The sequence below is a fragment of the Mirounga angustirostris genome, unplaced genomic scaffold, assembly GCF_029215605.1.
Source record: "Mirounga angustirostris isolate CCGP_5_RB_7025 unplaced genomic scaffold, mMirAng1.0.hap1 SCAF_5, whole genome shotgun sequence".
NCBI classification, from domain to species: Eukaryota; Metazoa; Chordata; class Mammalia; order Carnivora; family Phocidae; genus Mirounga; species Mirounga angustirostris.
Window position 1 is genome coordinate 94,177,726 of NW_026991713.1, and position 144,179 is coordinate 94,321,904.

Sequence of the window (144,179 nt, forward strand, 5' to 3'; positions counted from 1 at the left end):
AGCTCATCAGATACCTCCAAAAAAGATGCTTTGCTACAACAGAACACGAATTGGTGGTGGCTAGAATAAGAGAATGCTGACTATTCAGCACTCCCGCTAAATTTAGAATATGCAAACTTAGGAATAGGGGCAGTAACATGCAACATCATACCTCTCAAATCCATTCGTGCAAGGCAGATCCTCAAACACCTATCTACTTTTCCTCTGCTAGAAGGCAAAGGGTTATTTCCACACACTCTCTTAGTTGTTTTATTTCTGAGATAGCATTCTATAGGGCATAAAGACAACTGGGGGAGGCCCATGATCAAAAGCAATCCATGGATGCATTTCATTTAGCTCACACTGAGTCATGGACTCTGTTTTAAAAAAGAAGTCAAAGCTAACTTATGAGAGTCATATGTTTTCCTCGGGTTTGGCCTCTACTACTAAGGAGTTTCACTGATTTGTGGAACATAGTAGACCTTGTTTTCTTTGGTGCTTTGGTGTGTAGGAACCCAGTCTCTTCTGTGTCAGTGGTGCTGCTATTTCTGCTTCTGTCACGGCTGTCTGATTTTTTCTTTTTCTTGTTGCAAAATCTGTACCTCACTCCAAACTCACATGTGATAGCTTGACAATTTTCAACCTTGACTACATATGGAATCATATATAAAGATTTTAAAAATTCTGATGTACAGGACACAACCCAAATGAAAATCAAAATTCCTCATGTAAAGTCCACACATCATTTTTTTTCTTTTAAAAATATTCTTATTAAGGTATAATCGACATATAATGTTATATTAGTTTCAGGTGGGCAACAGAATGATCGAGTATTGTATATATCGGAAAATAATCACAATAAGTCTAGTTAACATCATTACCATACATAGTAACAGAAATTGTTTTTCTTGTGAGGAGAACTTTTAAGATCAACTATCCTAGCAACTTTCAAATATGCAATACAGTATTATCACTGTAATCACCATGCTGTGCATTACATCCCTATGTCTTCTTTATTCTTCTTTCTTTCTTGTCTTATTTTTATTTCTCATTTTACTAATAGGAGTAGAGTAGATTGAAGGCTTTTTGACGATAACTTTTATTAATTTTTATTTATCTTTAAATTTATTTTTATTTCAATTTATTTTTTATTGGAGTATAGTTAACACACAATGTTACATTTCCAGTGTACAACGGTAATTTGACAAGTCTATGCATTATGCTGTGCTCACCACCATAAGTGTAGCCACCATCTGTTGCCATAGAACACTATTACAATACCACTGACTATATTCCCTATAATGTGCCTTTCATGCCCGTGACTTACTCATTCCATAACTCATTTCCATATAGGAAAGCCTATATCTTCCACTCCCCTGCACCCATTTTGCCCATTCTCCAACTCCCTCCCCTCTGGAAACATAAGTTTGCTCTCTGTACTTATGGATATGTTTCTGCTTTTCATTTTTGTTTTGTTTTGTTTTGTTCTTTAGATTCCACATATAAGTGAAATCATATGGTAGTCGTCTTTCTTTTTCTTGGTTATTTCGCTTAGCAAATACCCATTAGGTTTATCCGTGTTGTTGCAAATGTCACATCTTCTTTTTTTTCCTATTTTTTTTTTGATGTAGTGTTCCATGATTCATTGTTTGCGTATAACACCCACTGCTCCATTCAATACGTGCCCTCTTTAATACCCATCACCAGGCTAACCCATCCTCCCACCCCTCTCCCCTCTAGAACCCTCAGTTTGTTTTTCAGAGTCCATCGTCTCTCATGGTTCGTCTCCCCCTCCGATTTCTCCCCTTTCATTTTTCCCGTCCTGCTATCTTCTTCTTTTTTTTTTTTTTTAACATATAATGTATTATTTGTTTCAGAGGTACAGGTCTGTGATTCATCAGTCTTACACAATTCACAGTGCTCACCATAGCACGTACCCTCCCCAACGTCCATCACCCAGCCCCCCCATCCCTCCCACCCACCTCCACTCCATCAACCCTCAGTTTGTTAAATTTGTTAAATTGAAAAGGACTCCATCTCAAATGAATAAATTATTATATGTTACGGTCCATCACTCACCCACACATACTTTTTGAAATGTGACAAGAGGTGTATACAAAGGAGAGATATTAAGCCTGAGTTTCTGCAAAGGTAATGGGGCAACCAAAAGAAAGGGATGACCCAGTGGAAGGAGAGGTGAAGTTGGATTATTTTTGATTATTTTGATTTTGAGGTGTTGGAAGGCAGTTGGAATTGAGAACTTGTACTCCAGAAAATAGGCCAAGATTGAGGATTCCATTTGGAATCCATGCACAGAACCATGATTAATAAAATAATTAAAGTTAGGACAATAATAAGGCACATTTCAAATGTATAATATTTAATTACTTAGATCTGGTATCCATCAATAATGATAACTGAACACCACATATTTTAATCATTAATGCTTAATTGAACTCAACATTCAAAAAAGTTATAGACTAGGAAAGTTGCCACCAAGTTTGAGATCATTTTAAGCTGTTATTCTTTCATGCCTTTCCTGATGAATATTAGATGAATCTAGAGTACTTAGCTGAACAGCTCTATTTTGTTTCTGGACATATTTTATTTCTATTATTTAGTGACACACATTGCAAAGGCACAACTACTTTTAATATCCCATTATTTAACTAATCCACAAGTTGACCGTCTATAAAATGGTTTTTCTGGCTAAGTGAGCCCAACCTACAAGAATAATGACAATCAAAGTTAAATCTCAACAAAGTTAGAGATTACTTCATAACTCATAACTTGGTTACTTATTTTGGACATAGAGAGGAGACAGATTATTAATATTAAATGTGTAGATCCCAAGGATTTATTACCTAACTTAAATAGATTCTCTACATGCTACTATTTCTTTTGGTTTTTATGGTTAAACCTTCAATAATATTTTTCATATGAATAGAAGTCTACTTTTTAGTCAAAAATGATTGCTTTCATTCTGGAAAAATATTAAGAGTACAGTCATAAAATTCAACGTAGCATTAACTGTTTTGGTAATCCAACACATAATTACTAAGTGTCTGTTATGTTTCAGGCATAGATTGAGGGATGGATATAACAAAGAAGAAGAAGAAAATGTGATGATCGCTCTCAAAATCTAGAAAGCATTATCGCATCATAGTGTGGGCTTTGGACTGTTTGATATGAGTTCAAATCCTCACTCTGAAAATGTACTGGTTATGCAACTATTTGCATATAACCTCTCAAAGTCAGTTTTTCATGTATAAAATGCAGATCAACATATAAAGTGTTAGAACAACCCAGGGAAGAAAAAGTGCCATAGCAGTCTTGAGAGACAGAGGTCAACCCATACATAGCCCATCCATGTCAGAAGCCTAGTGGGTTTAGCCATTATACTGAGGGAACACTTGATGCCAGTAAACCAAGGTCTGTTCTCTAGCTATTTGATTAACATAGATAAAATTCCTTGGATCTGCGGGGGTAAGGATGACTGCAGTTTAAATAATTCTATGCAATGTATTTGGATGAATGTTGAGGAAATCAACTCTTTCATGTGCAGAATTTCAATTAATCTACTAGTTATAAACTAATGCATCCTGTCATTTTTCATATCTGACATTTCTGAGCTCTGAGTCTTATGAGGGTTTCATGGGTGGCTGGTCCCTCCTCAGGTATTTCCCTCTGCTTATTTTTGACTTCACTTTCTCCTGCTTTGTTTCATCAGTTATCATATCTCTATCTTTTGGGAAGTGGCTGATTTTTTTTCCTTATCTGTCTAGAATTCACTTCTTTTTCATTATTGTTTTAGACTTCTAAATTTTTATTCCTTTAATATAATATTAATGGAGCTTTAGAGAGCCCGGAGATTAAAATTTATTGTTTTCTATATTGCACTCAAGAGGAAAATTCTATGAACCTTATTTAAACATAAGATTTCTTTTTTATGACACAACCTTGAGTTATTTTGACAGAGAGTTTATTTCTGTCTCAAATATAATTTTTCAGCTTGGAAATCCTCTGCAGGATCCATGCTTTGACTCAGTTTGATGTTAATATTACAAACCACATGAGAGAAGAAAGAGGTTTAAGGGAATTTTTACCTAGGTTAAAAAAAAAAAAAAAGGTAATACCTAGGTAAATGCAATGCATTTCAAGATGAGAAGATGCATTTCTATCACCTCCATAATAAAATCCCTTTTCTTTGTCCTCCCTTCCAAATTGCTATTCCACTTTGGAGAAAATGCTGAATGATCAGAGTTTCTACCAGAGAATATATGTCTGAACTAAAAGAGGAAGTAGTTTATAGAAGAAAAAAGCGGTATGATATCTTCTGTGGTATTAAACATTAAAATTATTCCAAACCTAGAAAACAAACTGTAGAGCAAGAAACTGCTGGATGAATCATAGTTTTCTTCCATATCATGAAGTGTTCAAAAATCTATTACCTTGATTGGTAAGACTGAACACATTGCTTTTGTCCTATATTCATAGAGGAAATCCACCAAATTTGGGAGAGCAGATTATTTGACTTCACCAGAAGTTTATTTGCAGAACTGAGACTCCCTTCAGTAGAACATCATTTTTGGTCTTCTCTCTCTTTTTAATATGTGCAATGGCTGGAGATATAGTCTATGCTGATATTAAAATTGATGGGAATTTTTCTTTAGAAAATTCATCCTCACTTCAGAAATCTGGTAAGTTGGCTTTAGAGGTCCTTTAAAATTTAATATTTTACCTTTAATCTCCTTTATTTCTATCCTGCATTCGTTTATGTCTTACTAAAAATAGTTAGAAGACTAGATTCTAAGAAAAATTGATTGAATGCAAAAATAAGAGTGAATTTTTTAATGAAACAAAGTTAATTATAATTTTATTTTCTTCTTTTCTTTTTCAAGTTTTTATTTAAATTTCAGCTACTTAAATACAGTGTAATATTAGTTTCAGGTGTAGAATTTAGTAATTTATCACTTACATACAACACTGTGGATGCAACTAGAGAGTATTATGCTAAGCAGAATAAGTCAGTCAGAGAAAGACAAATACCATGTGATTTCACTCATATGTGGAATTTAAAAAACAAAACAAATGAACATAGTGGGGGAAGAAGAGAGAGGCAAACCAGAAAACAGACTCTTAACTATAGAGAACAAACTGAGGGTTACTGGAGGGGAGGTGAGCAGGGGGATAAGTTGAACTATGCTTTTGATTTTCATAGCCTTTCTATTCTTTTTATTTCTTACAGTGACTACTTATACTCATACAGTGACATCTATATTTATGACCCCTTTCTTTACAGCTTTATGTACCCCTGATTATATATTTCCTTTTAATATAATATGATAAATTCACTTACACAAAGGAAAAAAGCACTTGGCTATAATTCACCTTGTTAATTATCTTTTTGAAATTTGCATATTGATAGGATAACAATGTTAAACCAAACTAAGGAGACATGAAATGCTAGTATTTTATTTCATGAAGTTTAGAATTAATGAACGTCTGGGTAATGGAATATTTGTGAAATACAAAGAAAAAGGCATATAGCTAAAGATAACATTGTACCTTAAACACAAGCAACCTCAAGGATGATAGGTTTTCATATTCAGTGTGTTTTTTATCCTTTAAAGTATTAGGGAAATTTTCATGTTGCATTTCTCTTCTTTTCTCTAGGATAAGAGTTTTTTATATTATAAAGTTTATATAAAATGTTTACATAATTTAAATCTCCTCATTGCATTTGCCCTTGTGGAATGAATATAATGTTTTGCTTTTCTGTATTTCCAAAGAATGTATTTCTTCTTTTATATTTTTTAGTTTGCAGTTACCAAATGAATCTGCGGTGTGGTTTTCTCTGGCTGCAAAAGCATATTATTCCTTATTTTTAAACATTACCTCTCTGACTTTGCCCAATAAAAGCTCATCCACTTTCTTTTCTCCCTAGACTGGGTGCTTTCATTTTCTTTTCTTTTTTTTTAAAGATTTTATTTATTTGACAGCGAAAGAGAGACAGCGAGAGAGGGAACACAAACAGGGGGAGTGAGAGAGGGAGAAGCAGGCCTCCCGCCAAGCAGGGAGCCCAATGCGGGGCTTGATCCCAGGATCCTAGGATCATGACCTGGGCTGTAGGCAGATGCTTAACGACTGAGCCACTCAGGCGCCCCTCATTTTCTATGAGAAGAAAGAACTTAATTTGAAAATGTGGACTAGAGTTGCTTTCTTATTCTCCCACCCATAAAAACTCTCATACTATTAGTCTAATTTCCTAGAAGTTATTTTAGCTCACTTCAAGCAACAAAACTAGTATTTTCAATTCTGCATTCCAGGTTTTGATTTCCTTTTTTTTTTATTATGTTATGTTAATCACCATACATTACATCATTTAGGTTTTGATGTAGTGTTCCATGATTCATTGTTTGCGTATAACACCCACTGCTCCATTCAGTACGTGCCCTCCTAAATACCCATCACCAGGCTAACCCATCCCCCCACCCCACTCCCCTCTAGAACCCTCAGTTTGTTTCTCAGGGTCCATAGTCTCTCATGGTTAGTCTCCCCCTCCGATTCCCCCCGCTTCATTTTTCCCGTCCTGCTATCTTCTTCTTCTTTTTTTTTTTAACATATAATGTATTATTTGTTTCAGAGGTACAGGTCTGTGATTCATCAGTCTTACACAATTCACAGTGCTCACCATAGCACATACCCTCCCAGTGTCTATCACCCAGCCACCCCATCCCTCCCATCCCCCACCAATCCAGCAACCCTCAGTTTGTTTCCTGAGATTAAGAATTCCTCATATCAGTGAAATCATATGATACATGTCTTTCTCTGATTGACTTATTTCATTCAGCATAATACCCTCCAGTTCCATCCATGTTGTTGCAAATGGCATGATTTCATTCCCCTTGATGGCTGTATAATATTCCATTGTATGTACCACATCTTCTTTATCCATTCATCTGTCGATGGACATCTTGGTTCTTTCCACAGTTTGGCTATTGTGGACATTGCTGCTATAAACATCGGGGTGCACGTACCCCTTCAGATCCCTACATTTGTATCTTTGGGATAAATACCCAGTAGTGCAGTTGCTGGATCGTATGGTAGCTCTATTTTCAACTTTCTGAGGAACCTCCATACTGTTTTGGAGAGTGGCTGCACCAGCTTGCATTCCCACCCACAGTGTAGGAGGGTTTCCCTTTCTCCGCATCCCTGCCAGTATCGGTCATTTCCTGACTCGCTAATTTTAGCCATTCTGACTGGTGTGCGGTGGTATCTCATTGAAGTTTTGATTTGGATTTCCCTGATGCCGAGCGATGTTGAGCACTTTTTCATGTGTCTGTTGGCCATTTGGATGTCTTCTTTGGAAAAATGTCTGTTCATGTCTTCTGCTCATTTCTTGATTGGATCATTTGTTCTTTTGGTGTTGAGTTTGATAAGTTCTTTATCGATTTTGGATACTAGCCCTTTATCTGCAAATATCTTTTGCAAATATCTTCCCCCATTCCGTTGGTTGTCTTTTGGTTTTGTTGACTGTTTCTTTTGCTGTGCAAAAGCTTCTTATCTTGAAGTCCCAATAGTTCATTTTTGCCCTTGCTTCCCTTGCCTTTGGCGATGTTTCTAGGAAGAAGTTGCTGCGGCTGAGGGCAAAGAGGTTGCTGCCTGTGTTCTCCTCTAGGATTTTGATGGACTTCTGTCTCACATTTAGGTCTTTCATCCATTTGGAGTCTATTTTTGTGTGTGGTGTAAGGAAATGGTCCAGTTTCATTCTTCTGCATGTGGCTGTCCAATTTTCCCAACACCATTTGTTGAAGAGACTGTCTTTTTTCCATTCGACATTCTTTCCTGCTTTGTCGAAGATTAGTTGACCATAGAGTTGAGGGTTCATTTCTGGGCTGTCTATTCTGTTCCATTGATCTCTGTGTCTGTTTTTGTGCCAGTACCATACTGTCTTGATGATTACAGCTTTGTAATAGAGCTTGAAGTCCGGAATTGTGATGCCGCCAGCTTTCCTTTTCTTTTTCAACATTCCTCTGGTTATTCAGGGTCTTTTTTGGTTCCATACAAATTTTAGGAATATTTGTTCCATTTCTTTGAAAAAAGTTGATTGATTTACTTTTTGTTTACAGATAGAACTTTACTTCCTTCCTGGTTTAGAGATTTGGGGATTACCCACAATGGTGCTGGTGACAAGAAGTCAAATATTTTTTTACTCTTTCATTGCATATCCCTAAGGCTGGATAAATAAAACTTCCATTTTCATGTGTCATATCACTGTAGAGGGAAAGAATTATTTGATACACCAAATTGTCATGTCCTACAGAGCCCTACATACACTATGACATGACCCTCATCTTCCTCTTCTAACTCCCTATGTCTTACTTACTTTGCTCTGGCTATTGTCCTCTTTGCTCCTTGAAGTTACCATATTCCTTACCACTTCAGAGCCTCATATGTGCTGAGACGGTTTCCCTAATCTCTTAATCTTCATATTTCCAAATCTCACACAGTACCAAGTATATAGAAGGCAATCAGAAGATGCTTAGTAAATGGATGAATGTATAAATGGATAAATAAATAAATGGATCTCATGAAATACTCAATAGATATTATAGGTTCATTGGTTCTCTAAGATAAAACAGAGAAGGCTGTCATGATGAAATTGAGCAGATTATCAGTGGGAATGTGTGATTCCACTGAGAATACCCAGGTTAACACTGAGAAATTCATGCTTTTCATAAATCTTACATTGGGGCCTAAAAGAATGACCTAATATCCCTTAAGTCAGTCTTTTAATGAAATCTGAAATTTTATTCTGTAAGTTTTTAGGTCTGTAAACTTAGTTGTTTATATTAAAAACATATGTAGGGATACCATCATCTTCTTCTTACAATTACCTTAACTGGCACAATTTGCATTGTTTTACATGATAATGAAAATACATGGATATTTTATGTTCTGAGAATTAATAAGCTTCCATGAAAGATGTTTTATTTACTAACAGTAATAATTTGAACATAGAACAAGTACTCTATAATAATAGATTAGCATTAGGTTAATTGGTCTTGATGCTTGACTTTATAATTGGTTGTATTTCAACATCAATTATTTTATTACTTGCTCAGTGTATTGTATGTATGTTTGTATATATCATATATATAGTGGAATTGATACACTGCAATTATTTTGGATTAGAGATTGTTGGTTTAACTATCAGCCAAAGCTAATAATTCTTGCTTCTTTTTCTGATTTATTATTATCTTTTGAGTAATAAAAGGCAATGAGATAGTATGGATAGCAAACCAGCCACTCATTTGGTAGTCAAGAGGGCTGAGGCCTAATCTCAGCTCTGTCATCAAATAACTGTGTGATTGTGGACTTGAATATTCCCATAAATTTGTAGATGTTGGACAAGGTAATCCCTAAGAGTACTTTTATTTTAAAATAAAAATGAATGAAATGTATGAAATTATAGTTATGTATCACTATTTAAGTAGGTGCATTACATAAAAGAGAAAAGAATGGATCAATCCAAATAGGTGGGTGTTGTCAATAAACTTATTAGAGAATCTGGAGGGTTTCAGTCTTATATAAAAACTTAGGACTGTAGAGAGTAGATCATTGTAAGATTAATGCTGTGGAACACATATGATGAACCAACAAACAAAAATTCATATCCACTCAGTTTTATAAGTCCCCTCTTCACAAACCAGAAAGCCAAATATGTTCTTTGTGTGTGTGTGCATGTGAGCAAAAAGAAGCTGGGTCTATGTATTTCAAAGGAAATTAACTTAGAAGCATGATAACCAAGAAAGCTTATTCAGCTCCTTCTTATCTCTAACCATATAAGGAATTACCTGCTGGGCTTACTATCCAATTTTATCTGTCCAATTTATCCAATTTTGTAGATCCTCACCATCATGGAATTTTCCTGAAAGTTGGATGTGCAATGATCATCATCCTCTTTGTAACAGTAATTGTGCTGAGCATTTTGGGTAAGTAATTATCAAAATTATTCATTTATCCTGAAGCATTTTTCTCTAATGACCTGTTGTAATTGTGTTTGCTGTTCAAGTGGTTCTTGAACAATACAGGACAACTTCACAAAATGTATGAAATTTGAAAAAATTAAAATTAGAGATATTTCCATAGAACTTCAGCATGTGATGTCATTATGGATTCAAATGAACTGATAAAGGAAAGAGAAGTCAGGACTATGTTTATATTTTATGGTCAAAATCACACAATGCAGTTTGATAGTGAGCTAAATATAAGCTTCTCTAAAACTACATTCAGATGAAAGGAAATGAAATTATGTAGTATATTTCTGTGTAAGTTTATTCATATTAGCTACTACTGGATACTATCAATCTTGTATCAATAGGTGAGAAACTTGCCTATAATTAATCAGCTAAATGCAGCATTTAAAAATTGTACTCATGTACTTTGGACATAACAGCATAATCCAATATTCAGATAGCAAATATTTTAATTATTGAATAAATGTTTGGAGAAAAGTTCTTCACATATATCTATAGAACAAAGGTCATATACAGATTGTATATATTCCAAGGAATTCAGGTTTCCAGATGAAACCCTAGAACAGGCCAATGCATACCTGCTTATGTCAAAGAACCCTTGTGAATGATATTAGCAGTTATGAATGGCATTGTGAGAATGCAAGCTGGTGCAGCCACTCTGGAAAACAGTATGGAGGCTCCTCAAAAAGTTGAAAATAGAGCTACCCTATGACCCAGCAATTGCACTACTAGGTATTTATCCAAAGGATACAAACATAGTGATCTAAAGGGGCACCTGCACCCCAATGTTTATAGCAGCAATGTCCACAATAGCCAAACTATGGAAAGAGCCTAGATGTCCATCAACAGATGAATGGATAAAGAAGATGTGGTATATATATACAACGGAATTTTAGGCAGCCATCAAAAAAATGAAATCTTGCCATTTGCAATGACATGGATAGAACTAGAGGGTATTATGCTAAGCGAAATAAGTCAATCGGAGAAAGACAATTATCATATGATTTCACTGATATGTGGAATTTGAGAAACAAGGTGAAGGGAGGGAAAAGTGAAACAAGATGAAATCCGAGGAGACAAACCATAAGAGACTTTTTTTTTTTTTTTTTTTTTTTACCATAAGAGACTCTTAATCTCAGGAAACAAACTGAGGGTTGCTGGGGTAGAGGAGGGTGGGAGGGATGGGGTGGCTGGGTGATGGACATTGGGGAAGGTATGTGCTATGGTGAGCACTGTGAATTGTGTAAGACTGATGAGTCACAGACCTGTACCCCTGAAAAAAATAATGCATTATATGTTAATTTAAAAATTAATTAATTAATTTTAAAAATATGAATGGCATTGGAAGTTACAAATAAATAGGCACTGTGGTAGAATTCTAGAACTAGAAAGAGCTAGAAGTCCAGGTCAAACCTCTAGTTGAGATGAACACCCTAAGCCCCAGAAAGATAAGTTATTTGACTAGTTTAATATAACCTATTGTCTAATTGCAGCTATACAATTAAGGGAGAGGGAAGCAAAAATAATTAGAATGAAAAATCTCTTCTATATATTTTTTGTTAAGATAATAGATTTGTTTGTTACTAAAATGACAGTTTTTTAATAAAATATATTTGTTTGTCACTAATACATCCATTACCAAAATACATTTTAAAGATTCAATTACCTAATACACCCTATTTTGAAATTAAAAGTTACCAAAGGTAATTTCAGTTAAAATTATAAAAAAAGATACTCATAAAAAAAGATACTTTCCTCTTTGGAGAAAAAGTACTCTGGGCTCACACAACCCTTCTATATGCAGCATTTACATGCAGAATCTTGAAAGAAACAGAATTATGAAACAAACCAAAGCATATAAAATCTTCCCCCTGAATCAGGTGACACTGGATATAATTTAACAATATCTCACTAAGCACAAACTATCCAAATGAAGCTTATGTCCACAGCTGGCTATTTTGTGTTTATTAAAATGAATATGAAAACTCCAGGAGAAAAATTAGGCGAATATCCCACTGGTCCCAGATCATATTTTTTTTTCATTTTTGCTGAAGCTGACATTAATAAAATTAACAAGAATGCAAAGGAAAGTTCAAATCTTGGAAAAATAGTGTTGTTTTTCCCCCTTAAATTTTTAATTATTTAACTTACTATAGAATTTCTACATTATTGAACTTTAGAGAGTCACTAGAACCCAATGGTTTTATGCTTTTTTATTTAATTAGGAAAATATGTTTCTTCTTTCATCAGTTACCCAGTTCAAATCTGCAAGACATAATACAGTGGAAAATGAATCAAAAGAGAAATTCTGTACTGGGGAAAATAAATCTAGAACAATCACCTCAACAGGTAACATTATTTTATATTGTCTGATTCCTGAGTAACCAGACATGTACAGTAGCATTGGTTTTACTGTAATATATCTGAAAAGAGAGATTCCTCTACCACTACAGAGGGATGGTTTAGATCGTTGTTTTTTATGGACCCATTATAGTCCATGACAAAAATATTCAACGATCCAAGGCAAATGAAAAAAATGAGCTTATAAAGAGTCCTAGATTTTTGAAAAGGTATTTCATTGAAATAATTGCATTTTATTATTTTTATTTCTATTGGGGCATGTGCAAGTGCAGAATATAGTCAGAATATTTTCATTCTTAAAGTTCATGATTATACTATCTTTTTTTTCTTACCAGGTAATGTTATTACATGCAAAACAATTGTAAATGGTAATCTTATGTTAATCTTTCTCTTGCTCTCTCATATTTGCACACTTTTAAAAGTCAAGAAAACAATTATTTGGCCTTCCTCCTCTCTTTTTTTTCCAGTGGTTTTTATTACATTTTTAAATCTGTTAATTTAGTTCTTAATTCCATATGAAAAACTATATACCATTCTTCTTTTGAACATCCAGGTGTAATTCTATTAGAAAGACTTACCAGCCCATAATGTAGAGTACATACAAATTCTGGGAATTCATTAAAACATTAAATTGGATTTGATATTTCCAAGCCCCCTTGAGCACATTCTAAAACCTACCTGATACAACGTCTGTTCATTTTTTTCAACTTGTGTGACTATGAGGGCAAATTTTGTGAGACATTATCCCCAAAGCAAAAGGTTGCAGTGTACTGTACCTACTACAGAGATGGTAGTAGTGGTATTAAATAAAACTCTAGCTTTAAGTTCTGTCAAGCTGGGTTTTTTTTAAAGATTTTATTTATTTATTTGTCAGAGAGAGAGAGCTCAAACAAGCAGGGGGAGCGGCAGGCAGAGGGAGAGAATCCTCAAGCGGACTCCAAGCAGAGCTGGACCTAGGGCTCGATCTCACGATCCTGAGATCATGACCTGAGCTGAAACCAGGAGTCCGAGGCTTAACCGACTGAGCCACCTAGGCACCCCCAATGATCAGAGTTTTCAATCCTAAGAGCCTGTTAGCTCTTGATAGTGTCCTATTATCTGATCTTTTTTTACTTATTCTTTTATTTTTTAAATAATTTAAAACATTATTATTTATGATACATATGATTTTTTAAATACCTAAAGTCTTTCATGACCACATCTGCTGTTTGTATTTCCTGCTATGTTGCATGTTTTTAAAAGTATTTGGTATATTTTTACTTTAATTTGAATGATTTCAGTTGATGTAATTGCTAAAAAAATAAAGATATTTTCTTGCAAAAATTATTTACATTTTCATCTGCAGGGAGGCAATGAGGAGCTAATGATTAGATGACTTGAGGCACTTTTGAAGACCCTGAACTAATCAGTCTCACTGACTCACTCCATCACCTTTTGGTGAATCCAAGGCTTAGTCTTATGACCCTAGCACTGATATAAATCATTAGCCTTGAGGGGAACCTTGCCTTATGAACTCACTTATGGAAACACTTCCCCATTCCACCTCTAGCTAAGTACCTCCCTTTAGCTATTTCCCTTATTTATTACAAGCTAAGCAATATTTTTTAATCTAATTCTTTTAGGATCTAATTATCTTATAGCAAAACTATCTTCAGAAGAGAGTTTTTTCAACAGTGTGCCCTAACATTGGTATGTATTAAGGTTCTTGAGCTATAAAGATCCAGGTGGTTAATTGGTAGACTGTAGACTTTATTTATTTATCTTGCTATACTTTAGAAAGTTTTTTTAATATTCCATGATACAAAAATGGTTGGTACTATCTAGTCAAAGTAGCTACTATCAGAAATATAGAAGTGAAAATATAGTAGTTTCTTATTAAATATGTTCTTGAAAGTCTCGGTTGCATTGTTCCTGGGTCTTTAGTTATAATTACAGCATATCTTTGGCATTATTGTCTGGAAAGGTTTGGATTTGGTTGTATTATATCAATCTAAAGAAGAACTGTACAAACGAGACAAGTGTGTGGACTTAATATTGAAAGCAAGAACAAAGATCTTTTGAATGTACATTGCTCACCTTATGCTTTTATTTTTACCCGTATGTTTGCCATTTCTGATGTTGTTCTTTCTTCAATATCAAAGTTTCCATTTATAAACATTTCCCATCAGCCTGAAGAACTTCCTTTAACATTCATTGTACTGACTATTTGATAATGAATCCTTTTAGTTTTCTTTTATCTGAAAGTGTCTTAAATTTGCCATGATTTTAAAAAGATATTTTCATTGGATATAGAATATTTTGTTGACAGTTATTTTTTTCCCTTAAACAATTTTTTTAAGTTTTTATTTAAATTCCGGTTAGTCAAAGTACAGTGTAGTATTAGTTTTGGGTATACAATACAGTGATTTAACAATTCCATACAGTACCCGGTGCTTTATTCTCTATCACCTACTTCGCTCATCCCCCTACCCACCTCCCTTCTGGTAACCATCAGTTTGTCCTCTATAGTTAAGAGTCTGTTTCTTAGTTCCCTTCAACAATTTAAAGATATTTTTCACTATATTCTGTCCCCCCATAATTCATGATGAGAATGAGGGTTTTTTTAAATAATCATATCCCTGTAAATGGCATGCAATTTTTCTCTGCTTTCAAGATTTTTCTCTATCTTTGGTTTTCAGCAGTTTATTTCATTTTTACATATAATTGTCTTCATATTTATCCTGCTTAGGGTTTGATAAGCTTCTTGAAAGTATAAATTTATAAATTTAAATAATTTGGAGAAATTTTAGTTGTTATCCTTTTTTTCCCTTATTTTCTCTTCCCTCTGGTTCTAGGACTTCAATTTCTTTCCTTTTTCCCTGTATTTTTTTAGAGATTTTATTTATTTATTTGTCAGAGAGAGAGAGCACAAGCAGGGGGAGCGGCAGGCAGAGGGAGAAGCAGGTCCCCCGTTGAGCAAGGAGCCCGATGTAGGACTCAATCCCAGGACCCTAGGATCATGACCTGAGCCAAAAGCAGATGCTTAACTGGCTGAGCCACCTAGACATCCCTAGGACTTCGATTTCATATATGTTAGATATTTTTATATTGCCCTGCAAATCTTTGAGACTCTACATTTTTTCCAACTTTTTTTCCTTGTTTTTTATATTGGACAATTTCAAGTTCACTAACCACTTTTTCTTCTAATTCTCTGCTTTTAAGCCAATCTAATGAAATTTTCATATCATGTATCTCTCAATTATAAATTTCATTTCTTAATGAAATTCAAAATTCTCTATTTCTTGGAAGTATCTTTTAATTGCAAGCATATTTCCTTTTATGTACTTGAGCGTCGTTAGAACAGCTGCTTTAGAATATTTGGGGATAATTCTAATATCTGCATCATTTCCTGTTGGGCTGCATTGAATCCCTTCTCTTTTGAATTAGTCATATTTTCCTGGTTTTTCTTACATTAAGTGATTTGAGATTGTGCCCTGGACATTGTGAAAGTGATGCTAAGAAATCTAAGGATTCTGATGTACTTCTCCAAAAAAATGTTGATTTTTCCTATTTTAGCAGGAAGTTGGTATAGTTGAACTCAAATTTTAATTTCTTTTGGGCAGCAGCTCTAATCTCAGATCAGTTCTTTAATCCTTAGCTGGAATGTAACTTTCACATGCATCAGCCAGGAACTTGGAAAAATTTTAGCCATAGAACTTGGTGCACATCCTTTATGTTTTCTCATTTAAGGGATTCACCCTTCATTTTTAGCATCTGTGGTTGCCCCAAACTCTGTTCTCTGGTATTTTAGGCTAGAAAGACTGCAGATTGGCTATTGAAGTTCTATTCACTCTACATGGCCTCCAACATTGGTCTATCTTAAGCTAAAATGTGTAAAAATGAGAAACTTTTGCTTTGCTACACCTATTTCAAGTGTCACTTTCCCTCCAAAATCTGCCTGCTTTTGTTCACGATTCAGTGGCTTCGGGTCATTGTGTGTGAATAGGTATCTGTGTGTTTTTAAAGGATATTTATTTGAGGGACAGTAAAGTTTTGGTATATACAGGATGCCTATGTGTCATCATTTAAATTTATTGGCAAATACTATAAATTAAAAACAACCTATTACAAGCACATTTTTGGATGTCAAGATCCTTTTGAGTATGGAAGGATCAATCTTTCTTGAGTTTTGGGGGCCACCTATTGCACAATTTTTGCCAAAGAAGAATTATTCCAGTGTGATATATAATTCCCAAAATGTCTGGTTCATTGGTGGATCACTAATTAAAATCTCTAATTTCTACTTTTCCTTTAAAATTTTTATCTCCCTGAAACTTGGATGTTCACTTATTGATCTTAGTGCATGGTACATTGTTTTGCTGATAGGGAACATGATATATTTTTTTATTATATTATGTTAATCACCATACATTACATCATTAGTTTTTGATGTAGTGTTCCAGAACATGATATATTTTTAAGTGAATAATTTAAACAGAGAAAGAAAGGAAGAAAGAATGAATATACGCATGGTCGCAAGTCTGTTAATTTTTATTTTTTCCAAATCCACCTTGAGAAAATCACATACTTTTGTCAAAAAAAGCTTTAGACAAGGGTGCCTGAGTGGTTCAGTTGGTTAAGCATCTGCCTTCAGCTCAGGTTGTGATCCCGGGGTCCTGGGATCCAGCCCTGTGTCAGGCTCCCTGCTCAGCAGGGGAGTCTGCTTCTCCCTATCCTTTTGCCCTGCTTGTGCTCTCTCTCTCTCTCTTTCTCTCAAATAAATAAATAAAATCTAAAAAAAAAAAGCTTTAGACCATAACTTAACAAATTTTGAGAGGCTTTCATCAGTATATGGTATTAGGGATACAGTTCTGAGTTTCTTTTAATTACTTACCTCTTTCCTTCCAGTTTCTTTCAACTTTTCCACTGTTCATAAATCATGCCCCTCTAAAAACTGGACGCTACATGGGGGAAAATGTTACTGGATTGCTGAGGATAAGAAATCTTGGGATGAAAGCAAAAATGACTGTGCCATGAAAAATTCACACCTCATGGTGATTCAAGACCTCATTGATATGGTGAGATATCAAACTTAGAGATTATAGCATCCTTCACATTTTCAATGCAGTTGTTGTGCTACATATTTGAAAATTTCTTTTTTTTTTTAAGATTATTTATTTATTTATTTGTCAGGGAGAGAGCACAAGCAGGGGGAACGGCAGGCAGACGGGCAGAGCAGGCAAAGGGAGAAGCAAGCTCCGCACTCAGCAAGGAACCCCATGCAGGACTCGATCCCAGGACCCTGGGATCATGACCTGAGCCAAAGGCAGATGCTTAACTGACTGAGCCATCGAGATGTCCCACATATTTGAAAATTTCTATGAAATAAATTTTAAACTTCATTGCTATTAACTACACAAATGTTGGTTGAATGAACCATTGAATTACAGGATTATTTTAGGCTTTTTGAGGGGGGCACTATGGATTGGATGAGTTCATTTGGTATTGTACGTCGAAGTTTTTCTCCATAAGGGATCCCTACTGTTTACTAGATTCCATTTTAAAATGTACGACTGTTAATATCTTACCTCATCACTCATGTTTATTGCAATGTTCCTGAAGGCTACGGTCAGATACCATGGTAGCTAAAATTAAGATGATACTGAAAAAAAAGGAAGTACAGAATAGTCCTCATTAACATTTCATTCTCCCTTGAGCAGAATACTTCACTAACTCTGGTTTAATTTAAATTGAAATTTTACTACATGAATGTTGGACACTAAACATTTAATTAATAAAGCCAATATAAATGTTAATTTGCAAGTATCAAATAAGGGTATTCAGCATGAGGATTAGTATATTGGAATGACAAGTTATGTCAAAGGTTCCATTTCTGAAAACCCAATGACCAGCAGTGTTTTACAATTCTGTTTGAGTCAAACCATCTGAGGGAACAGCACAGCTGTTGAAACTTCTGAAGAGAAAAAAAGTCTTCTGAGTTTCACAAGAATCCACCACAACAAGAAAAACAAAAACAGAAGTGAACTGTCTTCTTGCTGTAACCAGTGTAACCCCAAATCTCAAACTGTAAGACTATCAGATGCAGTTCAAATTGATTCAAATATGATCCAAATCCAGGATAGGTTAAGAGCTGAAGAGATCTGTTTTCTTCTCCAAGAGGTCAATTTTAAGACAAGAAAGGGGAAGCAGGTATCAACTGGAAAGCATCTCATGAGAATGCTCTGAAAGGGATAATCATTGCATGGAGAAATCGTGCAATAAAAGATTTCACTCAGAAACTCATCTATTTCCTGCTCACCATCAAAGGGAAGGATGCTGAAAGGCAGAAAAGACACGTCTTCTAGGCGATTGATAAACCAGACTAGGGAGACCAGTAGACTAAGACAACATTTTTAAAATTTTTTTTATTTAAATTCAATTAAGTCAACATACAGTATATTATTAGTTTCAGGGATAGAATTTAGTGATTTATCAGTTGCATATAACACCCAGCACTCATTACATCAAGTGCCCTCCTTAATGCCCATCACCCAGTTACCCATCCCCCCACCCACCTCCCCTCCAGCAACCCTGTTTGTTTAGAAACTTTCCTCTTCCTGTTTAGATTACCTCTCTCACATTTTTCCTAAACAAATGAATGAGCTAATGTAATCATTCTCTTTCATGGATAAATAAGAATCTGAAAGAAATCAGCATAGGATTTATGCATACGTATTTCGGTTTCCAAACTTTTCCAAAAAAGACAAGTAAAACTCAGATAAAATATATATTATAGAAGAATAATTAGTCCAAGAAACAGAGAATAATTTTCTAGCAAATACTTTTCCAGCTCTCAAATAAGTTAAGATAAAATGAAAAAAAGAGAATTATTAGTCCTAGAATTCCCATGTGTCACCATATGGCAAAAAAGAAAAGAAAGTAGAAAGAGGAAGGAGAAAGAGGAGGAGGAAGGGGAAGAAGAAGAAGAGAGTGAGAAAAAGAGGTATTTAAACAACAAAAACAGAAAGAAAAAAAAAACAAAAACAAGGTTTATAGCTTTCATTCCATGATGCAAAGATCTTGAAGAAAAGTTACTACAACTTTCAAATGAGAAGGAGCGGCATTAGCTTTAAATTGCCAACTTGTTTCAAATCTATTGGAGAGTTAAGTTTGCAGAACCAAAATCTATGTTGAAACAGGTACCTGTGGGAGAGAGAAGACACATCCCCACTTACTTGGGACACACAAATCAGACACCAGACATCAGAAAGAAGAGTTCTGTCAGAGTAAGTGAAAAATGAGTTAAGTCTGAGTGTAAGTGGGCAAAACAGTTCTCCTGAGCCCTGCAGGAATTGGGGAATTCTACAGTCCTTTGAAGGCTTTTTTTTTTTTTTTTTCTGGAAATGCCCCTGGTTCTCAAGAGAGGAAAGAACCCTGAGAAAGTGTCCATTGTGGTGCAGACCTGGGAGAAGAAAACAGCAATGATGCAGAAGTGGCAAGGAATCCCACCTAGATCCTTGTCCCCTGTCTGCTCTCTGCACTATGCAGCAACAGCTTTCATGTGTGTGTTGGTGAGAAGGACAGGTGCCCTTAGGGAACTGGTGAAACATCACTGCAGGTGCGAAAGAGCATTAGGGACAAAAGATACTCCTGTGGGAGGGGCACCAACACACAATGGGACCACAGCTACAGGCAGGGTAGGGGAAGCAGAAGGGAGAAAGCATGGAGAAGACACAGGGATGAGAGGCTGCCTAACACTGAGGCACAATCAGAACAAGCAAGACCACCACCTCCGCTGCCTTTCACTGTCACGCTAACAAGTTTCAGATAAGAAGTCAAGAACACTGCTGGGAGAGGGACAGGGGAGGAAGAAGAATGTGCGCAGAGATCTTCTCCGAGGCATGGTGCAGAGGGGAACCAAAACACTCAGGTCAAGGAGACATGTCTCTGGTAAACATACAAACAAAAACCACAAAACACAAAACACGAGATATCATTACAGAATTTGAAACCTGTGGGGCATTGAGGGTAACCAGAGCAACGATAAATCGCAAACTCACCCCCATAATGATTAACTTAAACCTCACATTAAAGACCCAGGAGAAGGAACTCTGTGTTCATTTCTATCCACAAAACTATTTAACCCAGTCGCTACATGCTAGACAGCTTTCAACAATCAAGTACGAGGTAAAAAAAAAAAAAGAAGAAGAAGAAACAAGACACTCCCAAGAACAAGGAGGACTATTGCACAATGATGAAGGCATTGTTGAGTTTGCCAGGGCTGCCATAACAAAGTACCACAAGTTTAATGATTTAAGCAACAGAGATTAATTTCTTGTGGTTCTGAAGGCTGCAAGTCCAAGATCAAGGTATTGGCAGGTTTTGTTTCTCATGATGACTCTCTCCTTGGCTTTCAGCTGACCACCTTTTTACTGTGTCCTCACATGGTCTTTCTTCTGTGTACGTGCATCTGTGTCTCTCTGTGTGTCCAAATTTTCTTATAAGGACACCAATCAGATTGAATTAAGACCCATTCTAATAGCCCTCCTTTAGCGTAATGACCTCTTTAAAGCCTCCGACTTCAAATGCAGTTATATTTTGAAGTACTGGCAGTTAAGACTGCGACATATGAATTTTGGAGAGACACAATTCGGTTCATAATATTCCACTCTCTAGCCCCTGAATCTCGTAACGGGGGTCAATTATATATGTATATGCAACAAGGTTAACACTGATAGAACTAAAAAGGGAAATGGAGAAATTCACAATTACAGTTGGAGTTGTCAACACTCCTCTTTGAGTAAAACAAGTCCAATAAATAAATAATTAACCTGAACAATACTATCAACCAATTCGACCGAATTAATCTTATAGAAAACTGTATCCAACAAAAGTAGAATACACATTTTTTTTTTCAATACACCTGGAACTTTCATGAAGACAGACCATATTTGGAGACCTAATAAACTTTTAAAAATTACAAATACAGATAAGATATTATACAAAACATGTCTCAGACCATAACAAAATTAAACTGGAAGTTAGGAACAGAGTAGTATTTGGAAAATTCCCAAATATTTGAAAATTAAACAACATACTTCTAAATAATGTATGGGTCAAAGAAGAAGTGGTCAGAAGAAAATTTTAAAACTATATTATGAATTGAATGAAAACAACATTTAATGTCAAAATTCACAGGTTTCAGCTTAAGCAGAGCTTAGAGGGAAACTTATAACCCTGAGTGATTACATTTGAAAAGAAGGTAATGTAGAATCAATCATCTAAGCTTCTCTTTAAAAAAAAAAAAAAAAGACTAGAACAAGAGCAAACTAGACCCAAAGCAAGCAGAAAAATGGAAGATGTACGTTACTAAATGTCAAATCTTACAATAAAGCAAAATTAGTTCATATGGTGTAAAATTGACAGAAGAGAGATATGTAGATCAGTGAAACTGAATCAAGATGCCAGAAATAGGCCTGCAAAATTTAGTCAACTGATTTTTCTGGCCACAGTGCCAAGATAACTCAATGGAAAAACATTATTCTCTCTCTTGTATGCCTAATGACTATTTATGTTCCTACAAACAGTTATGATATTCAGCATATGAGTTTGGCTGCAGGTGAGGGAGAACCAAACCCACTGTAGCTTATACAAGGTAGATGTGTACTTTGTTTATTGAATCTAAAACACTTTTAATTATAAGATGTAACAGTACACTTAAAAGCATCAGTACAATTAAAAAGCGAAAACAAAGCTCCCAATTAAACTGCTACAAGCTATAGATTGATGTTTCCAATTCCAAAGCATTAAAATAGGAGAAAAATCTGTCTATTCATATATGCAATAGGTCGTGTCACTCACACTGTGATCCATACAGCTATGGATTTCTGGTCTCATCAGTAGGGTACTGTCTGTGTCTACCTATTTCCGGTTGATTCACCACTATGTCCACATTCTAGCCATCAGAAAAGAGGGAAATGACGAATAGAAGATATAACCCTATCTTTCTTTTATTAATTTTATTTTATTATGTTATGTTAGTCATCACACCTTATATCATTAGTTTTTGATGTAGTGTTCCATGATTCATTGTTTGCATATAACACCCAGTGCTCCATTCAATACGTGCCCTCCTTAAAACCCATCACCGGGCTAACCCATTCCCCCGCTCTCCTCCCCTCTAAAATCGTCAGTTTGTTTCTCAGAGTCCATAGTCTCTCATGGTTCTTCTCCCCCTCTGATTTCCCCCCGCTTCATTTTCCCTTCCTACTATCTTTTTTTTTTTAACATATATTATTTGTTTCAGGGGTACAGGTCTGTGATTCATCAGTCTTACACAATTCACAGTGCTCACCATAACACATACCCTCCCCAATGTCTATCACCCAGCCACGCCATCCCTCCCACCCCCCACCACTCCAGCAACCCTCAGTTTGTTTCCTGAGATTAAGAATTTCTCATATCAGTGAGATCATATGATACTTGTCTTTCTCTGATTGACTTATTTCGCTTAGCATAATACCCTCTAGTTCCACGTCATTGCAAATTGCAAGATTTTGGGGTTTTTTGATGGCTGCATAATATTCTATTGTGTATATATATATATGTATATACATATGTATATATATATATACACCACATCTTCTTTATCCACTCATCTGTTGATGGACATCTTGGCTCTTTCCATAGTTTGGTTATTGTGGACATTGCTGCTGTAAACATTGGGGTGCATGTACCCCTTCGGATCACTATGTTTGTATCTTTGGGTATTGCTGGGCCATAGGCTAGCTCTATTTTCAACTTTTTGAGGAGGCTCCATACTGTTTTCTAGAGTTATAGCCCTACCTTTTAAATGCTTGATTAGAATTTCAGTATCATTTCCATTCTAATCCATTAGCCAGAAATTAGGTCAGTCACATTGTCACACTTAGCCAAAAGGGAGCCTGGGAAATGTAGCCTTCATTACGTCTGGCCATATATATCACTTGGGTTATATTACTATAGAAAAAAGAGATATTAAGAAAATTAAGATATTAAGAGATATTAAAAAGAGATATTAAGAAACTATGAACAGTATGTCTCACATCAGCTCGATATTGTTTTCTTTCTTTAATTTTCCCTGTATATTCCCCTCCTTCTATATATTATTTCATACTCATTTTTACAATAACCACTAACATTTATGTAATGAGAATTTATTATGTGCCAAGCACTATATAATAATATTATTTAATAGCAAAACAATAGTAGCTCTTTAAAATAGGTACTGTAATAAATGAGTTGCAGAGATTGGGGAAAACAGCAGTAAAAAGATTTAATAACTGTGCAGAGATGCACAGTGGTAAATCTAGAACAGGGGCTCAAATTTGGAAGTTTGACTTCACAGTCTTAGTATCTCCTGCAATCATACAAAATTCCACCTGACTGTCACCACGTTGCACTGCAGTAATTTGTCTCTCTGCTGTGATCTGTTAGAAAAACATGAAGTAGGGGCACCTGGGTGGCTCAGTAGTTTAGGCATCTGCCTTCGGCTCAGGTCATGATCCCAGGGTCCCTGCTCAGCGGGAAGTCTGCTGCTTCTCCCTCTCCTTCCGCCTCTCCCCTCCAACTTGTGCTCGTGCTCTCTCTCTCTCTCCCAAATAAATAAATAGATAGATAAAATCTTTTAATAAGAAGAAAAAAAAAGAAAAGAAGAATGTGATGTATGTCTTACCTGTCCATTCCCTGCTTCTAGTTCAGGACCAAGCACGTACAAGTTTCGCTAGAGATACATAATATATATATATTTTTGTATCTGTTAGAATCAGTTTGTTGTAACATTTCCTGTTCTATTTAGAGTTTCCTGTGGCGGTACCTAAATACTTCAGTGTTTTACTGGATTGGCTTAACTATTCCACCTGGAGGGCAATCATGGACCTGGGTAGACAACAACCCTTTTGACTCCCATCTGTGAGTTTATTGTATTTCAGCTTTCTTGCAGTTTTAATCCCATATTGTGTGACAAGAAAGAGTCATCTGATGTTGTTGGAAACAGGTATAAATTTCCTGACCGACTCATCTGATCTGATAAATATATGTATAGAACGGTCTACTCGGAAAGTTGAGAAACAAAAGAAATCTCACTCCACCCACTCAGAAGATTTAGGTGTGAAATAGGGCTTGCCAATAGTGTCTTTTCATTTGATCATCTTATTTAAGAGGTAAATTGACAAATGTAAAATCTCTTATAAGAACCCAATTCAGTTTACAAAATATAAATTTCTGTTCATTTCAATACTTTTTAAATGCGCAAACCAGAGGTGCCCTTTTAGCATCATCCATATACATCTCTGACTAATTATCATTAGCTATTAAGTTCTCTTGAGAAATAAAACTGAGGGTGGGAAGAATCACTTTACCCATCATAGTGTGTATTGTTTCAGTTGTTTCCATGATCATATTTTTATTTTAAAAATTGGAAAGTATTTTCTGAGGCCCTCTTTAGTCTCTAGACATAACCTGATTTAAAGATAAGCATTTTCTTTCCTTATAGGTTTTCAATTGAAGAAAAACGGATAACCCGGAGCATGAAATGTGCCCAGGTGTCTCGTAGTAAGGTAGCCAGACAAAACTGTGAGCAAAATGATCAGTGGATTTGTCAACTCTAATTCACGCTGCAGAAAATCGGTCTCCATTTTTCTGACTGAGAGATGCCACATGAAGTTTGATGTCAGACTGTATCAAAGTCCAGAGGGCTGTGTGTGTGTGGCGGGGGGGGCACACGCACATTTCCTAGTGCTTATTTGACATATCAAATCTAAAATCTCAAAGGCATTTCAAACTCAGCGTGTGAAAATAATTCATTAACTTTCCTCACAAAAGGAACAACCCTCTAGTACTTGGCCTCTCAGTCAATAGCACGCCACACAAGAAATTACACAACCTATAAACCAGCTGTCTCATCACCACCCTCTCTCTGGCCCACACTTCCGGGCTGTTCTCCACTCTGCCTCTCACAAAACCAAGTCTTGTCACCTTTTTTACTAAATATCTCTCAAATCTGACCTCTTCTCTTCATCACTTTCACAATCTTAATAGCAAGGAATTAAAATGTTAAATAACTGCCATAACAGGGTCTTCCTGTTCTATTCCTAACCCATTTCAATTATTCTCTGACATGTAACCTTGTCATAGGTATTTAAAACTATGTATACTAAAAATACAGCCCTTCTTCTGAAAAACACTTTAACATCTTTCTTAAAATAACACCAAACTCTGTAACACAGCTTAGAAATCCCTTGTCAGGTCTAATCCTTGCTTACTTAGTCAGTGTCTGTCTACACAAAACTTACCCCAACTCCCAGCACCACAACCACATTAGACTAAACTTCAAGAACTCATACAAAATTTTACCACACTGCATTACAGACATTTTCCCTATACCTGGAATTCTCTTTTCTCTCTTCTCCATCAAGTGAACCCTCAAACATTCTCTCTATATAAGCTGAGTTTTTAAGGACCCTTCCTTGAGCTCCATGACAAGGTCATATATCCCAACATTAGAGTCCCCTCCCAAGCACTTATCACAGTTTTGGTCTTACATATGTCAGTCTTTGAGTGAATGTTTGATTAATGTTCTCCACCCTCACCTGACTGTAAATTACATAAAGTTTCAATATCTATCTTTGTATTTCTAGTGCCTTTTAAAGTGTCTAGCACATAATAAATACTCGAAAGATTATTTACTATATTAAGTTTCCTCTAAGTGATCACAGAAGTAAAATACTGATGAGTGGCTGGGGAGATAGGCTACAAAAGAAACAGACTCAGACAATGGAGGCTCAATTGGTAGGTCATTGAGTGCCAGGGGAAAACTGAAGAATTGTTCTGTGTGGGTGACTGATATTGGAAAGAGAATCCTATAAATGCCAAGGGAGTTTATAGGAAGTGTTAAATGCTTCAGAGACAAACTTTTTTTGTGATGTTTATGCTCACCTCTTTATGGTGATCATATCCTTACAAGTTTTCTTGCACATCATATCATAATATGACAAACCAACTTGTGTATGTTGAGTTGGACAGTTATATAAACTGATGGGTAAAGCATTTGTCTTATGGCATGTTGGCACCACAGTCCAGCAAAAAAAAAAAAAAAAAAGTTTCATTTTATGAGCCCGGTAGTGTTTATAAAACTATAAGAATATCTATTAGCCTGATTTTCAGAATAACTACTTGAAAACACAGACTATCTCGAGGGACAATAATCAATAAGGAGTTGCTGTATACAGGGGATAGACACAAAAATACCTAACACTGGGTGGCTCAGTCTGTTAAGCATCTGCCTTTGACTCAGGTCATGATCCTGGGGTCCTGGGAACGAGCCTCACATTAGGCTTTCTGCTCAGCGGGAGTCTGCTTCTCCCTCTGTGCGTCCCCTCTCCTTCTCTCTCTCTCAAATAAGTAAAATCTTAAAAAAAAAAAATACCTTGGGGCGCCTGGGTGGCTCAGTCGTTAAGCATCTGCCTTCGGCTCAGGTCATGATCCCAGGGTCCTGGCAGAGAGCCCCACATCGGGCTCTCTGCTAAGCGGGGAGCCTGCTTCTCCCTCTCCCACTCCCCCTGCTTGTGTTCCCTCTCTTGCTGTGTTTCTCTCTGTCAAATAAATAAATAAAATCTTTAAAAAAAAATACCTTACACTTTGTGCTGCAAGTGGTCTACAAAGGTGTTGGAATTCAGACACAGCTGATGACGGTGCAGGTACTCTGGTTTGCATTCCTTCACTAAAGGGCACGGGCTGGTGGTGTTTCCTGCTCATGTGATTCTAGGGTAGAGTCTAGCAAGTGATTCCTTGGTGGTCCCAGAATAATTTGTTTGGTAATCTTGCCTCAGATGGTTTGGAAATGATCCCTTCTTATTTTCTTTCTCCTCTCAAATTTGGAAATCCATTCTTTTTTTTACATATATATCCAGGAGTTCTTGGATTATAGTCTTCAGGAGATAGAAGCTATTGACATCCACATGCCTAGCTGTAGGTTCTTCCCAGGGAGAAGTCTCTGATGGATGAAGTAAACAGGCAGACCTGTGAGGCAGAACAAAGCCACAACTTCATTCACCATTTGACCTCCTTATGCCCCTACTCTGATCAGTATAATACAATGACGGTTTGGGTCTCCTGAAATTAGTATCCATTCAGAGCTACTGCCCAGCAACTCCTCCAAAGTCTTATTATTTCTCTTTCCTCAATGCATAGTCATCCATGTTAATGGTCATAGATCTTTTTAGGGAAGAGTGGGGAAAAGATGAGCTATATAATTTTTTTTCTGTTTAAAAGAGTTCTTTCTCAAAGACTTGCCCCCCACTTGGAATTAAAGATATTCTGGGTCTGTAAAATGGCTCAAGTCAGAAAATTAACTGAAGGAACATGATCTCTTATGTATAGAATTCAGGTTAGACTTCTATTCACTTAACCTAGAACCCATCTATTTAAGGGAGGGAATTACAGTTGCTTCAAGCAAAGCAAGGTTAACCTCCTCAGATGGGGGTGGAAGGGCTACATTTACTGGCAAAAAAGACTCAATAAAATTTAGGGTTCCATGTCCCTAGCTTGATTAGAATCTTCCTATATATCCCCATTCCAGTGCTCAAGATCTCAATCCTTCCCAATTGGTGCCCTCACTTTAACAGAAGACATTTTGCAATGTTGAAAATCCAGAACTTCCCTGTCTTCAGTCCCTCACAATGCTGCTAACAGTAGTTTCATCTTTAGGGCAAATTCCCTGAAAAATGTCCAGCTATGTCTAGGAACTTTCTAGCTTGTCTCTGACAATTTTATCTGATAACAAAAACAAGCAGTTCAGACTCTCTCCAGCAGACGGAGCCATTAAACAAACGTGTTCTTAGGAAGACCTCATTAGAAAACTGCCGCATTTCTTGTGGTGTTCTGAGATATTGACAGCAGCTGTTAACATCAGTAACTGACTTACTGCAGTTTACTGATAAGAAAGGAAAAAGAAAAAAGGTGCAATTAGTAGACACCATACAAAAAACATAGGGAATGAAAGAAAACCCTGACCACAGCAGAGGCAAATTGATATGGAGGCGAGAGCATACAAGTAGGAGCTGACCTGTCTTCAGAGCTTAGTGACACCTTGTGGTCTCTGGTGATTCTCAGGAATCACAGGAGGGAAGTATGCGTGCAATTCCTAGGGAATGAGGGTGGGACGCATTGAAAGGAAATTTTAAGGTCCCTGCAGCCAAGCAAGCTGTCTACCGATGTCTCTGGAACAAAACCTGTACCTAGAAACTAAAAGCTGAGCTATATGAAGATTCACAATGAATCATCAGATCACTGTTCATCTCCACAATGCATTTGATTCCTTGTACAACCCAATCAAATAGTTAAATTAGCCTTAATTTTTTTTGGGGGGGGGAGCATAGAAACATATAAGCAAATCACTATTAACACATCTCATTTTTTCAGTTTCCATTAACCAGAGAATCATAGCACCCCACTCTAAATACAGAAGTGAACCATAAAACTGACACAGACTGTCTGATAAGAACGGTGGCAGCAGAACCACGACAGTAAATCTGAAATATACCATTTGGGGGAATAAGGAAGAAAAATCAGGGCACTACAAGATTAACATGAATACTAAAAATCGGATGCTTCTGTGGAAAAAAAAATTGACTACAGAGATATGAGTTAAAATTAATTTCATCAGGATGCTTAGAAGAGTTGAAATGAACAGGATCTCTGATGTAAATTGAACAAATGCAAAATAATCCCAAATTTGCTTTAAACAGCTCACTCTCTTTGGTCCCCTACTTGAATGCTAAAAAGTCTCCACTTAAACAGTAGGTACTACTTGTTGAACATAGTTCTAAGGTGCTTTAAAAATTTTTAATATATTTGAACCTCATCAAAAATCTGCTAGGTAGGGGCACATGTGTCGCTCTGTCGATTAAGTATCCAACTCTTGATTTCAGCTCAGGTCATAATCTCAGGGTGGTGAGATTGAGCCCCGTATTGGGCTCCACACTCAGAGCGGAGTCTGCTTAAGATACTCTCTCCCTCCCATCTATGAAAAACCCACAGTGAATATCATTCTCTCTTTTTTTTTTTCAAGATTTTATTTATTTATTTGACAGAAACAGAGACAGCGAGAGCAGGAACACAAGCAGGGGGAGTGGGAGAGGGAGAAGCAGGCCTCCCGCCGAGCAGGGAGCCTGATGTGGGACTCGATCCCAGGACCCCGGGATCATGACCTGAGCCGAAGGCAGTCGCTTAACCAACTGAGCCACCCAGGCGCCCCAGTGAATATCATTCTCAATGGGGAAAAACTGAGAGCATTTCCCCCTAAGGTCAGGAACATTGCAGGGATGTCCACTATCACCACTGCTATTCAACATAGTATTAGAATCCTAGCCACAGCAATCAGACAACAAAAAGAAATAAAAGACATCCAAATGGGCAAAGAAGAAGTCAAACTCTCACTCTTTGCAGATGATATGATATTTTATGTGGAAAACCTTAAAGACTCCACCCCAAAACTGCTAGAACTCATACAGGAATTCAGTAAAGCGGCAGGATATAAAATCAATGCACAGAAATCAGTGGCATTCCTATACACCAACAACAAGACAGAGGAAGGAGAAATTAAAGAGTCGACCCCATTTGCAACTGCACCCAAAACCATAAGATACCTAGGAATAAATCTAACCAAAGAGACAAAGGATCTGTACTCAGAAAACTATAAAATACTCACGAAAGAAATTGAGGAAGGTACAAAGAAGTGGAAAAAGCGTTCCATGCTCATGGATTGGAAGAACAAATATTGTGAAGATGTCAATGCTACCTAGAGCAATCTACACATTCAATGCAATCCCCATCAAAATACCATCCACTTTTTTCAAAGAAATGGAACAAATAATCCTAAAATTTATACGGAACCAGAAAAGACCCTGAATAACCAGAGGAATGTTGAAAAAGAAAAGCAGAGCTGGTGGCATCACAAATCTGGACTTCCAGCTCTATTACAAAGCTGTCATCATCAAGATAGTATGGTACTGGCACGAAAACAGACACATAGATCAATGGAACAGAATAGAGAGCCCAGAAATGGACCCTCAACTCTATGGTCAGCTAATCTTCGACAAAGCAGGAAAGAATGTCCAATGGGAAAAAGACCGTCTCTTCAACAAATGGTGTTGGGAAAATTGGACAGCCACATGCAGAAGAATGAAACTGGACCATTTCCTTACACCACACAAAAATAGACTCAAATGGTTGAAAGACGTAAATGTGAGACAGGAGTCCATCAAAATCCTAAAGGAGAACATAGGCAGCAACCTCTTTGCCCTCAGCCACAGCAACTTCCTCCTAGAAACATCACCAAAGGCAAGGGAAGCAAGGGCAAAAATGAACTATTGGGACTTCATCAAGATAAAAACTTTTGCACAGCAAAAGAAACAGTCAACAAAACCAAAAGACAACCGACAGAATGGAAGAAGATATTTGCAAACGACTTATCAGATAAAGGGCTAATATCCAAAATCTATAAAGAACTTACCAACTCAACACTGACAGAACAAATGATCCAATCAAGAAATGGGCAGAAGACATGAACCGACATTTTTGCAAAGAAGACATCCAAAATGCCAACAGACACATGAAAAAGTGCTCAACATCGCTCGGCATCAGGGAAATCCAAATCAAAACCTCAATGAGATACCACCTCACTCCAGTCAGAATGGCTAAAATTAGCAAGTCAGGAAACGACAGATGTTGGCGGGGATGCGGAGAAAGGGGAACCCTCCTACACTGTTGGTGGGAATGCAAGCTGGTGCAGCCACTCTGGAAAACAGTATGGAGGTTCCTCAAAAAGTTGAAAATAGAGCTACCATAAGACCCAGCAACTGCACTACTGGGTATTTATCCCAAAGATACAAATGTGGGGATCCGAAGGGGTACATGCACCCCACTGTTTATAGCAGCCATGTCCACAATAGCCAAACTATGGAAAGAACCAAGATGTCCATCAACAGATAAATGGATAAAGAAGAGGTGGTATGTCAACGTCTAGTGCGTTGGGGTCCCTGGGTAAGGGTCTACGAAATCACCAGGACACAGGGGATGCAGAGCAAAGGCAGCACTTGCAACTGCATACTGCCGTTTATTTCTCACATAGCTATATACTCGCAGAGATCAGATAAACATAACAATGTATCAAGCCAACATCTGTGAAGTGAAATATACACGAAATGCAATAAGAACAAAATACATCCTGTTTATGCTTGCAGAATAAAGAATTCTCTTAGCCATCCTTCCTTTGGAGACAACATGTTCTTTGTCTTTAGAAAGAACACTTCTGTTTAGAAAGATACACTTTAAGCTAGGCAAGAGCCACTTCCTGCTGATCCAGGCATTTAGGCCTTGCAACATGAGGTAAGGGGAAGAGAACATTTTCTCCTCCTGGCCTAGGCCTGCCTGGCCGACCTTAACCTCAGTGCAGTCCTCAAATGACCCTGGCCTGCAAGGGGTCTACAAGCCTACACCATCTCAATTCCCTCTTTTTTCTTTTGTTTTAATAAAAGTGCCTTCCAAAGGATGGCCATAGATTTCTGGGAAGGCTTTAGATAGCAAAAATGCAACAGCATAAAGCATAAGATAACAACCAACAATACAAGTCCCATTCCTCCAGCGGTGTGCCCCAAACTCTGAATCGGCAGAAGATGATACAGTAAGCAAGGCACACATAGCCAAAAATAAATTTTCAGGCGTACAAGCCTTCCCCGTTCGCTGCAGGATTTTTTGCCCCTCCCCACTAAGCTTTTTAATTTGCCCCCAAGTCGGCAAAGCAGTAGCAAATATCTGCCGATGGCGACGTCGTCCTCCCAAATTCAGATGTGCCATGGCCTGTAACGGAAGTTCATCTTGGCCTGGATTCCCCATCCGTCGCCTGGTGGGATACGGTGCCGTCCGAATTGGCCCTCGACCGGATCCATCGCGCGGGGAGCCAGGAACAGGTCCGTCCATCCTCTGTGGAGACATAAGCATAACCCTTCCCTCTATAAAGCAATAGCCCCGGTTGCCATTCTGCATCTGCGGTTGGTCTAAACCATATATGTTCATTTAATGGAGGGGGAGCGACCTCTCCCTCTATGAACTGTTTCTCTGCACGGGAGAGGATATCTCCCTGCGGAAGATTCAAGAAATTTAATGTGAACAGAGCTTGTTGCAAAATGGAACGTGCATTTGATTGAGTGAATGCTAAAATATGGTCCTTTTTCCTCCTTTTTAATTTTTTAATTTGCAACTTTAAAGTATTATGTGCACGTTCTACAATAGCTTGCCCTTGAGGATTATACTCAATGCCTGTTTTATGCATGATACCATATTGTTCACAGAAAGTTTGAAATTTTTTACTGCTATATGCAGGTCCATTATCTGTTTTAATAATAGATGGTAAACCCATCACAGCAAAAGTTTCTAAGAGATGGGTGATAACATGTTGTGCAGTTTCACCACTTTGTGCTGTGGCCCAAATGAATTAGGAATATGTATCTATTACCACATGTACATACATACAAAGTTCAGAAAACCACATCTGCCATTGCAGATATTCAGGCTCCTTTAAAAGAGCCCAACAGAGGACCCTCCAGTCCTCAGGAGAAAAATTGTTATAATGTCGAGCCAGACCATTAACTAGCTCCTTAACATAATGTGATTGAGGTCCATATAAAGACACTGCCTTTTTCAAGCGACCAATATCTTCTATACCTATTCCTTCATAATATGGTGCTTGTGCCATTCCCTGGACCGGGGGAGGCCTAATAACAGGAAAAGCAAAGACAGAATTAGCTGCGCCAGCCTCATCATCGCTATCCTCTAGCGCATCAAGCTCAGCTAAAGCAGCAGAAAGGAAAGGATTTTTAGAAGAAAGAGCTGGTACAGACGGCAAAGGCGGAGCAGAGGGCTTCCTAGAGGGTTTCTTAGACTCTTTCGTCATAGCCATAACCTGCTGGAAAACCTTCCACACACGCTCCACCTCGAGATCCGACTTTACTTTCGGTTTTGGTTCTTCATTACCACACTCGCTAGGCTCACGGGATGGAGTAAGCTTAAAGGTATCTTTCTCTACCGCCCTTTTCTCATCCGTATCTAAAGGGAGGTCTTGTATAGAAGGAGCCATCTCCTTATGGAAGTCTTCGACCGTGTGGTCGTCCTCCATTGCTTTAAGCACTGTAAAAATAATCGACCAAATGGACCAAAACCGCACGGGAATTTTTTCTCCCTGTCTCATTGCCTTCTCGACATTATGTCGAACTCGCCGCCAATTATCCATGTCTAAAGTTCCCTCCTCTGGAAACCAAGGATTCCATTCTCAAACCACCTTCAAGCACAGCTCAATATCATTAGAAGCGACAGTAATACCATAGACAGCAAGAGAATGCTTCAGCATTCGAACATAAGGAGTAGAAGTTTCTTGTCCCATCACCCTGTACTTAATTAAGTTACTCACCCTTCCTGTACGTCCTTCAGGGTCCCTGTTCGGGCGCCAATTGTCAACGTCTAGTGCGTTGGGGTCCCTGGGTAAGGGTCTGCGAAATCACCAGGACACAGGGTATGCAGAGCAAAGGCAGCACTTGCAACTGCATACTGCCGTTTATTTCTCACATAGCTATATACTTGCAGAGATCAGATAAACATAACAATGTATCAAGCCAACATCTGTGAAGTGAAATATACACGAAATGCAATAAGAACAAAATACATCCTGTTTATGCTTGCAGAATAAAGAATTCTCTTAGCCATCCTTCCTTTGGAGACAACATGTTCTTTGTCTTTAGAAAGAACACTTCTGTTTAGAAAGATACACTTTAAGCTAGGCAAGAGCCACTTCCTGCTGATCCAGGCATTTAGGCCTTGCGACATGAGGTAAGGGGAAGAGAACATTTTCTCCTCCTGGCCTAGGCCTGCCTGGCCGACCTTAACCTCAGTGCAGTCCTCAAATGACCCTGGCCTGCAAGGGGTCTACAAGCCTACACCATCTCAGTGGTATATATATATACAATGGAATACTATGCAGCCATCAAAAGGAATGAAATCTTGCCATTTGCAATGACGTGGATGGAACATATTACACTGAGCGAGATAAGTCAACCAGAGAAAGACATGTATCATATGACCTCACTGATATGAGGAATTCTTAATCTCAGGAAACAAACTGAGGGTTGCTGGGGTGGTGGGGGATGGGAGGGATGGGGTGGCTGGGTGATAGACATTGGGGAAGGTATGTGCTATGGTGAGTGCTGTGAATTGTGTAAGACTGTTGAATCATAGACCTGTACCTCTGAAACAAATAATACATTATATGCTAAAAAAAAAAAAAAAAAGAAGAAGATAGTAGGAAGGGAAAAATGAAGGGGGGGGAAATTGGAGGGGGAGATGAACCAAGAGAGACTATGGACTCTGAGAAACAAACTGAGGGCTCTAGAGGGGAAGTGGGTATGGGAATGGATTAGCCTAGTGATGGGTATTAAAGAGGGCACGTGTTGGGGTGCCTGGGTGGCTCAGATGGTTAAGCATCTGCCTTCAGTTCAGGTCATGATCTCAGGGTCCTGGGATTGAGTCCCGCATCGGGCTCCTTGCTCAGCGGGGAGTCTGCTTCTCCCCCTCCCTCTGCTTCTACCCCCATGCTCTCTCTCTCTCTGTATCTCTGTTTCTCAAATGAATAAATAAAAAAATCTATACAAAAATAAAAAAATAAAGAGGGCACGTATTGAATGGAGCACTGGGTGCTATACACAAACAATGAATCATGGAACACTACATCAAAAACTAGTGATGTAATATATGGTGATTAACATAACATAATTAAATAAAATATAAAATAAATAAAAATAAAACAAAAAACAACAACAAAAAAAGATACTCTCTCCCTCTCCCCCTACCCCCCACTCTCTTACTCTCAAATAAACAAATCTTAAAAAAAAAAAAAAAAAAAGCTAGGTAGACACAGTTATGATTCTCATTTTAAAGATGGAGAAATATCATTCTGGAGAATCTGAGTAAATTTTACAAAATCTCACCTCTAGTAAGTGGAAGAGTGGAAATTTAATCTCAGGTAATCTGATTTCAGAGTCCATGCTTAACTATTCAGTTATATTGCACCTAGGGCCAGATAGGAAAGTTAGCTGAGTAAAGTTGAGAGCTATGGGGACTGTGGTGAACTTGAGTGGACCTTCAAAATTAGTATTGGTATTTTCTATTTAAACGTCCTGTGTGGCAAAAATCCTCTAATCGTAAACCAAATACCCTGGCTGTCCATGATATGAAGTCTGCCTTGGACCAGCATTATATAAACTTGATCATAAACATCACACATATGTCTTAGCCCAGAAATATTAACAATATCAATCATTAATTCTCTTAGTCCTGAAGGAACCACCTGTGTTTTGGTGACAGTGTGTCAACCAAATAAAAGTTTGCCCGTGATCTAACATACCTCAATACAGAAAAGTTCATGTAAGAGACACACTTTTGAGTATTAGAAAAATTAATTTCACAACCCCTAAGGAATTGTTATGTTCCATAATTTTAATAGTGAGAACCATATAAATAACACGCTTTCCTCTCACTTCTAGCTACTGGAAATCTCAGTTAGTTCTGGCTATCAGAAAGCTCAGAGTTAGATTCAGTATTAAATAATCACAAGTTTAACCCAGTTTTATGGCAATATATTAAGTTGCCTCCCTTTCTTTGATCCCGTTAATAAATGAATATTTCTTTAAGTGTATATATTTTTATAAATCAACTCTAAAATAAATTTTGGTTGAAATAAATATATTTTTTGTTTGTTTTATTTATCGTGTTCGAGGCAACTCCAGGATATTTCTTCTCTTAGTAGATGTCTGGATTTGGATTCATACCAAAATATCTTCCAGAATAATTTGAGAGTAGGTTACTGAATACCAAGAGCCTTATTTTACCTGCATGGCTTCCTGTCCCTTGAGGAACTACATATTCTGCCTCTCCCATACCACTTAGCCCAATGCTATGAACAGAGTAGGCATTTGAATGAATGAATTAATAAATGAGTGAATGAAGTCAACATCTTCATTGTCAAAGGGCTTGGAAACACCAGTTAAGTCTCTAACTCTTCTTTCTTTGGGGTCTAGGTGGCAATTCTATGAGTTCAAAGGATTCAGTTTTATCTCAAGTTTCTATCAGAAGAGTCCTAGGAGTTCACATGAATAATGGGCCTAGCAATCGATTACCAATTTATTGCCTCTTCACCCCAGATCTATCATTCACTACCTGTTCTGTTATCATGGAGGTGGACTGTAAATTTTCCTGCCACTCCAGCTGGTGCAGAGTTAAGTTTTGTCCGTTGAGGGCACCGGAAGAACTCTGTAAGAGGAAAGAGTTTCTCTTCCTGGTTCCAATGTACTTTGTTCACCAGGCTGTTGCACAGTTGGGTTCTCTTCAGTACCCAAAGGCCAGCTGCATGAAGCACCTGCCCCTGGGAAACTTGTGATGATACCATTTCAGGTGCCTTCATAATTGAGTGGTACCAGCAGGGCAAATCTGATGGTGGGCTTCCCCTCCTATGTGCTCTGGTGGCCCTGGAGTGAACTCCTGGTTGTAGCACTTTCCTGTGGACACTTTCCCCAGCACTCCAGAGGGCAGATTTGCAGATTCCTGCTGACTTGGCACCTTACCTAGTGTTTCAGCACCTTACCTGGTGTTTCAGCACTAGGTGCTGAGCCATGCTGGTGTCCTCTGCTGAGGTCAGGATTTCAATCTGCAGTGTGGCATTGGAGCGGGGGGCTCTTCCTCCAGGGTTCTCTCCCAGTTCAAGCGCTAATGGGTGGCTGCTTCCTGTGTCTAATATTGTATTCTTTAGAGTTTTCTTTACCTCCTTTTAACCAACACCCTAAAACTTTAATCCTCTATTAATATTTTTATATTCAAATTTCTCAATTCAAGGTCTTGTGGGTTCCAGTCCCTTGCTTAGACCCTGCCTGATATAAGAATGTAGTTAATTCAGTTGAAATTTTACTTGATCCATTTTTTTCACTTCTAGCACCTCTAGAATTTCCCTCTGATTCAGTGGTATTCAAACTTTTTAAGTAATGGGATCCTGTTTAGAGACAAAAATCCCACGTGGAATACCAATAGGTATAACACATAAAAAACAGAAGTGCTTTGATTTAAATGGATATAGATTGCAAGATGTTCCAGGTGTGGCTTCTCCTCCTCCTTGCTCTCTGCTCGTGGTGGTCTTGAAACACCTTTGGAACACAGAAGAGTCTCAGGACACAGTGTCTTAGTCAGGGAGGGCTGCTGTTAACGAAATACCACTGTCTGAGTGAAATTCATTTCTCACAGTTCTGGAGGCTGGAAGAAGTCCAGGTCAGGGTGCCAGCATTGGCGAGTGAGGAGCTTTTCCAGGCTGTGGACTTCTAGCTGTAGCCTCACATGGTAGAAAGGGCCAGGAGCTGTGTGGGGTCCTTTTTACAAGGCACTAATTCCATTCATGAGGGCCCCACCCTCAAGAACTCATCATCTCCCAAAAGTCCCACTTGCTGATACCATTACATTGGTTGCTAGGATTTCAACATGCAAATTTTGGGGACTGCAAACATTCAGATCATAGCACACAACTTGAGAAACAACTCTGCATTTTATACTTTATGTATAATAAAATAAAGACCCTTCCTCTAAATTTTATAAAACATAATGGCATATTGATTATAAGCAGTTCCTCTTTTATTCAAGAAATAAAATAATGTCCTTTTAGACTGATCCAATTATCTAATCCTGGAGCAATAAGATAGAGTAGCAAGAACTTAAGGATCTATTAAGCCAGAGAGTTGGCTCAAAATGAGAGGAAATAATAGGATGGGATGGAATGTTTGAAGGGATGGATTTCTAATTTCAGTAGTTGAATATTGAAAATTACATAAACATTGACAAACATAAACTTGTAATTCACTTCTCGCATGGAAGACAGAAACTTCCAGTTTCTCTGGAAAGTGCCTGTTCTTATGGGGGCAAAAAGGGAAACGCTGAGAGAGACAGCTTCTCCTTTCATAGAGGACCATTCAGTCAATAGTAGAGTCCTCAGTCTGAAAAGCCCTCACCTCAAATCTGCACATGAACTTAATATTATCCACCCTTTAATTCAGAGAATGACTGAATGTGAGCTTCATCGCAGAGGTCTCATCCTATAGCATTAGCATCTGAGGACAGCACCCTGCAGAGCCCATCAATATTCTGAAATAAAGTGGAACAAAACTATTTATCTTTACAATGACTTGCTTTCCTGACATCAGCATAAAATAAACCTGGTTTGCCAAAACAGTATGGAGAGGACTAGGATGTAGTGATCATACAATACAGATTTTGGTGTTCTGGAAGAATTTCATGGAAGGAGAAAAGTATAAAATAAATAATATCATAAAAAATAAGATAGCATTCTCCTGAGCTTTCCGTGTAATTGATACATTCTGGAAACAAGATATAACCAGGTTTCATGTTTGCAATCCTCCACAAAAACAAAAAACAAACAGAAAACACTTCTCCGCAGCTCCTATTATAAAGAGAATTATTATAAAAAGGTCCATGTATTGTCATTCTTAGGCTCTTAGACTATGCATTGATCATTTGAGAGGGGTATCAAATTGGAAAGAGAATGACACAATATTCTGAGTACAAGTAAAACTAAAGCCAGTGAGTTTTGATTATTGAACACAGAAGCTCAAATTGCCAGATGAGTTATGAGTTGAGAATGTGATAATACAGAATTGACAGCTCAAACTTCTACAAAGGTCAGGAGGTCATGTGACTGTAGAAAGTTAAGTGAGGACTGATTTAGTGGTAAACCAAAGAGCATGTACCCCACCACATACCCCATGTCAGTGTTTGCACATAGAATTTACTCTGGCTGAGCCTCCATTCAGAGATTACAATGGAGTTGGTCACAAGTGGGACCCAGGCATGTGTGTTTTAAAATCAAAGCGTTTCTAATGTATTCAAGTTTGAGAATCCCTGTTATCTTCCATTCTTGCCCTCAGCTCCCACAGAGATTGTTGCTAAAAGCGATTACAGGCCATATGATGATATATTCCATTATTTCGGGAAACCTAGCTTTTTGTGTAACAGCTCTTGACTTTCAAATGTAATCTAATGTGGCAAATGTGTTTTTGAAACATTGTTTATGCAAACAAAGGAAATATGAAGACAAATCCCATCCCTAGGTCACCAGGTTGTAACTTTGTTTTTTTGTTTTGTTTTGTTTTTTTCTTGTTTTTTTTAAAGATTTTTTTTATGTTATGTTAATCACCATACACCATACATTACATCATTAGTTTTTGATGTAGTGTTCCATGATTCATTGTTTGCGTGTAACACCCAGTGCTCCATGCAGTACATGCCCTCTTTAATACCCATCACCAGGCTAACCCATCCCTCCACCCTCTCCCCTCTAGAACTCTCATTATTTATTCGTTTGAGAGAGAGAATGAGATAGAGAGAGCATGAGAGAGGGGAGGGTCAGAGGGAGAAGCAGACTCCCCGCTGAGCAGGGAGCCTGATGCGAGACTCGATCTCGGGACTCCAGGATCATGACCTGAGCCGAAGGCAGTTGCCTAACCAACTGAGCCACCCAGGCACCCAGGTTGTAACTTTTGAATCGGAGACTTTTTTCCCCAAGGAAATATAAAATATTCAACAGGGAATGTGGGTTTTGAAGAGAAATGCAATAGAAAAAAACATGAGTTTGGGAATCGGACAACCTATGTTTAGCTGTGTCATACCGAGTAGCTTTCTCTTTTGATTCCTGATCTATAAAATGCGTATCATAAAATATGTTCTACTTATAAAACACAGAAGTTTCGTAAGGATCAACTATGCATGGGAAAACAATTTATATTTTTCTGAAACTTTGACAAATTTTTTTAGGTTTTGGGTTACATGCCACACTTTGACCTCAAATTTTCTTCCTTTTTGGAAAAGAGGAAGATGGAAGAAATAAAACAAAACTCACAAAAGGAAAAAAAAAAGAAAAGAAAAGAAAAAAATGCAGATGTAAGAATCTTCTCACTGTCCTGGAAACCCTATCATCATCTGGACCATCTTACCCCTCTCGTATTATTTACCACTTCTCAATGTAAACCTACACTGCAGCTGGACCTCTCACTTTTCTGTTAATTAAGAAAGACATAGCCATAGTTTTCTAAAAGTTATTCCAAAAGGGGCTGTGGTATTTGCCTAGGTCTGGATTAGAAGAGCAATTATTCCAGAGAAGGTGAGACATTGTGATCCATGGCCAAGCATCTGCTTCCCTCAGGAAAAAAATAGAAATGGGGTAGCAAAGGAAAACTGAAACAGTAAATGAAGGCCCCACTGGAGCAGTATCTTAACCCTAGCCTGTCCCTCCAAGATGCAAATCAGTGCCTGAATTTGGGGACACTAAGATATTGGTGAAAACAGCTTCTGGGAAAGGAAAAGACATTCATCTGCTACAGCATTAGCCCAGAGTCAAGGTATGAAGAAGCTCAGTGTGATGGAAATAGCAAGAAGGACAAAAACGCTGGTTATTTTCTCATGAAGGACCCATATGTCTGTATCTTCTTTGCCATCAGTGTATGTTTGGTAGAATGATGCCAGCTGACACAAACTCCCTTATGTGGACAACACCTCCCGCTCTCACAATGATTCAGAATTCTTATGCCCCATTCTTGCATCTCCAATCACAAAAACAGAAGCTTAGATCCTGGATTACCCCGAGGTCAACGCTATCAAGTAAGGAGTGCACAGTACCTGTACTAAAGAGGTAGCATCTACTTCCAGTGTACTTTTTTTTTTTTTAAGATTTTATTTATTTGACAGAGAGAGATACAGCGAGAGAGGGAACACAAGCAGGGGGAGTGGGAGAGGGAGAAGCAGGCTTCCCGCGGAGCGGGGAGCCCGATGCGGGGCTCGAACCCAGGACCCTGGGATCATGACCTGAGCCGAAGGCAGATGCTTAACAACTGAGCCACCCAGGCGCCCCCTTCCAGTGTACTTTTTAATGAGAAAATAAACACGTTAAAAATAAAAATTAGGGGTACCTGGGTGGCTCATTCAGTCTTGATTTTGGCTCAGGTCATGATCTCAGCATCCTGAGATCAAGCCCCTTGTCGGGCTTGTGCTCAGGGTGGAGTCTGCTTGGAATTTTCTCCCTCTCCTACTGCCCCTCCCCCTGCTTGCACACACATGAGCTCTCTCTCTCCCCCCTAAAATTAATTAATCAAATAGCTAATTAATTTTTTTAAATAAATAAATAAAAATTAAATTAGTTTTGTCTGTTTTCAAATATATCAATCAAGCAATCTAGTGGCAGTGAATTAGCAAATAGCCCTCCACACATCAAATGTCTTAATGCTAAGTTAAAAAAAAGTAAAATAATTAATGTTCATAAAAATAAATTTGAGGCTAAAAGAAAAAATAAATTATTTTACATTATATGAGGTTTGAAATGCAGTGCAATAGATCTTACCTTTACAAAATTGGACGTGAGACTTTTTTTTTTACTTTTTTTAAAGATTTTATTTATTTATTTGACAGAGAGAGAGATAGCGAGAGAAGGAACACAAGCAGGGGGAGGGGGAGAGGGAGAAGCAGGCCTCCCGCGGAGCAGGGAGCCCGATGTGGGGCTCAATCCCAGGACTCTGGGATCATGACCTGAGCCAAAGGCAGACGCTTAACAACTGAGCCACGTGGGCGCCCCAACATTTATTTATATATGTTGATTCTTAAATGTAAAAGTTAAGTTAGAAAAATTTCGTATGTACAAATAATTCTACATTAATAAGTAAAAATATAATTTTCGTTATAGACACAAAATTACAAATGTTCTATCAAAATGGAGATGTTATATTTGTTATACTGCAAAGTGGTTGACTTTTGTCAGTGAGGATTAAACTTTCATCATACGCTATTGCTTTGAAAGAATCCACAACACCCACAAATACAAATGTAATAATACAATATTTGCTCTTCTTAGCAGCTGGCTAAATTTATTTATAGAGAGCAACCCAACTTGTACAAATAACTAAACTGAATTGAATTGTTGTGAGTGGAGGTAAGCTCTGGCCTGGGACCCAGGTTTCACACGGAAGAAGGAAGCCACATTGCCTAATAAAACAGGTAGAATGGGGAGAAATAGACCAAAGAATAAGTCTTTGCAACATATTAGGGAAAGTGTATAAAGAATTTTCTTTTAAGAATGAAGCAAAGTTTTTGAAAAAAGAACTAATTATAAAATAATGTGAATAATATGATACTCCTATATAAAAATTTTATCCCTACTTCATATATATTCTTACTCCATACACTATTTGTTTGCACAGTTGACCCTTGGACAATAGCGGGGTAAAGGGTACTGACCCACCGCACAGTCAAAAATCCAGTTTACTTTTGACTCACCCCAAACTCAACTACTACTAGCCAGCTGTTGACCAGAAGCCTTACTGATAAACAGTCGATTAACACATACTTTGTATATGTATTATATACTGTGTTCTCACAATTAAGCAAGCTAGAGAAAAGAAAATGTTATTAAGAAAATCATAAGAGAGGGGCACCTGGGTGGCTCAGTCGTTGAACGTCTGCCTTCGGCACAGGTCATGATCCCAGGGTCCTGGGATCGAGCCCCAAGTCGGGCTCCCTGCTCTGCGGGAAGCCTGCTTCTCCCTCTCCCACTCCCCCTGCTTGTGTTCCCTCTCTCATTGTCTCTCTCTGTCAAATAAATAAAACTTTAAAAAAACAAAAAAACGGGGCGCCTGGGTGGCTCAGTCGTTAAGCGCCTGCCTTCCGCTCAGGTCATGATCCCAGGGTCCTGGGATCGAGCCCCTCATTGGGTTCCTTGCTCGGCAGGGAAGCCTGCTTCTCCCTCTCCTACTCCGCCTGCTTGTGTTCCCTCTTTCGCTGTGTCTCTCTCTGTCAAATGAATGGATAAAATCTTTAAAAAAAAAAAAAGAAAAGAAAATCATAAGAGAAAGAAAACACATTTACAGTATTGTACTGTATTATTTATCAAAAAAATTCCACATATAAGTGAACCAATGCAGTTGCAACATGTTTTTCAAAAATCAACTATGCTTTCTATTGACTCATACATACTGACAATTTCAAACCTTTAGCTTTAATTATATCTCTTCCCTAAAATCTGGAATTTTGTATACCAACGCCTACTAGACAACTTTACCTAGACATTCAGAGGAACTTTAATATCAATGTGCCCCAAAATGTACTAGTTCTATTATTCAACTAAATATGTTCCTTCTGTATTTCTGATCTTAGCTGCAGCAAGAAGAAACTGCTAGCACCAACAGAAAACACTTTTGACTCCGTGAATACACTGCAATCTAAATATTTACGATGTTCTTATTCCACCCCTATCCCAGACTGACTTCCTCATTTCCAATGCTTTTGAGCATAAATAGCTCCCTACTCAAGATCTGACTAGGGTGAATCTAACTGGGTATAGCCCACATGCTCCTCAGCATCCTCAGTTCCGGGAGAAGCTGGGAAAGTGAAAAGCTTCTTTAGCTTCTACAGTGGAGAAGGTTTTGCCTGCCATGGGGACTCATGTGGCAAAGAACAGCTTCAGCAAAGGAAAGTGCTGTACATCCGAAAATAATGACAAAGAAATATCCACTGCCCCATATCCTTCTGGTTACCCAAGTCAAATGCCTGGAAGTTATCTTACATGTATCTGTCTCCTAGCATGAATATTTGATGGGATGTGTCTTACTGGGAACAAAGTGGAGTACAGGGCCTTAGTATGACATTAAAGAGATAAACAGAAAGACAAATTTAAAAATAAAGGCACGTAGGGATGACTGATGAGATAAGTCCAGGTGCTAAGGCTATGGACAACTGACAAAGAGCTCTTACATGACATTCTGTAAGGGTCTGGTAAGAGGATGGCACAGAAAAGTACAAAAACAGACACACACATACACATACACACCCACAATCCCGGATTTTTGCTATGGTTCATAAGTCCCTTGAAGTTCAAGAACTTACTTTGTAATGTATATTTCAGTGTAGTACCTTTTGCCTTTAAAAAAAATGACAGCACCTAGTACAGTATTAAGAGGTGTGGACTCAAAAAAAAATTTGGTCTTGACTAGAGTTTCTATATTCAGCACTAATGAATTTAATTCCTGTGTAGAATTAAGAAATTAATCTCATAAATTAGAAATATTAAAATAAATGGCATTTTTTTTTTCCATGAACAAAAAGAAATCTCAAATAGCAGTGACTAGGCATGGTGAGTAAAAGCATGGTTTTTTTTTGAAAATATGAAAAGTAGGGGCGCCTGGGTGGCTCAGTTGGTTAAGCGACTGCCTTCAGCTCGGGTCGTGATCCCAGGGTCCTGGGATCGAGTCCCGCATCGGGGTCCCTGCTCTGCGGGGAGCCTGCTTCTCCCTCTCCCACTCCCCCTGCTTGTGTTCCCTCTCTCGCTGTGTCTTTCTCTGTCAAATAAATAAATAAAATCTTAAAAAAAAAGAAAAGAAAATATGAAAAGTAATGTAATTGAAGTGGCAAAAAGTACCTCCTCTAATATTTTATAATATACTTCTCATCTTCAGCAACTAGTACATTTATGGTTAACTGTAAGAGGAAGAGGGCAATGAACAAGAATTTGAGGAACTCTGGTCTTTCCTTTCCTTTGACTTGTAATAAAATACTTTATCCTGAAAGATTTAGCCTGTTGGTGCTTTAAAACAATATTTATTTCATAAAAGAAAGGAGGCTACTTATATAAAAATATAACTAGTAATAAATGTATAGATGAAGAGTTCCAAACAAGTTCTATCAACAGTCTGAGAAGGGATAACTATTTTGAAGGCAGATTAGAATGTGAATAAATAGAAGGGAGAATGAAATTCCCAAAAGGATGGAAAAGATTTAAGGGTTATGCTTTAGCCTTGCGTGGTACTTCCAGTTTGGCCAGTTCCTTATGTCTCCCCATTTCTCACCCATGCATTTGCTTTGTTTGTTTTGTTTTGTTTTGTTTTGTTTTTTTAATTAAGTGACTATGTTTTTGTTTTTGTTTTTTTTCCTCATGGACACAGACCCATGGTTAGGTTTGAAATTTTTCGGGCTCTGCTAGTTATGATCTCAACCCCTTCCATTCCCTAGTAGGCTAAAAACATGGGTCATGTCTTATTGTTGCTTCAGGCCTAGCTCCTACAGAGGACAGGGAATATGTGGAGTTAACCTGGGGAGCTAACATAGTTTCCCAGGGTTAGTCATCTTGCTTTGGTTGAGTCAGTGCTCTGAAACGTTCCTAGTAGTATTGAATACCTACAAGGATATCAATGAACTAGATGTAACGTAAACAGAGCTGGAAGGACTATAGAGAAAATTTCTGAGTATGGGGTCCCCCAAGGCAAGGAAAGAACTTGAAAGAAAAAGTTCTTTTAGAGAATTTCCCTCTATTTTCTGTGATCATTATCGAAAGTCTGAGTTGAATGAATGAGCTTAGAGACTATTTAGCGAACAATTTCAAAGTAAAAATAAATAAATAAATAAGGGAGAATTTCAAAATGCATATAACCAGATGGATGTTGTGGGATAATTCAGTGATACAATTAGGCTTGTGATCTGCCAATTATTAAGTATTTCTGGTTATCATTTAACAAAAGATGATTTTCTGGCTCTTCGTAAAGAAATACAACTTGGGAGATGGCAGCAAGCAACAGATTAATGGAAGACACAGGTGCCCATGTGAGAAACTACAGGCAAGAGGGGGAAAAGAAAAATCATATTAGTTTGATTTCAATTGTTTTTAATGAGAGTCATATTATTTTGGCTCCTGGGGAAATATTGTCAGTAACTTAGCTGAGCTAAGTGGCTCAGGGAAAGTGGCTAAGAAATAAAGCCAGAAACCAACAGGGAGAGGAACAAATGCTTGTTTTGTAATTAGTGAAAAGAAATTTGTTTTTAGAAAGTGTAGATGAGTCCAACTATGCTGACTTAGACTCTGTAAGAAGGATCTAGAACATTTATTTATTCATCCAATAGACACTGGTTTCAGCACTTTTTGGGGGGGCGGTCAATCACTGTGTGGTAATACAAAGATGAATAAATAGATTCCCTTCCATCTTGGAGCTTATAGTCCCTTAGAAAAGATAGATATTAACAAATAAATATAATTTAATATAACAAGTTCTATAATACAGTTATCTAGAACCCAAAATGGCAGCATAAGATTCATGGGGAAGTTTACTAACTCTGCCAAAAGATTTAAGAGTAGGTTGTTTTTTGATTGTAAATTTGGTTTCAACAGAGGCAAATCTTAAGCAGAGTAGCCAAGTGGAGGAAGGCACATCAGGTAAAAGTAAGAGCCTGAGTGAAGGCAACAGAGTGAAAGAATGTGTTTGGAAAATGATGCAAAGTCCAGTACAGAAAAGAAGGAAAAAAGATGACCCAGATAACGTAATTTGACATTTGAATTGCTAAGGGTCATTCTAAAGCGCTTAATTTTCATTTTGGAGATGATAGAGAAGAATTGACAAAAATTAAGTGGTAAGACTGATGAATAGATTTGTGATCTAGAAAAAAAAGATTTTGACAGTAATGTGAATGTTGGATTGAAAGAGAAGGAAGAGATTGGCCTGGAGGAGAAGTAATTAGTTAGAGGTTGTCATAAATGTCTGGTTGAGAGATAATAAGGGACTAAAATATTGAGTAAAATTGGAGTGGGAAAGAAATATACAAAATAGAGAGATTTTTATGTATAATTGTGACCAATATTATTTGTGGGTAAAAAAAATTAAACAATTTGAATATTAGTCCTCAGTCTCTGGTTTGAATGTCTTATGAAAGTTGAGAACAGGCTTTCAAATCCCAAGCAAATTTATCTACAAAGTTGGACAAAGATGTTGGAGAGAAAATGAATTGGCAAACAGAGAATCAGAAGCCTTTACTAATCAGCTGAATACCTTGAATAATTTACTCATTTATGCTTGATTCATTTTCCTCATTTACAAAACACAGTGGTTGAAACACAGCCTTTCATCTGTAAAATCATGACTACTGGTTGTGTATCAATTTTGTATTGCTATACAACTTTATCCTTGCAAAGTTAGGCTACCATATCTGCAATATGTCTTTTTGAAAACATAGCAGAATCATCAAGAAGCAAACATAATAGAGGAGTGAAGGAAAAAGGAAAGTGAAAATACACAGGAGAAATAAGAAAAGTTTATGTGGAACTCATTTTGAAAAAAAAAGATCAACCCGACTTATATATCGATGCTATTGCCCATAAGGGAAAAGAAGAAGAGGCAGAAAGCAGCAGTCTTAGGTAAAGTTCTTAATTTAAAAAGCAAAACAAAACAAATAAGATCTAAGAGATTGATCCCAAAAATAAATAAATTTAAAAAAACAATGGCAAAATTTGACCGGAAGTCCTCAAGAAGGACCACAACATGTTGTGGCTTGTGACCACTGGCCCTTGATTCACTCCTTGCAGATATATATATTGCTCTGCAATTCCTCTCACTAGTTGTGAAGTATACTTCCCCACTCCCTGACTTTGAGGTCAACCAGAGACTTGAAATATGCTGAGCTGATGGGCTTAGTCTCTTGCACCTCTGACATCTTTGTGAGAAGAGCTTCTGGAGTAGCTGCTGCCTCTTCAGCCTGGACCCTAGAATAGCAAAGACACAAGGACACAGACTCAACATCTTGAGGCAGAGCCTCAACCAGACAACCCAAACGACTCAGCCAATGCAGCACAGACTAGTGAGTGAGCCAGGGTTTGGGATAAGGTTTGTAAAATAGCAGTAATATGGCAATAGCTAACTGGTACACAAGCAAAATTTTTGGTTTTGAATAGCATTTAGAGTTTGGGGATAATTTTTGCTTCAGATAAAGACTTGAATAATATAATCTAGCCAGAGATCTCCCCAATCTCTCTTTCTCTCTCTGTCTCTATGTTTCTGTCTCTGTCGCATGCTCTCTCTCTCTCTCTGTCTGTCTCTCTCTCTAACACACACTCATGGCTCCTGAAGTAATTGGTTTTTTGGAGATGTGAATTAATATTCATATATTAAAAACATCAACATGCAAAATTAGAGAGAACTCTATTCCTTACAATCCAGGTTTAAAAAATGTCAACCCATTACTTTCTGTTTGTCTCTCAAGGAAGGGACTTTGAAATACAGGCTGTAATGTATTCATCCGCACCTACATCAAATGATTATAGATGACTACAATGATCTTAGCACAACACTAATAGCACAATACTTTTTTTGCTGTGGTTGAACTTGAGATCTGCTTTCTACATCTGGAAGTAGGAGTTCAGCATATGAGAACACTCACGGCAAGGTCCCAAACGGACAGAAGCAGGACAATAGAGCAGTGTGGTTAAATGATCAGAGCCAACTAATATCTAAGCTCAGCCACGTATTAGCTATGTTACTTTAAGAAAAAGCTTTTTACCTCTCTGTTACTTTAAGGAATTTGTCTCATCTGCAAATTAAAGATAATAATAAGCTCCTATTTCATGTGATTATGAGAGTAAATTGAATCATAAAAGTTAAAAGCTCAGAACTAGGCCTACCACAGAGTAGGCACACAATAAATAGGAGATATGATTGTTCCTATTATTATTATTACTATTAAAGACAATTGACGTTCTTTTCACTGCAATCTAAGTTGCTATTTTATGCTCAAATCCTTTCGAATTGGCTCATGGCTGGGATCCATAATGGCCAAAATTAACTAAAAATATTGGTAGGTCAGGGTGATAGTGTGAAGACTCAGTTTGTTGGCTTCATAAACTACTGGTCCTCACTTCCTTTCCGCGAAGAATCATTTCAGAGTCTCCCACCACCTCCAGTGGCTCCTCAAACTGCAGTGAGATAGAATGATTTCTGGACAGCAATGTAGCAAAAGGGCAGGAGTTATGTCACTGGTCAGACTTCTGAGGCGATTCGTCATAATTCTTATATTAATGTGGTATTCTCAATTTAGGATGTTGTAACATTGTATTCTCATTTTAGACTGTCTTTAACTTTATATTCTCATTTTAGATCGCCTTAACTTTATATTCTCATTTTAGACTGTCTTCATATTACTGACACTAAATCCAGCTGTGGGCAGGGATATTGAATCCCGTGCATTCCCTACAACCAATCTGTATTTTCGCTTTGCTGAAAAGGAGACATGGATGATGAAACAACACTGACGAACTCAGTAGATTCCCAGTCTTCAGGTAAGAAGTACATGTATGACAAGCTTTAGGCGCTATTTGTAAAGTAAACGAATTTACATTTGGTGGGCGCTTACTATCAATTCTGAGTGCTAACCTTCCTGAGAGAGGCGGTATCTCTGTGCTCTTCATTTCTTCTATCTGTGTCATATTATTTTCAGCTATCTCTCCAAAGTATATTATAAAGATCCACTCTGTGTGGATAAAGGATAACTAATTTTTGTATAATTTTTAACAGCTTTATTAGATAAAATTGACATACTTTAAAACGCTTAGAAACAGCTGCCAATTTCTACCTTCCCTGCAAAGTGCCTGCTGGGTATTTTGTTTGGGATTGTGATGAAGCTATAAATTAATTTGAGTTGAATTGATATCTTCACAAAAATTGTGTCTTCTGACTCACAAAAATGGTATCTTTCTCTATGTATTTATGTCTGTAATTTATTTCAACAATGTTTTCTTGCCTTCAGTGTACAAGTTTTGCATGTCTTTTGTCAGATTTATCCATAAGCATTCAATGTTTTATGTTATTGTAAGTGGTATATTTGAATTTTGTATTGATCACTGCTAGCATATAAGAAATATAATCAGTTTGTATATACTGACCTTGTTCCTACAACATTCTAAACTCACTTACTAGAAACTAAAAACTGATTGATTTTTTTATAGGAGATGTTATCACTTTCGACCTTACTGGAAAGTCACAAGGACCCTCAAAAAGGAATAAAAAGAGACTTTGTATCTCTAAAATTATCACCACTGTCATCTTCTTCCTGGTGATTTTGATAACTACACTGGCCACAATTTTAGCAGGTGAGTTGCCCACCTCCCAAATATGCTCATGTTAACTCTTCCACAAAATATTACATCATCTGTGTGCTTTTCATACAGTGGCTCAAGATAAAGGGTAATTTCAGAAATCTTTGTATATGGGATGAATGTACATTTCTTCTTCTATAAAATGGGGATAATAATAACTTAATGCATATGAAACTTCCTTCTAAATCAGTATTACTTATAGTCCTTACAAGGTAAGGGGCTCATGGTAAAATGTAAATCACTATACTGATTCCTTCATGAAGAAAGTCTCCTTATGAAGAAATATCAAAAGAACTGCACAATATATTTGGTGACACAGTTAGTTAACAATGTGCCACGAGATCCTTATCTTCCTGCGGACTGGTGGCAGTTTATGGAACATTATCTACATATGGACTAAACCCTATACTTTTACATAAATATCAGTATCTTTTTCTAAGCTGCTTCTAGCTAATGACTATCGTTTACAAGAAAGGAAACTGAGTTCAAGGCGCAAAACAATTGATCTCTGTCTGGTTGTGCAGCTGCCCATGATACGGTCAGATTTACAAGTCCCAATCATAATTCACAACTATACATATGGGTTATAGAGAATTGGACAAGAAAAAATGTTGCCATCCTAAAGACCATAATTTTTACCCAAACTATAGATTACTCCTAGCCTCTAAAAGTAAGTTGAGAATGATATATCTCCCCTTTACGATGGTAAACTATATACATATATTCTAAAAATAACTTGAAGCAATTTTAACAAGATGTTTGAAAATATATACATAAGTATATATTCATATAGATGTGCATATATAAATATGTATATGATTTACACATGAGGATATTTATTATAAGTGGATATATTATATATGGATGTCTAAAGTCATTTGTAGAAATTAATGTGCATATATATTATACATACATGTATACATAAATGTGCACATAAGTATGTATAAATGAGTTTATATAGTATAGATATATTGATCAAGCGTATTCTATCAAGTAGGCATTATGCCTTGTATATATACATGATTATGTGTATATACTTGACTATATTTACATATGGATAGAAATGTATATATAAATATGTGAATATACTGTATGTATATAAATGGATGGATAGATAGAAGATTGATAGATGATAGATAGATGATAGATAGATGATAGATAGATAGATAGATAGATGATAGATAGATAAGGAGATGGAGATAGAAACTATTATATGAACTAGGCATTATGCTAGAAAAACAAGACAAGTATGGTTCCTGTCCTCATGGAATTTACTCAACTGGAGAAAAAGGAAGGAGGATGAAGAGGTGGAGGAGGAGGAGAAGTTGGAGGAAGAGGAAGAGGAAAAGGTTTTTTGATAAAAGTATATATTTACAAAGCACTTTATGCTTCATAAGATATTTTAATACACAACATTTTATTTGCATTTTTGAGTGACCCAGAGCAGTAGTGAAGTATTATTTTCCTTATTGCCTTTTGTTGTACACAAGGACTTTGAACTTCAGAGATAGTAGCTGACTATCTAAACACAGCTAAGTAAAGTTATAACCTGAATCTAAGTCTTCTGAATTTTATATATTGTTCTTTACCATATCTACAATGTTGTCTCTTCCTAAATGAGCTTATTTCCTATGGGGTCTATATAAAATAAACACCCAGTAATTTGTTAAAGGAGATGAAATATGTTCAACCTGTTCTTAGAAAGGCAGTTTCTTTCAGGCCACCTACTGAAGTCCGTGCAGGCCATTCTTACCAGGTGCTCCTAATTTTCACTCAGTGGAATTTATTCAATGGAATTCCTAAGGATCTTCATTTTGTTCTCTGATTCAAGCTATGTTCAAAAGACTATTTTATAAACTGGATCACATAACACTATACACAGTTTATAAAGGTTAATATGCTTTAATCCTGCAGTGATATTGGAATGTGGGACCATTCCAATGTGGGACCATTCCATCTCCAGGTTTTGTCATCAGTTATAAGTCATCCAATGTCTAACATCTCAGCTTCCCTATCTATACAACGTAGGACTGGACTGGATAATTTTTAGTGCAGCTTGTGATGCTAAAACTCTCTGATTTCCTAAAGTTATTAAGCAAAAATAAGGGTTATTTGACAAAATCTAGGAGAGGGGAGATAAGCATGTTAAACTCCTATGACCCAGATCAGATGACTGATTCTGTGCTTTGGCATAAAAATAGGCTTCTCCTACCTAATAGATATTAATACTTAGGTTAAAATAGTCTGCAATACGGGGCGCCTGGGTGGCTCAGTCGTTAAGCGTCTGCCTTCAGCTCAGGTCATGATCTTGGGGTCCTGGGATCGAGCCCCACATCGGGCTCCCTGCTCCGCGGGAAGCCTCCTTCTCCCTCTCCCACTCCCCCTGCTTGTGTTCCCTCTCTCGCTGTGTCTCTCTCTGTCAAATAAATAAAATCTTTAAAAAAAAAAGTCTGCAATACAGTAAGTCAAAGATCTAATCATGTCTAGAGTAAAAATCATACTTTCTCTTAGGTATACTTGAGAATGGTTACATACATTTTTCTCAGAGGCGTATGACAGTCATATATTTTGTTTATTTATACAGCAAACAGGCGTGACATAACTTCCAGGTGCTGGGATAGAGAAAAAAGAGGCAATATTTATAGTCATTACTATAATGTATTAAATCTGATAGTCTATTAGAAGCCAAGAGCATGGAAAGGAGAATATGAGCAATTCCACTGGGATAAAGTAGAGGAAATTCATAGAGGAAATTATGCTTTAACATAATAGATTATTGAAAGACAAGTAGATACTTTCTAGTTGGACAGGGATGGAATTTTTTTATTGCAAGTTAGGGCGGGACTATGGCATTGGGGAACACAGGTCAGCATGAACAAAGGCCCAAATATTACCTAAAAGTAACATGACATGTATAAAGAACTACAAGAAGCTTGGTATACAAGAAAATGAAGAGAGAAACAAAGTGTCTACAGAAAAATAAGAGGAAATGAAGCTACAGATGTAAACAAAGATCAAATCCTGATGCACTTTTCATTACAGTTTAAAAAAAAAGTTAGGGGTGCCTGGGTGGCTCAGTCAGTTAAGTGGCTGCCTTTGGCTCAGGTCGTGATCTCAGGGTCCTGGGACCGAACCTCCCATTGGGCTCTCTGCTCAATGGGAATTCTGCTTCTCCCTCTCCCTCTGTGTTCTCTTCTTCTGTGTTCTCTCTCAAATAAATAAAGTCTTTTTTAAAAATTAGAACAATAATAAAAAAAAAGCTAGACTTTAAACATGGTCTAAGCATAGTGGAAGCATAGGTGGAACTGGATCAGATATATTCCACTTAGTTGTTTCATACACTTTAAATTGAACACTGGTTTTTTCCCCCCAATCTGATTTTTTCTGACAATTATTTTTATGAATCAACATGCCATCCATCCAGTCCATACATCATCATCTATCTCTAATTTTGAGACAATCCTTTTAGTATAAGGTGCAAAATCTTCACTGTGTACGTAAGTAACGCCTACTTCCTGTTCATTCTTCTGGCCTCAGTTCTTGTCATGCCTCTTCTTTCTCTCTATACTCCACTCAGACTGATCTTCCTTTCTTAAGTGAAAAGATCACTCACTCCAGGGCCTTTACACGTTCACTTCCTCTTTGCTGAGAACGTGCTTTCCTCATTCTTCATCTGGCGAGCTAGCTCTCTGCATCCTTAAAGTGTCAGCTGAAATGTCTACTGCAATCCCCATCCTTGAGCTAGACCAGCTCCCCTCAACTTATGTTCTCTTAGTACCTATGGCTATTCCTCTTGTACCATTCCTTGAATTTGTAATTATTTGTTCAATATCTATCTGCCCCACTATACTCTTAGCACAATGACGGCAGGGACTTTGTCTCTAATAAACATAAACAACAGTGCTTAGCATAGTATGTACTCACAAATATTTTGTTATTCAATGAATGGGTGTCCATTAGGTAGTTGTATATGGGAGATTTCTGATGAGAGGCCTGGGTGGGACATATCACTTTAATAATTATCTGTATAAACATGATAGTTACACCATGAGAATGAGTATGTTCTCCTAGGTGGAGTGTGTCACTGGAGAAGAGCACCAACCCTTGAATCTGAGCAATACCAACATCTACATGAGTGGCATCTGCCAAGGATTTCTTTCAACTTATCAAGAAAAATAAATACAAAAATTTAGGAGCTGACTTCATTTGGAGAAAAACAAAGAATGATTAATGAAGTCCAAAACCTTCAGATTGAAGGGCCAAAGCTAATTTGATGAATTTCATTTATATGGATAAGAAAACTGTTTTAAAACAAATTAAATTCTATTGTATCTCAGAGCAGACATTCAGGGCATGCCACCTCCTCAGTAGTTAATATATTATTAAATTCTTTTCAGTCGAAAAACACAAATCTTCCACTGAACGTATGCCATGGTTGAATGGCTGGATTGGTTACCTGGGAAAGTGTTGCTATTTTTCTGAAAATACAAGAACCTGGGCAGCAAGCCAGAACTTCTGTGCATCTCATGCAGCCACTCTTGCTGTCTTCAACACCACAAAAGAACTGGTAAGCCAATTCTTTTGAATTATAGTTATGTTTTCAGAGGTCATAGATGATGTGGAGAAGGCACTGGAAATTAAAAGAGCCAGAAAAGAGCCTCTCACCCAGCCTAGAAGCCCTTTTTTTCCACATCAATTTAATCATAGAAAGAGCTCACATCAGGTCAGAGCAACCCTTAGAGTACAAATTATTAGGCAACATTTAGGAGATGACTTCCCCACTTGACTTTTCAACTGGGAGTAAAAAGTATTTAGAAATAAGCTACATAATAGGCATTTTCCCTATGCCCAGTATAGAGCAACTTATATACTACTACCCACCAGAAAGACCCCAACTATTGTCCAAAGAAGTTCAACTACATATTACCCAGCTCTACATTTTCAAGTTGGAATACAGCACCAAAATCCAGGGAAAACCCAAAACCACTTCCCACGAAGTTCAGACCCAATAAAGCCCTTGGTAATGAACTATTATTACCTACCATTTTACACCAAATTAAAGTTGCCTGTGGGGGAACTATATTCAAAAAAAATAATAAACAGAAAGTCATGGCAAACCTGTTGTCAGAGATACTGGAAAGGATTAATAAATGAGTCAGTATAACCAAGAAGGTCTGGGAGCTTCAGGCACAGAAAAAGATCAATGGAGAAACCAATCACACAGTACAAACTTCCCCAAACCTGAAATAATAGAGATGTAAAACAACAGAGGTGGTAAGAGACAGAAGAGTTAAGACCTCAAGGAGCATAGGGATATATTTAACATTTATTGACCACATACTCTATCAGGAAATGACAGAAGAGGGATTGTCCCAAACTGATATTAATTTAGTAGATCATTCTGACAAAGATTTTTAGATAAGTACATTTGGATGGCTGAAAAATATAAATGAAGTCATACAGCCCATTCTATAGAATAATAAATCAAGAAAAACTAAAGCAGGGAAAAAATGAGAAATTATGACTATTAAAACAAAACAAAAGAAATATTTTAACTAAAAAGCATAGTCATTGGAATAATTTTTGGAATAAACATAAAAGAGTCCAACAAAACAACGAGGATACACAAAAGCAAAACTGGTTCTATGCATAGGCAGGATTGATCACAGAAAAGGGAAAAAGACATATGCATCTAATAAATACAATTACAAACAGTAGCAATTTAAAAGCATAAAATCTTACAAATAATTTTATGTTGATAAATTTGAAAACTTTGAAGAAATGGATAATTGCCTAAACAATTATTTAAACAATTGTTTAGACAACCTATATTGGGATATTTATAGACAGGCATGTTTTTTAAAAAAATTAAATGGTAAGTATCAAAGAGTAAAAAAATGTTTGGACAAATTAAGGTGTTCAAATAAATTAAAGACATAGAAAAAGTATCAATCCAATAGAATTCAGAAAAGGTAAAAGAACAAAGAAAAACTAGTAGTCAGAAAACACAACATTGATAAATCCAAATACAACAGTGATCATGATAAAATGTGAATGTTTTCATTTGTTTCTTAAACAACAAAAATTATCAGATTGGTTTTAAAAAAAAAGCAACAAAGTCCAGTAACGTGCTACTTACAGAGACATACCTAAGTGTGTACACACACACACACACACACACACACAAGTTGGAAAATGAAAGGAAAAGTTATGCAAAGCAATAACTAACCAAATCCAAACAAAACAAAAAAGCTAGTTAGTGGTAACAAGATCAGAAAATATAATGTATCAGAATAAATTATGAAAATATATAAAACCTGGACGAACCAACTCTTCAATATATTTTACTGCTAAGATTCTCCCATCCTAAAAGACACCAAACCTAGGATTTACTGGCAAATTAGAGCAAGCCATCACAGAACAGATAATTTCTGTCTTATAAAAACTCTTTGGAAAATAGAAAAGAAAGCTACCCAACGCAATTTAGTATGGTATTGTTACAGAAGTAACCCAACCCATGAACTAACCTGTGAACCAGATAAGGATGCTGTCCCCTTCTATAAAGAGTATAATGAGACAAAAGAAAATCCAACCGAATAAAGCATTTGCCATTCATCCTGTAAATATACTCTATTAAAGGATTTCCTGAAACGATATTCTGACCATTCTCAATATTGGATTGGACTGAGTGAGAACCAGGACAGACCTGGAAATGGATAGATGGAACCATATACAGTGGTTGGTAAGTCCTGGGTATATAATTTATACACCTAAAGCCGGGGCTCTGAGCCCTTTGCCACCACAGAGAAATCTGAGTTACAATCCATCCACACCATTCTCCTGGAAGTTTCCTTTGTGGTGGAAAATAAAATGAGCCCAGAGAAAAAGTGGTAATGTAAATATTATTGTACAAAGTATTTAATACCTACAGTATTCCAAACAATGCTTCATAATCATGATCTCATTTGACCTGCACAACAACTGTGGGAAGTAGGTGTATTTATTGCCACTTTACTTGCTGTTCAAAGATGTTGGGTTAGAGTAAAAACTCAAAGCAGAAGAAATTTTTTTCTCTAATTCTTCCAATCAGTGCTCACCAATTTGTTGCCTTTTATTTTTCCTTCTGTGTTTTGTTTCAGGTTTAAAATCATTGGAATCGGAGAATGCGCCTATCTACACAAAATTGGGATTCGCAGTGCCAGTATGCACTTGGTTAGAAAATGGATTTGCAGCAAACCAGACACATGTATACCCAGAAGTTAAGACATCATAGATCTAAGGTATTTTACACAAAATGTAGTTTTTATTCCTCTTAAAAGAAATATATTATATTAATGTAAAAGTACATGAAATTCATGTTTAGAAATTTTCATTGGTGTTTTTTATTCCCAAATCTCTAAATCCACTTTTATACATCTATTAAGTTCTTAGTATTCAAGAAATATATGCCCAAGATATGTCCCCAAACCTCTTATAGAATAAAATTTCTGATACATTAAAATATGAATGAAAAATTTAAATGACATTTTAAGACACTTACTCATATGAATTTCAGACTAATGTCATTTAAAATTAGTTGTTTTTTTAAGAGCTCTAATAATATTTTGCCCCATCTCCTTACTTTTATTATCAATACTAGTCGTTGATTTTCTTTCAGTTTTGCAAGATTTATGAGATCCACTCATGAAAGTAGTGTAATTTAAACACAGCATCGCGTTTAAATGTGTTGATTTCCTAGCTAAATGAATCCCTTTCATACACCAACCTCGCAGCAAAATATAAAACCAAATTTCATGTTCAGACCATCGTGCGAGGGGCATCAAGGTTTTGAGTGAATAGTCTGAACTAGCAGCTTTCTAGTAGTGAATGCCAGGAGCCTGTTGCATAATGAACAATATGAATGGTACAAATTGGGAAGCAGATGGGTGAGGGAGCAATTTGAACTTTGCGACTCAAGCTTCTAGTTGAGAAAACGATAAATTAGGTTCTGTGTCAGAATGTGTAACTTGTGTAACTTTTCAGGAAATATTATTTTCATGTTTACTGAAGGTTAACAAGATCACTTTGTTAAATATAAGCCTTTTCTTAAAAGTGAAATCTGTGATCTGCATCCTATGGGTATGTATATGCTCACTGATATATGACATGGACAGCTGCAGAGGTCTGAGGGGGTGAGCTGACATGACAAAAGGAGCAAAGTGCTTGGTTAGCAAAGAGCAGGCGATTATTTGGTTAATGAAAAAATGATCTCTTATAAGTGCTTATTTCTGATTTTCATTTTATTTTTTAGGTAAGCTTTAATTTAGGTTGTTTAGGTTTGGTCACAGAGCTGAATCTGTGCCCGGAAGAGCACTAGTAAAACAATAGTGTAACTTTAGACAAATAAATTAGTTCATGTGTATTTACAGAAGTCTTAAATGAGACAAGGGCATATTTTTTAGAAGACAGATGCTGAAATACTCTGCAAAACTGTAGAACTTCTAATACTGAATCTGCAAAAACTTCTAACACTGAATCATGTCCGAGATCAAGTAGAAAAATGTACTGTTTCTTTGCCCTTCCAATGTATAGTTTTAAAAATTATATGATTATATCAGCCCTCTCTAATAATAGAGCAATAATGTCAAGAATCCCTTTGAATGACTCATTGCTTTTATGGTACCTAAGGCTACAGTATACTTAATGACATAGATTTTAAAGTTGTCTGCCTCAAGTGTACTAATTAATACTTGTTACTTTAGAAACAAATTGAGAGTTTTGATGTTATTTATTTATTTTTCTTTTTTTTAAGATTTTATCTATTTATTTGACAGAGAGAGACACAGCAAGAGGGGGAACACAAGCAGGGGGAGTGGGAGAGGGAGAAGCAGGCCACCCACCGAGCAGGGAGCCTGACACAGAGCATGGGCCTCCATCGCAGGACCCTGGGATCATGACCTGAGCCGAAGGCAGACGCTTAACGACTGAGCCATCAAGGTGCCCCTTGGTGTTTTTTAAATAAAATCAAAATATTTTTACATCTCTCTTGCAAGAAAATAATTAATAATTAATTATGCTTGGAAATGCATATCCCTAAAATTTTGAAAGACAACTTATAAAACATTTTTATATTTGATTAAAATTTTTATTATACTTTTAATTATAATATATATGCACTTAAGTATAAGTATGTATATATGTTTTATGTATATATATACAGACCCACTAGGTATATATTTTAGTATGTATATATTTATAGTGTACATATGATATATATAATATATCTACTAAGTATAAACAAAGTATGAAAGTAACATGTTAATTTATACAGTGATTAGTGGAAAAGCCAGGGAGTTCAAAACAATTGAAGATAAATAGAGGGGAAAAAGATGTTTAAGAATATAATCTTATCATTGCATAAGAGTGAATATATGATACTTCATTTGACTTGAAAAATGCTTACTTGGGGGCGCCTGGGTGGCTCAGTTGGTTAAGCGACTGCCTTCGGCTCAGGTCATGATCCTGGAGTCCCGGGATCGAGTCCGGCATCGGGCTCCCTGCTCAGCAGGGGGTCTGCTTCTCCCTCTGCCCTCTTCCCTCTCGTGCTCTCTGTCTCTCATTCTCTCTCTCTCAAATAAATAAATAAATAAAATCTTTAAAAAAAAAAAAAAAAGAAAAATGCTTACTTGAAAGTGGGAATACTAACTCAGTAGCTATACAGTATCTATGGGCATGTTTCCATGGTAGTAATTTAATACATGTGAACAATTTACTGTTAAGCATTTATTGAACAACCCTTTTTGCTCCTTGAGAATTCTGCTTTGGGTTTGGTCTAAGGCCACACCCATTATATCTCAGACCTACCACCTTTGAGTTGCCATATCATCCAACGGGCATCTTAACTATTAAAATAATCCCATTTTTTCATCTTTGTTTTTGGGAAATAAACTGATTTATGGGAATTAAAAAAGTTCAGTGGGAAAATAATGATACTGGCAGAAAGGGAGCCCTCAAGAGTGAAGAAGAACAGTAGTATGAAGAGTTCCTTGCTAAGGGTGTTCCAACAAGTCCACCCTGCTGAACTGGCTACTCAGCAAACCAGTGTGAAGGGGGCATGCACTGAGGTGCATCTTACCGTGTTAACACAATGTCAGAGAGAAAGGGGCTGAGGGGGGCAAGTGGGCAGTACCACTGGTCCCTTTCTCTTTTCCACATTTCCTATCTACCTAATGTTAGCTCTTTTTTGGTTATTAAAGTTAATACCCCAGATAAGGTGAAAAATTGTTACATGGTATAAAAATTTTCAAAGAAGGTGAAAAGGGGCCAAGGAACAATAGGAGCAGGAAATGACATAACAAGACTTCAGGAGCAGAAGAATCTCAGCCGTTCTTCCTTTCCCTGAGAGGGGAGGCAGACTTAGCCCTCAACTTAATAGGAGTATAAATGGGAAGTTGCACGTGGTCTCATCAAAGTCTTTAGTGAAGCAATAATGAAGTAATAGTTTTCCCCAACTGCATACATACACATAAACCTATAAACATTCCAAAAGAAGTCTAAAGTTTAAGGATAAAAACTTCTGAGTGTCATAAATTATAAATTTATTCCTAAAGGATTTTCCACTGAGAATCTTCTAATTTACATCATTTAAAATGCTCCCCTCCCAACAGTTAGAATCACTGTATAATTAAAAATATTAATTTGGACAACTGGGTAATCTAAAAATAACTTTAGTTGTTATGATTCAAGCAATCTAATCCCTTAAAAATATACATATATGTAGATCTATAGTGGAGATAATAAGACAAGCTTTGATTTCTAGAAGGATTTTTAGACATGGCTAATTCAATTCACAGTAGTTTTTAGAATTCTTGTATCAAAATTGCACCACTAAAATATTTCCTTAGATGCAAATGCAAATTTTCTAACTTAATGGGAAATATTATTTCAAGAATAATTCTTGAACAAGAATTTTTTTTAAAATCCACAGACCTCTTAATCTTCCATCATTTTTCCCTCCCTTCTCCTTAACTGCAACTTCTCTCCTAACATTTTTTCCCACATTTCCCAAATGTACACATTAAAAAAATAGTACATATGTCTGCATTCATTATACTAAATAAACATGGATTTGTGTTCTCTGTGTTTAATTTTTTAAGTGAGTTGAAGCTCTTATAGTTCATTCCTTGTAAACTATAATTACTTCTGTTCACACATATCAATTTGCAATGATTTTTTTTAAATTCATGTATGACCTTTAAGTTTTTCTCTTAGTGGATCTAAGACTTTAAAGTAGGTTTCCCATTGGTGATTTCATATTTAACTGACAAACATTAATGTAATAATGTCTCTGCTCCAAGTTTCAATGTAGGTTCTAGGTCAAAAATAAAAACAAACAATAAACCTGGAAAATTTCATTTATTAGCCCACATACACCTAACACTTGGAAAAAAACAAAACTAAACAGAGTGGTTTACTGAAAAAAAACTAAACAGAGTGGTTTATTTCTCTGCAGGCAGATTATGATCATCTAGGCTAAGGGAAGTTCTGTGCAACTAGGAAAATTTGTGCTGGGGAAACAATAAAACATGTTACAAATAATCTTAACAACATAACAAGTACTTATTTATCATCCATCATGCATCAGGCACCTTGTCTCTCCCATACAATAATGAAGATCATGTCCTTCCAGAGCTTACAGTATATTAATAAATACAAATAATTAAACGATGGTCAAAAAATAGAGTATTAAATGTTAAGATAAGTATAGGACACTATGAAAATATACATCAAATGCATATAATTTAGTCTGGAGTGGAGAATGGTTAAGGAAATATTTCCACCAAGTGGCATTTAACTGGTCATCTGAAAAATAAGCAAGAGTTAAACAGGAGAGTATGAAAGGGAAGACTATCAAGCTGAGGCAAATATATGATTAGATCTGAGGCAAGAGAAAGCATGGCACGTTTGAGAAACTGAATAAATTTAGGTTGTCGGCATCATTACAAGCATGGCAGGTGTGGGAGGAATGAAGGCGAGCCAAGACACAAAGGGTCTGGGAGGAGATGGTCAAAGATTTAAGCAATGAAAAAGAATTAAGTAGTGAGTAATGCGGCCTGATATGACGTTTAGACAATCATTGTGATCATGGTATGGAGAATGGACTTTGGCAGACAAAGCTAGAAGCAGACAAAACAACTGTTGCAGGAATCCAGGACCATAGGGTGGGTCTGAAGATATGTAGATGGATTCAGAAATAATTATGTGGTAAAATTGACGGGATTGAAATGAGTGAATATCGAGGGTGAAAAGAAAGAAGCCATGGTTGACTCCAGGGACTCTGGCTTGGACTAATGGGCACGTTGCTGCCATTTGCTAAGCTAACGAGTCTAATTTTTAACATGTGAAGGCTGAGGGGCTTTGAGATGTCCAAATAGAGATGTCCAGTGGGCAAGCACCTGTAATAAGGTCTGGGTTAGAAATATATATGAGTTTGGGAGTTATCAATAAATTGATGACAATCGAACTTACAATGTGGTTGAGTTTGCCAAGAATTGTGTATGATTAAGAATTCACCCAAAACACTGAGGAATGTCAGTATTGAAGAAATCAGAAGAGAGAAGAGATGCTTCAGAAAAAAACTGAGGAGCAATGGCAGGAGACATAGATACAGGTTTAAGAGAGCATTGGGTCATAGATGCTGAGGTTAGAGAATATTTCTAGAAGAAAGGATAGGTCAATAATGAGCAACACAGCTGAGAGTTAAAATGAAAGCTAAAACATCTTCATTGTGTTTTGCCAGAAGAAAGATGTTTGTGATGTAGTGAGAACACTTTAGTGAAATAGGAAAAGCAGAAACCAGATTTTAGAAGAACCTGGAGTGGGAGGTGAAAAGAGGAAAAAGCAAGTAGAAACAATTTCTAGGAAGTTTGACTTAAAAGATGTGGAAGAAACTGGGCAGAAACTGGAAGCCACATGTGGTTCAGGGAAATTTTTCTTGTGCTCTTGCTGTTTCATTGCTAAAAGAAAAGGCGGTGGAAGAAGAGAGAGGTTAGAATGGAGATGATGGAGGAAGGAATCTCCTTGAAAAAATGAAGAGACACAATCCCAACTGTAGACTTAGAGATTTGATTTAGACAGATGGAGGGATACTCCTTTTTTGGAAATAGGAGGAGAGGAAAAAGAAATAAGTAAGATGCAAACAATTGTGTAGACTCCGTAGTAGAAAGTCCATGAATATATCATCTGATGGCTTCTCTTAAAAAAAAGAAAAGGCGGGCACCTGGGTGGCTCAGTTGGTTAAGCGACTGCCTTCGGCTCAGGTCATGATCCTGGAGTCCCGGGATCGAGTCCCGCATCGGGCTCCCTGCTCCGCGGGGAGCCTGCTTCTCCCTCTGACCCTCTCCCCCTCTCATGCTCTCTGTCTCTCATTCTCTCTCTCGCAAATAAATCAAATCTTTAAAAAAAAAAAAAAAAATGCTAAAAAATAGAAAAGGCTTCTTTCCCAATGGTGAATGAGAGGTATAGGGAATTTATTTTAACATTTTATTTATTTATTTATTTGTTTGTTTGTTTGTTTGTTTGTTTATAGTGGGAAGAGGGGCAGAGGGAGAAGAGAGAAAGAAAAGAATCCCAAGCAGACTCCCCCTGGCACGGGGCTCGATACCGTGACCTGAGCTGAAACCAGGAGTCTGAGCTTAAACAAATGGCTGAGCCACCCAGGCGCCCCGGGAGAGAATTAGTGAGCAGACAAAGGGACAATTTCTGTCTAAAATGGCTACCCTAATGAATAGGAGATAACTATAGAAATACAGCACCGATGACCAGATAGAGCCAGGGGGATGAGTTGAGGCTGATTGTCTGGATTGAGAGTGACACAAATCAACACCATTATCATCATCACCATAATATTTGTTGTAAAAATAATGTGTTTTGACAAAAATACATAAATTAAAAAGTCCTTGTGAAAGAGGAAGGATAAACTGGGATAAGTTTAGAGGTCATTGTCTGCAGAAATCACGTGTTGACATACCAGTAACTCTGATTGCAACACTTTTCAGAAAACACACCCTTCTTTGTTATCACAGCACAGGCATTATCTTCATCCTGGCCCAGGACTTGAAATCTGTAGAGGAAAAAGCAACATCCTGTTCTCATTTGGCTAAAAACACAACTGTACATATTTTGTATGTTTTCTCCCTCCTTAGGAGGGATGTATTCTCCAAGCTGGAAATCTAAGACACTGTAATTTTCAGACAAGGAATGCCTGTTAAAAAATGACTTCTTTAATGAAGGTAGTTGCTCCAAATAGTTTTTTAACCAAAAATGGTCATTTGTAAATGGAAAGGCTATGTGGAATTAAAATAAATATGTGAATAAGAAGCACTGGTTTCCCAATTCCATGTGATCACACCAAAAAAATTAAAAATAAAGATCTTAGAGGACTGTTATCTGTTATGGTCTGAATGCTTGTGTTCCCCCCAAAATTCATATGTTAAAATTTTAACCCATAAAAGTGATGTATTAGGAAGTGGGGCCTTTGGGAGGTGCTTAACTCATGAGGTGGAACCCTCATTCATTCCTTATAAAAAAGACTCCAGAGAGATCCCTAGCCCCTTCCACCATGTCCTCACATGGCTACAAACCAGGAAGAGGGCCTTCACCAAAATATGACCATGCTGACACCTTGATCTTGGAGTCCCATTTTCCAGAGCAGTGAGAAATAAATTTCTGTTGCTTGTAAGCTACCCAGGCTGTGGTATTTTGTCACAGTAGCCCAAAAGGACTAAGACAGGGGATAGTCCTGCCCTTTTAGGAGAAAAATTCATTTTATTACTCCAAAGATTCCTGATTCAACTTTTTAAGTATCTGCAACAATGGAATGATACCAACTTTATAACAGACAGTATCATATTTATCATTCTAAAATTTAGAAATATCAACATATCTAAAGATATGCATGTTTTTCAAAAAGTATTAAACCAATTTTCTGTAGAAAATTAAACTATTACCCTTGTCATTCTCCTGACCCAAATCCCAATTGTCACACCTTTCAAAAATCTTGCCTCACTGTTTGCCTATAATAAGCCTCCTTACTTCTACAAGAGATCCTAAGAAAGAATGGTATATCTAGACTTTACATGTTAAATGTGGCAACAGTAACCCCAGACAGAATGGGAGGAGTGAAAGAGTGAGCGATCGAGGAGAAGACCTTCCCACTTTTAAATGTTTTAAACTCACATGGACACCTCAGCAAGGGAATTTCTGTGCATCTGTGTATATGGGTGTCCCCAAATCCTTTACCCTTTACACGAAAGAAGGAAAATTCCCCTAAGTTCTGTTCTTCCATGATATTTTAAGCCAACTTTTCTTGTCTTAAACAAATAAGCCAAAAGGCATCTAAAAAATCAGAAAGAAAACCCTCAATTTTAAAAACAAGATTGGCAAATTAGTAATTCTAACCAAGTTTGCAAGTGGGTTGATAGAGCATCACTTTAAAAACATGATGATACATTTCTATTAGAAATAATCAAAGGTAAGGGTGCCTGGGTGGCTCAGTCCGTTAATGGTCTGCCTTCAGCTTAGGTCATGATCCCAAGGTCCTGGGGTCAAGCCCCCCATCAGGTGTCCTGCTCAGCAGGGAACCTGCTTCTCCCTCTCCCTCTGCCTGACACTCCCCCTGCTTGTGCACTCCCTCTCTCTCTCTCTGCCAAATAAATAAATAAAATCTTAAAAAAAAAAAAAAAGACTCAAAGGTAAGTTTTTAAAATGAATTTAGTGTTTGATGTACAGAGAGTATGATGGCATGGGTAGGTATGGAGTGTAAATTTTAACAAGAAATATTGTAAATAGTCTCTGGATAAGAATATTCATTTGTAGGGTGAATTGCTCTGTTTCAGAGCATTTTTTTTCCCTACCCTCAGCAAGTCTGGTGGGCCTGCTCTATCACTCCAGAACATCTATGGTCTTCCTAAATCCCCTTAACTTCACATCTCTTTAAGAGACACAACAAAATTCCACATTTTCAAGAAGTGTAATTAACTTTGGTGATACCTGAAACCTTGATGCTGAGAGTAAAAAGTTTCACCCTGGACTCCCAGGAGCTTCTGTCTGTGTTTTGGGGATTAGTGTCTAACGTCTAAAGATTTTAGCACTCTCTACCCATGGAATTTAAGCAGAAATGAACGAGGTGCATCAAAGTAGACACACATATTGTTGATTGGGGTGAGACTATTTAAAAAGAGTCAAATGCTATTTGTTGTATTATGCATAACATACTCCTTAATATTTCCCAATAATTGAAGTCTTCCTACTAATCAAAACAAGGATTATTTGGTAAACTTTTAAGAAATACTTCAAAAGAAATGAAATTTAGAGAATTTTATGTAAACTACAGTTTTCCATGTCTACCTCTAGCATTATAGATAAACTCAAAGCCCAAATAAGAAAATAAATTAGCTTAGAAGACTTCATTTCTCTAAGGAAAATTTCCTAATCACTCACTTACTAACAAAGATCAAAGTCTTCAGTCTAGGGAACCATTTGGCTATCTGGAGTTTCAGGGAACCCCCCGTAGGGACTGGCTGCTGAAAAACTCAAATGCTAAATACTCACAGCTGTAGATGTAAAGGGGTGCCATCCAGCCAGGTCCATGTCTTTTGTGGGAGTGTGATGTTCAATCCAATCCAAAAGTAAATTCCATCTTGTATATTACTCTGCATGAAACCCTATGCAAAAGGATCCAGAGGAAACAGAGTTAAACCTATTAAAATAACATTTTCTGACTTTTGTCCAGACTTAAGAAAGTCTTGATATTGATCTCCCTATTCAGGAAAATCTTAAGAAGTCTGAAGCAGTTTCCTATATATTTAGGGAAGGAAACTGATGTAAGGAGGTTTTCAAAACACATGACATATATATTATGTGCAGGCATGGGATGCTTAAGGGGATTCCTGGGGATGATGTGAACAGCGACTGCTGAGGGGGCTCAAAGAGGATGTGAGGACAAAGCTAGGGATGAATAAGGCTGCTTAAAGGAGCAAGAACTATTCTCAGAGCGCTGTTGCCATTGTGCAGATTGGGAAAAACTTGTGCCTATGGTAAAACTACCCACGAGCCAAACTAAAGAGCCCAGCTTCCCTACCCGAGATACTAGGGATATTGCCAGATAGTGATAATATTCCAAGAGCTCGTATCTTTCTTTCCAAGAGGTCTTGTGGAAGGACACATTGATATGTCAGCTTTGTCACTCACATGCTGAGTGAAATAGGCAAGTTTTACAACCTGTCAAGTTCTGCAGATTCTTCTGGAAGTAGGGAAAATATTGCCTATCTCATAAAGTTGCTGTGAGCACTAAGTTTGATAACATTTGCAGCATGCCTACCACAGTGCCTGGCATCTGCTAGGAATTCAATAAATGGCCGTAATTATGAGCACCACAATTCTTTTATTATAAAACCTACTTTGGGGCACCTGGGTGGCTCAGTCGCTTAAGCTTCTGCCTTCAGCTCAGGTCATGATCCCAGGGTCCTGGGACTGAGCCCTGTGTTGGGCTCCCTGCTCAGTGGGGAGTCTGCTTCTTCCTCTCCTTCTGCCCTTCCCCCTGCTCATGCACTCTAGCTCTCTCTCTCTTGCTCACTCTCTCACTCTAGTTGTCTCTCAAACAAATAAAAAATAAATCTTTAAAAAAAAAACCTACTTATTTCTCGCAGCTTTAGGAGGGCTAATTTTCATGGCAAATTAGCTCTTACAGTTCAGCCTTGTCTTGGATCATCAAGAGATGAGATTTCATTATTAAACAGGATTTTTTACTATCGGTCCATGATTTAAAGGTTTTTAAAAAATTATAGCATTTCCCTTTTTTCTGCAGCCAGTTATTAGGGCACAAGTTTAGCCTCGGTTTTGCTGAAATGGGAAAATAGGAAGAATAGAAGAGCAAGTTTTGAATATCAGAAAAATGTTTTCACTAATTTTGTAAACTTTTCCCTTAAAAGTAAAGATTTTGTCCCACTTTTAAGAAAAGAACTCCCTTTCCACTGATGAATAGTCTTTAGAAGAGATAAATGCCAGAAATATTCATAATTATTGAGTAATTATCACATGTCAAATAATTTCCTATCTTTTTATGCACACGAATATATGAAATGTTTTTCCTTACAAGAAATGTATAAGATACATAAAATTATTAATTTCATGTTCCTCATTTTGTAAATAAAGGTAGTACAGTTAAGGAGAAGTAAACAAGTATAAAGTGGGGAGACGAATGTAAATGTTAAGGAACTTACTCAAGGTTATAACTAATACAGCCAATAAAATAAGTGGTAGGACACAGGGAAACAAAGTAAAACAGAGTCTAAAAGGCATAAGGTGAAAGCTGCTGTGGAAAAAAAAATACATATATATCCTTTCCAGAGTCCCTTGCTGGTACAAAAAAATATATATATTTCATGATATATTTTATCAGTAACTTTGTAAAACAAATTTTTCACCATGACCCCAATAACCTCAATGACCACCAGACATATCTCTGAAAGGGAAAAATTTGAAATAGGTATTAAAACAAACCTATCTTCAAAAATAGGTACACACAGGTTTCAAGTAAATTAATAATTTCTTATATTTTAAGCCGCATGGTAGGTACATAAGTATTGATTGCATTCTATTGAAACTGTTGTATATCTTAAGTATTGTATATTTTTTAAATATCCACAAATTGTGTACAAACTTGCCTGATATATTAAACGAGCTGAACATGAAAATGTAAACTATAAAATACAAAAGTTAGCTATCGCTGGTGAAGCTCTTTGAGAGATAGTATGAGGAATCATTATTTGGAGAAAATATCACATACTAAGTTTCTGTTTTGAATCAGCAAAGTACCCTGATTTTCACAACACTCTTCCCAGAACATTTTATTTTATAAGTCATAACAACATGGGCATTGAAATAGTATATTAATGAACTAGGTTTTAACTGCACTGGCCAGGGAAAATACCTCAAAACACACTTCAGACCAAAGCTGGGGACAAATTTTGGTTTTGCTGAAATTTAATATCGTAAATTATTGACAGAAATAAATGACCTTAAGCTCTTGTGCTTATTTATAGGTTTACTGTGATATGACCTTTGCCATGGTAGCATTTGGCCTCTAAAATAAAACATGAATTATTCACTTCACTCTTCCATTTGTTTGCCTAAAAGTCACATACTACAGCAATAAAGAAGCCCAGGGTCTTGTCAGTGCGGCAAAGTGGAAAGAAATTCATCCATTGGAAAGTACAGTTATTTAGAATGTGAGAGACTATTGTTGATATGCCAAAGATATCGCTTCTCAGCCTTTTGGCTTAAGATCAAGTGATACGCCAAAGACAAAGTGATGAAAATAGCAAATAATTTTTGAGTGCTTTAGTGCTGAGACCCCCATGGTAGAAAGGCTTCCAAGTGGTCTAGAGAAGCCTAGAAGAGTAATGTATGGAGAGCAATATAGAAATGTCCATAATGGAGAAGCACTGAGTTGACCTATTACAGAGATGTGATATATAGACTAAAGTCTTAAGGGAAAAGTGCCAACATAAACATGCACATTAGTTATATTTTTCATACTATTTTCCATCACTCTCTATGACCATCAATATTTAATTAGAATGCATTTATTAATTACCCAAACTTAACTTACGGTCTAGACATACATTTTGGTATAAATCATGATATTTAAACGATGCAAAAGTTTATAGTTTGGGTAGATTTTTTACTTAGAAAATAGTTGTAACTTGGGAGAAAAGGTTAATTATCTTATTCTACAACAAGCATTGATGAGTAAGAAAAAAATAAACACTCTAATTAAAAAAAAAAAAAGACAAAGTGAGAACCAGGAAGTTTACAGAGTAAAAACATATAAATATCCAATGTATGTGATTTTATTTTTAATTTCCTATTATATAAGAAATGTAACTAAAACCAACTATGTGTATTTTTATCAGATTATATCAGTGTTATAGTCTGAACTGTGTGTGTGTGTGTGTGTGTGTGTTAGAAGGGTTCAGAGGGTAGGATGTTGCAACAGAGAGATAAATATCCAAAAGAAATGGATTGGATCATCAATGAACAAAGACTTGAGTTTGAGAGAATATGTTGCATTTTATTACCATACTGAGGTTTGTTTTGCTGGAGGCTAGAGTGAAAAGAGGAAAGTTACATTATGAGAAATGAGACTGCTATTGTAGGAAATCAAGACTCAGAGGGAAACAATGTTAAAGTGCTTAGGCTTATAGTCCTTAGATTTTAGTCCTTAGACTATAGAAAGTCACTAGAGAGTCTGAAGCACAAGAGTGCTAAAGGGGAGCAAAATATACCACCCCGAAACATGCTTCCTTGGCATAAGGTTTATCCTGAGGTGGTTGTTTTTAAGAAACTGCAGACACAGAAGGTCTGAAAACCTAGTAGAAATTATCCTTTTGTAAGAGACATTTACAGTTATAAGGGAAATCTCCATTTGTAAGGGTGTCCTTCCACTCTGTACCAGGAAGAAGAGGATGACCAAATCTCTAGAAACTTATCAAAGGAGAAGGCATGGATTTAAATCTTCACAACAACCATATCCTGTTTACTGTGCTTTGCCTGAAAACCTCCCATAACTGGTGAAGGTATTAGGAGTTAGTGACTTTCTATCTTTTGTATATGCCTAATATAATCAACAGATGCAGGAAGAAGCCTCCTCTGAGCTTCCCTTATCCGGCTAAAAATAGAAACTTCTGAGATAGGAGGTTGTCATAAATTCCTCTTTGGAGTGGTTTACTCCCAGAAAAAAACAACTAAGAACTCTACCATAAATCCCCTTTCTGGAGGAATTTTGTGACTATGAAGAGGTAAGGACTACACACACTTGTGTATACAGACACTATTACTCACTTTGTTATCTCCAGTTTGTTCTCCTGCAAAGGCCATTTGTGTTTCCTAAAGAAATGTATTTGTTTTTCCCTGAGAAGCCACTTCTTGCCCCACCTTTCTCCTACTAAGCTAGGTATATAAACCTTTTCACTGTAACTGAGCAGAGCTAGCTACTTCTTTTGTTACCTCTCCCATGAATGCAAATAAACCTTTTCTTCCTGTTAATTGGTCTTTTGACAGTTTAATTCACAGGCCCCCTGGTACCAAACTTAAGAGGGTAGAGGAAATTTTTTCCTCCTCTATAATACAATGAAATATAACCACTTGTGAAATTTGTATTGTCCTGCTGTTTCCTGGGAGAAATATTCATACAATCGCAATCTTTGATTCTGTGCTCGCTACTTAGGTGACTTACTGACAAATGAAGGAAAGGAGTAACACTAATTAGATTTCTACAAATATAAGCTTGTGCCTTTTAATCACCCGTTAAAACAAAACTACAAATGAATGCACACTGGTGGCTAAGAAACCTGTCTATAGTATTTCAACCCTATATTTTGACAAAGGATGAATAAACTTAGAGACTCAGGAGATTTCCACTTATGAAAATGTAAGTAGAAACAAACAATAAAAATTATCTAAATAAAATTTAAAATATATTGAAATTTGTGTCTGTTTGGCATGATAGGTTAGAATGCTGTGTGATCTTGAAATTTTACATAGCTTTTCTGTTTCTCAGTTTACTCATATATAAAAAAGGGGAAAATGCTTAACAAACAGAGCTGTCTCAAGACTAAAAAATGATGTAGGTAAAATGCTCATCACAATTTCTAACACATAGAGGGTCACAACAGGGACACCTGGGTGGCTCAGTCAGTTAAGTGTCTGACTCCTGATTTCCTCTCAGGTCATGATCTCAGAGTTGTGAGATCAAGCCCCATAGAGAGCTTTGCGCTGGGTGTGGAGCCTGATTAAAATTCTCTCTCTCCCTCTCCCTCTGAACCTCCCCCACCTTGAAAAAAGAAAAAAGAAAAAAAGAAGGTCACAACAAATAGAAACAATAACAGATATAATTACCCAGAGCTCTTCTTGAAGTAGAGCTCATTTTAGGAATAATTCAAGTTAAATTTAACTTGGTCTTAAATTTTCAAACAGCCAATAAATTTTGTCAAAACTTCAAAATATCAAACTACTTCTAAAGTCCAAAAGCTTTATTTAAAGGGTCAAATAATCTAAGTGCTTTTACCAAAATATAAAACTTCACTTCATAGAATTATGACTGCCAAACCCACACAATTTACCAATTAATTAAAATTATAAGCAGAATAGGCTTTCTAAATTTACAAGTTTGTTGCCTTCTCTGTATAGGGACAAAAATACTCATTATTAATGGAATTATCAACTGTGTCATTTAATACCAATGTAGTTTAAGTAATAGTGAGAGGATATGTAAGGTAAATGTGAAAAATGATTCTGGAAAAGTTAGAGAAATAAAGGGAAACTCCAAAGGAAATACATTAATCTCTATAGTTGAACATACAGCTTTCAGTTTACTCACCCCAAATAGTTAGTCCTGTCACTGTGGCAATGAGTATAACCAGCACAATGCTGCTCAGTCTCAGAACAGTGCGATGCCACTTGGGACATTTAGGGTAATCTGTAATAAATAATTTTTCTTTCTGAAACATTTAGGCATTTAAGACAAACTTGAAAATGTGTCATAGAAATGTAAAATTCTGAGGGTGCACATTGTCTTAAGGAGAGGGAACGTAATATACAATCTCTGTTTAAATTATCTCGATATGAACGCATACTTAGTTATCTTTAAAGACTTGGGTTTATTGATGCTAAATTTTGAGTTCAATATGTTTCATGTACTATTTATTAAATATCCTTCTTATGTAACACTTCCATTCAACAACTACAATTCACAAACAATCAAATTGGTGGATATTAGTTGATCAGCTGGTTAGTCAAAACACTGCCACTAAAATTTGTCATCTTACCTTCATTTACATCTTTTCTGAATCACACAGATATTATTCAGTGGGACTAAAGCCTGGAAAGGCAAAATATAAGTAATACCAGAATGATTGAATAATAATAAAAATGAATGTCAAAAAGAGAAATATAAGCAAGACTGAGTTTTGTAGCCATCTTCTCAAATGTTGTTTGAAATAAGAATTTTATATTTATATCAATTCATGAAACAAATCTCAGATGCTAACCTTTATAATTACATACTTTGCTTTAATAAAATAGCATTATAACACTTTCATAATCTTCAACCCAGGTCAAATAAAATCTGATCCATTACATTCAATTTAATAAGATCTACATAAACATATTATTTAAAAGTAAGATAAAAGGGCGCCTGGGTGGCTCAGTTGGTTAAGCGACTGCCTTCGGCTCAGGTCATGATCCTGGAGTCCCTGGATCGAGTCCCGCATCGGGCTCCCTGCTCGGCAGGGAGCCTGCTTCTGCCTCTGACCCTCCCCCCTCTCATGTGCTCTCTCTCTCTCATTCTCTCTGTCTCAAATAAATAAATAAAATCTTTAAAAAAATAAAAAATAAAATAAATAAATAAAAGTAAGATAAAACATTTTCTGATTAACAGATTCTAGTTCAAATTCTTAAAAGTTCTCATTAAAAGTCTAGGATTAAAAGACACACAGAAAATTCTAACTGTATTACAATCTGTGGTCTAATGGAGGGACATAGGTTCTTACCTTTGCATGCCCACTTGTGTTGGCAATGATAGGGATGCTTTTTTGGCTTCTGCATCATTGATCTCTCTGTGTTTTGCCTCTGTCCAAACATCCTGTAAATAGAATAATCCATATTTGAATGAGATGGAAAGAGAGACATTACCTGATCAAAAGCAGAGTCAGTCTCTACAAACTGTGGCATTGAAATAAACCCAATAGCTGAAAACCACAAAGGATGTGATTTAAGAGTGAGTTGAACTTCATTTTTTTTAAGTAAACCATTCCTTTTAAGATAGTTTTAGATTGGCAGAAAAATTGTGAAAGTAGTACAGAAAGTTCCCATATACATCATACCCAATTTCCCCTATCATTACCATGTTACACTAGTATGGTAAGTCAAAATTAATGAATCAATATTCATGCGTTATTATTAATTAAAGTCTATACTTAATTCATTTTTCATCTAAAACCTTTTCTTAGTTTTTACTTAATACATTTTGCTATGCAAGGACCACATTCAGGATACCACAGTACCTTTATTCTTCACGTCTTCTTAGGATAATCTTGGCTGACAGTTTCTCATTCTTTCCTTGTTTTTGATGTTTGGTTTTGTTTTTTGTTTTTTTACAGTTTTGAGAAAAGTGGGTCAGATATTTTGTAGAATATTCTCAAATTGGGGTAGTCTGATGTTTTTCTCATCATTACACTTGGGTTAAAGGTTTTTGGAGGAAGATCACAGAGATGAATTGCCATTCTTACCACAATTTATAAAGAGTATAAAAGTTACTCTCTTTTCTCCATTTCCATACTGTACCCTTTGAAAGGAAGTTACTATGTGCAGCCCACACTTAAGAAGTGGAGAGTTATACCATTTCTCTTTCACAACAGAGTATCTACATGAATTATTTAGAAATCTTCTGCAGGTGATTTTTGTCTAATCTCCCATTTACTTCTTTATCAACCATTTATGTCAATAAAACTCATTCGTATTTATTTGATATTTTCCGTTACAATCCAATACTACTTTATTTTGTTGCTCACATTGTTCCAGCTTTGGCCACAGGAACTCTTTCAGTTGGCCCCATGAGTTCATAGCCTCCAAAATTATTTTTTTAATTTGCATACATTAAGGTTCACTCTTTCCGCCATAAAGTTCAGTGGGTTTTGACTAAAACATAATGTCATGAATCCACCATTATAATATCATACAAATAAATTCACTGTCCTAAAATTTAAATCCCTTGTACTTCACTGAAATAAAGAAGACTTGGGAATAAAGGATTGAGGAGACATAATTGGAGAAAGAATGATCTGATTCTGGACATAAGTTTGAGATGCCTATTAGATATCCAAAGGGAAATGTCAAATAGGCAGGCAGATATTTGTACCAGGAACTCAGGAAAAAGAACTATACATGAAGCAGAATTAGCTCTATAAAGTGCTTGCATGGGGCTGAGTCCTGTCCCTTGAGGAACTTTGACAGTTGCAGCTAAAACAGAGGGATGGAAGCCAGTAGGTAAGATTGAGATGGGGACGCTAAGGATGGAAGAAGAAATACAAAGACAAGTTCAGAAATCCATAAAAGAAATTTTTTTTAAGTCAGAGGTGGTCAATCAACTGTGTTAAATGCTGCTCAAAGTTCAAGAAACACAAGGATAGCAAAATTGCCATTGAATTTGGCAATGTGGAATCCTTAGTGACATTGATCAGACCTTATTTTGTGAAGAGAAGAGAACAGAATATATTGAAAAGAGAGCAGAAGGTGAGGCATTTGAGAGTGTATACTTAGCCAAATCTATTGACAAGTATACTCTGAGAGGAATAATGGGAGAGTAGCTAGAGGAATATGTCTGGTCATGGGAATTGTTTTAAAAATATAGTGAGTCCTAGAGCATTTTTTGGTAATAGAAATGAATCAGTGAAAAGGAAAAAATTGATATTGCAAGAAAGGGTGGAAAAGGAATAACTCAATAGTGTTTTGAGAAGTCAAGAGGAAATGGGTTCCAGAGTACAAGTGGCTGGGTTTGCTTTTTATAGGAGCAAAGATATTATTTCTACTGTAACAGTGGAGAAAATAGGTAGAGATAAAGATTTAAATGTATATTGTTGGTGAATAGAACAAGGATGATCCTGTGTTTGAATTCTAGACATATTTGGTTCAATCTGCCAAGAGTTGTGTGCAGAACTATAAATTGTTTTTCTATATCAAAGAAAAGCATCTGTGGAAGGACAACCACGGTCTCTTCCTTTGCTGGCCACTTATTTCCTCTCTGAAGTGGTTCTGGCATTTCTTGGGCATATTTTGAAGACTGTGGTTTACCTAAAACTTCATCATATATGTTCTATGCTTTTGTGATTTATTTGAAATTTCACAGGAAAAAAATAATAAATTAGACCAGCATGTATCTAAGTGGATATGAAGCAGCAAACAGACTAATTGGGAGCCAGGTATATTATCAGAAGAATTGCTATTAAAAGGAGAAGATTTGGAACTAAAGGAGAAGTTCTTTCAGCAGTATCTTTACTTGAAGAGACCATTCTCCAAAAGGCTGGAGGGGAGTGGGGGAAAATAGAAGGCAAATATGGTGAAGAAGGAAGAAGGAAGAAGAAGAAGAAGAAGAAGAAGAAGAAGAAGAAGAAGAAGAAGAAGAAGAAGAAGAAGAAGAAGAAGAAGAAGAAGAAGAAGAAGAAGGAGAAGAAGGAGAAGAAGGAGAAGAAGGAGAAGAGGAAGAAGAGGAAGAAGAAGAAGAAGAAGAAAGGGAAGGAGAAGAAGAAAGGGAAGGAGAAGGAGAAGAAGAAAGAAGAAAGAAGAAGGAGGAGAAGGAGAAGAGGAAGAGGAAGAAGAGGAAGAGGAAGAAGAAGAAGAGGAAGGAAAATGATAATGACTTAAAAGAAAGGAAATGATAACAATATTACAGCAATAGAACTTAGAGCAATTTAAAAAGCGAAGTAAAAAACTAAGATTGACCTTAAGATCATTCAGTAACTAAGAATTTTTTGTATTCTTGTACTTACCATATGAATATTGGAGTTACCTGTGTAAGTAGCAGAGATCATTTCTTTTCTATCTTTGGATTTATATCACCTAGGAGAACGCTTGAGGAATGTAGCTGTAAAAATATGTCTGTGTTGAATAAACAAATACACGAATGGGGTTAATGAAGCCCACTTGGTGCAAAGTGCAGTTCATTTACACAAACACACTTAAGATTGGAGGCAGAAAATGAAAAAATGAGGTAGGTATTCACTTATTTTGAAATAATAGAAACAGATATTTTATGATTTATATCACTTATTTAAATAGTAGATGTTATTTTTAAATTGTTTTGAGTATTTATGGCATTCAGTGACACATATTATTTCATTTATCCATTCAAACCACTCTATGAGGACTCTTCTTTCCAGTTTATAGATGAGGAAACTAAGTGGCAGTGAGAACAAGTTACTTAATGTGGGGTTGGAACTAGAATGTGGATCTCTACAGTCTGATGCAGAGAGATTTGGGAAGATCACAAAGGAGCAGGAGTAAACTGAAGATAATGGATATGTTCATTATTTTAATTGTGGTGATGGTGTCAGGTGCATATGCATATCAAATTTATCAATTTGTATTCTTTAAACATGTGTATTTTATTTTATGTCAATTATACCTCAATAGATCTGTTAAAAAATTTTAACAGATAAGAGAATAAACATATTCTTAACATATGGCTTAAACATATGGCTATATCATTTCTCAAAACAAGCAAACACACACACATTTTCCCAAAGACATCTATTCTATACCACCTAAAAGACTTTCATTTCTCTTTATCCTATAAGAAATTTTACCAGTGATTACTAATGTGTGAATAATCATCTTTTCAATCACTTACTGTGCATTTGATTCAACCAAGAGCAATAGCCTCCTAATTACTTATTATTAAGGAAACATTTTGATAGGTAAAATAATCAAAATGAGCATTAAGAACTTCAGGGTCTCCGAGACAAAGAGAGCAAAGTGGTCTTTTGACAACCACAGAAAAATTTCGTCATATGGAGGAGGCCAGACCAAAAGATTCAAGAGGGAGAAATAGGTTATATAAAGAATGATTTTCTATAATTGTCTAGAAAAGGCAGGAATCATAAAAAGAAATGGATAGATTTATTGATAATCAAATGTGAAACTTGTGTACATCATAGCAAAAATGAAAGAAAAATAGCCACAAAACTGCATGAAATGTTAAGGAACTGGTAGATTCCTTTCCTACTCAATACCATTCACCAAATAGTCAAATAACAAACATTATTTGATGGCACGAAGGTAATTGATTCAATGGCCAGAGAATGTAGAAGGGGAATTTATGCTCTAAAGACCCCTTCTCCTGAGAGGTGGAGGGGCATACATGACATGGCTGGGGGGCAAACCAGCGGTGCTTAATGTCAGCCAGATTGCAGGAGGAGGAAATGACTTCCAGGAAGGTAGGCCATTTTTCTTCCTTATTTTGTGGCACAACACCCTTGGGGAGGAGATTTTAGTATGTTAATGTAATACAATGAAGGAATATTATGAACTTTGGCCCACTTTGTTATCTTGGGCCTGTCTGGTTCGATCCAGTTTCTTGTGGTCTGACATCAGGTTTATCTGGGTGGGAACACCTATCGGGGAGATACTAGAAAAACACCCATCTTTTAGAAAAGTTCTCTATGGAGCCTTTTGGGGCTCATCAACAGAAACACAACTTTTTTCTATATTAGTTGATTAATTGTATTTTCCCTTATGCTTAAAATTTTTTAACAGATCTATTGAGGTATAATTGACATAAAATAAAATACACATGTTTAAAGAATACAAATTGATAAATTTGATATACATATGCACCTGACACCATCACCACAATTAAAATAATGAACATATCCATTATCTTCAGTTTACTCCTGCTCCTTTGTGATCTTCCCAAATCTCTCTGCCCCACCTCAGTCACTAGGCTATGTCTTTTGTCACTGTAGTTAGGTTTGAATTTTCTGGAATTTTATGTAAATTGAATTATAAGATAGGCACTCTTTTTCACAGACTTGGTTCATTCACTACAATTACTTTAAAATGCATTGGTTGTATTTTATATGTCAGATGTCATTGTTATTTTATCACTGAATAGTATTCCCTTATCTGAATATACCACAATTTCTTTAACCAATTCACTGGTTGTTGGACATTTGACTTATTTCCAGTTTTGGCTGTTAGAAATAAAGTTGCTATGAACATTTGTATACAAGTCTCTGTATGAACATATGCTTTCATTATTCCTGACTAAAAACCTAAGAGTGGAATGGTTCAGTCATATGAAACGTGTATATAACCTTTTAAAAATAACTTTATTGAGATAGGATTTACATACCATAAAGTTCATCAGCTTAAAATGTATGATTCAATGTTTTCCAGCACACCGACAGGGTTGTGCAACCAAACATAAAACCTTATAGCCATTAGCAGTCACTCACACCCCTCTCCACCTTAGAAAACTGCTAATCTGCTATCTCTACAGATTGGTTTATTCTAGATCTTTTACATAATGTCATATAATATGTACCCTTTGTCACTTAACACAATGTCTTTTTTTTTTAAAGATTTTATTTATTTATTTGAGAGAGAGAATGAGAGACAGCGCGAGAGGGAAGAGGGTCAGAGGGAGAAGCAGACCCCCTGCTGAGCAGGGAGCCCGATGCGGGACTCGATCTCGGGACTCCAGGATCATGACCTGAGCCGAAGGCAGTCGCTTAACCAACTGAGCCACCCAGGCGCCCAATGTTTGTCTTTTTAAGAAATAGCCAGACTGTTCTCCAAGGATGTTGTGCCGTTTTTTGTTCCCCCACCAACATCATATGAGTTCCAACAGCTGCATCACTTGCCAACACTTAGTGTGATCAAACTTTTTGATTTTGTACATTATAATACAGGTGTCCTGGTCTCTAATTTTCATTTTCTTAATGACTAATGATGATAAGCATCTTTTCATGTGCTTATTTACCGTCCATATATCTTTTTTTGTGAAGTATCCATTCAAATATTTTTTAACTGCTTGTTTTATTATCATTGAGTTTTGAATGATATATATATAATAAATATACATATTTATATATAATAGATATAAAATATATTTTTTCTTCAAGTCCTTTATGAGACATGTGATTTGCAAAAATGTTTTTCCTAGTCAGTGGCCTGTCTTTTCATTTCTTTAAGAGCATCTTTCAAAGACCTGTTCTTAATTTTGATGAAGTGCAATTTATATATATATTTTTTTCTTTTATGTATCCTGCATTTGGGGTTGTATCTTAAAAAAATCTTTACTTATCTCAAGCTCAAAAGATTTCTCCTCTGCTTTCTTCTAGAACTATTACAGTTTAAGGCTTTATATTAGATCTATGACCCATTATAAATTAATTTAGAAATAATTAACTTATCCCCAGGTTAATATTTGTATATGATATGAATTATAGATTGAAGTTCATTATTATTGTATATCGATCCTATATCCTACACCCTTGTAAACTCATTTGTTGATTATAGAAAATTTTTTCTGTTTTCTCTAGTATTCTCTACAAATCACCTACAATTGTGCCTTTCCATTCGGAGTAACTTTTATCCCTTTTTCTTGGCCTACTGTAGTTTTTCTGTGTTCTATTTCATTAATTTTTCAATTTTATCTTAACTGTTTCCTTTCTTCCGCTTACATTGGATTTCACTTGCTTTTTTTTTCCAATTTTGTAAGATGAAAACTATAATCCTTCATTTAAGATCTTTCTTCTTTTTTATTTATAGCTGTAAATTTTTTAATAAGTACTGCTTTACTAGCATTTTACAAATTTTTATGTTTGTGTTCATTTACAAATAGTTTCTAATTTTTTTCTGATTTATTATTTGATCCACAGATTATTTATAAATGCATTATTTAGTTTACAAATATTTGGGAATTTCCTAGATATCTTTCCATTGTTGATTTCTAATTTATTTCCATTTTGGTCTAACAGCGTGTTTTATTTAACTTGAATAATTCTACATCTATTAAGGTTTGTCCTGCTTTATGGCCCAGAATATAGTCTATCCTGTTAAGCATTCTGTGTGCACTTGAAAACCATATGTATACTGCAGGTGGAATGTTCCATAAATGTCAATTAATGCAAATCATAGATTAGGGGAAATATTTGTAAACTATCTATTTGATAAAGGACTTTTATTCAGAATGTATAAAGAACACTTACAGTTCAATAATAAGAAAATAAGGAACCTAAGTTAAATATACTCAAAATACAGGAATAGACATTTCACCTAAGAAGTTTTATCAGTAGCTAATGAGCACACGAAAAGATGTGCTTAGGATACCACTTAGGAAGGTGGATATTAAAAACTTAATAGCAGCACTCTTCTTTGTTGTCCTGCAAATTCCAGCAGCCTTTGTTTCTCTGGTCTCTAGGCTCCTTTTCAACTCAGGGAGACTGCCAGGATGGGCTCTGTCTGGAGTCACACTGCCCTGCAGCCTGGAAACATCCTCAAGTCAGTAAGCTAGCACAATCACAGAGCAAACCTCATTTGTTTTCCCATTTCTCAGAGATGACTCACTCTCTGCTGATGTGCAGTGTTCCTGAAAGCCATTTTTACAAAGACTGTTTTTTTAGTTGTTTCAAATGGGACGAGCAGAACCAATAGAAGTTTGTTTCTTTGTTTGTTTGTTTATTATAACAATAGACTCATTCATTTACAGAGGCTAAAAAGTCTTGCAATCTGCTATCTGCAAACTGGAAAACCAGGAAAGCTGGTGGTGTAATTCAGTCTGAGTCCAAAGGCCTGAGAGACAGGAATGCCGATGTCTAAAGGCAGGACAAGATGGATGCCCCAGCTCAAGCAAAGAGCAAATTCACCCTTCCTCTGCCTTTTACTCTATTCAGTCCTTCAACAGATTGGATGTCCACCTGTAGTGATGAGGGGGTGATCTTCTTTACTCAGTCTACTGATTCAAATGCCAACCTTGGTGTGCCTGGGTGGCTCAGTCGATTGAACATCTGCTTTCAGCTCAGGTCATGATCTCAGGGTCCTGGGATAGAGACCCGCATCAGGCTCCCTGCTGAGCAGGTAGTCTGCTTCTCCCTCTCCCTCTGTGATTGCTCTCACTCTCTCTCTCTCAAATAAATAAATAAAATTCAAAAATAAATAAAAGAATGAATGCTAACCTCTCCCAGAAACATCTTTGCAGACTCCCGCAGAAATACACAGTTATGGGGCATCCCTTAGCCCAGTCAAATTGACATACAAAATTAAGTATCTCTGCACCTTAAATTGCCTGGTGACAGCCTGAGAGAAAACTGGTCTAGCAAGTGTGAAAAATTAAAAGCTTTTCATGCACTATAAGCTCAGTATGCCTCAATGTCATAACAAGGTTGCCAAAGAGAAGGAAAGGAAAAAACACAACAAAGCAGCTTTAGTCTGGCTTAATAGAGGTAAATGGTCTGGAATGAGCAAGGTCATGTTTCTACTCTGCTTGCCTTGCATGAATTAGATCACTCCTAGAATAGTGCACTCAGTTCTGGGCATTTCTCTGAACTGGAGCTGGCAACATGGGGCACAAATGAAGGAGAGAGCCCCTGTAGGTCTTCCACTTTCTTGGAGTGATCTGTCATCTCAGCTTCCATCTTAGGCTTCACATTTAGAGAAAAAGTCTTCCATTCATTCAGCACTTACTCTCTGAAAAGCACAGGAATGTGTCCAGAGGTGGATCTTCTTCGAAGCTGGTAAAGCTGAAGCTTCAAACTCCTTTCTGGCCTGGGTCCCTTCAAAGGCATTTTTGGATGAATGTAGGCAGTGTGTCTTCATGGCTGTATGTTTTTGCAAATTTGTAAACCTAAGATATAACTAATCAATGCTGTCTCTTTCTGTTCTGATCTGCTTTCCATCACATCACATCTCCTTCCATGTGTGTAGATGTCATTGGAGGGGTGGCCAACATTTTTTTTTTAATCTTCTGAAAGGAAAGTTGAGGTGGCATTTTCAACCTAGTTAAGTGGCATATTCGAATATATGTAGTTTTCTGTCATATCTAAGTATATTTAGGTATAAAAATATTCTTTCTAGCCTTCCGGGCATAAGTTTGGCTTCCAGGAATATTCTTAACTGCCATGGTACAGACTTACCTTGTATCATAACATAAAGGTGCAAGACCAGAAGTCATATCATGATATGACTGGATCCTATGGAACCCAGAACCAGAAGCAAGTAGGAAAGGGGGGGGCAAAATTTGAAATGTACAAAGTCATAGCCTGGTCTGTGGAAAATTCTTCCAAGTATCACACAAGTAAAATTGTAAATGCAAGACTGATTCCCATCCATGCTTAGACAAAAGGGAATTTCATTCCTGTAGGATAACATAAAAATATACTACACCACTGCAATGAGGACATCAGTGACATGTTGGAAAATGAAGGTCATGAGGTCAAAGAGTTTTTAAGATTCATCCTTGAATAAGAACACTTGAAATATTCCCAAATCTTACAGCTATTTTAGGAAATAACTTGATAAACACATCACCATTAACAAGTTGTGATGTTCAAAAAAAAATGTCAAAACTCTTAATAATATGAAACAAGTGTGCATCAACCATGCTTACTCTCAAAAATAGTGTTCTGAATTCTTTTTTTTTTTTTTTTTTAGATCTGAGGGTTTCCTCTTGCTCCAACTTAAGTGGAAGTGGGATCTGAATTACAATTTAAAAATCAGAAAACGTCAGCACTGTGAACAAATCTAGAAGATCGTAAAAGAAATAACTATCAAAGTAAAGCTCCTAATAAATGCTTTTTGAGGTCACAGAAGTGTGGGAAAGATACCCGTCTATATTTGTGATGAGGAAAATCGGCTGCACAGAGGAGGAAAAACAAAGCTAGGAGGGAATAATCCGCTGCTCTTGAGACTAAAAAAAACGACTTACAGAATGTAAGGATATATAACCTAAGTCTTTAGAGAACTGTTTTAGTTCTGCAGTCAAATGCTCTACCACTGAGCTATACCCCCGAACTGTTTTAGTTCTGAATCAAAAATCAAAATTTGTTACTGGTGGCTTATGTAGAAGAAGTAATAGGATAGGAGCCCAGATCAATTAAAGATGTGGTGAGCCAATGTAAATTTATTGAGATGATCACTGAATTTGGACTAGATGTCAGAATACCCAGAGGTTAAAGTTCCAATTGCTCCTCTCTATTATGGTTTATCTATAATTTGAGACCTGAAAAATTCATTATACTACTGTTTCAACATTGAGATTATGTTCCATGCATTTATTTCATTTTTAAGAATTTTAATCAGATATGAGAGTGTTTGATACCTGTTTATGTCTTAAAATTGTTTTATTCCTTATAAATAAAGCAGTTGAAATAGTGAAATGCCTTTCCTCTTATAAAATTATTAAAAATATTTGCTACGGGGGGGGGTGTGGTGGTGCACCTGGGTCGCTCAGTCGGTTAAGTGTCTGCCTTTGGCTCAGGTCATGATCCCAGGGTCCTGGGATCGAGCCCTGCATCGGGTTCCCTGCTCACTGGGGAGTCTGCTTCTCCTTCTCCCTCTGCCCCTCCCCCTGCTCATGCTCTCAGTCTGTCTCTCTCAAATAAATAAAATCTTTAAAAAAATATTGCTACTTATTTTCCATGATGAATCTTAACTCACATCACACAAATAGAAAGAATGACGGCTTTTAATTACTGGACTATACTAAGGAAATACAAAGGATGAGACAGAAATATGTGCACTTTTTTTTACTTAAAACGTTTGTTCAGATTCTTGATACATTTCGACACATTTCATCAATGTCTTATACTTTGAAGAAAAAAAAAAGGTCTATAAGTCTCAAGTGAGAAATGAGTACTTAAACTATTAATTTACGTTTTTTTCTGAGCAAACAAGTGCAAATATTCTCAGTTGTTTTCTCTATTCATTACTACATATTCTGAATAATTTATGAAAAATAATGACATGGCCATTTTTGAAATAATATGAATTCTGAATGAAAGAGTTGATTTTGGAATATTAGAGAAAGGAAACACTAGTCAGAGAGTCAAGTATAATTTCTGTGAAAAGGAAAGATAGCATCTCCTGTTCACATGTAACCTGTTATTTCTACCTGATCGTCAGAAAAAGCAGAGCTTAGTCACAAGCTATACAGGATTTAGTCACAGCGACTCATCATATATTGTAAAAATTTCCTTTGTTCTTTTTGTGTTGATGAAAGCTTAAGACAATTGAAAATAAATCCTAAACTAATAGAACTAAAACATGTTTTTAGGCTTGTGTCTCATAACTCCTCTGGTAATAATCTGTTAACATAAAAATTTGAGTTGTTGACCCTGAGATGGCAATATAGATTGAAACAATGTAGAAATAATTACAGTGTTGTAAAAAGTATTTTTGTAACTAATGAAATCATAGAATTTGATTGTGGGACGAGATAATGAAATGGACTACATTTGTAACTTTGTAACTGAAATCAACTATAGATATAAGCATTGCTCCAAATTTGTCATTGTAGCTTTTAAAAAGTGCAGATTACTGGTCCCCAACCCAAAAGATTCTAATCCAACAGACTTGGGATAGTACATAGGAAGATAGATTAGATAGATAGATAGAAAGATAGATGATAGATAGATAGATCGGTAGATAGATAATTTTTTTTTGAGAGAGAGACAGAGCGTTTGAGAGTTGGGGGGGCAGTCAGAAGAGAGGGAGAGTGAGAGAATCCCAAACAGGCTCCACACTCAGCAAGGAGCCCAACACCAGGCTCCATCTCACGACCCTGAGATCATGACCTGAGCCAAAATCAAGAGTCTGACGCTTAACCAACTGAGCCACCCAGGCACTCCTGGGATATATATTTCAAACAAAAAACTCTCCAGATTATTGTGACACACATCATAATATGGAGCCATTGATCTAAACTAATAGTTCGTTCTTGAAAAAGAAAAGAAAAAAAATCTGAAGGTGTTAACTGGTCACCCAGATAACTGTGATAAAAAGAAGCTAGTACACAGTGTAACCGAGTCTGCCTCCAGCATTCTTATCATACAATATTGCTCTATTAATTATTGCATATGTTATTAAAAAGTGACCCTTTTACTTCAATAAATGTCCTTTGACTAAAATGAAATTGATAGCTTAAAGAGAAGTAAAATTGAGCATCTTATTATTTTTATTACCCCAAATATCTCAATCTTCACTAGTTAGGTCATATGCCAGGTCATATTTTCCCTCAGTGCCCAAATCACAATTATTCCAAGCTCTAACTCTTTTCTACAGAGAAAATCAGCATTTACAATGTTCCCCTTGCCAAATCTGATTCCAGGGAGATTCTTACCTTTTTTACAAATATGCATTAAATGTTTATGACTTCAGCCAGGATGGCTCTAGAAGGTAAAATTGAATTACAAAGAAGTTGAGTAACTTGCCCAGAGTCACAGAGGAAAGGCTTCCCACACGCAGCCTGGCTCCTACACTCACCTAATCCCAAACCACTACCATCTGGGGCCTAGATGGTGGAGCTCTTGGCAAAGCTACTCACCTTCTGCACAAAGTGAGAGGAGCCCTCCCAGTCCCAAGAGGTTGAGGTTCCACAGTCCCTCACCTCCGGGTTGGTTTTGAGGTGCTGCTGCATTTCCCTCAGGGAAGCCCCATGGAGCCCATGGTTTGAAGCTATCTTGTCAGATATGACTGGAGAGAATTTAACCGCAAGATTAATCCCTGTGAACTCTGAGGAGCTGAGAGAACCACTGCTAGCCATGTGGTATCTTTTACACACAGGAGAAAAAGCACCCTGGGGTGGGGATGGAGGGGGTAGGGGTACTTTTCATGAAAGTATCTCCTCTGAATTGAAGAATTACAAAAGGTGCCCCCTTCTGGCCTGAGGTAACACCCCCACCCCCCCAACCCCCACCCCCACAACCCACCCAGATGCAGGACTTCTGGGTTTTCTTATAATTTATCATTCCTCTCGCTGTTTTCTCCTATTATAGATGTAGGCTTATTTTTCTTAATCCAAAATTGTTTGCTTTAAAATTACCTTCGCCACATAAACATTCTAGATAAAGTATTTTGCCTGAGAGATAATGAGATTCTTTACAACTGCCAACAACATATCGACTGTGTCGCTGGAAAAATTAAATATTGTTGTGCATACAGGAATACCAACAAGTCCATCATGCTTACTGCCAGGACTAGCGGGAGATTTGATATAATTCCTGGTGAAAGAAAAAAGAAAGAGAGAGGAAGAAAGGAAGATGGAAGGAAGGAAGGAAGGAAGGAGGGAGGGAGGGAGGGAAGGAAGGAAGGAAGGAAGGAAGGAAGGAAGGAAGGAAGGAAGGAAGGAAGGAAGGAAGGAAGGAAGGAAGGAAGGAAGAAAAATCTATGTTCTATCTTGTTTTCTTTCTGTTCCATGATGAAACTAGTTGGTTCTGTAGAATCGTCAGCACCAGCGGAAGAAACACCTTCGGTCTCAGCTAGAGGAAGTGGTGAAGGTGCACTACTTACTTTTCCCTCTGCAAGGGCTGCAGGGAACAGGGAGCAGGGGGCGGGGGCGGGGGCGGGGGTGGGGGCGGGCGGGCTGCGCGAGGACACCGTGTGCTCGCGTGTCCCCGCCGTGCGGCGCGCGCCGCTGGCCCGACCTCCCGCGCGTTCCGCGCGCTTGCGGTGGCGCTCTGCAGCCGGGACTGGAGGAGGGGAGGAAGTGACAGGGTCCCCGGAGCTCTCGGCGGAGGGGGGCGGGGGCTGCGAGGCCTCTGCTCGCCCTCAGCTTTTTTCCCTGCCCCGAGCTCCGGCCCCGGTGCCACGCCCTCCCGACCGCCCCCCAGAAGTAGCGAGGGGCTGGCCTGGCGAGACCACCGAGAAGGCTAGAGGCCAGGGAGGGAGATGCCGGCTCTGGAAGCCACCGGTGACCTGGTCAGGGCCAGTTTGGGTGAAGAGGTAAGAAAAAAGCAAACAGACTTCCCCGAATGGGTTCAAGAGAGAACGGAAGAGAAGTGAAGAGGGGACTGTAGACATTCTTTTGAAGAGCTATGCACCAGCACAGCTGGGAATTGTAATCAGTACAATGCAATCGTGATTAAAGCCATTTAACCCCAAAGGATCCTTCGCTTTTCTAGACCCTGGTTTATGTTAACTTATTTAGGAGTTAAATCAGTTAGCTTAAAACCATTGTTTTATTCCTGGTCGCAGATGAAGGAGGCAGGACTGGAGCATCGAGGTTTCCACGTGGATTCTAGGAACCAGAAAGGAGAGCCCTGAAGGAATAGCGCTGAACGGCAGTAGAAAACCACAGAATGTTCTTCATCACGAGCTTTCCCAAGGCACACCATGCTGACAATCTTCTCATTATCTTATTTACATTTTGCCACCGCAGGCCTCTAAATCTCTACTCTGTTCATCAGAGAGAAAACCTTACCGAGAAACATGCTAATGGTTCTCATAGAAAAATGACTCCTGGCTGGAGAGCAGAATAATCTGCTCTGCTGATTATTAAACAGAATACTGCTGTGGTCATGACCCAGGATCCAAACAAACAGGTGAGGACTTGAATAGTGCCTGGGACTGTCCATAGTTTTTAGTTAGCTAATTAGAAAAGGAATTTTTCTCTGCAATTATATTTTTATGTTATTCCTTTGTGTGACATAACAAAACACAAGTAATAACCCGTTGTCAGAAGGGTGTTTTGAGTCATTCATTGAGCAACTACTGGTTGCTCCATCTTTTGTTCCTGGGAAACATGACAGGTCCCTCTACACACAGTGCTTACACTGGAGGGTAAGCATGAGTCCACTTTGAGGAGGTAAAGCCTGAGATGAAATTGAAGTATTAACCAGAAAGCATAATTGGAGATGGGTTGAAGGTGTGCAGGGAATGGAGGAGGGTTTTCTGAGTAGTGGAAGCTATGTTTCGGTCACCTCCCTCATTGCTAGGCCAGATCTAAGTAGCTATTGTTGTATAACAATGAAAGAAAATCTGAGAAAGTGAGTATGGAAGTGGTTTTTCAGGGAGAAAAAAGTCAAGTAGCTTCCAAATAATCTCCTTTTCCAAATAACCTGACCCCGCATATTCCTCTTTTCCTGCCCCATAGCTCCTTCTTTGTTCCTTTACATTTCCAGAAAATCCGATATATGCCAAAGGCTTTGTATCTCCATGGGTCTATTAGATAGGGTTGTAATAAAATATTATCTCGTAGGCATCATGAGGTGAATTAGCAGAGATAGTAAAGGATTTTCTCTTTCAGAAACTGTCAGAAAATAGCTCAAATATATTTTGGAAATGCTGATAATTTAATTTTGCTTTTTTTTTTTTTTTTCAAGTTTAGGAGATTTTTCATTGTTGTTTCCCAAATGAACTATGACCTGCTCTTCACACCGGGGCTTCTACCTGTATGTCCTCAGTTCCATGACAAAGCATTAATCAGAACTTGGCTCTTAGCTGTACCTGCAGGCAATTTTTACTGTCACCACATGTTGGTCAGGGCTCATCACCATAACAAATCCTTCATTCCAAAGCATTAGCAGAACACATGTGTTACTGAAGATTTATAGGGAGCTTCATTAAAGGAGAGGTTCACAGTGCATAGGATACACCATTTAAAAAAAATACATCAAGTCATGGTTCAGGGAGAGTCCCAAGATGCCCTCTTGGTAAAGGTTTCTTGTTTAAAAAAAAAAAAAAATTTGTGTGAATGGTGACAGCTTGACACCCATTTCACACTAGGACAAGACGGAACAATGCTAAACCAACACACACGGCATGCCACCGGGATGAGTGTCATGGTCACCATGGGTGGGGGTGCCCAGAAGTACGAGAGGGCCATCCTGCTAAGTGGGGCAACGTCTAGACAGTTTATCCTTCACCCATTTCTCTGCACAGCACCCTGAGCTAAACCAATTTTAAATGTTTTGTTTTCAGTAAACCAGCTATGACAATTTATACTAAAAAATTGAACTAGAACCCATTTGAATAAGTTTTAAATTTGTTTTTTTCATTTTTTGTTTTTAATACAAATGCCTGACTGTGCTCCACTGTCAAGCTGCATGCATGAAAAACTGGCCAGCCCAAACAGTGTATTAATCATGAGCAAATGGAACTGCAAGGAGTCCATTAGGTGCTTCCTTATCATTAAGGTAGTACAAGTATTTATATCGTAAAACTGACGTGTAGCTTGATCTTTAGGGGACAGGACCACCAACCACTACATGCAGATTTTGTGTGTGTGGACAGAAGGTACTTTTGACATTCAGTTTTGCTATATAGAAACAGAATGAGTAAATGAACTTTTTTTTTTTTTTTTTTTTTTTGCAAGAGGTAAGTAGAAGGAAGATTCAATTTGATTCTTCTACAAGGGGGGAAAGGAGTTGAAAGTAGGCCTTCATTTTATAGTCATCATCTGTACGAATTCTTCATAGTTGACTTGCCCAACTCCATCAATATCTGCTTCTCTGATCATTTCATCTACTTCTTCATCTGTTAGTTTTTCTCCTAAGTTGGTCATGACATGACGTAGCTCCGCCGCACTGACGTCACCGTTGCCATCCTTGTCAAAGACTCAGAATGCCTCGCGAATTTCTTCTTCACGGTCTGTATCTTTCATTTTTCTAGCCATCACAGTCAAAAATTCTGGGAAGTCAATGGTGCCATTTCCGTCAGCATCCACCTTGTTGATCATATCCTGCCATTCGGCTTCTGTTGGGTTCTGACCCAGTGACCTCATGACAGTTCCAAGTTCCTTTGTTGTGATGGTTCCATCGCCATCTTTGTCAAATGGGGAGAAAGCTTCCTTGAACTCAGCAATCTGTTCTTCGGTCAACTGATCAGCGCTGGTGCGAGCGAAGGGAAGAAGAGCAGAGGGAGCGAGGGTGGCTGCGCCAGCGCAGGGGCTGTGAGTGAGGGCGGGGGCGCCTCCGGGGCTGCTGCTAAGGCGTGATGTGCACTCAGCGCTGTGCCGCGGCCGCCGCCCCACTGCGAGTAACGTGACGGCGCCGCGCCCGCGAGGCTCCCAGCACCACTGACCTCTGTGTCATTTCTTATTTCTTGAAAGCTGAGCAGACCGCTAATTTCCTTTATCTCACCCCTGCCCTGTACCTGTTACTCTGGGAGAATCACAACCCATTTAGGGCATATGGCTCCTGAAGTTATCCTACCCAGCAGCACGCTTTGAGGTCACACTCTCAGTGTAACCACTAAGAACCTTCTCCCTTATCTTTCTTCAATCATGTGTTTATTGTCTGCCCACTCTATCCCATTCTTCTCAACTTACGTCTTAAAGAGGGCCTATGGAACAAAATTAAAGTTGTGCTAATGATCCACTTTGAACGTGGATTTTAAAACCATACCATGATAATGAAGACTCCAAGAAGAATATATACATGGGGCTGTACACCTCCAAAAAAGGGACTCAAAGTGACAAGATTTTTGTGTTAAATACATCTGCTTTTTATTGCCTGTTTTTTCCTTCCAGTTGGCATCCCTTGCTGCTCAGTCTCATGTTCCTCTCTAGGCATATTTTCATCCCTCGCTTCTCATCTACTATTTATAATTTGTGAACTGATCAGATAATCAAACCCATTAGAATTGTGCATAATATAACTACCTAACTGATTTTGAGTCAGGATCTTAATGGGACACTCTTCTGAATAGTACATATTAGCCTTATTTTGAGCACATTGTTTCAGCAGACCTTTATAAATTAATAAACTGTTTACATCTCTATTTATTACCTTATGTATTTTATTTTAAACTCAATTACGGGACTTTTTCCTCAGATAAAATTTAATTAGCCAAATGTTTTAATTCTTGAGTAGTATATAGTCTCTAGTGACTAAATGCAGATTTCCTAATGTATAAAAGCAGAGTCAAAGACGTCCTGGGAAAGATTCAGTTAATAAGGTTCTATCTTTTCCCTATTACAAATAAGGCTGCAAGGTACATCACTGCACAGGTGGGTATTCTAAGAACTTCTGCCCAACAGAAAAGTACAAGTAGGATTGCAAGTATATACACATTCTTCAATTTTATTACATATTGATAAATTTTTCTTAAAAGTAATTGTAATAACATATTTTATTAGGTAATAATGCGAATTATGGAAAATTATTGGTCATTGATTCCTCAAATATTGCCTCTTTTTTTTATTTTGTTTCTTCCTAGACTTCTTATTAGACATGTTCTGGAATATTCTCATTCTATCTTCCGAGTTTTTAAATGTCTTACATATTTTTAATATTTTTATTATCCCCAGCTCTAAGTTCCATTACATTAATTATCCCTTCAGTTTAACTTAATCAGTTGTCCAATTCATTAAAAAAATTACTATTTTTTTATTTCTAAAAGTTCTATGTAGTTATGTAAAAAAAATGTTCTTGTTCTTGAGTCTTGTTCTTTCCTTATAATTTCCTTCACTTCCTACTATACTGTTTCATGTCATTACTTACATGGTTTTGTGTTCTTCTCTTTCTAATCTTTCTGTTTGTTACTTCTGTTGACTCTCCCAGGTAGTGTTTTTGGTTTTCTACTCTGAACTAAACTTTGGTGTGGATTTTCCCACATCATGGAAGTGTCACACCAGAATAGTTTTTTTATTTAATTGAGGTAAAATTGGCGTAATGTAAAATTAACTCTTTTAAAGTGAATAACTCGGTGGCATTGAGTACACTCACAATATTGTGCAACCACCACCTCTATCTAGTTTCGAGACATTTTGATTATCCAAGACAAACTCCCATACCCATTCAACAGTTGTTCCCCATTCCTCATCACCACACATAGCCCCTGTCAACAACCAATCTGCATCTGTTTCTATATTTTCACCTATTCTGGATATTTCATATACATGGAATCACACACTGGGTGATCTTTTTTGTGTGGTTTCTTTTACTTAGCATCATATTTTCAAAGATTATCCACATTGTAGCATGTGTCAATACTTCATTTTTTTAAAAAAAGATTGTATTTATTTATTTACTTATTTATTTATTTGAGAGAGAGAATGAACAGGGGGAGGGGCAGAGGGAGAGATAATCTGAAGCAGACTCCACACTGAGCATAGAACCCAATGTGAGGCTCGATCTCGCAAGGCTCCATATCACGAAGCTGAGATCATGAACTGAGTTGAAACCAAGAGTCAGATGCTTAACCGACTGAATCACTCAGGTGCCCCAATACTTCATTTTTTTATGTCTAAATAATATTCCAACTTCAGAAATAATTTTGCATTTGTCTCTGTTTTTTACCACAGGGTTGTTGATGGTTTAGTATCATTTTTGGTGTGTGTCAGTTTCATGCCCCAGAGTAGCAAGAGCAAAAAGAGAACAAAACAGAAATATCAGAATCAAGAAGAGAAGCTCTGGCCATTGCTTCCTTTCTGCTGTAGACTCGAGTGGCTGGTGTCAAGATGGGCAAGTTCATGAAACCTGGAAAGATGGTGCTGGTCCTGACCGGATGCTAGTCCGGATGCAAAGTGGTCACTGTGAAGAACATTGATGATGACACCTCAGACCATTCCTCCAGCCATGCTCTGGTGGCTGGAATTGGCCACTATTCCTGCAAAGTGACAGCTGCCATGGGCAAGGAGAAAGTCACCAAGAGGTCAAAGACTGAGTCTTTTGTGAAAATTTATAACTACAGTCACCTCATGCCCACAAGGTACTCTGTGGATATCCCCTTAGACAAAACTGTCATCAACAGGATATCTTCAGAGACCCTGCTCTTAAATGCAAGGCCCAACAAGAGGCCAAGATCAAGTTCAAGGAGAGATACAAGACTGGCAAGGACAAATGGTTTTTCCAGAAGCTGCAGTTATAGATCTGTTTTGTTTCAGTCATTAAAAATAAATAAAATAAATAAATTAATTAATTAATAATAAATAAATAAAGACAGAGAGAAGAAGCCCCATCCTGCTGCAGTGCCCCTTCAAGAGGAAAAAGCTTAGAGTCTAGTCCATTAAAGCAGAGGAGGTAATGAAAGCATGAACTGTAAATAGGACACTAACCTGATACCTGGCACAGACTGAGAGTGACTACCCTCTGTTAGGGAGAAACTTCTATGAGAAGAAAATATTTTAATTATGAGCTAAAATATCAGGGATATCTAGTCTTCCATACTGCCTGAACTTAGTGATCATACAGACAGCCTCAATGTGCCACTTTATATAATATTGAAAATCCAGAATTAGTTTGAATGTGATTTTAGCTGTTTTATAATCTGGTTTTATAATCTGTATACAAAAGCTAAAAATGCAGCATTTCAAGTTCATCAGGGATTGCTCAAGATTTTTGCTAGTTTCTCATTCCCTTTCTATACCATTAGAGTCAACCATAAAATATAAAATTGTACATGTTTTGAAACTGGTGAAACCATAGAAGTCATATCTTTTCTTGGCCATTCATATTCCAGAGGATGTAGCTGATGATTCTGAATTTAGGCTACATACTATTCTATTCAATTTCTACATGTAAACCCCTACTGTAAACAGAAGTTACTATTTCACCATGATTCAGTTTGTACCTAACAAAGGTATTTATAGCAGAAAACAAAACTAACCATTGTATGCACTTTTTCTTTTTCTTCTTCTTTTTTTTTTTTTTTTTCCTTTTTTCTTTTATCTCAAATAGGCTCCTGAGGATCACAGCAAATATATTGCCTGTGCTTGTCATATGGGAGCCTCGACACTGGTCAAAAAACCCCATGGTTCAGGCCCAGTGATGGTAATACATGCATCTTGTAAGCTCTTCAGATGGTTCTGTTCTCATTTCTCTGCTCTGCCCTTTTAACATTCTTAGTAGATCAATATTTGAGTTTCTTCATGAATCATATGTCTCTTAATTTTTCATATTCATCAACTCTTCATCTCTTCATTCTGATTTTTCAGTGATATCTTCAACCCAATCTGCTCCTTCACTGTTTTGTCCTTTCGTAGATGTAGCTTTTCTATTGAGTATTTTCAACAATAAATTTTGTTTTCAAGATTATGATCAGATTTTGGGGCCCCTGGGTGGCTCAGTGGTTAAGCGTCTGCCTTCAGCTCAGGTCATGATCTCAGGGTCCTAGGATCGAGCGCCGCATTGGGCTCCCTGCTCCGAGGGAGGCCTGCTTCTCCCTCTCCCACTCCCCCTACTTGTGTTCCCTCTCTCGCTGTGTCTCTCTCTATCAGAAAAAAAAAAAAAAGATTATGATCAGATTTCTTAGACTGTTTTGCCTATTTTATGCCCTACTCCTTCATCTCCTCAGGAATAATAAATATAATCATTTTAAACGATTATAAAAATATAATCATTTTAAAAGGGGGGAGGTTGAGATTATTTTCCATTTGTTTTTACAAATTCTTCTATTTGCACTATTTCTAAGATACAAATAATTTTGTTCATCTTCCTCATACATTTGGTAAATTTCGCATATGAACTCCTTTCTTGGGATGAGATGACTTTCTGATGAAGCAATTTCAGGATGGCTGACCCCTCTCCATTGCAGCAGGCTCAACTACAAGCCAGCACTCTTGCTAATGCCTCCTTTAAGCTTCTGGCACCTTCCGTGTAGTATGGTTCCTTTGAAAGTCTCTACCATTTGACTAAGAATGTGAAAGGTAGACTAGTGTAAATCTTTATTTGACTCCTTCAAATACTAATCCACCATCACATCTTAAGATTATTGGTGAAAATAGTTGTTTTCTGTAACCTGAGGGATACTGGAGAGAAATGGAGGAAGGCATTCCCCATTCACATCTGTTGAACAGAGTATACACAGAAGGGGAAAATGGAAACTAAATCTTTGGTCCATAAGCTGTATAACTGACCACCGTATCACAAATAATCCATAATTTCTTCAGCAGGGGGCTAAGGTCTAAAGCCCAAAATGATTGTGCTTCTCTTTTCTCTCATTAGTTTTCTACAAACAAGTAAAATGGAGCTAAAATAAAGCTTTGTTAAAACAATATAATGTTGAGTCACTTGTAAGAAATATCAGATCCTAGGACAAAATGAATGTGTGGAGGCGTTCTATCACAATGGGCATATAGGAAAATTAGAGTGCCTTGGTCAGGTTCAATATAAGATGATCTTACTGAATTTTTTTTTAAAGTTAACTTTTTTTTTTTAAAGATTTTATTTATTTATCCGACAAAGAGAGAGAACACAAGCGGGGGGAGCAGCAGGCAGAGGGAGAAGGAGTAACAGGCTCACCGAGCAGGGAGCCCGATGTGGGGCTCGATCCCAGGACCCTGGGATCATGAACTGAGCCAAAGGCAGACGCTTAACGACTGAGCCACCCAGGAGCCCCCTGAATTTTTTTTAAGTAAACCCTTACCTGGGAATAGATGTTGATGCAAAAAAAAACAAAAAACAACACAAAGAGACTGCTGAGAAAATTCAAGTGCCTGAGTAGATATTTCTAAACCATAACTTTGGTATTTTAATGTTCAACACAGAATTAGAAGCCCCATCTATCTGCTAAAATGTGGAATTTTTTTAACAGAAAATATATGATTATTGGGCACCTGGGTGGCTCAGTTGGTTGGGTGACTGCCTTCGGCTCAGGTCATGATCCTGGAGTCCCAGGATCAAGTCCCACATCGGGCTCCTTGCTCAGCGGGGAGTCTGCTTCTCCTTCTGACCCTCCCTATGCTCTCTCATGCTCTCTCTATCTCATTCTCTCTCTCAAATAAATAAATAAAATCTTTAAAAAAAAAGAAAATATATGATTATTAACAAGAGCTAACTCATTAAACACATTTTAATCTCACTAAACAGATTTATTTTGGTACTACCAAATTTTACCTTTATCACAACCAAGAAATCAGATCACCATGGATTTTGATTTTTTTAAAATTTTTGTTTGTTTATTTTACTTTACAATATAATTAACATACAGTGTTATATTGGTTTCAGGTGTACAATATAATGATTCAACAATTCTATGCATTACTCGGTGCTCATCATCAAAAGTGTGCTCTTAATCCCCATCACCTATTTCACTCATCCTCCCACCCACCCCCCGTCTGGCAACCACCAGTTTATTCTCTAGAGTTAAGATTCTGTTTTTTCAATTGTCTCTTTTTTTTCTTTGTTTGTTTTGTTTCTTAAATTCTGCACATGAGTGGATCATACGGTATTTGTCTTTCTCTGTCTTATTTCACTTGGTTATTATTATATCCTCTAGACCCATCCATGTTGTTGCAAATGCCAAGATTTCATTCTTTATGTAGCCAAGTAATATTCCTTTGTATATATATAGCACATCTTCTTTATCCATTCATCTACTGATGGACATTTGGGTTGCTTCCATATCTTGGCTATTGTAAATAACGTGCAATAAACATCAGGGTGTGTATCTTTTCTAATTAGTGTTTTTTGTTTTCTTTGGTAAAATACCCAGTAGTAGAATTACTGGACCATATGATAATGCTATTTTTAATATTTGAGGAACCTCCATACTGTTTCTTGCCATAGCTGCACCAGTTCATATTCCCACCAACAGGGCACAGGGGATCCCTTTTCTCACAACTTCTTGTATTTTTTATTATAGCCATTCTGACAGGTGTGAGGTGATACCTCATTGTAGTTTTGATTTGCTTTTCCCTGATGATGAGTGATATTAAGCATCTTTTCATGTGTTTATTGACCATCTGTATGTCTTCTTTGGAAAAATGTCTATTCATGTCTTCTGCCCATTTTTAATTGGATTATTTGTTTTTTTGGTGTTGAGTTGTATAAGTTCTTTATATGTTTTGAATATTAACACCTTATTGGATATATCATTTGCAAGTATCTTCTCCCATTCAGTGGGTTGTCTTTTTGTTTTGTTAATGGTTTTTTTCTCTGTGCAAAAGCTTTTTATTTTGGTGTACAGAGTCAATCATTCAATTTTCCTTTTGTTTTCCTTGCCAAAGGAGAAACATTTAGAAAAGCATTTCTACAGCTGATGTCAAGATTAGTGCCTGTATTTTCCTCTAGGAATTTTATGGTTTCAAATCTCACATTTAGGTGCTTAATCCATCTTGAGTTTATTTTTGTGTACTGGGTAAGAAAGTGGTCTAGTTCCATTTTTTTGCATGTAGCTGTCCAGTTTTACAAACATCATTTGTTGAAAAGATTTCTTCCCATTGTATATACTTGCCTCCTTTGTCATAGATTAATTGACCATGTAATTGTGGGTTTATTTCTGGCTCTCTAATCTGTTCTATTGGTCTGTCTGTTTTTGTGCCGACACCATACTGTTTTGATTACTACAGCTTTGTATTGTATCTTGAAATCTGGGATTGTGATACCTCTAGGTTTGTTCTTCCTTTTGGGGTCTTTTGTGGTTCCATACAAATTTTAGGATTATTTGTTCTAGTTCTGTAAAAAATGCTATTGGAATTTGGATAGGGATTGCATTTAATCTGTAGACTGCTCTGGGTAATATGGATCTTTTTAGCAGTATTTGTCCTCCCAACCCATGAGCATGGAATATCTTTCCATTTGTTTGTCATCTTCAATTTCTTTTATCAGTGTTTAGTAATTTTCAGAGCATAGGTCTTTCGCCTCTTTGGTTAAGTTTATTCCTAGGTATTTTGTTATTTTTGGTGTAATTGTAAATGAGATTGTTATCTTAAATTCTCTTTCTGCTACATCATTGTTAGTGTACAGAAATGCTACAGATTTCTCTCTATTGATTTTTTATCCTGTGACTTTACTGAATTTTTACCAGTTCTAGTAGTTTTTTGGCAAAGTCTTTAGGGTTCTCTGTATATAGTGTTATATCACCTACAAATAGTAAAAGTTTTACTTTTCCCCCCATAAATTTGGATGCCTGTTATTTCTTTTTCTTGCCTGATTGCTGTTGCTGGGACTTTCAGTACTGTACTGAATAAAAATGGTGAGAGTGGACATCCTTGTCTTGGTCCTGATCTTAGAAGAAAAGTTTTCCAACATTGAGTATGATGTTTGTTGTGGTTTTTCACATATGACCTTTATTATGTTGAGGTAGATTCCCTCTAAATCTAGTTTGTTGAGAGTTTTTAACATGAATGGATATGTACTTTGTCAAGTAATTTATCTGCATCTAGAAATGATCATATGGTTTTTACTCTTTCTCTTGTTGAGGTGATGTATCACACTCACTGATTTGTGAATATTGAACCATCCTTGGATCCCAGGAATAAATCCCACTTGATCATGGTGAATGATTTTTTTTTTAATGTATTGTTGATTTGGTTTGCTAATATTTTGTTAAGGATTTTTGCATCTATATTCATCAGAGATATTGGCCTGTAGTTCTCTTTCTTTTGTAGTATTTTAATCTGTAATCAGGGTAATGCTGGCCTCACAGAATGAACTTGGAAGCTTTCCTTCCTCTTCTATTTTTGGAATGGTTTGAGAAGTATAGGTATTAACTTTTCTTTAAATGTTTGATAGAAGTCACCTAGAAGTCACCTAGAAGTCTGGTCCTGGACTTTTGTTGAGTTTTTAGATTACTGACTCAATTACTTTGCAGGTAATCTGTTCAAATTTTCCATTTCTTTTTTATTCAGTTTTGGGAGGCTATATGTGTCTAGGAATTTATGCATTTCTTCTAGGTTATCAAATTTGTTGGCAAATAACTTTTCATAATATTCTCATAATTTTTTGTATTTTTGTGATGCTGGTTGTTATTTCTCCTCTTTCATTTATGATTTTATATGTTTTAGTTCTTTCTTTCTTTCTTTTTCTTTTCTCTTCCGCCTCCTCCTCCCCCTCCTCCCCCTCCTCCATCTCCTCTCCTCCCTCCTCCTCCTTCTTTTTCTTCTTCTTCTTCTTCTTCTTCTTCTTCTTCTTCTTCTTCTTCTTCTTCTTCTTCTTCTCCTCCTCCTCCTCCTCCTCCTCCTCCTCCTCCTCCTCCTCCTCCTCCTCCTCTTCCTCCTCCTCTTCCTCCCCCTCTTCCTCCTTCAGATAAGTCTGGTTAAAAGTTTATGAATTTTTTTTATCTTTTCAAAGAACAAGCTCCTGGTTTCATTGATTTGTCCTATTGGTTTTTTAGTCTCTATTTCATTTATTTCTGTTTATTATTTCCTTCTTTCTACTAGATTTGGGCTTTGTTAGTTCTTTTTCTACCTCCTTTAGGTATAAGGTTAGGTTGTTTGAGATTCTTCTTGCTTCTTGAGGTAGGCCTGAATTGCTATAATTTTCCCTCTTAGAACAGCTTTTGCTGCATCACAAAGTTTTGGATTGTTGCTTTCATTTTCATTTGTCTCCACAGAATCTCTCCTTTCCTCTTTAATTTCATGGTTGACCCATTCATTGATTAGCATCATGTTATTTAACCTCCATGTATTTGTGTTCTTTCCAGACTTTTTTCTAATGGTTGATTTCTTGTTTCATAGCATTATGGTCAGAAAAAATGCATGATGATTTCAATCTTTTTTAATTTGTTGAGACTTGTCCTGTGACCTAATATGTGATCTATTCTGGAGAATGTTCCATGTGTACTTGATAAGAATGTGTATTCTGCTGTTTGGGGATGGAATGTTACTAATATATATGTTAGATCCATCTAGTCCAATGTGTCATTCAAAGCCAATATTCTCTGAGTGACTTTTTTTTTTAAGATTTTATTTATTTATTTATTTGTCAGAGAGAGAGAGAGAGCACAATCGGGGGGAGTGGCAGGCAGAGGGAGAAGCAGGCTCCCCACTGAGCAAGGAGCCCAATACGGGACTCAATCCCATGACCCTGGAATCATGACCTGAGCCAAAGGCAGGTGCTTAACTGACTGAGCTATGCAGGCATCCCTCTGGGTGATTTTCTGTGTGGATGATCTATCCATTCACGTAGGTGGGATGTTAAATTTCCCTGTTATTATTATATTACTATTGATTTCTTCCTTTATGTTTCTTAATAGGTGCTTTATGTATTTGAGTGCTTCCTTGTTGGGGGCATAAATATTTACAGTTATTATATTTTCTTGTTGGATTGTACTTTTTATGATTATATATTGCCATTCTTTGTTTCTTGGTAAAGTCTTTGTTTTAAAGTCTATTTTGTCCAATATAAGTACTGTTACCCCAGCTTTCTTTTTGCTTTCATTTGCATGATAAATGTTTTTCCATCCCTTCACTTTCAATCTGCATGTGTCTTTAGGTCTGAAATGAGTCTCTTGTAGGAAACATATAGATGAATCTTGTTTTTATTTTAAGATTTTATTTATTTATTTGACAGAGAGAGAGAGACAGTGAGAGAGGGAACACAAGCAGAAGGTGTGGGAAAGGGAGAAGCAGGCTTGCCACTTAGCAGGGAGCCCAATGCGGGGCTCGATCCCAGGACCCTGGGATCATGACCTGAGCTGAAGGCAGACACTTAACAACTGAGCCACCCAGGCGCCCCTTGTTTTTTTTATCCATTTTGTCACCCTATGTCTTTTGATTGGAATGTTTAGTCCACTTACATTCAAAGTAATTTTTGATGGGTATGTACTTATTGCCATTTTGTTACATGTTTTAGGATTGTTTTGTGGTTCTCTGTTCTTTTCTTCTTTTGCTCTCTTTTCTTGAGGTTTGATGGCCTTCTTTAGGGATATGCTTGGATTCCTTTCTCTTTATTTTTGCATATCTAATGCAGGTTTTTTTAATTTGTGGTTACCATTAGGTTTGTATATAACATCTTCTGCATACACTGGTCTATTTTAATTTGGAGGTCGCTTGTTTGAACCCATTCTAAAATCATTAAATTTTTACTCCACTTCTCCCCACATTTTAGATACATGGTGTCATAATTTACATCCTTTTATTTTGTGAATCCCTTGGCTAATTGTTACAGATATATTTAATTTTACTGCTTTTGTGCTTTAACTTCCATACTGGTTTTATAAATGATTAATCTACTACTTGTATTATGTTTGTACGTATCTGTGAAATATTTTCCTTTCCTATTTTTCTTATTTCTCCTTATGATCTTTCCTTTCCACTCAAAGAATCCCCTTTAATTTAAGGCTGGTTTAGTGGTGATGAATTCCTCTAACTTTGGTTTGTCTGAGAAACTCTCGATCTCTGCTTCTTTCTGAATGATGGCCTTGCTGGAAAGGATAATTTTGGTTATAGATCTTTTCCATTTAGCACTTTGAATATATCATGCCACTCCTTCTGGCCTGCAAAGTTTCTGGTGAAAAATCAGCTGATAGCCTCATGGGGTTTCCATTGTATGTTACTAGGGTTTTTGTTTTGCTTTGGGTTTTTTTGTTGTTGTTGTTTTTGTTTTTCTCTTGCAGCTTTTTTTTTAGGAGAGGGAGAGAGAGATAGAGAAAGAGAGATGGGATGGAGGGGCAGAGGGAGAGGGAGAGAGAGAATCTTAAGCAGGCTCCACACCCAGCACAGAGCCCAATGCAGGTTTTGATCTGATGACCCTGAGATCATGACCCGAGCCAAAATAAAGAGATGGATGCTTAATGGACTGAGACACCCAGGCACTGCATTCTCTTGCTGCTTTTAAAATTCTCTCTTTACCACTACCTTTTGCCATTTTAATTATCATGTGTCTTTTTTTTTTAAAGATTTTATTTATTTATTTGAGAGAGAGAGAATGAGAGAGAGAGCACAAGAGGGAAGAGGGCAGAGGGAGAAGCAGACCCCCTGCTGAGCAGGGAGCCCGATGTGGGGCTCGATCCCGGGACTCCAGGATCATGACCTGAGCCAAAGGCAGTCGCTTAACCAACTAAGCCACCCAGGCGCCCAATTATCATGTGTCTTAGTGTGGACCTCCTCAGGTTGATTTTGTTGGAAGTTCCCTGTGTGTCCTGGATCTGCATGTTTGTTGCGTTCCCCAGAGTAGGGAAGTTTTCAGCTACTATTTCTTCAAATAAATTTTCAGCCTCCCTTTTTTCTCTCTCTTCTCCTTCTGGGATCCCTATAATGCAAATGTTACTATGCTTGTTGGTGTCACTGAGTTCCCTTAACCTATCCTCATTTTTTATTATTCTTTTTTTCTTTTTCTGTTTCATTTGGCTTCTTTCCATTACTCTGTTTCCCAGCTCACTGATCTATTCTTCTGCTTCATCTAGTCTAATATTTATTTCCTCAAGTGAATTTTTAATTTATTATTGTTTTATCTCTAGTCAGTTATTTTTATATTTTCTCTTTGTTGAGGGTCTCACTGGAACTTCCACCCTTTTCTGAAGGTTAGTGCATACCTTTATGACCATTCCTTTGAATTCTCTATCTGGTGTATTGCTTATCTCCATTTTGTTTAGCTCTTGGGCTGCAATTTTGCCCTGTTCTTTCATTTGGGACACATTCCTCTGTTTCCTCACTTTGTCTAACTTTCTATGTCTGTTTCTATGTGTTAAGAAAGTCAGCTACATTTCCTGCTCTTGAAACTAGTGATCTTGGGCGCCTGGGTGGCTCAGTTGGTTAAGCAACTGCCTTCGGCTCAGGTCATGATCCTGGAGTCCCTGGATCGAGTCCCGCTTCGGGCTCCTTGCTTGGCGGGGAATCTGCTTCTCCCTCTGACCCTCCCCCCTCTCATGTGCTCTCTCTCATTCTCTCTCTCTCAAATAAATAAATAAAATCTTAAAAAAATAATAAAACTAAATTAAATTTAAAAAAAAAGAAAGAAACTAGTGATCTTATGAAGAAGAAGTCCAGTAGTGCCCTGTAGTGCAATGCTCCCTGTGCATCAGAACTTGGGGCTTTAGGGGTGTCTCCTAAGTGTGTTGTGCATGCCCTACTGTTGTGATTGAGATATGTTTGCCTTCAAGCCAGTTGTCTTCAATGGCTCTCTTTGCCTGTTGTGGACAGTGTTTGGTCTCTGTGATGTTAGGGTCCAGACTGGGTCTTCCTTGAGCTTGAATTGAGTCAGACCAGATGCCTACTCTCAGCTCACTTGCCAGAACTGTGGTCACACTGAACTGCAGGGTGCTCTTTCTGCATTGTCCCCTGAGAGGCTTTCACTGGTGGGTAGAGCAGTCAGACTAGATGTCTGTTTGGGTTGCAGTGACCCCAAACTGCTGGAGTCTCTCTTTGTACTGTCCCTTGTAAGATTTTTGTTGGTTGATGGGAACAGCAGTCAATTAGATGTCTGCCCCCAGCCCACTGCTGGGGTTGCAGTTGACCTGATATATGTGGTTATCTTCCCCTCTACCCAAGGCAAGAGTCATTCTTAAGTGGTGTTTGCCACTCTTGGGGCTGTTTACACAATACCACACTTGTTGTTCAGTTTTGGATGGACTCCTGCCAAGTGGGGCTGACTGGACAGGATGGATATGCAGGAGAGCCAGAGGTAGGATATGGAGGTGCTTTGGAGGAACTCCTACAGAGAAGGATGGGTTGGATTGGGCCGTCCAAAGAGAATGAAGGGACAGGGTGTGTTGTTAGCAAAGCTAGGTAGGGAGTGTTCATGCTGGTTCTTGCAGGTGTTGGTATATTCAGGCTGGAAGGAGGGGTGCAGAAATAGTGCCAGTCAGCTTCTTTGTACTTAGAGAAGTCTCCAAAGAGCCTTGCCCTTCCTGTGCTTGCTCTGAGACCAGTAAATACATCTCCTTCCTGAATAGTCCTGAATACACCTCTCAAACTGCTGCTTTTATGCTGTATCTTGGTGAGGTTGTTTGTTATGCTGGCTCTTTAAGGGCATGTACTCAATTTTCTATTACCCTTAGACTTTCCCAGAGCCAAGCCACTGATTTTTAAGGTTCCCAGTGATAAGCTCTACTGAGTGTAAAAATTCACAAAATTAAGTCCTTCTAGTTCTTTTTTAAGATTTTATTTATTTATTTGAGATAGAAAGAGAGAACACAGAGGGAGACTGAGAGGAAGAATCAGACTCCCCACTAAGTAGAGAGCCAGATGCAGGGCTAAATCCCAGGACCCTGAGATCACAACCTGAGTCAAAGGCAGATGCTTAACCAACTGAGCCACCCAAGTGTCCCTAATTTTTTCTTTAAACTTTAATGAAAAGTATAATTTATAATAGCCAAACTATAGAAACAGCTCAAGTGTCCATTGATAGATGAATGGATAAAAAAAGACGTGGTATAATCAGATAACAAACAGAAATAAAAGGCATCCAAATCAGTAAGGAAGAAGTCAAACTTTCACTATTTGCAGACAACATGATACTCTATGTAGAAAACCCAAAAAATCTCTCCAAAAAACTGCTAGAACTGATAAAAAAAAATGTTCAATAAAATTGCAGGATACAAAATCAATGTACAGAAATCTGTTGCATTTCTATACACCAATAATGAAGCAGCAGAAAAAGAAACCAAGGAATCAACCATTTGCAACTGCACTAAAAACAATAAGATGGCTAGCCTAGGAATAAGCCTAACCAAAGAGGTAAAAGATCTGTACTCTGAAAACTATAGAACACTTAAGAAAGAAATTGAAGAGCACACAAAGAAAGGGAAAAACATTCCATGCTAATAGATTGGAAAAACAAATATTGTTAAAACGTCTATACTACCCAAAGTAATCAACACATTTAATGCAATCCCTATCAAAATACCACCAGCATTTTTCACAGAACTAGAACAAACCATCCTAAATCTTATATGGAACTACAAAAGACCCCAAATACCCAAAGCAATCTTGAAAAAGAAAAGCAAAACTGTAGGCATCACAATTCTGGACTTCAAGCTATATTATAATGCTGTAGTTATCAAGACAGTAAGGTACTGGCACAAAAACAGACACATAGATCAATGGAATAGAAAACCCAGAAATGAACCCACAACTATATGGTCAACTAATTTTTGACAAAGCAGGAAAGAATATCCTATGGATAAAAGACAGTCTCTTCAACAAATGGTGTTGGAAAAACTGGATGGCAACATGCAGAAGAATTAAACTGGACCTTACTTTCTTATGCCATACACAAAAAACAATTCAAAATAGGTAAAGACCTAAATGTGAGACAGGAATCCATCAAAATCCTAGAGGAGAACACAGGCAGCAACTTCTTTGACCTCAGTGCAGCAACTTCTTGCTAGACACATCTCCAAAGGCAAGGGAAACAAAAGCAAAAATGAACTATTGGGACTTCATCAAGAAAAAAACCTTCTGCACAGCAAAGGAAACAGTCAACAAAACTAAAAGGCAACTGAGGGAGTGGGAGAAGATATTTACAAATGACATATCAGATAAAGGGGTAGTACCAAAATCTATAAAGAACTTATCAAATTCAGGGAGCCTGGGTGGCTCAGTTGGTTAAACATCTACATTCAGCTCAGGTCATGATCCCAGGGTTCTGGAATTGAGCCTTGTGTTGTGCTCCCTGCTCAGTGAGGAGCCTGCTTCTCCCTCTTCCTCTGCTCCTCCCCCCACTAATGCTCTCTCTTGCTCTCTCTCTCTCTCTCAAATAAATAAAATCTTTTTTTAAAAAAAGGACTTATCAAACTCAACACCCAAAAAACCCAAAAAGTCCAGTCAAGAAATGGGTAAAAAACATGACAAACATTTCTCCAAAAAAAGACATATAAATGGCTAATGGACACATGAAAAAATGCTCAAGATCACTCATTATCAGGGAAATATAAATCAAAACCACAATGAGATACCACCTCACACCAGTTGGCATGGCTAAAATTAACAACATAGGAAACAATAGATGTTGGAGAGGATGTGTTGATGGGAATGCCAACTGGTGCAGGCACTCTGGAAAACAGTATGGAGGTTCCTCAGAAAGTTAAAAATAGAACTACACTAGGATCCAGCAATTGTACTACTAGGTATTTACCCAAAGGATATAAAATACAGATTCAAAGGGGTACATGCACTCCAATGTTTATATCAGCATTATCAACAATAGCCAAATTATGGAAAGAGCCCAAATGTCCATTGACTGATGAATGGATAAAGAAAATGTGGTGTGTGTGTGTGTGTGTGTGTGTAATGGATAAAGAAGATGTGATATACAGATATAGATATAGATATATATAGATATATATATAGAGAGAGAGAGATAGAGAGATATATATATATATCATTCCAGCCATTGAAAAGAATATCTTGCCATTTGCAATGACATGGATGGAGCTAGAGGTATTATGCTAAGGGAAATAAGTCATCCAGAAAAAGACAAATACCGTATGATTTTACTCATATGTGGCTTTTAAGAAACAAAACAGATGAACATAAGGGAAGAAAGAAAAAAGGGAGGCAAACCATAAGAGACTCTTAACTATGGAGAAGAAACTGAAGGTTGCTGGAGGGGAGGTGGGCAGGGGATGGAGTAAACGGGTGATGAGTATTAAGGAGAGCACTTGTGATGAGGATTGGGTGTTATATGTAAATGATGAATCATTGAATTCTACTCCTGAAACCAATATTATACTATATGTTAACTAACTAGAATTTAAATAAAAACTTGAAACAAACAAAGATGTGGTATCTACAATGGAATATTATTCAGCCATAAAAAATGAAATCTTGCCATTTGCAACAACATGGATGAAGCTACAGAGTATAATGTAAGCAAAATATGTCAGAAAAAGACAAATACCATATGATTTCACTCATATGTAGAATTTAAGAAACAAAACAAATGAGCAAAGGAAAAAAAGAGAGAGACAAACCGACTCTTAACTATAGAGAACGAACTGATGGTTACCACAGGGGAGGTGGGTAGGGGGGATGGGTGAAATAGGTGAAGAGTACACATCATTTTTTTAACCTCTTTTGTTTGTTTGCTTCAAGTTTTTATTTAAATTCTAGTTAGTTAACACATAGTATAATATTAGTAACATTAGAGAATGTTCTGAGAGTGTAATAAGACTAAGAAGTTAAATAGAAAGAAAACTGCTTCTACTCTTTCAATAAGTAATTCTAGAATGAAAGCTTTTTGTCCTGCACAGGGTTTTGAGAGAAAATTTATAAAATTTATAACAAAACGCCAACTATATACAAAGAACGTCAGGTTATATTCATGTCTTATTTTATTTTTAAAGATTTTATTTATTCATTTGACAGAGAGAGAGATAGTGAGAGCAGGGGGCAGTGGGAGAGGGAGAAGCAGGCTTCCCACGGAGCAGGGATCCCAGTGCAGGGAGGGAACCCAAAGTGGGGCTTGAACCCACAGATCACCACATAAAAAAACTCAGAATAAAAAAATACAGTTTCGGGCGCCTGGGTGGCTCAGTTGGTTAAGCGACAGCCTTCGGCTCAGGTCGTGATCCTGGAGTCCCAGGATCGAGTCCAGCATCGGGCTCCCTGCTCAGCAGGGAGTCTGCTTCTCCCTCTGACCCTCCCCCCTCTCATGTACTCGCTCTCTCTCATTCTCTCTCTCTCAAATAAATAAAAAATCTTTAAAAAAAAAATACAGTTTCTAATAAACAAGATGAAAAATAATAATTTACTGATATGGTCACAATGAGTATATGAAGATCAGATAGAGCTTTGTCTCTGCGTATGGGCATATGTGTCTGGTTTGGAACAGATCCACTTCCTCTCCGTGTAATGCCTCGCGCTACTGGCACCTTTGTCATTCAAATAGGCACATTCTCCTCCTCCTCTGATAGGAAAACTGCAATGGAAGAAGCAGAATCAATCCAGTTGGCTACCAGATATTTCTCCAAAAGCAGAGGGAATAAAGATGAGAAAATAAGGAAACTAACATTAATTCAGCCTCTAAATATAAGATGCATTACACACATCATCTCTTTAATATTAAAAATTGCCCTCTGCGATATATATCATCTCTTTTTATGGACAAAAACAACAACAACAAACAAACAAACAAAAACAACAGAATTTCCCAAGATTCTATAACAAGTAAAACTAGGATTCATGCCTAAATCGATGAAAATATAGGGCCCATGCTATTCCCACCTTCTTCACTTTGGGAAAGAGAAGAGGGAAGAAATGCTGCTATATTACAGGTAATTTTGTTGTTGTTCTTGGGCCCTGATTTTCTCCTGTGGTATTCATCAGCATTTAAGTGGCCTGACACAGACATCTGGGTCAGCATTCAGATTATAAGTTTTTCTTCTGTATTGTGTGAAATTGCTATAGTGTGACATGATTTGCCTATCGCTGAGACAAGCCAGCCCTTGATAAATATATAGTTAACAATATATTTGCTCCTTTAAACACTTACAGAATTAGATGATGTAAACATTACTATTTCAGTATTATAAAGGAGTAGGTAAAGGTTAATACCAAATATTTAACAAGCATCCACAATGTGCTAAGCACTGCACATACAACAGTGTGTAAATATGAGTTCTGACTCCTAAAACTTAACATCTGTCCAAGATCAAAAAGCTACTAGGTAACAACTAGTTTTCAAACCTACCACTGTCCTACCCAGTGCCCTTTTCACCAAATAAAGTGATATTTCCAATGCTGGCTACTTTTCATAACCTCACAAAGCAACTTTTCAAAACCTCCTCATGTCCTCAGACAAGAAAACATTTAGCAAAATTGTCTGAATCCAAGACTTCCAACATTATCCAAAACTTTTCCAGTAATATAAAGACCCAATAGATATATGATTGAGATTAAATTTGGCAATGCCAAACTGTACTTGTGCTAAACATTATAATTATGATCTTATAAATAATGGATGCCATTACCGTCACTCATCCTTATGTAAATGGTTGAAGATTGATGCAGTGATAGTTTAATGTAATAATTTAACTTGCATTTATATAAGATTTTAAAGTTTAAGTAGTGCAGCCATATACATCAAAATCTCTGATTCTCACATCAATCCTGTGAGATCAATCGAGCAAGTACAATTAATTTTGTTGTAGAGGTAAGCAACAGACTTAAAGATTGTGTAGTTTGCTCAACATGAAAGAGTTGGTCAATGACATAGAGGAGGTGGTTGTCAAGTTCACCATTCTAGCATGCCACATATGATAGGTTTTGTATTGGTTGGAGGAGCTTTCAAAACCTCTGCAACTTACAATTTTTCACTTTATTCCTTTATAACTAATCTTAAAATAAAAAATTTTTAGAGGATATAATTGGAGAACACGTTTGGTTTCATGCAACGTAAATCCAAATACAAATATTGCTATCATATTTTTCAGAACTTACCAGCTGGTCCATTCAGTGCCATTTATCCATTTCCATGGTTGGCCTTGTTCTCTGCTGAGACCAATCCAGTGGTCATAAGGGCCTTTATACCTCAATAGGAAATTCTTTTAGAAAACAAAGATGATATGAGTTAACCTGTCATTATCTGGCCTCTCCCAGAAGAAGTGTTGCTTCTATGCTATATATTTTTTTAATATTTTGTCTATTTATTTGACACAGAGAGAGAGGCACAAGCAGGAGGTAGTGGCAGAGGGGCTCAATCCCAGGACCCCAGGATCATGACCTGAGCTGAAGGCAGACACTTAACAGACTGAGCCACCCAGGTGCCCCTCTATGTTATATTCTTAACTGCTCTTATAATTTTCTCTTTTTTAATTTTGTATTGTTTAATAATACAGAGAGAATAGATATGCCATAGTAGCATACACACATAAATATTAAAACTGAGAGAAATTACTGATAATTTCCTCTTAATTCAGCATAGTCCCACTTTGTATTAATATTCCACAATTTGTTTATCTGTTCTATTATTGATTTCCACTAGCATTATTTAAAGTTTGAAGTTATTATGAATGCTGTTATGACATTCTTGGCACCTGTCCTGGAATGAATGATCAGGCCACAGTGAATACTTATTGTCAATTTTACCAAATGATACCAAATTCTTTTCTGATGTCATTGTAAGAAATTCTACACACCAGCATTATAGGCCAGTTTTCCATGCTACACATCTTTGTTAACACTTAGAGCATCTTTTTATGATTACAAGTATTAATTTCAATATAATTAAATGTATAATTTTCCTTTATGATTAGTGGATTTAATGACTTCTTAGGGAAATTTTTACTTTTAAGTCATAAAGACGATATTTATTTTCTCTTTTCCTTGAGATATACTGTTGGGATGCTGATTTTAAATATTCCTTTTTTTCTTTAAGATATGCATTTACAGCTCTAAATTTCCCTCTTAGTATTGCTTCTACCACATATCTTAAGTTTTGGTATGTTGTATTTTCACCTCATTTGTCTCAAGGTATTTTCTAATTTCCCTTATGATTTCTTTCTTGTTCACTGGATGTTTAACAGTGGGTTGTTTAATTTCTACATATTTGTGAATTTTCCAGTTTTCCTTCTGTTGTTGATTTCTAGTTTCATTCCATTGTGATTGCAAAAGTAACTTTATATGATTTCAATCTTCTCAAATTTACTAACTTGTTTGGTGACCTATCATATGATCTATCCTGAAAAAATGTTCCATGTGCATTTGAGAAGAATATGTATTCTGTTCTTGTTGGGTGGAGTGTTCCGCCTATCTTTTAGGTCTAATTGGTTTGTAGAACTGTTCAAGATTTCTATTTCCTCACTGTTCTTCTGTCTGATTGTTCTACCCATTATTGAAAGTGGAATCATGAAGTCTTCAACTATTATAATAGAACTATCTATTTCTCCTTTCAGTTCTGTCAATCGTTCCTTCATATATTTGGGGACTGTGTTATTAGGGTATTATATGTTTAAAATTGTTAGATCTTGATGTATCAAAATTTGTATCAAAATATAATATCCTTCTTTGTGTCATAAACTTTTTTGCTTTTGTCTATTTCATCCAACAAGAATATAGCCACACAGCTCATTTTGGTTACTATTTGCATTTAATATATTTTTCCATCCTTTCACTTTAAACTTCTTTGTGTCTTTTTTTTTTTTTTTTTTTATGTTATGTTAGTCACCATACAATACATCATTAGTTTTTGATGTGGTGATCCACGATCCATTGTGTCTTTATATCTATGGTGAGTCTCTGATAGAGAGCATATAGATGGATCTCATTTTGTTTTTATCCAACTGCCAGTCATATATTAGCATTTTGTCCCTATACATCTCCAACTCTGTCTTTATATTATTGTCATAGATTATATATGTATACATTGTATGCCCATTAACATAGATCTATAATACTGTATTATGAATTCACCTGTTAAATCGTATGTGAAAAGTTAGAAGTTACAAACTAAACCAAGAGTATAGTAATACTGGCTTTTATATTTATCTGTGTGGTTACCTTTATGAGTGTTCTTTATTATTTCGTCTCTGAGTTACTATCTAATGTACTTTAATTTCAGACTTTATAGTTCCTTAAGGATGGACCTACTGCTAAGAAACTCCCTTAGCTGCTATTTGTCTAGAAGTATCTTATTTTTCCCCTATTCTGAAAGATTGTTTTGACAAATACAGAATTCTTTTTTTTAAGATTTTATTTATTTATTTTTTTGTCAGAGAGAGAGACAGAGCACAAGCAGGCAGAGGGAGAGGGAGAAGCAGGCTCCCCGCTGAGCAATGAGCCCAATGCGGGACTCAATCCCAGGACTCTGGGATCATGACCTGAGCTTAAGGCAGACTCTTAACCAACTGAACCATCCAGGTGTCCCGACAGTTACAGAATTCTTGACCGGCAGGTTTTTTTGCAGAATTTAAAAATATGTCATTCCACTGCTTTCTGGCTTCTATAGTATCTCAGGATAAATCAACTGTTAATCTTACTAAGGATCCCAACACCTGACTAGTCCCTTCTCTTGCTACTTTCCAGTTTCTCTTTGGGTTTTGATAACTTAACTCTAATTTGTCTTAGTGTGGATTTCTTTGAATTTATCTTGCTTAGGAGTTCCTTGAGGCTCTTGGACATGTATATGCATCTCCTTCCTCAACTTTGGGAAGCTTTGGGCCATTATTTCTTTACATATTTCTCCTACTTATTTTCTTTTCCTTCTGAGATCCCTACAATGCATATATTGGTTTGCTTGATGATACCACAGTTCCTTCAGGATCTGTTCTTTTATTTTTGGGGTTTTTTCTTTTCTTTTCTTTCTATTCCCAAACGGGATACTTTCTTTTTTTTTTTTTTTTTAAGATTTTATTTATTTATTTATTAGAGAGCGAGAGAGAGAGAAACAGCATGAGAGGGGAGAGGGCCAGAGGGAGAAGCAGACTCCCCAATAAGCTGGGAGCCCGATGTGGGACTCGATCCCAGGACTCCAGGATCATGACCTGAGCGGAAGGCAGTTGCTTAACCAACTGAGCCACCCAGGTGCCCTCAAATGGGATACTTTCAATTATCTTATCTTCAAGTTTGCTGATCCTTCCTTCTTTCTGTTCAAAGGAAGCCTCTAGTGAGTTTTTCATTTCAATTATTGTACTTTTCAGTTCCAGAATTTCTATTTGGTTCCTTTTAATAATTTCTACTTCTATATTGATATTCTCATTTTATTTATATATCATTTTCCCGATTTCTTTTACTTTTTCTGTCTATGGTTTTCTTTAGCTCATTGACCATATTTAGTACAGTAGATTTTACATCTTTGACTAATATTTCCAATGTCTGGTCTCCCTCAGGGATGGTTTCTTTCAGATATATCTCCCTGTGAATGGGTTATGCCTTCCTATTCATCTGTATGTTCTGTAATTTCTTTGTTCAGAACTGGACATTATGAATATTTTATGGTGTTAACTCTGGGAATATAATTCTTTTCTTCAGAGATTGTTCAATTTTGATTATTGAGATGTGGAACCACTGTCTGTGACTTTTCCTAATAATTTTTGCAAAATGTGTATTCCTTACTGTGTGTGGTCACTGAAATTTTTATTTTGTTATTTCTATGGTCAGCCAGTTCCTTGCCAAAGATTTTCTTAAATGCCTGGCTCCCAAAGGGGGAAAAAAACAAGTACTGTTTCTTTAAATCCCTTGGAAATCACTTCAGTTGGTAGAAGTTGAAGAAAAAAATGACAGCCCACCTCTGTATCTGCCCCTTGGCAATGAAGAGCAGCACTCAAAAATAACAGCACATAACCACAATATTTGAAGACCAATGTTCTTATTGGCCACCCTGGATCCAGCAAGTTTTACCAGGAACATGGCCAGAAGTCCCCGTATCTCCCAGCCATGATGAGGTGTGGGGAATGGTAGCCACTGCATGGGAAAGCTGAACTTCACTGGGATTAAGTGAAATTTACTAACCTCTTCATTAAGTTATCCCTTGGATGCTGCAAGACTCCAGAGTTCCAACTCAGTTACTTGAGAGAGTTTCTGCCAGCTCAATAGTTGTTTAGGTACAGACTCCAGGAGCTTTCTACTCTGCCATCTTCTCTGATATCACTCCTGCCTGATTCATTTTGAAGCAATGTTAACTTAATACAATTTAAAATTATGTTTCCCTCTCTAATTGTCTAATTCTATTTGCACACTTCTTGCTCATAAGTCAAAGAAAGCACTGGCTTGCTCGCTGGCCACCTTCCTGCTATGAATGTAATTCATAGGTAATTGTAGATGGCCCACTGCAGAATGTAGCATCTGCTGGCTTTTCTCTCCTTATGTTAAAAAATCAATATCTAAGCAGATATCTAAACCTGTATTTTAGACATTCTCACATAGAATTGCATAGCATATTGGAGGAGCCAATTTTTTTTATTCTAGGTAGAACTATTTTCTTACCAGTTCCTGGATGGTTTCAACCTGAACAAGATCAGCACCATGTGAATCACAAAACCTCTGGCTGAATGTCCAATTCTTGATGTCATCAGAAAAATAGAAACACTTTCTTTGGAAACCAATCCAGGTTTCTGGGCATGCAGCTTCAAAACACTCTGATGATATCTGATGCAATTTTCTTCCAGTTACTAAAAATAAAAACAACTTGCTTTTATATTTTCCTATATATATTACCAAGTGCTTTCTAATACACTTTTCAATAGTCATGTGAAATACTAAATGTATTATCCTTATTTTTCAAATGAGGAATAGAATTTTGAAAGTCATTGCATATATTACACAGCAAATGTCAAAGCTAAGATTCAAGTAGTGCCTTAGTTAGTGGATGAATTGAAAAAAGAATAAATAATGCCTTAAACTCTGGACTATATACCTGTCTACTTGGATTTCAACAATGTTACCTTTCCTTAAAATATTAGGTACATCAGTAGCAACATTTTATCAGCCTTAGAGAACAGATAGTTCAAGAGCTCTAGATACTTTCCTAAATAAAATGAGGTGCAGGGTATAGATACCTTTTGTGAATAGTTTCTTGAGATGAAATAGTCGGATACATGTCTAAAGAGTCCCATGAGGGTAAAAGAAGTAGTTTTACCCTGAGCATTCTTATACTAAGGAGCTTCCTTCTACTAAGGAAATTTTGTGATGCTCTCTATATTTTGAAGCTGACAATAGTCCATTGGACAAGCTTTTCTGATACACTTCCCATATAACCAGGAGAGATGCTCTCTTCAAGTAGGATTCAGAGCATGGAAAGTTTTTTCAGATGGTCTTTATTGATCCACTAGTAGCTGACTCTTCCACTTTTATGACCATTTTCTCCTATTTACAGCTTCTTTATTAAGTAATGTTAATTCAAATCTCTATTTTTGCTTCATCAATGTATAAGGTATTTTATTTTTGGTTATAGAATGGCAAGAATAGATCATTATCCATGGAATCATAAAAATATTAAAAAATAAATAAGGATCCCCTGGAACATGGAATATTCCAAGTATTATTGACTCTAGTATTTGTAAGCAACACTTGGAAAGCTTGTTAGGATATTACGTCTGGATATAATAATAGCAGGGTGGGTTTTATGTTATTACTCAGGTTGGGGTGGAGGTGTAGAGGAATATTCTTGTAATTTTCTACAGCAAAGCTTGGCTTACATTTGATACAGTGCAAGTGTGTTCTAAGCTATAAGGGCATCTTCATTAGCTAAATTGCTTCCAGGGTATGCAATCCAAGAAATAATGTGTTGTCTGGGAAAACTGGCTATATATTCCAAAAAAGTGGGGGCTGGAAGATGCTAGAGTATCTGGACAAGAAGACCACAATACCTCTATGCCTGCACTGTTATACAGCCAGTTAGTAGTTTGGATATTCTCGCACTTCTCTCTCTTTCCATCTGATTTGCTTGTATTCATGCAAGCATGTGTGTTATAGAAGTAAAATAAATCTTTGTCCCTGAAAATCACAATGAGTTATCACCTCACACTTGTTAAAATGGCTATTTTTTAAAAGACAAAAGACAACCAGTGCTGGCAAGAATATGGAGAAAAGGGAACCATTGTATACTGTTCATGAGAATGTAAATTGGTACAGCCATTATGGAAAACAGTATGAAGTTTTCTCAAAAAATTAAAAATAGAACTACCTTATGATCTAGTAACCCTGCTTTTGGGGTTATATCTAAAAGAAATGAAATCATTATCTTAAAGAAATATCTGCATTCCCCTACCCATTGCAGCATTTTCAAAATACCCAAGATATATAAATAATACTCAGCCTTTAAAGTGGAAGCAACCCTGCCATTTGTGACAAATTGGATAAGCCTGGATGACGCTGTGCTAAATCAAATAAATCAGATGCATACAAGCACTGTATGGTCTTACTTCATATATGGAATATAAAATAGTCAAAATCATAGAAGAAGAAAGTAGAATGGTCGTTGCTAGGGAAGGGAAAGTGGGGGAAATACTGAGATGTTGGGCAAGGGGTACCAAGTTTCAGTCATGCAAGAAGAATAAGTTCTGGAGATATAACATACACAATGTGACTATAGTTAACAATGCTGTATTGTATACTTAAAATTTGCTAAGAGGGTAGATCTTTGGTGTTCTCGACAACAGAAAGGTAACTGTGAAGTGATGGATATGTTGATTAATTTGTACTGATTATTTCACATATATACAGATATCAATTATACCTCAATGACTTGGGGGAGGGGTGCAGAGATTAAATACCATGACTAAGTGCAATTAATCCCAGAATGCAAGGATTGTTCAATATACAAAAGTCAATTAACCTCGTATACCATAGTAATAGAAAAAGGTTAAAAAACAAAACAAAAAAACTGATCATCTAAATTGATCATCTATATTTTGTAAACCACCATGTTTTTTGTGATCCTCTCTTCTTTCTAATATCTCAGCCTATAGCCTCATTAATATATGGTTTAAAAATTACTGAATTATTGGCCAATATTCAAACATAAACACAATTTCATAAATCATACACATTCAGCTTCTACAGCTCTATTTTGATGTGTCCTCCATTAGGATCTACACATAATACCTTTGAAGTAATTTTAATTGAAAATTTAATTTCAATTACATTGTACACCTGAAACTAATATAATGTTATATGTCTATTACAGCTCATTTTTATATATCCTTAATCCAAAGAAAAAAATTTTAAAAAGAAAATGTAATTTGAGAGTAAATTGTATAAACATATAAAGTATATAAATATATGTTTGTAGTTAAAATATATGAGTATATAAATATATATGTATACATATAGATTAAAACTACATGGTTAAAGGCCTAGCAATAATATAAATTAAAGCACAATATGATTGGCAACTGGGTTCTACCTTATGCGGACTCTGGTCCTTCTATTAAGCTTCCAATAATATGACCTCTATATTACACAATTAAGATCTAAGACCCCACTTATAAGGTAATAACATTACAAAGGATCCAAAAAGTGAGCTGACATTGGAATAAAGCCCACAGAACACCTGAACCTAGCCAGAGTAATTGCCTGCTAAAACCAAAAACATTAATATACTCCAAAAATTTAATTTTTGGAATTTAACTCAGTGAAATTAAACTGTAAAGAAGTGTAAAGAACAGGAAAATTATCAATAAATCCTCTCTTCTTTTGGAAAATGGACTTGTCTAGATGAACAAAGATTACAATTCACTTACCTAACAAACTCATAATTATACCAAGCAATATAAATATCAGACATATGACTGTGGATAAAACCAAGACTTGATTCGGGGTAGCAGTAATAGAATGCTTCCTTGGATGCTGGTAATCTGGAAAAATAAATATTGAAAACATGTTTTTGTTTTTGTTTATGTTTCCATTAAATGTAGAACAGACATCAGACTACTAGAAGCATTAACCATCAAAATGTTACTTTCACTTCTTTCCTTTTCATTGGAGGGGGCAATTGGCCTATCATTTTGTGAATTTACAATTTTCTCTCTCTAGTTTAATTGTTCACAGAAAGTAAAATTGATCTTAACACACAACTAACCCATGAACAGCTTTGCACCCCTCCCAAAAACTAAATAAAAATCTCATTAAACTTCCAGATCCAGCTACCAATTTAATAGAAATACAAGAGAGAGAGAATCATGTCAATTAAGCAACAGGAATGAAATCAACAAACTCCAGACTGTTGGAAATTCTACATAATAAATTATCTTGAATCTTAAAGAAAAAAGTGAAAGGCAAATTTTAAAAAGCAACCGTGAGGAAATCTTTTGATTAAAAGAGACTTAAAAGGCTTAAAAAAAAAAAAAAAGTCAAAATTAAAGTGAGAAAATGATTCTCATAAAAATCAATTTAATGTGATTCGAAAGGATACTTGGAGGGCTTCTGAGCTGGATAGCAAACTTCTTTCTCTAACAAAGACAGTATTTAACAAGGATGCTCAACTTAGAATAATCCATTAAGCTGTATATTTGTTTTGTACATTTTTCTACATTTACATCATATCTCAAAACATCCTACATTATCTAAAACCTCTTGTAAATTTTATCATTGGAACCCTCTTCTGACTCCATCTTTTGGCTACTGCACACATTTTTAGCTACTTCATCTAGAGATGTTCTTGGCTAAACAGGTATATTTCTCTCTAATATTCTATCCACACTAGAAATCTTTTCATTAATGTTTACCAGATTGACCACTGGGTTGATGCACATGCAGGAAAGATGTGAATAACATTACAAAGGATCCAAAAAGTGAGCTGACATTGGAATAAAGCCCACAGAACACCTGAACCTAGCCAGAGTAATTGCCTGCTAAAACCAAAAACATTAATATACTCCAAAAATTTAAGTAAAGTCAAAAGTCTCACAACAAAATATTCATTCAAAATGTCCAGAATACAGTCCAAAATTACTCAGCATATGAATAACCATGATAATTTCAACTTTCATGGGAAAAGAAAATGAAGAAAAGCCAATGCTAAAATGACACAGATGTTGGAATTATCTGACATATATTTTAAAGCAGCTGTTATAGAAATACTCAAAATACCAAATGAATAAATAAATGAAGTCATTTAATAATAATTAGAAATCATCTTTTCCTCATCTGAACTGCCTTCTCTCTAAATTGATTACTACCTCTACCAAAGACAAAAATATTTTTTTCAGTAGTAAATTACAACACTTCAGTTTTCCCCAACAGGTACAAAATACCTTTTTTCACTTATTAAATCATCATATAAAGCCTCAAATACAAATGTTTTTTTAAAAGTTTCAAGCTTCATATAAATGCATAATATATGTGAGATTATATATGTATATTTAGATATTTTCTTTTTACTGTGTAGCCAATGTAAGATAATTCCATTTGAAAGCTCTACTGTTTTTCTTTGACTTCTGTTTATGTTTTTTATTTGTTAAAAAAACTCATCATTTTACCTTTTCTTTACTTTTTAATTCTTTCTTTCCTATGAGCTTTCATGATAATTTTTTTTACTTTTTTTAATTAATTAATTAATTAATTAATTTTTAAAGGTGTTATTTATTTATTTGGGAGAGAGAGAGAGTCCATGAGCTGAAGGAAGGGGCAGAGGGAGAGGGAGAAGCAGACTCCTCATTGAGCAGGGAGCCAGATGTGGGGCTCAATCCCAGAACCCTGAGATCATTACCTGAGTCTAAGGCAGACACTAAACTGACTAAGCTACCCAGGTGCCCCCTTTTTACCTTATTTAATAATGATAATACCCTGTGTCTATATAACACTTTCAACTATGTATTGTTCTTTTCAGTGAAATTAATTTTTAATAATAAATAATAAGCGTATAATAATAAATAATATTAATATTAATAAATGATTTAACATTAATAGTAACTAAATTAATATTTAATACTAATATTGTTAATAAAATAATACTAATAAATAATTTCTAATAATGGATTTATTTATTTTAGAGAGTGGGGGGAAGGACAGAGGAAGAGAGAGAGGGACAGTTTTTTTTTTTTAAAGATTTTATTTATTTATTTGACAGAGAGAGAGACAGCGAGAGAGGGAACACAAGCAGGGGGAGTGGGAGAGGGAGAAGCAGGCTTCCCGCTTAGCAGGGAGCCCGACACGGGGCTCAATCCCAGGACCCTGGGACCATGACCTGAGCCGAAGGCAGACACTTAATGACTGAGCCACCCAGGCACCCCGAGAGACAGACAGTCTTAAGCAGACTCCACATGGAGCCCCAACATGGGGCTGAGCCAAAATCAAGAGTTGGGTGCTTAACCAACTGCACCACCCAAGTGCCCCTCAGTGAAATTAATTTTTATTAATGTTTTTTAATTTTTAATTTCATCATTTGTTTAATTTATTTTTTAATTTTAATATTTAATAGCTGATTGATGAATTATTAATAATATTAATAAAATATTAGTATATGTTTCAATGACATTAATTTTTAAATATTTATTCTCAATCATAAATTTAACCTGACCCCATTCTCTTACATCTTTCTCTAAGAGTTCTCTCTCCTTACTTGTTAGGACAAGTGCACTTAAGTATCTGCATATTTTTACACAAATTATAAACTAATTTATAACCCCTAGAATTCCATCTCTCATCCTTGAAAACTCTTTAAAAGACTGTTAACCATTTTCCCTTTGCAGAAACTAGATCCCATCACTGCTATAATCTTACCACCTCAGTTCCCACATTCATGTCATACAGTCCAGCTTCTTACTTGAGGTTGCCAGCAAGTCAACTGTTATAAAATTTTTCTCCAGTCGATTGCTATCATGCATTTTGTGCCCAGTTCTTACAGGACAGCTCACTCGGTCGGCAGTTTCAGTGCCAGAATGTGAAAAAAAACAAGAGAAACAACTTACATTCTGGTTAGAACTTCCTCTAACTGAAGTTTTGGCTTCAGTTACACATGCCTAAAAAGGAAAGAGGAACGAAATGACACTGAAACAGCTTGCTACAGCAAAAGCCTCTTCTAGTGCTCAGTATAAACTTGGTATCTCTCAACTTATATTACCATCAGTACAAGTAAATGTAAATTTTCAAGTTTATCCTTTTTACATTCTTCATGATTTTGTTGTCAAAGAGGACAGAAAGTAAACCTCGATAAATTTCACATTATCTTGGAATTCCTACACAGACAGGAACTAATAACAATACTTTTACTATTATTCTCATGGTGTGATAACATAAAACAATGGTTTATTGTCACTTATCATGATCCAGAAGTACTGATGAAAGACTTAAATATGTGTTCCCATTTAACTGGTACAACTAAATAATGAAGCTGATATTATTATTACTTTTATTTTAAAATGAGCTCCTTGAGTAAGGACTGAGTAATTTGTCTAAGTTCACAGTTACTGACAGACCCCATGATTAAATGGCTGATTTAGGAACTACTTTGAAAGTAAGACCCTACATAGTCAGTAAAGGTCAAATGTTGACTCCTGTGACATTTCTGAGTCAGTCATACATTCCAAATTTCTGTTTCTATTCCTGAAACAGCTCCTCACTATGAGAAAAAGAAACAGAAAAATTAGTTCTTGCAGTCATGATGATGTGTTAGCTGAATGAAACAGTAAGGCTGAAATGGCAGAAGGGCTCCAGTTGAAGGGAACTGTGTTCATCTAGTTCAAGAGAAGAGAACATGGAGTATAGTTGGGAAACCTCCTGATACTTAAGATGGCTGGAACACAAACTGTGAAAGGTGAAATGCGAGAAAATAACTTTCTAATTAACACAAACGCTCTATATTAAACTGTGAATTTCATGACCTCTAAGCCCTAAGATCATGTTCACTTTCTTAGGAAACCCTGTATTGACACCATATTTAAGATACACCTACATGTTTTTACATGGTGAAAAAACAGGGGACACTGAGAGCTATTTTAATTTCGCTTAGGAAAAGGATTTTTTTTTTCTTTTCTGAAACAAGATTTTTTTTTTTTAAATTAGGCATATATTTGAGAGACAGAAATAAGTGACTAATAATCTGGCTGTGAAAAGAAAAAAGAAAAAAGTCCCTTCAGGGTCATTGCTATTCAATAGAAGGAACTATTCCAAGTGACTAATGTAAAAGTAATTTTATCAGATTTTTTGTTGGAACACATCACTGATAAAAAAAATTACAGGAAACAGCAAAAACTCATGATAACTATTTAGTCTTACTTGACCTCTGCCCCACTTTTCTTGGCCTTTCTGGTTTTGACAACAGAATGGATGATAAGTGTATTCAGTGTGAGAGAAATATAAAAGCCTGTATACACTATGTGAAAGAACACGGCCTTTGGAGAAAAATAATCCCAGCCTGAACACAACTCTTAAAACGCAGTAGTTTTTTTTACTTTCCATATATATGGTAGGCAGAATTTTAGACCCTCAAAGATTCCATGTCCTAATCCCCAAGCCTGTGGATATATTACCTTACATGGGAAAAAATTTTAAAAATCTTTGAAGATGAGGCGCCTGGATGGCTCAGTAGGTTAAGCCTCCAACTCTTGATTTCAGCTCAGGTCATGATCTTAGAGTTGTGAGATGAGCCCAATGCAGGGCTCTGCATTGAGTATGGAGCCTGCTTATAATTCTCTCTCTCCCTCCCCTCTGCCCTTCCCCTGACCTTGTGTGAGCTCACTCTCTCTCTAAAAAATAAAAATAGAAAAAAATAAGGTCTTTGAAGATGTGGTTAAAAATCTTGAGATGAGGGGCGCCTGGGTGGCTCAGTCGGTTAAGCGTCTGCCTTCAGCTTGGGTCATGATTCCGGGGTCCTGTGATTGAGCCCCACGTCAGGCTCCCTGCTCAGTGGGAGCCTGCTTCTCCCTCTGCCCCTCTCCCTGCTTGTGCCTTAAATCTTAAAACAAAACAAAACAAAACAAAAATCTTGAGATGAGGAGATTATTCTGGACGATCTGAGTGGACTCAATTTAGTCACATGGGTCTTTCTTCAAGGAAGGCAGCAATGGTACCTAGAGAAAGGTTTGAAGGAGCTGTGCTGCTGGCTTTGAAGATCAAGCAACCCAAGGAATGCAGGTGGTGTCTAGAAGCTATAAAAAGGAAGGAAAGAGGTGCCCCTCTAGAGCTCCAAAAGGAACATAGCTCTATCAACAACTTGAATTTTGCTCTATAAGATCCATTTTGAATCTCTGACCTCCAGAACTATAAGATAAAAATTTCTGATTATTAAAACCATAATTTGTGGTAATGTATTATTACACAAATTATTATTACAGCATATTAACTAAGTTCTCTCACCCTCAAGATCTATATGGTGACAGGCTTGTTCTGAAAAATGAAATCTATGATTTAGGTAAAGGTGTCCAATAAACTTCAGCTGTTAAATACTTAGTGTTCAGTTACTAATGATTTATGCCTGCTTAAGGAAACATTATGAGCTTTAGTATCTAAAATGTTCCTGATGAAGCTTTGGTCCAGAGAATATCTACAATCTTTTTTCTTCCAGTTTCAGATAAAGCCATTGCCCCCAAGTGCAGAACACTGGCCAGAGCTTGTTCTGATAGTCCAGTGCCTGGGTTTAAATATTCTGAATATCAGTGATTCTTAAGGGTAGGAGAAATGGTGTGTTTCATCTTAGTGCATCATGCAAAGGATCTGAGAGAAGTGAGGGAAGCCTGCTAAGCAAAGCAACTATTGTTAAGTAGCTCAGCAAAGAAAGTACCCTCTTCAGGAAGCAAAAACACTGAGCACGAGCAGGCTATGATGAATTGCGACTGTGCCAAAGAATGACTGTGTGCAGGACCAGCTACATGGACATGCTGTCTGTCCAGCAGCAGACCTCCATGCTCAAAAGGGCTTCCCACTTGGTTTAATATGCCAGCATTGACGTCTTCAAGTTATTACTACTATTTAAACAAGACACTCCACATTTTTATTTTGCACTTGACCCTGCAAATTATGTAGTAGGTCCTGACTCTGTGTGCGTGAAAGAGGTGAATCAGTTTTGACCTCATCTAACATAGCTTTCATTTTTTACTTAAATGTTTTTTCTCAATTTTCAGATTATTATAGAGTCATATGCAGGTATGAGAAATATTACAGAAAGAACCCATGTTCCCTTTAGCCAGTTTCCCCCAGGGTAACATTTTAAAAACTACAGTATGCTTGGTTTCCACGTCTTTCCTTAGTAAAAATATCACAAACATTAATTCACCAACATCGTACATGTATTTACATATACACATTCACACATACAGAAAAGGAATATGCTGTGCCAGTCCTAAAATAAAATTGAATCAAGAAGAATGCATTAAAATCAATCAATCAATTAATTAATTAAAACTACAATATGATATCACAGCAAAGATAATGACATTGACACAGTCAGGATACAGAACTATTCCAATACCACATGGCTCCATCAGCAGGCTTAACATCAAAAACTTTAAAAAAATCAGCAGGCTTGGTTCTGAGAGAGCCTGAGGGTGATAAGAAACTGAGTCCTAACCCTTAAAGAAACAGTATAACAAACAACCCTGCCTAGGTATAGCATAAAAGCAGCAGTTTGAAAAACATATGGGGTATGCAGGAAGATTTATTTCCTGGTCTCAGAGCATATACAGGAGGGGCAGATACCTTTGGGAGACTTCTCCAAGAACAAACGAGTTGGCTGGTGCCATTTCTCTCCCTGCCCACTAGCTTAGATACACAGATACCTATGGGAATCAGACCAAACACTCTCCATCTAGCTTTGCTGAGAGTGCACCCTGCCCCTGCATTCTCCTGCAGACTGCACCATCCAACCATCCCCATTCAGCAGAGTCCCTCTAAAGTGGCTACAGGTCTCATCCTGCAAACATCCCCAAAAATGGTCAGCACCACTCCAGAGTCTTGCCCTGGGGAGAGGGTAAGATAACCACACACACCAGTATGACACACACACCCAGTAGTGGGCTGAGGGCAGGCATCTAGTCTGACCCAACTCAAGCCCAAGGTGGCCTAAGACTAGCTCCTTAACAGCACAGGGACCAAACTCTGCCCATAACAGGCAAAGAAAGCATTGCAGACAACTGGACTGAAAGCAAAAACATCTCAATCACAACAGTAGGGCACATACGACACACTTAGGAGACATCCCTGAAGCATCAAGTTCTGATGCACAAGGGACATTGCACTACAGGACACTACTGGACCTCTTCTTCATAAGGCCACTATTTTTAAGAGCAGAAGATGTAGCTGACTTTCCTAACACATAGAAACAGACACAGAGAATTAGACAAAATGAGGAAACAAAGGAATGTGCCCCAAATGAAAGAACAGGGCATAATCATAGTAAAGAAAGAAAGAAAGAAGAAAGAAAGAAAGAAAGAAAGAAAGAAAGAAAGAAAGAAAGAAAGAAAGAAAGAAAGAAAGAAAGAAAGAAATAGAAACAAAACAAAGATAAGCAATATGCCAGATAGAGAAATCAAAGGATTGGTCATAAAAATAGTCACTAGACTTGAGAAAAGAGTGGAAGGGCCAATGAGACCTTTAACAAAGAGATAGAAAATGTCAAAAAGAACCAATCAGAGATAAAGAACTCAATAACTGAAATTAAAAATACACTAGATGAAAAAAATAGTAGACTAGAGAGAGCAGAAGAACAAATCAAGGATCTGGAAGATAAAGTAATGGAAAACTATCAAGCTGAAGAAGAAAAAGAAAAAAGTAATAAAAAATATGAGTAGGTTAAGAGAACTCAGCAATGTCATCAAGCATAACATTTGCATTATAGAGATACCAGAAGGAGAAGAAAGGGAAAAGAGGAAGAAAAATTAATTGAAGAAATAATAGCTGAAAACTTCCCTAATCTGGAGAAAGAAACAGAAATCCAGATGCAGGAAGCACAGAGAACCGCAGCAAAATCAACCAAAAGAGGCCCATACCAAGACACACAATAATTAAAATGGCAAAAAGTAGTGATAGAGAATTTTAAAAACAGTGAGAGAAAAGAAAACAGTTACATACAATGGCAACCCCATGAAGCTATTAGCTGATTTTTTTTAATTTTATTTTATTATGTCACCATACAATACATCATTAGTTTTTGATGTACTGATCCACCATTCATTGTTTTCGTATAACACCCAGTGCTCCATGCAGTATGTGCCCTCCTTAATACCCATCACCGGCCTGACCCACCACCCCCACCCCCCTCCCATCTAAAACCGTCAGTTTGTTTCTCAGAGTCCATAGTCTCTCATGGTTCGTCTTTCCCTCCAATGTCCCCCCCCCCTTCATTTTTCCCTTCCTTCTCCTAATGTCCTCCATGCTATTCCTCACGTACTACAAATAAGTGAAACCATATGATAATTGACTTTCTCTGCTTGACTTATTTCACTTAGCATGATCTCCTCCAGTTCCATCCATGTTGGTGTAAAAGTTGGGTATTTATCCTTTCTGATGGCTGAGTAATATTCCATTGTATATATGGACCACATCTTCTTTATCCATTCATCTGTTGAAGGGCATCTCGGCTCTTTCTACAGTTTGGCTATTGCAGACATGGCTGCAATGAACATTGGGGTACATATGGCTCTTCTTTTCACTACATCTGTGTCTTTGGGGTAAATACCCAGGAGTGCAATTGCTGGGTCATAGGGTAGCTCTATTTTTAATTTTCTGAGGCACCTCCACACTGTTTTCCAAAGTGGCTCTACCAACTTGCATTTCCACCAACAGTGTAAGAGGGTGCCCCTTTCTCCACAACCTCTCCAACATTTGTTGTTTCTTGCCTTGTCAATTTTGGCCATTCTAACTGGTGTAAGGTGGTATCTCAGCGTGGTTTTGATTTGAATTTCCCTGATGGCTAGTGATGATGAACATTTTTTCATGTGTCTGTTAGCCATTTGTATGTCTTCTTTGGAGAACTGTCTATTCATGTCATGTCTTCTGCCCATTTTTTGACTTGATTATTTGTTTTTTGGGTGTTGGGTTTGAGAAGTTCTTTATAGATCTTGGATACCAGCCCTTTATCTGTAGTGTCATTTGCAAATATCTTCTCACATTCTGTGGGTTGCCTCTTTGTTTTGTTGACTGTTTCCTTTGCAGTGCAGAAGCTTTTTATCTTGATGAAGTCCCAAAAGTTCATTTTTGCTTTTGTTTCACTTGCCTTTGGAGATGTATCTTGAAAGAAGTTGCTGTGGCTGATGTCAAAGAGGTTACTGCCTATGTTTTCCTCTAGGATTTGGATGGATTCCTGTCTCACATTGAGGTCTTTCATCCATTTTGAGTTTATCTTTGTGTATGGTGTTAGAGAATGGTTGAGTTTCATTCTTCTGTATATAGCTGTCCAATTTTCCCAGCACCTTTATTGAAGAGACTGTCTTTTTTCCATTGCATGTTTTTTCCTGCTTTGTCAAAGATTATTTGACCATAGAGTTGAGGGTCCATATCTGGGCTCCCTATTCTGTTCCATTGGTCTATATGTCTGTTTTTGTGCCAGTACCATGCTGTCTTGGTGATCACTGCTTTGTAATATAGCTTGAAAATGGGCAACGTGATGTCCCCAGCTTTGTTTTTCTTTTTCAGCATTTCCTTGGCAATTCAAGGTCTTTTCTGATTCCATACAAATTTTAGGATTATTTGTTCCAGCACTTTGAAAAATGTCATTGGAATTTTGATCGGGATGGCGTTGAAGGTATAGATTGCTCTGGGTAGCATAGACATTTTAACAATGTTTATTCTTCTGATCCATGAGCATGGAATGTTTTTCCATCTTTTTGTGTCTTCTTCAATTTCTTTCATGAGTGTTCTGTAGTTCCTAGAGTATAGATTCTTTTTACCTCTTTGGTTAGGTTTATTCCCAGGTGTCTTACGGTTTTTGGTGCTATTGTAAATGGAATTGTTTCTCTAATTTCTCTTTCTACAGTTGCATTGTTAGTGTATAAGAAAGCAACTGACTTCTGTGCATTGATTTTGTATCCTGCCACATTACTGAATTGCTGTATGAGTCTAGTAATTTGGGGGTGGAATCTTTTGGATGTTCCACATAAAGTATCATGTCATCTGTGAAGAGAGAGAGTTTGACTTCCTCTTTGCCAATTTGAATACATTTTATTTTTGTTGTTGTTGTCTGATTGCTGTTGCTAGGACTTCTAGTACTATGTTGAACAATAGTGGCAAGAGTGGGCATCCTTGACGTGTTCCTCATCTTAAGGGAAAGGCTCTCAGCTTTTCCCCATTGAGGATGATATTTGCTGTGGGTTTTTCATAGATGGATTTTATGAACTTGAGGAATGGTCCCTCTATCCCTATACTGTGAAGAGTTTTAATCAGGAAAGAATGCTGTATTTTGTCAAATGCTTTTTCTGCATCAATTGAGAGGACCATATGGTTCTTCTCCTCTTATTAATGTGTTCTATCACATTGATTGATTTGTGAATGTTGAATCACCCTTGCATCCCGGGGATAAATCCCATTTGGTCATGGTGGATGATCCTTTTATGTATTGTTGGATCCCATTAACTAGGATTTTGTTGAGAATTTTGGAATCCATATTCATCAGGGATATTGGTCTGAAATTCTCCTTTTTGAAGGGGTCTTTGCCTGGTTTGGGGATTAAGGTAATGCTGGCCTCATGGAATGAGTCTGGAAGCTTTCCTTCTGTTTCTATTTTTTGAAACATCTTCAGGAGAATAGGTATTATTTCTTCTTTGAATGTTTGGTAGAATTCCCCAGGGAATCCATCAGGCCCTGGACTCTTGTTTTTTGGGAGGTTTTTGATCACTGCTTCAATCTCATTACTGGTTATTGGCTTATTCAGGTTGTCAATTTCTTCCTGTTTCAGTCTTGGCAGTTTATAGGTGTCTAGGAAGGCATCCATTTCTTCCAGGTTGCCCAATTTATTGGCATATAATTGTTGATAATAATTTCTAATAATTGTTTCTATTTCCTTGGTGTTAGTAATGATCTCTCCCCTTTTATTCATAATTTTATTAATTTGGGTCCTTTCTCTTTTCTTTTGGATAAGTCTGGCCAGTGGTTTATCAATCTTATTAATTCTTTCAAAGAACCAGCTTCTATTTTCATTGATCTGATCTACTGTGTTTCTGGTTTCTAATTCATTGATCTCTGCTCTAATCTTAATTATTTCTCTTCTAATGCATGGCTTAGGCATTGTTTGTTGCTTTTTCTCTAGTTCTTTAAGGTGTAAAACTAGTTGGTGAATTTGGGATTTTTCTATTTTTTTGAGTGAGGCTTGGATGGCTATGTACTTCCCCCTTAGACTGCCTTTGCATTATCCCATAGGTTTTGGACCGATGTGTTTTCACTCTCATTGGTTTCCATGAATTGTTTAAGTTCTTCTTTGTTTTCCTGCTTGACCCAAACATTCTTGAGCAGAGTGGTCTTTAGCTTCCAAGTGTTTGAATTTCTGCCAAATTTTTTCTTGTGATTGAGTTCTAGTTTTAAAGCATTGTGGTCTGAGAATATGCAGGGAATAATCTCAATCTTTTGGTATCGGTTGAGACCTGATTTGTGACCCAGTATGTTGTCTATTCTGGAGAAAGTTCCATGTGCACTCAAGAAGAATGTGTATTCTGTTGTTTTACAGTGGAATGTTCTGTAAAAATCTATGAGGTCCATCTGGTCCAATGTATCATTCAAAGCTCTTGTTTCCTTGTTGATTTTCTGCTTAGATGATCTGTCCATTGCTTAGAGTGGAGTATTGAGGTCTCCTACAATTAACGTATTGTTATCAATATGACTCTTTATTTTGGTTAACAGCTGGCCAATGTAGATGGCTGCTCCCATGTTGGGGGTATAGATATTTACAATTGTTAGATCTTCTTGTTGGATAGACCCTTTAAGAATGATAGAGTGTCCTTCTGTGTCTCCTATTGCAGACTTTAGTTTAAAATCTAATTTGTCTGATATAAGAATTGCTACCCCAGCATTCTTTTGAGGTCCGCTGGCATGGAAGATGGATCTCCATCCCTTCACTTTCAGTCTGGATGTATCTTTAGGTTGAAAATGAGTCTCTTGTAGACAGCATATGGATGGGTCCTGTCTTTTTATCCAATCTGCAAGCCTCTGCCATTTTATGGGAGCATTTAGGCCTTTCACATTGAGAGTGATTATTGAAAGATATGAATTAATTGTCATCATGTTGCCTGTGAAGATCTTGTTTTTATAGATTGTCCCTGTAAATTCCTGTTGTAGATCACTCTTGGGGTCTTTCTCCTTTTATAGAAGACCGCTTAATATTTCTTCCAGGGCCAGCTTAGTGGTCACATATTCTTTCAGTTTCTGCCGGTCGTGGAAGCTCTGCATCTCTCCATCCATTCTAAATGACAGCCTTGCCAGATAAAGTATTCTTGGCTGCATGTTCTTCTTGTTTAGTACCCTGAATATGTCTTGCCAGCCCTTTCTGGCTTGCCAGGTCTCTGTAGATAGGTCTGACATTATTCTGATATTCCTCCCTCTGTATGTAAGGAATCTCTTCCCCCTAACTGCCCTTAAGATGGTTTTCTTTTTTTTTTTTTTTTTTAAGATTTTATTTATTTGAGAGAGAGAGAATGAGAGACAGAGAGCATGAGAGGGAGGAGGGTCAGAGGGAGAAGCAGACTCCCTGCTGAGCAGGGAGCCTGATGTGGGACTCGATCCCGGGACTCCGGGATCATGACCTGAGCCGAAGGCAGTCGCTTAACCAACTGAGCCACCCAGATGCCCAAGATGGTTTTCTTGATTCTAAGATTTGTGAGTTTTGCTATTACATGCTGGGGCATTGGCCTGTTTTCCTTGATCTTGGGAGGGGCCCTTTCTGCCTCTAGGACACAAATGTCTGTTTCATTCCCCAGATTAGGGAAGTTTTCAGCTACAATTTGTTCAAATATATCTTCTAGTCTACTCTCTCTCTCCACCCCATCAGGGATCTCAATAATTCTGACATTAGAACATTTCATGGTGTCACTTATTTCTCTGATTCTATTTTCATGGATTTTGAGTTGTTTTTCCCTGGCCTGCTCTTTTTCCTTCTTGTCTATTAATTGGTCTTCTATATCACTAATTTGTTTTCTGCCTCACTTACCCTAGCTGTTAGATTATCTAGATTAGATTGGATCTCATTGATAGCATTTTTAAATTCTGCTAGTTCAGCTTTCATTTCTGCCATTAGAGACTCTATGTTGCTGTTAATCGATTTCTCCATTCCAGCTATTGTCTTCACAATTGCTGTCCTGAATTCCATCTATGACATCTTGGTTATATCTGTATCCATTTGTAAATCTGTGGCATAAGTCATAGTCTCTGAGTCTTTCCTATTTTGGGGGTTCCTCCTCCTAGTCATTCTGTTGAGGGGTGGTTGAGGGAATGTATAGATTCCAAATTATTGACCACAACCCAAGCAAGATGCACCTGTTTTCTAGGGACCTTAGGGTTGCTGGCCTCTTGTTTTCCCAGCCTGTCTTCTGGGTGAGGGGCCTTCCATGCTGTTACTCAGGCAACCCCATTTGGGCAGAGTTGCCCTGCCCCCTGTGGCAGGGGATGGGCTCAGTGAAAACCGGTTTTTTGGGGCTTTTGTTCTCTGGCGGCTTTCCCTGGTGGCTTTCTGTATCTCTTCCAAGAGTCAGAGCAAAAGAGATCGTTTCCAACCCTCTGCCGCAGAGCAGAGAGATCACAGTCTGTTCTTCAGTGGGCTCTTCAGGCCACACTGTCTCCGTTTCTGTCTGTGCTGCTATAAACTGCAGCATCTTGGGTTGTGCGCCCCTCAGCAGCACTCCCAGTCCTCTCCTCCAGGTTGGGGCACATCTCTGCCCTTTGTGCTTCTAAAACTGCCAGCTGCCACCAGTTCGCATGTGCAGCCCCACCACTCTGGGTTTCTGTCTGGGGGGCTGCCCTAAAGTCCTTTCCCCACTGCTACCGGTCTGCGAATCTGTGCCCTGTCCCCAGCGTGGGAGGCTATTGCTCACCAGCAGTGTAGGATCCTGACGGTTCAGCTCCCTCCCCCTTCTATTTATCCTCTGATATCTGCCCAGAGAATCACGGCCCCCCACTTCATACCTTGAAACCAACCACCTGCAATATTCGGTTTGTAGAGATCCAGGTCTATCTTCTTAAATCTCAGGCTGATTTCATGTGTGTTCAGAGTGGTCTGATAGATATCCAGGTCAGTTCCAGGGACTGGTTGGAATAGGGTTCCGTACTCCTCCGCCATCTTTTCCAGGTTCCCTATTAGCTGATTTTTTAGCAGAAGTTTTTCATGAAGCCAGAAGGAAATGGCATGATATATTCAAAGTGCTCAAAGTAAAAAACCTGTAGCTAAGAATATTCTGTCCAGCAAGGATATCATTCAGAATTTAAAGAGAGATAAAGAGTTTCCCAGATGAACAAAAGTTAAAGTAATTCATCTTCAGTTTTATAAGAAATGTTAAAGGGGATTCTTTGGGTGGAAAGGAAAGGCTCCAATCAAGAGTAAAGAAATTTCAAAAGGAAAAAATTTCACAGGTACAAACAAACATGATAAAAGTAGTAGATAAATCACTTATAAAGCAAGTGCAGAGGTAAAGCACAATAACAGTAAAATCAATTATATTTATTTTATATAAAATCTAAAAAATCAAATGAAAAATCAAATCACAAATCTAAAAAATCAATTATATTGATTTTACATAAAACCTAAAAATCAAAAAAAAACAGTCAAAGGATTGAAAAAATAAAAGGATGTAGGTATGACAAAATAAAATGTGGGGGTGGGGAATTTAGTGCTTTTAGAATGAGTTCAAACTTAACTGACACTCAAACTAATATAGACTGCTATATGCATAGGATATTACATATAAACCTAATGGTAACCACAAATCAAAAACCTGTAATAGATAAGCAAAAAATAAGAGAAAAGAATCCAAGCATATCACTACAGAAGGCCATTAAACCACAAGGGAAGAAAAGCAAGAGAAGAAAGGAACAGAGAAGAACTACAAAAACAACCATAAAACAAGTAACATAATGGAAATAAAAACATACTTAATAATTACTTTGCATGTGAAGGGATTAACCACTCCAATCAAAAGACATAGGTGACTGAATAGATACAAAATAAAGACCATCTATAAGCTGCCTACAAGAGACTCATTTCAGATCTAGAGACACATGCAGATTGAAAGAGAAGGGATGGAAAAAATAACCTAGACACATACCTAACACCCTCCCCAAAATTAACTCAAAATGGATCATAGACCTAATGGTAAAGCACAAAACCATAAAACTCATAGAAGATAACATAGGAGAAAACCTAGATGACCTTAGATATAGTGATGTCTTTTTAGAGACAACATCAAAACATAATCCATGAAAGAAATAATGGATAAGCTGGACTTTATTAAAATTAAAAACATTTTCTCTGCAAAAAGCAATAACAAGAGAATTAGAATTAGCCACAGACTGGGAAAAAATATTTACAAAAGACATATCCAATAAAAGACTGTGATCCAAGATATACAGAAAACACTTAAAACACAATAAAAAAATAAATAAACAAACACCTCAATGAAAAATGGGTCAAAAACCCTAATAGCTCACCAAAGAAGACATACAGATGGAAAATAAGCATATGAAAAGATGCTCCACATCATATATCATCAGAGAAATGCAAATTAGAATACCAATGAAATATCACTACACATCTATTAGAATGGCCAGAATCTGGAACCCTGACAACACCAAATGTTTGCAAAAATATGAAGCTACAGGATCTCTCATACATTGCTGGTGGGATTGCAAAATGATACTGTCTCTTTGGAAACAGTTTGGTGGTTTCTTAGAAAACTAAATATATTTGGACCATATGATTCAGTAATCACACTCCTTGGTAGTAACCCAAAGAAGTTGGAATCTTATGTCCACATAAAAACCTGCATGCGGATGTTTTTAGTGGCCTTATTAATAATTGCCAAAATTTGGAAGCAATCAAGATGTCCTTCAGGGGCACCTGTGTGGCTCAGTCGTTAAGTGTCTGCCTTCTTCTCAGGTCACGATCCCAGGGTTCTGGGATCGAGCCCCGCATCGGGCTCCCTGCTCCACAGGAAGCCTGCTTCTCCCTCTCCCTCTCTCCCTGCTTGTGTTCTCTCTCTTGCTCTCTCTCTCTCTCTGTCAAATAAATAAAAACTTAAAAATCTTAAAAGAAAAAAAAATTTGGGGGGGGGCGCCTGAGTGGCTCAGATGGTTAAGCAACTGCCTTCGGCTCAGGTCATGATCCTGGAGTCCCGGGATCAAGTCCTGCATCGGGCTCCCTGCTCAGCAAGGAGTCTGCTTCTCCTTCTGACCTTCCCCCCTCTCATGCTCTCTCTCTCTATCTCATTCTCTCTCTCAAATAAATAAATAAAATCTTTTAAAAAAAATTTTTTTTTTTTAAAGATGTCTTTCAGGGACACCTGGGTGGCTCAGTCATTAAGCGTCTGCCTTCGGCTCAGGTCATGATCCCAGGATCCTGGGATCAAGCCCTGCTTTGGGCTCCCTGCTCCGCGGGAACCCTGCTTCTCTCTCCCACTCCACCTGCTTGTGTTCCCTCTCTCGCTGTGTCTCTCTCTGTCAAATAAATAAATAAAATTTTTAAAAAAATAAAAATAAAAATAAAAAGATGTCTTTCAGTGGCTGAGTAGGTAAACTGGAGCATTCAGACAATGCAATATTATTCAGTGCTAAAAAGAAATAAGCTATCAATCTATGAAAATACACAAAGGAAATGTAAATGCATATTTTTAAGTTAAAGAAATCATTTTGAAAAAGTTTATGATTCCAACTAGATGACTTTCTGGAAAAGGCAAGACTATGGAGACAATAAAAAATCAGTGGTTATAGCAGTGAGGGGATAGAAGAAGATAAATTAGCATAGCAAAGAGGATTTTCAGGCCAGTGAATATACTCTGTTTGATATTATAGTTATGGATATATGTCACTATACTTTTGTCCAAATCCATAGAGTGAACCCTAATGTGAACTATGGACTTTGGGTGATGTAGGTTCATCCTTGGTGTTTTGTTCCATTATAGTGAGTGCTGTTGATAATGAGGCTATGCATGTGTGGGGTCAGGGGTATATGGAACATCTCTGTGTCATCCTCCCAAAACTTCTCAAAAAAATAAAATCCTTTTTTAAAAAAGTCATCGCACCCATTTTCTAATTGGATTTGTTTTACTGTTGAGTTTTAGCAGTCTTTTATATATTCTAGATACTAGTCTGGTATGCACATTTTTCTCCCAGGCCCATCTTGTCTTTTCATTTTCTTAAAATGATATTATGCAGAATAAATGTTTTTAGTTTCAATGAGGTCCAGTTTACCAATTTTTTCCTTTTATGAATCATGCTTTTGGTGTCAAATCTAAGATTCACTGTGTAGCTCTATATCCAAAATTATTCCATGTTTTTTTCCAAAAGTTTTCTAGTTTTATGTTATAGACTTAAGTTTATGGTCCCTCTTATGTTAACGTTTGTTTAAGATGTAAGGTTTAGGTTAAGGTTCAGTTTATTTTTCTTTTCCTTTTTTTTTTTTTTTTTTTTTTTGCCAGTGGATATCCAAGTGTTCCAGCATCATTTACTAAGTGCTTTTGTACCTTAGTGAAAATTGAATTGGTCATATTTGTGTGGGTCTAAAGGAGCTGCAGAAAAAACAGCAAATAAAGCCTAAACCAAGCAGGAGAAGAGAAATAATAAAGATTAGAGCAGAAATCAGTGAAATAGAAACCAAAAGAACAGTAGAACAGAGCAATGAAACTAGGAGCTGGTTCTTTGAAAGAATGAATAAGATCAATAAACCCCTGGCCAGACTTATCCAAAAGAAAAGAGAAAGGACTCAAAATAATAAAATCATGAATGAAAGAGGAGAGATCATAACCAACACCAAAGAAATACAAACAATTATAAGAACATATTATGAGCAACTATATGCCAACAAAATAGTCAATGTAGAAGAAATGGATGCATTTCTGGGAACTTATAAACTACCAAAACTGAAACAGAAAAAAATAGAAAACCTGAACAGACCCATAACCAGCAAGGAAATTGAAGCAGTAATCAAAAACCTCCCAAAAAACAAGAGTCCAGGGCCAGATGGCCTCCCAGGGGTATTCTACCAAACTTTTAAAGAGGAAATAATACCTATTCTTCTGAAATTGTTTAAAAAAAAAAAAAAGTAATGGAAGGAAAACTTCCAAACTCATTCTATGAGGCCAGCATTACCTGGATCTCAAAACCAGACAAAGGCCCCACCAAAAAGGAGAAGTACAGACCAATATCCCTGATGACCATGAATGCAAAAATTCTCACCAAAATACTTGCCAATAGGATCCAACAGTACACTAAAAGGATTATTCACCATGACCAAGTGGATTTATTCCTGCAATGCAAGGGTGGTTCAACATCCATAAATCAACCACTGTGATACACTACATAAATAAAAGAAAGGACAAGAACCATATGATCCTCAATAAATGCAGAAAAAGCATTTGACAAAGTACAGCATCCTTTCTTGATTAAAACTCTATACAGTGTAGGAATAGAAGGAACATACCTCAATATCATAAAAGCCATGTATGAAAAGTCCACAACAAATATTATTCATAATGGGGAAAACAGAGGGCTTTGCCCCTAAGGTCAGGAACATGACAGGGATGTCCACTATCACCACTGTTGTTCAACATAGTACTAGAAGTCCTAGCCTCAGCAGACAATGAAAAGAAATAAAAGGCATCTGAATCGCAAAAAGAGAAGTCAAACTCTCACTCTTCACAGATGACATGATACTCTATGTAGAAAACCCAAGGACTCCACCCCAAAATTGCTAGACCTCATACAGGAATTCAACAGAATGTCAGGATATAAAATTAACTCACAAAAATCTGTTCCATTTCTATACACTAACAATGAGACAGAAGAGAGAGAAATTAAGGAGTTGATCCCATTTACAAATACACCAAAAACCCTGAGATAACTAGGAATATTCCTAACCAAAGAGGCAAAGGATCTGTTCTCAGAAAACTGTAGAACACTCATAAAAGAAAGCGAGGAAGAAAAAAAGAAATAAAAAAACGTTCCATGCTCATGGATTGGAAGAACAAATATTGTTAAAATGTCTATACTACCCAAAGCGATCTACACATTTAAGGCAACCCCTATCCAAATACCATCAACTTTTTCACAGAGCTGGAACAAATAATCCTAAAATTTGTATGGAACCAGAAAAGACCCCAAATAGCCAAAGAATTGTTGGGGCGGGGGGGAACAAAGCTTGTGTTATCACAATCCAGGACTTCAAGCTCTATTACAAAGCTGTAATTATCAAGACAGTATGATACTGGCACAAAAACAGATATAGATCAATAGAACAGAATAGAGAGCTCAGATATGGAGCCTCAACTCTATGGTCAACTAATCTTCAACAAAGCAAGAAAGAATGTCCAATGGAAAAAAGACAGTCTCTTCAACAGATGATGTTGGGAAAATTGGGCAGCCACATGCAGAAGGATGAAACTGGAGCATTTTCTTACACCATACACAAAGATAAACTCAAAATGGATGAAAGACCTAAATGTGAGACAGGAACCCAGACCCAGTTTTAAGACAAGTCTCTGTCCCAAAGTTGAGGCATTTGTGTTCTTGAAAAAGGAGACCTGGGCCAGTTCCAAAAGATCTTTACCTTCCAGTTAAAATACCAATGCTTCTTGAGAGCAGCTTTCACAAATTTTCAACCCAAGAAGACCAAGGATTTGGGGGAGGGGGAGAGGAGATTGGGAAATAAGAGGGGAAGGGGGTCTGAACCAGAACACTAAATAGGTTTTCTCTTGCAGCCTTTCCAAAAGTCCTTAAGCCTCAAACCCAGGGACTCCACTACTCCCCGCTCCCCGCACCAAGCTGTGCACATTCTGAAGAAGAGAGCAAGCAGGTCAGGGGCTCAGGACATCTCGGTGGGGAAATCAGGTCAGATTTTTCAAATGGCCTGGCCAGGGCTGAAGTTTACCAGGCTAGGAAGGCCCTGGGAGGCCAAACCCAGAAGGCATTTTCTTCTTCCTCATTTTTTTCCTTTCCTGGTGATGGTTTCTCTTTCACTCCAACGGGGAGCTCTGGAGAAAGTGGAAAAATGCAGCTGGGGGGTGGTCTTAGGGCTGCCGACCTCTGCACATGGTCTGTCCTTCTCCCGTCTGTGCCCCAGACCCCTCCACAGCTGCGGACCCCCTAGCCCAGTGCCCCTGCTTCCAGGCCACAACCACCTGTCCAGTCCAGGGGAAGCAGCACCAGCAGCTTCCCAGGCCCCCCTAAGGTGTTGCACACCACCAGACCAAGTTCTTACTTTCTGTTTTGTCTCCTATGGCTTTCATTTCTCCACACAGCTTTTGAAATGGAGGAACAAGAAACCAAAACCTCATAAACAGGAAACCTGGAGGTCACTGCTTCCTTCCACACCCAGCAGGGGCAATTAACCTCCTTGCCCCTGGCGCCTGTTTGACATTCTGGTGGACAGCTCTGGACGGGAGGGGATGTCCATATCCCATGGCCATGATTCAGGGCAGAGCCTCTTCCTAGGCCCAGGGACCAAACTGGGTCTCTGCCAGTCCCTGCTGGAGACAGTAGGTAAAATTCTGCTCAAGGCTCCACATCCTGGGCATGGCCTGGCCTAGCAAAGATGGGGGCAGGGCTCTGCCTCTTGGGTTAAGTTTGTCTCCATCCCCTTCTCTTGGATTATATTTCAAAGCTGAGGATTGCCCACAGTGATATTTGTCCAGTTGGAGCAGCCTTTAGGTATGTTCATATTGTTAAAACAAGACAGTAAGACAGAAATCAGTCTTCGGTCAATGACATTTTTTTTCCGGTGGGCTATTTTAATCTCTGAGGTTTTTTTTAGAAGTTTCAGCATGGGGTAATAATAAAAAACACATGACTTTGAAAGACAGTTGGCAGTTTCTTAAGAAAATGAATACCCTTCGGCGCCTGGGTGGCTCAGTCGTTAAGCATCTGCCTTCAGCTCAGGTCATGATCCCAGGGTCCTGGAAACGAGTCCCACATCCAGCTCCCTGCTCTGCAGGAAGCCTGTTTCTCCCTCTCCCACTCTCCCTGCTTGTGTTCCTGCTCTCACTATCTTTCTCTCTGTCAAATAAATAAATAAAATCTTAAAAAAAAAAAAAAAAAAAAAGAAAAGAAAATGAATACCCTTGGGGTGCCTGGGTGGTTCAGGTCATGATCCCAGAGTCCTGGGATCCAGCCCTGTATCCGGGTCCCTGCTCAGTGGGGAGCCTGCTTCTCCCTCTTCCTCTTTCTCTAGCCCCTGGCTCATCTCTCTTGCTTGCTTGCTCCCTCCCTCAAATAAATAGATAAAATCATTTTAAAAAAAAAGAAGAAGAAGAAAGAAGAAACTAAATACACTTATCCTATGATCCAGCAATGTTGCTCCTTGGCATTTACACAAATGAGTTTAAAATTGATTTGAAAACTGCTGTCCACAAGAAACCTGCCCAAGCCTGTTTGTAGCAGCTATATTTATAAGTGTCAAAGTTTGGAAGCAGCCTGTCAATAGATAGATGGATAAACACAGTATGGAACAAATTTAGACTGAAAAAAGAACTCCTATAACAGACAAAATTGAAAGGGTAAGGCATAATAAAGAAATGAAAAATGAGCTAGCAGCACTCAACACAGAAAAGGAAGGTGAAAAATACCTCCGGTATTCTTAACAGAAATATAAGAATGCCCACTGATATCTGATAAAGGAAAACTATGTTAGAGATATCATGATGTAATATTGACTCTGCGAACCAAGTCAAAGCAATTAAAAAGTGATTCTTAAGAAAGAAAAGAAGTTCTGATATGCATAAAATTAGTATTCCTGAAGAGTAGCTCATGGCAGAAAGCAGCTAAGCATTAATAGAAGAAAACTTTCCTGAAATAAGAAGACAACTAAATCTGAGCTTTGAATAAATAAAGCACATCTTGGTAAAGTTTCTTATTTTTCAATATAAAGGTAAAGTATGTTGCTTACAATGGGGAATGCCAACCCCACCTTAGACTTTGCCACAGCCACATCAATGATGGCTGGAAATAAAAGAATAATGTCAACACTGTCTGAGAAAAACATTGAGTGAGGCAAGTTCTTATGCCCATTTAGTTCTCATGCAAATTAAAACCAAAACTTTAGGAACTTATTGAATACAACATATATCTTTCTAAAAATAAACTACTTGATGAATAAATAGATCCAGCCAACTAATGGGTAGTTAAAAATAAGGATTCAGGAAAGATAAAGACATTGTATGAAATGAATAGAACTATAGATTCTTCACTAGGACTATGATTGTATCTAATATGAAGTTTAAACTAAGTGTTGCATAATTATGATTAAACTGTGTATGATGAAGTAATAATGGAGGATAGAAGAAAGGCAGGTGAATCACTAAACTCTACCTCTGAAACTAATAATACATTATATGTTAATTGAATTTAAATTAAAAAAAGAAAACAAACAAACAAAAATAAAGATTTCCCTGTACAAACCTTTTATAATTGTCTTGTATTTAAAAAAAAAAAAAAAAAGGAAAGAAAGAAAGGCAGGGACAAAGGGCCCTGCCCTAAGAGGAAACTACCCCTAAAAGCATCTTAGGAAGGAGCTCGCCACCCTTTCCCACGTGAACAACTACTTGATTGGTAGATGAGCACGTGAACAAAAACCTGATTGGGTGACAGGCGCATGGAGGATTAGGTCAAATTAAAACAGCCACCTACAAGCCCATAAAAACCCCTAGACTTAGAAACCCGCCTTGGATTGCCTCTCTTTTCTGAGAGTTTTGTATTATGGCTCAATAAATTCTGCTTTGCTACCCACCACTTCCTCTGGTCTACTTCTTCATTTTTTGAAGCAGCATGGCCAAGAAACATGGGCATTAAGGGAAAAGAAATCCTACAACAGTAAAAACTAAAGCTAAACCACAATTGAAATTATCATTACCTTAAAAAAATATGTAAATATAAGAAATGTAAATTAGCTTAAGTCTTCCTCTGGCAAAGGTAGAAATTCATTTAATAAACTTTTGATCAGCCAATAAATACGAAATTGAGAAAATTAAACTGTAAAAGTTACAGAGTGACATCAACATCATAGCAGAAAAATCCCTCATTTTGTCCCCTCTTAACATGTAAAATTTGGCATCTATCCATGAACAAAAATGCTTCTTTGGGCTCTAGTGTTATCGAGCACCATATGCCAAAGGACTCAGGAGAAGTCTCACTCATCTATGAATTGGATAATAGGCAGACAGACCCCAGTATGGCTTGGAACCAGCAGGATCCTGTGAACTGGATCCAATCCCTTTTGGCCACAGTGCCTAGAAAACGCTGACTTGGGCATATATTCACAGACACAAGAGTCTTTATAGAAGTTCTAGAGGAAAAGTTCTAGTACTCCACTGGAGCACAAAAACAAAAAACAAAACAAAAGAAAAACAAAAACCAGAAGAGTTTGGAAGTCTTGGCGTGGGTAAGAGGAAATTTACAAGCATCATTCCTCCCTGAAAGTGGCACAGCTTAGAGAAAAAGGAGACCTAGGACCCCTCCCATAAGGGAAAAGGGAGAATGACAAGTGAGTGCCTGGCTTACCCAACCTATAGGACACTGCTGGAGAAACCCTTCTCTCCCAAACAACCTGGAGTATTAAAACAAGAGTTCTGTGACTCAGGGAAGGGAGGAGATTGGGAGAGAGAGAGGTGAGAATATCAGAGGACATTAAAGGAACACCAATTCTACTAACTGCCTTCTAGACCCCAATAGGAGGTCTGGCCAAGAGTTGCTGGGAAAACTTCACCTGGGGATCCCCCTCCAACTGGTGCATGGGCACCTCCTAGTTATAGCTACTATAACTACTTAATGCAAAATGTAAAAAGAGGCAAATTTTGATGTTAAAAACATAAAAGGAAAGCTAAAAGGGTAGAATTTCTGTATGTTATCTTAAGTTGCTATCAATATAAAATGGATTCATATCTATAAGATGTTTTATGTAAGCCTCATAGTAACTACAAAGCAAAAAACTATAGTAGATTCACAAAAAAACAAAGAGAAGGAAATCAGAGCATGCTACCACAGAAAATCACCAATTCACAAAGGTAGGCAGCAGGTGAGGAAAAAAAGTACAATGGAACTACAAAATAGTCAGAAAGCATTAATAAGATGGCATTATGAAGTCCTTACATATCAATAATTACTCTAAAAGCAAATGGATTAATTATGCAATGAAAAGGCACAGAGTGGCCAGATGGAAAAAGAAGAGGAGAGGGAGGAGGACGAGGAGGGGGAAGAGGGGGAGATCCAGAGTGGGTATTTGGGGAGGAAAAAAAAAAGAAGATCCAACTATATGCTCCCTGTAAGAGACTCACTTGAGCTTTTGATAGCATAGAAATAGTAAAAGAATCATGAGACTACTATAAACAATTATATGCTAGCAAACTGGATAACTTAGAAGCAATGGATAAATTTCATTCTACTAGGAATGAATCCCAAAGATTAGAATATCTGAGCAGACCAATAGCAAGTGAAGATATCATATCAGTAATTAAAAGCCTCCCAACACAGGAAAGCCCAGGACCAGATGATTTCACTGGTGAATTCTACCAAACATTAAAGAATTAATACATATCTTTCTTAAACTTTTCTTAAAAATGGGGCAGGAGAGACACTTTCAAAGTCACTTTATGAGTCCAGCATTATCCTGATGAAAACTGACCAATAACTCTGATGAATATAGATAGAAACATTCTCAACAAAATAATTAGCAAAATAAGATCAACAGCACATGAAAAGGATCATACAGCAAGATCAAGTGGGATTTATTCCTGACATGCAAGGATGGTCTAACATATGCAAATCAATAAATGTAATACACTACGTTAATAGAATGAAATTTAAAAATTATATGACCATCTCAACAGATGCAGAAAAAGCACGTGACAAATTACGACATTCTTCCATAATAAAAACTCTCAAAACTTGGGTATGGAAAGAAGATATCTCATATAATAAAGGCCATATACAACATGCCCAGAGCTAACATCATAGCCTATGGTGAAAGGTTGAAAGCTTTTCCTCTAAGATCAGAAACAATATAAGGGTGTCATTCTCACCATTCTCACTCAACATAGTATTGAAAGTACTAGCTACTGAAAGTACTAGCTAGAGCAATCAAGTAAAATAAAGAAATAGACGGGGCACCTGGGTGGCTGTTGGTTAAGCATCTGCCTTCGGCTCAGGTCATGATCTCGGGGTCCTGGGACTGAGCCCCAGATCGGGCTCCCTGCTCAGTAAGGAGTCTGCTTCTCCCTTCCTCTCTGCCCCTCCCTGCCCTGGCTCATGCTCACGTTCTCTCTCTCTCTCTTAAATAAATAAATAAAATCTTAAACAAAAAAAAAAGAAAGAAAGAAATAGAAAGTATATCTACATCTGAAAGGAAAAAGTAAAATTGTCTTTACTTACAGATCATATGGTCTTATATATAGAAAATCCTAAAGACTTAACTGAAAACTGTTGGAACTAATCAACAAATTCAGTAAAGTCATAGGATATAAAATTAACATACAGAAATTAGTTGTATTTCTATATACCAACAATGAAATATCTGAAAAAGAAATCCAGAATACAATCCCATGCATAATAACATTAAAAATACTAGGAATAAATTTAATCAAAAAGTAAAAGACCTGTACAAATTTAAAGAAATAAACTGAAGAAGACACAAACAAATGGAAAGATATCCTGTGTTCACAGATTGGAAGAATTAATATTGTGAAAATGTCCGTATTACTCAAAGCCATCTAGAGATCCAATCCATCCCTATTAAAATTCCAATGGGCATTTTTCAAAGAAATAGAAAAAAAATCCTAGAATTCGTATGCATAGCCAAATAGTCAAAATAATCCTCAGAAAGAACAAAACTGGAGGTATCACACTTCCTATTTCAAAGTATACTATAAAGTGGTAATAATTTAAATGATATGCTACAACATAAAATGGATACATAGACCAATCAAACAGAACTGAAAGCCCAGAAATATCTCCCCAATAATGTGTACTAATATTTGACAAAGTAGCCAAGAAGATGCAATGGGGAAAGGATAGTCTGTTCAATAAATGGTAATAGGGAAAACTGGATATCCAC

General features: G+C 37.1%; 3 protein-coding genes and 2 pseudogenes across 18 annotated transcripts; 2 read left to right on the forward strand and 3 right to left on the reverse strand.

Moving 5' to 3' along the window:
* The first annotated feature begins 4,379 nt into the window (after positions 1-4,379).
* Positions 4,380-26,279, forward strand: LOC123843979 (killer cell lectin-like receptor subfamily B member 1B allele A). The gene is made up of 6 exons (XM_045873879.2): positions 4,380-4,679; positions 9,891-9,977; positions 12,273-12,371; positions 17,271-17,440; positions 24,199-24,311; positions 24,895-26,279. The coding sequence occupies exons 1-6, from the start codon at positions 4,598-4,600 to the stop codon at positions 25,007-25,009; spliced, it is 666 nt and encodes a 221-aa protein (XP_045729835.1). The 5' UTR covers positions 4,380-4,597; the 3' UTR covers positions 25,010-26,279.
* Positions 26,280-31,773: 5,494 nt separating this feature from the next.
* Positions 31,774-87,767, reverse strand: LOC123843982 (killer cell lectin-like receptor subfamily F member 1). 16 transcript variants are annotated; one of them, XM_064591594.1, is made up of 10 exons: positions 82,729-87,767; positions 77,031-77,139; positions 74,037-74,128; positions 73,314-73,366; positions 72,866-72,964; positions 67,036-67,148; positions 64,454-64,546; positions 59,888-60,077; positions 35,435-35,516; positions 31,774-34,073 (listed from the first exon to the last, which is right to left on the reverse strand). In XM_064591594.1, exon 10 carries the CDS (start codon positions 33,685-33,687, stop codon positions 32,893-32,895), a length of 795 nt encoding a protein of 264 aa, XP_064447664.1. In that variant the 5' UTR covers positions 33,688-34,073; positions 35,435-35,516; positions 59,888-60,077; positions 64,454-64,546; positions 67,036-67,148; positions 72,866-72,964; positions 73,314-73,366; positions 74,037-74,128; positions 77,031-77,139; positions 82,729-87,767; the 3' UTR covers positions 31,774-32,892. The 16 variants fall into 16 exon arrangements, 14 of the variants coding, with proteins under 14 accessions (XP_064447664.1, XP_064447663.1, XP_064447662.1 ...); XR_010411611.1 differs by lacking the exons at positions 77,031-77,139; positions 82,729-87,767 and having other exon boundaries at positions 31,774-32,381; positions 33,865-34,073; positions 74,037-77,024; XM_064591593.1 differs by lacking the exons at positions 77,031-77,139; positions 82,729-87,767 and adding an exon at positions 74,550-77,024.
* Positions 87,768-89,329: 1,562 nt separating this feature from the next.
* Positions 89,330-93,290, reverse strand: LOC135364463 (calmodulin-1-like; annotated as a pseudogene).
* Positions 93,291-93,439: 149 nt separating this feature from the next.
* Positions 93,440-93,849, forward strand: LOC123843981 (large ribosomal subunit protein eL27-like; annotated as a pseudogene).
* A 10,879-nt stretch (positions 93,850-104,728) lies between these two features.
* CLEC2D (C-type lectin domain family 2 member D) lies at positions 104,729-120,924 on the reverse strand. The gene is made up of 5 exons (XM_045873880.3): positions 120,786-120,924; positions 117,763-117,876; positions 114,506-114,690; positions 110,024-110,127; positions 104,729-108,503 (listed from the first exon to the last, which is right to left on the reverse strand). Exons 1-5 carry the CDS (start codon positions 120,844-120,846, stop codon positions 108,365-108,367), a joined length of 603 nt encoding a protein of 200 aa, XP_045729836.1. The 5' UTR covers positions 120,847-120,924; the 3' UTR covers positions 104,729-108,364.
* Positions 120,925-144,179: the final 23,255 nt, after the last annotated feature.

Coding starts and splice junctions, on each gene's coding strand:
- LOC123843979 (XM_045873879.2), top strand. CDS start 4,598: ATGGCTGGAGATATAGTCTATGCTGATATTAAAATTGATGGGAATTTT. Junction 17,441..24,198: donor TTCAAGACCTCATTGATATG/GTGAGATATCAA, acceptor TGTTCTATTTAG/AGTTTCCTGTGGCGGTACCT. Junction 24,312..24,894: donor AACCCTTTTGACTCCCATCT/GTGAGTTTATTG, acceptor CTTTCCTTATAG/GTTTTCAATTGAAGAAAAAC.
- LOC123843982 (XM_064591594.1), bottom strand. CDS start 33,687: ATGGATAATTGGCGGCGAGTTCGACATAATGTCGAGAAGGCAATGAGA.
- CLEC2D (XM_045873880.3), bottom strand. CDS start 120,846: ATGCATGATAGCAATCGACTGGAGAAAAATTTTATAACAGTTGACTTG. Junction 110,128..114,505: donor TTGAAACCATCCAGGAACTG/GTAAGAAAATAG, acceptor GTTTTCTAAAAG/AATTTCCTATTGAGGTATAA. Junction 108,504..110,023: donor GGCACTGAATGGACCAGCTG/GTAAGTTCTGAA, acceptor CTTCCATTGCAG/TTTTCCTATCAGAGGAGGAG.